Source organism: Bufo gargarizans, chromosome 11, assembly GCF_014858855.1.
Source record: "Bufo gargarizans isolate SCDJY-AF-19 chromosome 11, ASM1485885v1, whole genome shotgun sequence".
Classification (NCBI taxonomy): Eukaryota; Metazoa; Chordata; class Amphibia; order Anura; family Bufonidae; genus Bufo; species Bufo gargarizans.
The window spans coordinates 581,515-725,693 of record NC_058090.1 but is presented as its reverse complement, the minus strand read 5'-3'; the positions used below and the strand labels follow the sequence as shown (position 1 = coordinate 725,693).

Here is a 144,179-nt window from a genome sequence, read left to right as displayed (position 1 = left end):
AACAGCGGGTGGGGGTTGTTATTTCCCTGCTGCAGGGGGACCCGCAATCCTGGGCGTTCTCTTTACCCACTGATTCCCAGGCTCTCCGGTCAGTGGATGAATTTTTTGGGGCCTTGGGTCTCATATATGACGACCCTGACCGAGTCGCACTGGCTGAATCAAAATTACGGAGACTCGGGAGAGCGGTCAGTAGAGGAGTATTGCTCTGAGTTCCGTAGGTGGGCTACGGATACCCAGTGGAACGACCCGGCTCTCAGGAGTCAGTTCTGCTTTGGGTTATCCGAAAGGGTTAAGGATGCGCTTGTGCTGTATGAGACCCCCTTTTCCCTTGATGCGGTTATGTCCCTTTCTATCCGAATAGATAGACGTCTTAGGGACAGATTGAAAAACCCGGAGCAATTGGTAACCCCTCCCAAGCAGCAGTTAGTCTGTACGGACTTAGACGAGCCTATGCAGCTAGGAGGAACTACTCGTCAGGTCCATCCTCCTGAGGTTTGCCGTAGGCGTGAGGTTTGTTTCTTCTGTGGGGAGAGGGGTCATTTCATTAATGTCTGTCCTTCTTTCCTCAAAAAACAAAAGACCGTCGGAAAACTACTAACCCCAGGCTGTGTGGAGGATGTCAGCCGGGGGGTATATGTTTCCTCCATACGAACATCGCAATTTGTGTTGCCAGCGGTTGTTGTTTTTGGCGTTAAGACGGAGACTATTTCTTTTTTTCTAGACAGTGGAGCAGGAGTAAATTTGATTGATGCCCATTTTGCCCACACTATGTGTTTGTCTCTCTGTACGCTACAGAGACCTATTCCCATTTTCGCTATTGACTCTGCTCCTCTGTCTCAGAGAAACCTCACTCACATTGTCCATAACTTACACCTTCGGGTAGGGGACCACCATAACGAGATGCTTTCATGTTATGTTCTGGAGGGGCTTCCCACTCCTGTGGTGCTGGGCCTTCCAGTGGTGGATTGGCAGGCCAGGGAGATATTGGAGTGGAGTGAGCATTGCAGAGAAAATTGCTTAAATAGCAATTGCTTAGTCGCCTCCATAGCTACGACGTTTTTTCTGAAAAGGGTTGTCAGAAGTTACCACCTCACCGTCCTTATGATTGCCCGGTTAACCTTATTCCTGGCGCAAAATTACCCAAGACCAGGTTATATAATCTTTCAGGTCCGGAGAGACAAGCCATGAAAGATTATATCTCCGAGAGCTTGGCTAAGGGACACATCAGACCCTCTTCTTCACCCGTGGCTGCAGGGCTTTTCTTCATTAAAAAGAAAGACGGGGGCCTGCGTCCTTGCCTAGATTTTCGCGAATTAAACCGGATAACCATCCGAGACCCATACCCTCTTCCTCTCATTCCTGACCTGTTTAATCAGATTGCGGGTGCTAGGTGGTTCTCCAAACTTGATCTTAGGGGGGCCTACAATCTGATTCGTATCAAGGAGGGGGATGAGTGAAAGACAGCTTTTAACACCCCTGAGGGGCATTATGAAAATCTAGTCATGCCTTTCGGTCTGACCAATGCGCCTGCTGTCTTCCAACATTTCGTTAATTACATTTTTAGTCATCTTATCGGCTGGTTTGTGGTAATATACCTACATGATATTTTAATTTATTTGTCGGATCTGAAAACACATGAGGTGCATGTCAGACAAGTACTGCAGGTCCTACGGACGAATAAATTATATGCTAAAATTGAAAAATGTGTCTTCGCCGTTCAGGAAATACAATTCCTAGGTTATTTATTATCTGCTTCAGGTTTCCATATGGATCCTAGGAAGGTCCAGGCAATTTTAGATTGGGATCTTTCTGAGAACCTGAAGGCACTGCAACGGTTCTTGGGCTTCGCAAATTTCTATAGAAAATTCATTAAAAATTATTCAGTTATTGTATAACCCCTTACTGACATGACTAGAAAGGGGACTGATTTTTCTAAATGGTCTGACGCCGCTAAAATTGCTTTTTCCTCTCTAAAAGAGAGGTTTACCTCGGCACCTGTACTAGTCCAACCTGATGTCTCCCAGCCTTTTATTGTTGAAGTAAATGCGTCAGAGGTGGGAGTGGGGTCTGTGCTGTCTCAGGGTCCGTCTCCTGGCAAATGGCGTCCTTGTGCTTTCTTTTCTAAAAAACTATCTGCAGCAGAAAAGAACTATGATATTGGCAATAGGGAACTATTAGCTATTAAACTAGCATTTGAAGAATGGCGTCACTTTTTAGAGGGGGCAATCCACCCCGTCACTGTGATTACGGATCACAAAAACCTTCTGTACCTCGAATCAGCTAAGCGTCTCACCCCTAGACAAGCTAGGTGGTCGCTATTTTTTACCAGGTTTAACTTTGTTATTACCTATCGTCCTGGGGCAAAAAATACCAAGGCTGATGCATTATCTCGTTGTTTGTTGTCTTCCCTGGAGGGGGTAATGTGAGTGATCCGGTACCCATTCTACCAAGAGGAGTGGTTGTCTCTGCGGTACACTCTGCTCTGGAGGGGAAGGTGTTAGAGGCCCAGGGGGACGCCCCGGTCTCTTGCCCCTCAGAGAAATTGTTTGTACCGTTGAACCTGCGTTTCGAATTATTAAAGGAACATCATAATTCGGCACTTGCTGGGCACCCGGGTAGTAAAGCAACCTTGGAGCTATTGTCTCGTCGTTTTTGGTGGCCAAGGTTGCGTCAGGATGTAATGGATTTTGTGTCTTCTTGTTCTACTTGTGCGCGTGCGAAAGTCTCTCATACACGTCCTGCAGGGTCTTTATTGCCACTTGTCATTCCCAATAGACCATGGGCACATCTGTCAATGGATTTTATCACTGACTTACCTTTGTCTGCGGGTAAAACAGTTATTTTGGTAGTAGTGGACAGGTTTAGCAAAATGGTACACTTCATTGCGTTACCCGCACTACCTAATGCTAAGACTCTTGCTCAGGTATTCATCAGTGAAATCGTAAAGCTTCACAGGGTCCCTTCCGATGTTGTTTCGGATCGGGGTACCCAGTTTATTTCTACATTTTGGAAAGCTTTTTGTTCCCGTTTGGGGGTACACTTGTTGTTTTCCTCAGCTTTCCATCCTCAGTCGAATGGACAGACTGAGCGTACCAACCAAAACCTTGAGACATATCTAAGATGTTTTGTGTCTGAAAACCAAGAGTTGTGGTCATCATATTTACCGTTAGCTGAGTTTGCCATAAATAATCGTCGTCAGGAATCCACTGGCAAGTCACCATTTCTTGGTGCATATGGTTTTCATCCCCAATTCTGTACTTTTAAAGAGGGGGGGTCTTCTGGGGTTCCTGAAGGAACTTTTTGTCATCTCTTTCATCGGTATGGCAGAAGGTGCAAGCTAACTTGAAAAATATGGGAGGTAAATACAAATGCATGGCTGATAAGAGACGGTCGCCAGGTCCGGACCTAGGAGTGAATGACTATGTGTGGTTGTCTATTAGGAATATTAAATTAAAGGTTCCCTCTTGGAAACTGGGTCCTAGGTTCATTGGCTCTTACAAAATTGTAGCCATCATCAACCCCGTGGCTTTTTGCCTGGAGCTACCTCAGACTTTTTAAAATCCATAACGTCTTTCATAAGTCGTTACTCAAAAAATATGTTCCACCTCTAGAACCGTCACCGCTGCCACCGCTGCCACCCCCTCCTGTTGTTGTGGATGGTAATCTAGAGTTTCAGATATCCAAAATTGTTAATTCTCGTCGGGTCCGCCGCTCTCTTCAATATCTGGTGCATTGGAGAGGTTACGGTCCCGAGGAAAGAATGTGGGTTCCTGCGTCTGAGGTAAACGCCGACAGGCTAGTTCGGGCTTTTCATGCCTCTCATCCTGAGAGACCTGGTCCTAAGGCCCCTTGTAGAGAGGGGGGTACTGTCACGAGGGTGTCAAGAACCACGCCTGACTCTGTTATACCCGGGGTCAGGAAGTCGCAGCGGTTGGCTGCACGCTCTATGTAGTAAGATAGGGCTGTTTCTTTATGGTAGCTTTCTGGGTTTGCTTTGCAACCCTTTTTGGCTCACTCAGGGATCTGTAGCTCCTTCTCCTCAGCTGTTCCTTGTCCAGCACTCCCAACCTCCTTATATTCCCCTCTCCCACTTCTCTGGTTGCCAGATATAGAGCTTCCTGCCTGGACTTCTATACTGACCCACTGTAGCTGTTTTGCTGCGTTCCCTGGTTGTTGTTCCAGAACGTTACCCTCCGGATCCCTGTTGGGCCTTTGTGGTCTGCTGTTGTCGCCCACCTGGGATTATATGTTTGTCTGTATTGTCTGTCCTCTCCTTGGTGTTTTCCTTTTAGTGTCAGTGGTGCGGACTAGTGATCCCACTGCCCCGTTCACTACCTAGGGCTCATCTTAGGGAAAGCCAGGGTTTAGGCACGTGATCGGCGTACGGGTGAGGAACCCGTCTAGGGACGTCAGGGCAGTCAGGTGCCAGCCGCAAGGTGAGTCAGGGGTCACCACCTTTCCCTCTCCCTTGGGCAGGGCCTTCCCTTTTCCCTCCCTTTGCGTGATGCCGGTCATTACAGGATGTAACTCAGGCTCAGTACAGGAACACTGAGGAAGGGGAAAGAAATCCCCGAAACGCGTTTGGTGCTACTAAATATATTCCCAACAGGACATCCTCACTGGAAGCCCGTGCGCCAATATTCCGATACATACAAAAATTGGAGTGCTCCAGAATAGAAAGAAAAGTTCGGAAGATCAGCCACCTAAATTCGGTCAGTAGAAGTCCACTTCTCGCGAGTATAAGCCTAGGTCACATGACCAGGCCCGAGATTTCGGCACAGCGACCGAGAGGCAGCAGTGGCACACGAGCAAGGTGAGACGCGAACGAAACAAAGCTACCGTGAGTAAAAACCGGATTCCCTTTATATTGGTATTCATCGAATACTGGAGAACTATTTGCTGTCACTATATATAAGAGAACAAACCCAATATAGACTTACATAGACACAAGGAGTGTATAGATTGGGTATACTACATTATAGCCTTGGGATCTGTTCAGAACTGTTCAATTATTCCCTATTCAGGGATTTTTGGTTCCTCCCTTTTTTGGATCTTATTGGATATTTTTTATTGGACTTTTTAGATGTATTTTTTACTTTTTATCTATTTTAAACACTATATGCATTTGCTGCAGCAACTATTAAGCCTTCCATTGTGATTGGTTTTATTATATGTATTTATTTCATGTGATATAATAAATATTGTTAATAATTCAGATATTACTGCTATGACTGATATTTAACTCTTATGTGGGAGTGCCAGTCTCAAATTACATTACAAATAATTTCCTCTTGTTTGATTGAGTGAATCAACTGAGACTAAAGAACCCATTCCAGATTTGTCAGCTTTTTGTCTATACTATATTTCCTCAGTACAGGATTAGTAATATAAGTACACAGTGACTCTACCATCAGAATAGTGAGTACACCTCTGGAGTATAATACAGGATGTAACTCAAGATCGGTACAGGACAAGTAATGTATATAAAGCAAATGCTTTATATAAAAGAAAGGATCAACTGAAAAATTTCAAGGTGAATTGATCCTAGAGGTAGACATATAAAACACCTAAAATAGAATGAATTGTTAATTTAATTATGTTGTGCAATCAGTAAAACATGGTGCAAGCGTCTATGCAAAAATATAAATGATTTATTATACAATAACTTAAAATACAATGAAAGCTTAATGAATATAAAACTCCATAATATGCAATACATGCAGTGATATGCAGTATCCTAAGTTTGCCACTAGATGGCTCTAACAGGAATACCAGCATTCCATATTACCTCTCAAACATAAAAATGTAATGCAAATATCCTGAGCTATACAATCAGCTTACAATCATGAGATATTACACACAGAAATGTAATAGTGATAATGATAGATACGAAGTCTTGCTCTGCTCAAACTATGATCAATCTCGGATATCTGGTAGTATTGCTATACAATTTATAAATTATCAGGGCTGATATTGACTATGGAATAAAATATTCCAATCAGAGAGATTCTCCTGATATCAATATTAGATCTTTTATTCAGTAATATGAATCTTTACTTAATAGTGATAATATTGATGTAGCACTTAACATGATACATCCGCATTAAAGCAGGGATTTTCCTAAATATCAAGCCAATCAATTCAATCAATACTACACATAATAAAGTTATATGTTACCCGAGAGTGCAGTTGATATGCAGAGTCTAAGGGAAGTCAGCTCTTAAGTACGTTCTGATCACTGGGATTTTTCTCCTGGGTTCTCTCCTTGCTTTATTTGTTTCTCTGTGTTTCCTGTGTCTCCTGTTGCCACCTGTTGTTGTTTTTTCCCCTATATGTGTGTGTGGTTTATGATTACAAACTTATCAGTTAGACACACCTTCTTAACTTGGAGTTTTCCATTCACTGTCGGTTAGGCGTGTACATATGATAATGACTGCGATGTCATTGTATCGCCCATAATGCATTTCAGCTGTTGGTGCAATGTTAACTATCCATACCTAGGTGGCACTATTGCATAAGCTACTAGCATCATCACTATTAAGGGTTAACTGTCCAGGTCGTATTTCTCTTACATTCTATACACATATGTGCAGGAGGCTTGACAAAGCGCAACATAACGCGAAACAGCTGTAGCCTATCCATGCACCTGTGTTTTGTCCGTGTTCACCGATAATATGTATCAAGAAATTAACTGCAAATAGCAACTTTGTGACCAGTGGTGAGTGCCACAGTGCTTTTTTCTTATGCTATTATTACTATAACCACTACATCACCGAGAGAGCACCACCGTGAAGGTTCGGGATTCCAGTGTTTAAAGCACCCTAGTGACCGTACAGATACATGCAGCAGTGCCAGCGGTGTTCTTTACCTCACCCTCTGCTCTATACACATAATATATGGAATTCTAAATCAGAGCTAAGGGATTATCTTTGACACATAAACCAATTAAGGCACAGACTTTGTGGTACCATTTAGACTTTTCCCATACTCTCAAATTTATGTACCGATGAGAATATAATGGACCTTGTACTCTCACAGACATGTGTGTCTCCTCTGTTACTCCAATGGTTTATTGATTGTTAGTTAAAATAACACTATCTTACTAACAAAATTTTGCACTTAAAATATTTCTCACCATGCTTTAGGAGTGTATGTGTTCCTAGTGAGAAATATAAAAGATAACAGATGCATTGATGTCCTTCATAATATTCAACAATATAGTACAATACATATGTCCTATTGATTATCTTATACTTAAAGGGATTCTGTCACTAGGTTTCACCCCTGTCAGCTAAACATATGTTGATGTTCAGGGCCTCATCAGGATTCCTAATGTGGACTTCTAAATGTGATCCGTAGCCTTATTTTGCTAAAAAACTGGTTTTACTAACCTGTCACTCAAAGAAATAAGGTGCCCAAGGGGGATGTCAAGGGATGCAAGGTGCCAGCCGCACCCACCGCCATTCGTGCCCAGCGCCGCCTTTCCAGACTTCTGCACCGCCTCCTAATCCTCTGTGCCGCCTCCCGCTCTCCCTCCCTCCCTCCTCCTCCTGCTGTAAGATCTTGCGCGTGCGCACAGGGCTCTGCCTGATGCGCCCGTGCGGACTTCTCGATTTGGCTTCTTAAAGCGAAGTGCGCATGCGCCGGCACTTTGCTCAACCCAGGTATGACCTGCATTCTGGCGCCAGCCTCTCAGAACCCTGTGCGCATGCGCGAGATCTTACAGCAGGAGGAGGGGGGAGGGAGGGAGAGGCGGCACAGAGGATTAGGAGGCGGTGCAGAAGTCTGGAAAGGCGGCGCTGGGCACAAACGGCGGTGGGTGCGGCCGGCACCTTGCATCCCTTGACATCCCCTTGGGCACCTTATTTCTTTGAGAGACAGGTTAGTAAAACCTGTTTTTTAGCAAAATAAGGCTACGGATCACATTTAAATGCCCACATTAGGAATCCTGATGAGGCCCTGAACATCAGCATATGTTTAGCTGACAGGGGTGAAACCTGGTGACAGAATCCCTTTAAACTTAATGTTTATTATACATATACAGCACAGATTTTCTGCTTCCTCAATAGACATTAAACCATAGGGATAATTAGTACCAGATGAGTCTAGAAAATATCCTTATCTCAGTCATAAATCTATAAGGAGACAAGAATGACTCTTCTCAAACTGGTACATCTACAGAGAAGAATTTATATGAACTGTGTCCTTTCCATGAACCTCTTTCGGCCTACTTTAAAATACATACACAATGGTGAATATAACACAATATGGCCTATTATATATCAAATCCACTAAAATTAGGATATTTAAATATAAATGTCATATACCTATGAAAAAGCACAACAAATCCCCCTTCATTACAATCTATTCCATTGAATTAAAATTGGATTATATTGGAATGTCAAAAGGGCTTTTCATACAGGTTCCTTTATGAATATAAGTTTTTGTTTAAATTGTTTGTTACTCTCATGAAGATTTATTGAGTGGGTCAATAACTTTGAATGTAAGTTGGTGGTGACGATAGTGTCCTCCACAACGGAATATAAGTCCTATAGATGTTGCTTCTGATTTTCCATCGCTGCATAAATAGTCATCAGATTCCTTTTTAGTGAACCGCTCTCAAGTTCCAATGTCTTAATAGAGACGGAATTAGCAGCTGATACACCGGTGGCAACGACAGCGCCTACTACGCCAAAGATTATGGCAGCTGCAATCGCAGAAATGAACTGCTTTGGTCGTTGACTCGTGGAAAAATGTTCCCTGGTTAGAGTTTTTCTTGTCTGTTCCAGGATCTGTGTAATCTGTTCTTGGGAATAGCCGACGTGTACTTGATACCACATCTTTATCTCTGGAGACTGAATCTCGGAAACGTTGAACTGTCTTGCAACGGAGATGCGTGGATCCAAACTGACGTAGATCTTCTGGGATAGAATCCTCTTATTCGTCAAGATGAATCCCGTCGTATACTGCAGCATGATCCCAGATGAAGGACCTGGTACAGCGTAATATAAATATAAGCACATACATCTTTCCACTTTTCTTTTTATCAACCCTACAATAAAAGAAGTCATACTACCATACATCTTCAATTTGGCACAGTTTTCTTTCTTGAACAGAGCAAGTTCTTGGTTCACAAGTGACTCAAGAGATAATTAGTTACAGAGAGGATAGGTTAGTACACTCGTTTGTTTATACGATACCGATCCTGGGTTTCCGTCTTTGGCTGGAACCTTGATATCTCTTTACTCCTCATCATCCGGTAATCCTTCCATTTTGCGAAGTTGTGACCTAAGGTGACAAACACGTAGTTGATGAATATGCACCCATTTCTCTACAAATTCACCCCCCCCCCCCCCTTAGGAATTTTGACCTTGTAGACCACAGGTGACAATTTGTCAATGACGACATAGGGTCCCTTCCAGGAAGGCAGGAATTTCCTTTCCTTAACCTGATCCCGGGCAAAGTTATAGAGATAAACCTGATTTGGAAATCTGGTACTCCTTTTGAGTAGTCTTCAGATCATAATAGATTTTGGTGCTTACTGCTACTTTCTCTATATTCTTCTAGGCAAACGCAAAAGCATGCTGAAGGTGCTTGCGTAGATTCTCCATATATTGATGAGCTGTTGAAGCATTTATTAAATTGTGGTCTGTTGTCTGGTAGAGTAAATGCTGGGGTAACACCATCTTCCTGCCTGTGATCATTTCAAAGGGAGAGAGTTTGGTTGCCGCGTTTGGGGTCTCCCTGAGAACCTAAGGCAACCTCATATCCCAGTCCTTACCGGATTCATTGACAAATTTCTTTAGAATATTGACAATAGATTGGTTGTAGCGATCTACTCCACCACTAGAGGCTGGCCGATAAGCTATATGTAGCTTTCTTTTTACCCCCAGTATCTCCCACATTTTCATCATCACCTCACTATTGAAATGACTTCCGCGATCAGATTTTATGCGTTGGGGAAGTCCAAACCTGGAAAATACGTGGTTAATGAGTAGAGACACGCACACACTTGAACTGCATGTTTTGCAAACATTCTACCCATTTTGTGAACAAACAAGTCACGGTTAACATATATTTGTTGCCTTTTGACAAAGTTGTTACTGGTCCAATAAAGTCAATCTGGATGTCTGACCATGGAATGGACATCCCCCTTTTCATCAGCAGTGCCCGATGAGTGGGTGCTTGTGGCTGGAATTGAGGACAGATTAAACATCCTTGACAATATGTGTGAACGTCTTGCAACATATGAGGCCAACAAGCGTAATCTCGTAATAATTCATACGTTAACTTCTCACCTCAATATTCAGCCTTTGGGGTGTCATGGGCGTGCTGTAACATCAAACCTCAGAATGCCACAGGTAACACCCATTGTGAGATAACATTCTTCGAGGTTCTTACCAACAATCCATCCTGTAAGGAGAATTGGGACTTACCTTTCATCAAAATCCGTAACTCTTCTTTGCCTACACAGTCTTTCACAGTTATGGGACAATTTTGTGGATCTTCAATGTGTTTGCAAAAGATACCAATGACTGGATCCCCCTTTTGACTCGCAATGAGATCCTCACTAGGGGAATCTTGGCTCCATTGCACCACATTGGCTTCAGCCTCCTTTTGGGCCTGTCAGTTTCCATAAGGTCATCAACGTTCAGGACTTCTCCATTAATGGCTCCTTGACTGGCAAAGGAATCTGCCAAATCATTCCCTTTCTTATCCACACCTAGATATTTTGAGTGGCCTTTTACCTTTTTCCAGTAAATGGTGATACCGTGGGCGATAACCATTTGGTCGATCCTACAAAACATTTTACCATGCTTGACAGGCTTGTTCCTTCTTACCATATTAGACCCTTTTCATCCAGGGAAGTACTCCATATTGTATGGAAAGAACAGCTGTCTACATATACACAAGGTAAGGATTTGCAATACTCTTCTTCATAAGACTTGTATGGAGATAAAGATTGTTCTTCCAGGATATAATTTCCTGTTGTGAAGTTCAGCTAATCCTTGAGCAATTATTTTGTTTGTATCTGACTTCCAATGGCCATCCCATTAAGGACATCATCCAGGCGGTTATCCTGCTGTTTGACAGATTTCTATGCTTGATTCTATCACTTTGCAAATATTGCAGTGGTTGGTAGTGTTGATCACGAATATAGGTAATTAGAAAATTCTCGAATATTTCGAATATAGTTATACACTCACCTAAAGAATTATTAGGAACACCATACTAATACGGTGTTGGACCCCCTTTTGCCTTCAGAACTGCCTTAATTCTACGTGGCATTGATTCAACAAGGTGCTGATAGCATTCTTTAGAAATGTTGGCCCATATTGATAGGATAGCATCTTGCAGTTGATGGAGATTTGAGGGATGCACATCCAGGGCACGAAGCTCCCGTTCCACCACATCCCAAAGATGCTCTATTGGGTTGAGATGTGGTGACTGTGGGGGCCATTTTAGTACAGTGAACTCATTGTCATGTTCAAGAAACCAATTTGAAATGATTCAAGCTTTGTGACATGGTGCATTATCCTGCTGGAAGTAGCCATCAGAGGATGGGTACATGGTGGTCATGAAGGAATGGACATGGTCAGAAACAATGGTCAGGTAGTCCGTGGCATTTAAATGATGGCCAATTGGCACTAAGGGGCCTAAAGTGTGCCCAGAAAACATCCCCTACACAATTACACCACCACCACCAGCCTGCACAGTGGTAACAAGGCATGAAGGATACATGTTCTCATTATGTTTACGCCAAATTCGGACTCTACCATTTGAATGTCTCAACAGAAATCGAGACTCATTAGACCAGGCAACATTTTTCCAGTCTTCAACAGTCCAATTTTGGTGAGCTTGTACAAATTGTAGCCTCTTTTTCCTATTTGTAGTGGAGATGAGTGGTACCCGGTGGGGTCTTTTGCTGTTGTAGCCCATCCGTCTCAATGTTGTGCGTGTTGTGACTTCACAAATGCTTTGCTGCATACCTCGGTTGTAACGAGTGGTTATTTCAGTCAACGTTGCTCTTCTATCAGCTTGAATCAGTCGGCCCATTCTCCTCTGACCTCTAGCATCTACAATGCATTTTCGCCCACAGGACTGCCGCATACTGGATGTTTTTCCCTTTTCACACCATTCTTTGTAAACCCTAGAAATGGTTGTGCATGAAAATCCCAGTAACTGAGCAGATTGTGAAATACTCAGACCGGCCCGTCTGGCACCAACAACCATGCCACGCTCAAAATTGCTTAAATCACCTTTCTTTCCCATTCTGACATTCAGTTTGGAGTTCAGGAGATTGTCTTGACCAGGACCACAACCCTACATGCATTGAAGCAACTGCCATGTGATTGGCTGACTATTTAATCGCATTAATGAGAAATAGAACAGGTGTTCCTAATAATTCTTTAGGTGAGTGTATATATTCGTAATTTCGAATATTCGATTTTTCTTCTTTTTCCCCATTCGATTTTTTTTTTTTTTTAATCAGTACACATGATCCCTCCCTGCTTCTAGCTTGTGGGCCTATAAGAAGGCTGCAATATACTTGACTTTAGGAGTAGTAGTGTTTGCGAATTTTGCTCTATATTAGTTTTTTCAAATATTCGCTATATTGCTATATATTCTTGTTTTAGAATATTACGAATATTCGAAAAAACTAAGTTATAGCAATATAGTGACTATTCAAAAAAAAATCGAATATAGAGCAATTTAGCTAATATAGTGCTATAATATTCTTTATCTAATAGTTGTAAGTTGAAAAATTCGCTATAAAAATACTAATCCAAAAATTCGAATTACGAAAATTTGCATATTACACAATCATTACCTTGCCGATTTTTCGAGTAAAAAAAACGCAAATTTTCGAACTTGCTGGCATAGGCGATGATCTTATTCAGGTTTCTCTGTTTCTGGAAGAGGACTGCACTTACGCTTTTATCGGTGAAGCCTGTTTCAATAAAGAAAGGTTTCCCACCTTCTGGGTAAGCAAGGCACGGAGCTTGGGTGAGTCTGGATTTGAGCTCATTCACAGCTTGCTCGTGGCGTTCACTTACGTGAATAGTTATGTGAATAGTTCATCATACCCAGTAAGGATCTCAACTCCTTGTAGGTGACTTCATATTGGTCACTGCTTCCACCTTCTTTTTCTGCGGGTTGATTCCCTCAGCAGTGATTTTGTGACCTAGGAAATTGACTTTGGTACAACACCATTGAACCTTCTGCAAAGAAAGTTTCACACCAGCTTAGTACATGCCTCAATTCCGCAATGTGTTCCTCAAAAGTCGTGCTTTTGATCAGGACGTCATCCACATAAGATAAGGTACCTCGTTCAGTGGCATCAGGCATCACCTTATGCATCAACACAGCAAACTCATGGCCTGCATTAATGTACCCAAAAGGCAATCGAGTCTAGGCATATTGCTGCTTCCCAAATGTGAAGGCCAATTTGTATTGATCCTTCTCGTCCACCTTAATCGTCCAATATCCTTGTGCACAGTCAAGAGCAGTAAAAATTTTGGACCCCTGTATTTGCACCAAACACTGGTCAATATACAGCACGGGCCATCGGGACATATATACCCGTCTATTTAACTCCTTAAGGACGCAGCCATATTTCACCTTAAGGATCAGGCCATTTTTTGCAAATCTGACCAGTGTAACTTTAAGTGGTAATAACTTTAAAACGCTTTGACTTATCTAGACCATTCTGAGATAGTTTTTTTGTCACATATTGTAATTCATGACACTGGTAAAATGGAGTTAAAAAAATCATTTTTATGTATAAAAAAATACCAAATTTGTCAAAAATTTGCAAAAATTTGTAAATTTCCAAGTTTCAATTTCTCTACCTCTATAATACATAGTAATACCTACAAAAATAGTTATTACTTGACATTCCCCATATGTCTACTTCATGTTTGGATCATTTTGGGAATGACATTTTAGTTTTTGGGGACGTTACAAGGTTTTGAAGTTTAGAAGCAAATCTTGTAATTTTTCAAAAATTGCACCAAACGGATATGCCACTGACTATACTAGCTGGTCATACAAGCAGATAATAAAAGCTGAGACTTTTGCCAATATATTCCTGTCAGGAAGATATCGGAGCCCATCATGCACCACGTCACGGTCACTCAGCATGGCAAGGGGTCCTACCACTGCGCTAACTATGGTGTGAACACGGTCTGAAGGTGATGAAATCCAGCTCACAACCAAGCTTCCACACAACCGCATAGCAGGACAACTGCTATGGGTGTGGCTTACAGTCTTGCTTTGTTCACATTGCATTAGTTGTCCTGCTATGCGGTTGTGTGGAAGCTTGGCTGTGAGCTGGATTTCATCACCTTCAGACCATGTTCACACCATAGTTAGCGCAGTGGTAGGACCCCTTGCCATGCTGAGTGACCGTGACGTGGTGCATGATGGGCTCCGATATCTTCCTGACAGGAATATATTGGCAAAAGTCTCAGCTTTTAATATCTGCTTGTATGACCAGCTAGTATAGTCAGTGGCATATCCGTTTGGTGCACTTTCTTCAGTGATTTATATAATTGTATTTTCATCCGCACAATGCTCCGGTCTGTGTAGGATGCTTTTGTGGTACATGTGGACCGCGCTGGCGTCCTCCTTTGCACGCATAATTGCTCGGGATGGTTGTTTGCTGCGGTCCACATGCGGTGGGACTGCTCCCCCAATGAGAAACACGCTACAGAGTTTGGGGTTTGAGCAGCTCCCCCATACTTGCCACGGTATTTCTGTGGTTCACATGCGGTGGGACTGCTCGCCCAATGAGAAACACGCTACAGTGTTTAGAGCTTGGGCAGTTCCCCCATATTGGCCACTATATGTCTGTGATTTTGTTTTATAAGTATTGAATGTGCCTTCATCTGGCAATTGAACATTCTTTTGCACCTGGAAACCTCCATCACATGGTCTGATATGGGTGTGGCTTACAGTCTTGCTTTGTTCACATTGCATTAGTTGTCCTGCTATGCGGTTGTGTGGAAGCTTGGCTGTGAGGTGGATTTCATCACCTTCAGACCGTGTTCACACCATAGTTAACGCAGTGGTAGGACCCCTTGCCATGCTGAGTGACCGTGACGTGGTGCATGATGGGCTCCGATATCTTCCTGACAGGAATATATTGGCAAAAGTCTCAGCTTTTAATATCTGCTTGTATGACTAGCCAGTATAGTCAGTGGCATATCCGTTTGGTGCACTTTCTTCAGTGATTTAAATTTTCAATTTAAACCATTTTTTCCAGTAACAAAGCAAGGGTTGACAGCTAAACAAAATGCTATATTTATTGCCCCGGTTCTGTAGTTTGCAGAAACACCCTATATGTGGCCGTAAATTACTGTACGGCCACACAATAGGGCATAGAGGGAAAGGTGCGCTGTATGGTTTTTGGCAGGTAGATTTTGGTGGACTGGTTTATTTACACCATGTCCCATTTGAAGCCCCCCTGATGCACCCCTAGAGTAGAAACTCCATAAAAGTGACCCCATCTAACAAACTACACCCCTCAAGGTATCCAAAACAGATTTTTACAAACTTTGTTAACCCTTTAGGTGTTGCACAAGAATTAATGGATAATAGAGATACAATTTAAAAATTTCACTTTTTTGGCAGATTTTCCATTTTAATAATTTTTTTCCAGTTGCAAAGCAAGAGTTAACAGCCAAACAAAACTCAATATTTATGGCTCTGATTCTGTAGTTTACAGAAACACCTCATATGTGGTCGTAAACCGCTGTATGGGCACATGGCAGGGAGCAGAAGGAAAGGAATTCCATATGGTTTTTGGAAGGAAGATTTTGCTGGACTGTTTTTTTTCACACCATGTCCCATTTGAAGCCCCCTCTGATGCACCCCTAGAGTAGAAACTCCAAAAAAGTGACCCCATTTTAGAAACTACACCCCTCAAGGTATTCAAAACTGGTTTTACAAACGTCGTTAATCCTTTAGGTGTTCCACAAGAATTAATGGAAAATAGAGATACAATTTAAAAATTTCACTTTTTTGGCTGATTTTCCATTTTTTTTTCCAGTTACAAAGCAAGGGTTAACAGCCAAACAAAACTCAATATTTATGGCTCTGATTTTGTAGTTTACAGAAACACCCTATATGTGGTTGTAAACTGCTGTACGGGCACACAGCAGGGCGCAGAAGGAAAGGAATGCCATATGGTTTTTGGAAGGCAGATTTTGCTGGACTGGTTTTTTGACACTTTGTCCTATTTGAAGCCCCCCTGATGCACCCCTAGAGGTTTCAGTTTTGTTGGTACTAGTTTAGGGTACATATGATTTTTGGTTGCTCTATATTACACTTTTTGTGAGGTAAGGTAACAAGAAATAGCTGTTTTGGCACCGTTTTTTGTTGTTGTTATTTACAACATTCATCTGACAGGTTAGATCATGTGGTATTTTTATAGAGCAGGTTGCCACGGATGTGGCGATACCTAATATGTATACAATTTATTTATTTATGTAAGTTTTACACAATGATTTCATTTTTGAAAAAAAATCATGTTTCAGTGTCACTATAGTCTGAGAGCCATAGTTTTTTCAGTTTTTGGGTGATTATCTTAGGTAGGGTCTCATTTTTTGAGGGATGAGTTGACGCTTGATTGGCACTATTTTGGGGTGCATATGACTTTTTGATTGCTTGCTATTACACTTTTTGTGACGTAAAGTGAAAAAAATGGCATATTTTACACTTTATTTTTTACGGTGTTCACCTGAGGGGTTAGGTCATGTGATATTTTTATAGAGCATGTTATTACGGACGTGGCTATACCTAATATGTATACTTTTTGTTATTTATGTAAGTTTTACACAATGATTTCATTTTTTAAACAAAAAAAATCATGTTTTAGTGTTTCCATAGTCTGAGAGCCATATTTTTTTCAGTTTTTGGGCAATTATCTTGGGTAGGGTATGATTTTTGCGGGATGAGATGACGGTTTCATTGGCACTATTTTGGGGTGCGTATGACTTATTGATCGCTTGCTATTACTCCTTTTGTGATGTAAGGTGACAAAAAATTGCTTTTTTTACACCGTTTTTTTTTTTTTTTTTACGGTATTCACCTGAGGTGTTAGGTCATGTGATATTTTTATAGAGCAAGTTATTACAGATGCAGCGATGCCTAATATGTATACTTTTATTTATTTAAAGTTTTATACAATATCATTTTTGAAACAAAAAAAAAAATCATGTTTTAGTGTCTCCATAGTCTGAGAGCCATATTTTTTTTTTTTTTTTGGGCCATTGTCTTATGTAGGGGATTATTTTTTGCGGGATGACGTGACGGTTTGATTGGTACTGTTTTGGCGTACATACAACTTTTTTAATCACTTTTATTACCTTTTTTGGGAAGTAAGGTGGACAAAATTTCAATTTCATCATAGTTTTTATTTTAATTGTTTTTATGGCGTTCACTGTGCGGGGAAAGTAACATGACCGTTTTATAGATCAGGTCGTTACGGATGCGGTGATATCAAACATGTGTAGGGAATTTTATTTTTTTAATTTTTAATCAGTGATTTAATCAGTGAAAAATTATTTTTACTTTTTATTCACTTTTTTAACATTTTATTTTTTACCCAGACCCACTTTGTTCTTGAAGATCCAGTCAGATGTCTGTATAATACAATACAGTACACTTTAAAGCGTACTGTACTGTATTTTCCCTTTACCAAGTCTGATTAGACTTCTGCCTTTAGCAGAAGTCTGATCAGCACCATGGACAGCCTCTGATCAGCACCATGGACAGCCGGACGCCTGTGAAGGTGTCCGGTTGCCATGGTAACCATCATTCGCTGTCACAGCGGAGCAGTGGGTAATGGGGACGGAGGGGCCCCTTCCTCTCCCATCAGGGGCTGAAAAGGCACAGCAGCCCCCAATGGGAGAGGGAGGGAGCTCCCTCCCTGTTAACCTCTTCCATACAGCAGTCCCTACGGACTGCGGCATGGAAGGGGTTAAACGCCTGACATCTGTGTCAGCACAGATGTCAGGCGTTTCAAGCAGAGTGTCAGCAATGTGCTGACACTCTGAAAACAGCTCGGCCATCCTGAGAGAGGGGGCGGGCGGATAATCGTGTGCCTGACCATTCCTCCCCAGCACCGCCGGGAGGGGAGTAAACATAAAATAAAGGCATTTTGAAGTTTCTGATCCCCGCAGTCATAGACCAGAAATCTCCCGAAAGCACTGCAAACAGCAGGTCTGAATTGACCTGCAGTTTTCAGCGATCGCCGATACGGGGGGCTCACAGGACCCCCCTGGGCATTGACCCTGGGTGCCTGCTGATTGATTTCAGCAGGCACCGGGTTCCGATCACCGCCGGCCAAGCGGCGGTGATCGGAAATACATAGGACGTACTGGTACGCCCTGTGCCCTTAAGGACTCGGACATCAGGGCGTACAGGTACTCCCTATGTCCGGAACAGGTTAACTGCCTTAGGTCCAAACAGAGGCAAAATTGACCATTGGGTTTGAGAATCCCAAGTATAGGATGGTTGAACGAGCTGTGCACCGGATGGATGATGTCCCGCCTCTCCAAGTTCTTGACAATTTCCGATAGCGACTCGTAAGCTGCCAGCGGTAGTTGGTACTGTTTGACATATACAGGGGGTGCATCGGGATCCGTCTGGATACTTGCAACGTGCAGGTCAGTTTCGCCACAGTGATAAGAATCCTTAGCAAACATGTCCTGGAATTCTGCGAAGAGCCCCTTTAGCTGTTGACGCTCCAACTCATCGGATCATGCGTCAGCTATAGAGATTTGCTCTTCCACCCGTTCCTGAAATTCTGGAAAGATTTCAGGTTGACTTAACTAGTAAGCTTCTTCAAGCTCACTAGTTAAATCGTTTTGAGTATCGCGTACCTTCTCTTTTCCCTGTTGGCACAACATCGATCTCATGGCTGAAAACCAAAGCTGATTCTTCAATGTGGCATGTATCTTCTTCAGGACTGAAAGGATAAACAGAGTGGATATTGAATAACCCCTCAGGTGTTGAAGAAAAATGTTGTTCCACCACTTGTTCTTCTGTCAAGTATTCATCTGGAATAAGTCCAATGACGTCATTCTGGAATCCAAAAGTATAATACCCCGAATCCATACCTAGACCAATTATGGTGCCCTTTTGTAAGGATATGCTATGGAGAGTCATATTATGGATTACCATATGCAATGGATTCTGATTGATGTTTACCATAGGAGTGGGCTTTACCTTCAAGCCGAGTTGCTGTATCCGGTTAGAGAAACAGATAAAAGCATTTGCATTCTTCAATTTATGCCCCTTCTTTACTTGAATGGAGAGAAGAAATGGCTTGCACCCTTCAGGGATTTTAACCTCATCAGCAACCATGATACTTACGACATAGGCCATCTGTTGTCCCCCCATCTCAAGGCTTGCTTTTCATCCTGGAACCTCTCTGAGTCTCCAGATAATCTGGACCATAGAGTATTGTTGACCAGATCAATCTGCACGGCAAATTGGTGTAGAAGGTCATTATCTATGTACATCTGGTACCGTGATTCATTCAACACGATGAATAAATGTTCCGTAGCCTTATCTCCTATGGAAATAGACAATAGACATCTTGCAATCACATTATAACTCTGAGAATCTCCATCCAGATCATGAATTCATTGGTCCTGTGGAGAGGAACCTTTAATCACTTTAGGGTTGGCGACCTGTTTTAAGAGACTTAGGCTTATATAACTGGCTTTGGATTTTAGATCCAACTTGGCATATTTCACCCGGCATGTTCACCTGTATGGGAATTAATAAGTTATCACTGACCTTCTCAATCCGTACCATGGATTGAGTATGCTTGGTCAGGTCCGCAACTTCGTAATTTCCTCCTTCAAGAGAAATAGTAAATACATCCCCATCCAAGGTTACCTTTTCAATTCTGTCCTTCTGGATGGTTATGGTATGAGCGGTACCATTGACATCTTCCCCAGGCTTACCATTTTTTAGGATCGTGACATCCGGCGTCCAGCTCTTCCTAAAACAAACTTCAACAGGGTTAAGCCTTTCTTCAATCACATGACAACTACGTTGGGGTTGTGCATTGCAAGAATACTCATAGGCAATAGGTGCCTTTACCTGAGTCCAGATTGCTTCATTGATGAAGTCTACTATGGAACTCAATCTATTCAGGAGGTCGATTCCTATGATCAGCCGATCATAGGGAAGGTCCACAATAAGTGTGAGATGTCTAATTACTTTCTTGCCTATTTTAAATTTTAACCATGGTGTACCTCTTACCTGCAAAGCGTCTCCGTCTACACTTATCAAAGAGCCATCAAACTATTTGAATTTAGGCCTCTTTGTTGTCACATCCATAACCCGTTGGAAATAACTATATGACAATATAGTAGCTTGTGATCCCGTGTCAAGTAAACCTCTAATGAGCCCGATAAGTTCATCTTGGAGACAAGAATCAACAAAATATCGGCCTTCAACCTGAAACAAATCACATAAGAAATTAGGATGTTCACGCATCTGACGCTTTTTTAGGATTCAATCCTTTTTCAGCGATACGACTTCTGGAGAAACCCAGACATCCTTACTGCACACGGCAGCAGCCCCCATTTTCGGGGAAAACTGGATTATATCACAGTTTACAGACGGCAGCTCACAGATTGACGCTGAGATGACGGGATAACTAATTGGAGAAGACCTAACTGGGTTAGTTGGAAAGGTCCTGTAGACGGAGGGTACCTGTGTGACTACGTTTCAAATCCCAGGTTAGGGTTTATTTTAGCTTCTGCTACATTTTGTTCTGGGGACCTTATGTATCATCTCTCACCAACAGCATGGCACTCACTGATACAGTGAAGTGGCAGCCGTCACCAATCTGTTCATGGGAGCTTTAAGATCCAGATCTCTAGCTAGGCTAAATTTTATTTGCATTGCATCATAAAACAGTTGTTTGAATTCCCCAGATTCCCAATTTGGGGACCTATACGCTAACCCATAGGCATTTTTAACCCCTTCACGACTGCAATCCGTTTATATACGTGATATTTGCACATGCCCCGTGCAGCTATCACGTATATAAACGTTCTGGCAGCTCTTTAATCCAAGCGCTGCAAAGCGCTTGGATTAAAGCTTCTGCCCCTGCCCTGGTGCTGTCACGGACAGCATACAGTCCAGTAATGCCGGCAAGGGACCAATCAGAGTGGCCCCTTGCCGGCAATCGATCCTATTGGTTAGTCTGTGCAGACTAACCAATCGGATCGCGGCAGTGTTAAAATGACGGTTTCAGGCTCTGATCTGCGCTCTGCAGATCAGAGCCTGAAATCACATAGTGTCCTCGTTTCCCCCCATCTGTGCCCCCCTTGTGTCTGCCTGCCGCTCGTCTCCGGCTCTCCTGCTCATCTCCATGATCTCCTGCCCTAGTGCCCTGATGCGGTCGTCCACCCCCTCTCCGCCCATTCATTCTTCCCGCCCCTCCTGGCCCAGCCTCCCTCAATGTTGCTGGCAGTACATCCCCCAATCGCCCCCCCCCTTTCCAGCACTGCCCCCGGTCCCCCTGCTGTGTGTGATGGCGGCGGCTCCATTCCTGAGCCGCCGCCATCAGCAGAGTGTCAGTTCTATGCTGACACTCTGCTGTAACCCCATAGATGCCGCGGTTGCGGCATCCATGGGGTTAATAGAGGGAGGGAGCTCCCTCTTTTAACCATCGGGGCTGCGTCACTGCGATTGCAGCACCCAATGGTTGCCATGGCAACCGGACACTTTCCAAAAGCGTCCGCTGTTGCCACCTACAGGGCATCTAATAGTATTATACTTTGCAACGCAAGAGCATTGCAAAGTATAGTACAGCCATCAGCCCCACTGGATCTTCATGATCCAAGAGGGACTTGATAAAAAAAGAAAGTGAAAATAATAAAAATTATAAATATATAAGAAATTAAAATGTAAATTAAAAAAAGAAATTGCCTTTTCCTATAAAAAATATAAAAAATAAAATACACATATTAGGTGTCACCGCGTCCGTAACTACCATCTCTATAAACATATCACATGATAGACCCCGTCCGATAAACACCATAAAAAAACAAACAAAAAACTGTGCCAAAAAAGCTATTTTTGTCACCTTACATCACAAAAAGTGTAACAGCGAGCGATCAAAAAGGCTTATGACCCCCAAAATAGTACCAATCAAACCGTCACCTTATCCCGCAAAAAATGATACCCTATTTAAGACAATCGCCCAAAAAATAAAAAAAACTATGGCTCTCAGACTATGGAGACACTAAAACATCATTTTTTGGGTTTCAGAAATGCTATTATTGTGTAAAACTTAAATAAATAAGAAAAAGTATACATATTAGGTATTGCACGTCCGTAACGATCTGCTCTATAAAACTATCACATGACCTAACTCATCAGATGAACGCTGTAAAAATAAATAAATGAAAACTGTTCCAAAACAGTCACCTTGCCCCATAAAGTGTAATAATGAATGATTAATAAATCCTATGTACCCAAAAATGGTACCAATAAAAACCTCAACACTTTCTGCAAAAAAAAACAAGCCCCTACAAGATGATCGGCAGAAAAATAAAAAACATATGGCGTTCAGAAAACCAATCCAGCAAAATTTGCCTTCCAAAAACCGTATGGCATTCCTTTCCTTCTGCACCCTGCCGTGTGCCCGTACAGTAGTTTATGACCACATGTGGGGTGTTTCTATAAACCGCGGAATCAGGGTAATAAATATTGAGTTTTGTTTGGCTGTTAACCCTCAATGTGTTAAAGAATTTTTTTTTATAAAATGGAACATCTGCCCAAAAAGTGAAATTTAGAAATTTCATCTCCATTTTCCTTTAATTCTTGTGGAACACCTAATGGGTCAACAAAGTTGTAAAATCAGTTTTGAGTAACTTGAAGGGTGTAGTTTCTACAATGGGGTCATTTATGGGTGTATCTACTATATAGGCCCCACAAAGTGACTTCAGACCTGAACTGGTCCTTAAAAAGTGGGTTTTGGAGATTTCCCTAAAAATTTTAAGAATTGCTTCTAAACTTCTAAGCCTTCTAACGTCCTAAAAAAATAAAATGACATTTCCAAAATGATGCCAACATAAAGTAGACATATGGGGAATGTTAAGTAATAAATATTTTATTAGGTATCACTTTCTGTTTTAGAAGCAGAGAAATTGAAATTTGGAAAATTGGGAATTTTTCCAAATTTTTGGTACATTTGGGATTTTTTCATAAATAAAGGTGAAATATATTGACTCAAATACACTCACCTAAAGAATTATTAGGAACACCTGTTCTATTTCTCATTAATGCGATTATCTAGTCAACCAATCACATGGCAGTTGCTTCAATGCATGTAGGGTTATGGTCCTGGTCAAGACAATCTCCTGAACTCCAAACTGAATGTCAGAATGGGAAAAAAAGATGATTTAAGCAATTTTGAGCGTGGCATGGTTGTTGGTGCCAGACGGGCCGGTCTAAGTATTTCACAATCTGCTCAGTTACTGGGATTTTCATGCACAACCATTTCTAGGGTTTCCAAAGAATGGTTTGAAAAGGGAAAAACATCCAGTATGCGGCAGTCCTGTGGGCGAAAATGCCTTGTTGATGTTAGAGGTCAGAGGAGAATGGGCCTACTGATTCAAGCTGATAGAAGAGCAACGTTGACTGAAATACCCACTCGTTACAACCGAGGTATGCAGCAAAGCATTTGTGAAGCCACAACACGCACAACCTTGAGGCGGATGGGCAACAACAGCAGAACACCCCACTGGGTACCACTCATCTCCACTACAACTAGGAAAAAGAGGCTACAATTTGCACAAGCTCACCAAAATTGGACTGTTGAAGACTGGAAAAATGTTGCCTGGTCTGATGAGTCTCGATTTCTGTTGAGACATTCAAATGGGTCCGAATTTGGTGTAAACAGAATGAGAACATGTATCCATCATGCCTTGTTACCACTGTGCAGGCTGGTGGTGGTGGTGTAATCGTGTGGGGGATGTTTTCTGGGCACACTTCAGGCCCCTTAGTGCCAATTGGCCATCGTTTAAATGCCACGGGCTACCTGAGCATGGTTTCTGACCATGACTATCCCTTCATGACCACCCTCTGATGGCTACTTCCAACAGGATAATGCACCATGTCACAAAGCTCGAATCATTTCAAATTGGTTTCTTGAACATGACAATGAGTTCACTGTACTAAAATGGCCCCCACAGTCACCAGATCTCAACCCAATAGAGCATCTTTGGGATGTGGTGGAATGGGAGCTTCGTGCCCTGGATGTGCATCCCTCAAATCTCCATCAACTGCAAGATGCTATCCTATCAATATGGGCCAACATTTCTAAAGAATGCTATCAGCACCTTGTTGAATCAATGCCACGTAGAATTAAGGCAGTTCTGAAGGCAAAAGGGGGTCCAACAACGTATTAGTATGGTGTTCCTAATAATTCTTTAGGTGAGTGTATATGACTATCATGAAGTACAATGTGACATGAGAAAACAATCTCAGAATGGCTTGGATAAGTAACAGTGTTCCAAAGCTATTACCACATAAAGTGACGCATGTCAGATTAGTAAATTTTGACCTGGACACTAGGGCATCAATGACCCTTGGTCATGAAAGTGTTAAGGATAGAGAGAAATTTTCGGGGACTTTGATTGGGTCTACATGTGAGTTTATAAATATCACGTTTTGCAGCAGTAAAAGTCTGAATACTAATTTCACCTTGTGCAAAACATCCTGCCAATCCTGGATCCCCCTGTCCTTGAAGGAAATGAAGTAATGACTATATTTATTCTCAAATGCCCATGGTAGGATTCTGATCCTGTCCGCATCAGAAAACAATTTTAAAGAATCCATGGTGGACTGGTACAGTTCTAAGTGATCAGCAATTTCAGGAGAGCCTCTCTAAGTGAATTTAGGCACAGTGGCATTCAGAAATGTAATGGTACTCAAGGAACTCTCATCTCCTTCTGAACACTGAGCATTTTTCTTTCTAGACACCACCTCAGCATATGACTGTCGCCTGGAACTCTCATCCCCCTTGTGGGAAAACTCATGCCTGCGCAGTAGGGAATAAGCCACACGCTTTTCCACATCACTGTCATAATCACTCATACTCCGCACACTACCATCGTACTCACTTGGCACAGGTAAGTTTAACCCTAGCATTTCTCTCTAGGGGAAGGTATGGGGGGGGGGACACTTCTGTGGCCTTTAGCATCGCTAGTGCCTAGTAAGGCGGTTACAGCTTGAAACGCCTGATTTAATTAGGTTAATGCCTCCTGTGTAATCATGCCATCACCCTCGGATGGCTTAGGGTCTCGGATGGATTCTGCTGTAAGAACACATGATGATGACATATCTGTATTTTGGGGTGTTTGAGTTGGAGGATCAAAAAATTTCTCATTATCAGACAGATTACTTTCAACATTGACTATAGTATGGCTTGGTCCGTCTGTTTGCTGAAGTCTGCAATAACGGAGGTTCAGCTTATCTGCCTCCCACCATAAAAGAATTTATGGGAATTCATACATCAGATAACACAGCCCTTCCCTTGCAATGGGAAGCATTGAAATGTGTACTACGTGGGGTACTAATACAGAATGGAGCTTGACTTAAGAAAGAAATAGTTATCAAATTACAACGATTATGGTCTCAAATAGCTACTTTAGAACAATCTCATAAGCAGTCTTTAGACCCCAAGACCCTCTCCGAACTCACACTACTTAGGGAACAGCTCCAGGGGATTCTCACAGAAGCCTCCCGCAGGAACACCGAAAGGTTCCGTAGTTATCTCTTTGAAAATTCTAATAAACCTGGGAAACCCCTGGCAAGGTTCATTCACCCTCGCCAACAAACAAGCTATATTTGGGAAACCCCTGGCAAGGTTCATTCACCCTCGCCAACAAACAAGCTATATTCCTAGTATAAAAGATGCAATGGGCACACCAATTCATCTCCCTTTCCAAATAGCTGAAGTCTTCATACTACGAAACACTTTACAATATTAATGGGCAATTAGCTGATATGTCTACTACAGATTTGGAGGACAGGATAAAAATGTATGTAGACGAAATTGCGCTCCCTACAGTATCTACGGAAGCGGCTACCATTTTAGAGGAGGAATTCTCGGAATCCGAGGTTAAGGAGATTTTGACCACATTAAAGAGAGGGAAGAGTCCTGGACCAGACGGTTTTACGGCACCTTTTTATTAAGCAATTTAAAGATCTTCTTGTACCATTCCTAGTGAAAGTTTTTATTTGCATACTCCTACCTGCTCCTTTCCTAAACAAGCTTTGGAGGCACACATAGTCGTGATCCCAAAACCTAACAAAGATGCATCTCTCTGCAGTAATTACCGTACTATATCACTAATTAATTGCAATATCAAAATGTACTCCAAATTATTAGCAACCCGCCTCAACAAAGTGATCCCTGAGATAATCGACACAGATCAAGTGGGCTTCATATTAGGCAGACGCTAGAGACAATACGATTCGGACTATCAATCTTATCTCTACAGCACATCGCTGAGTGATGTGCCTCTTGTCGATTGATGCTGAAAAAGCATTTGACAGGGTCCACTAGTGATTCATGACAGCTACATTAAGACAATTAGGTCTAGGTCCTTCCTTTGCGGATAGAGTATGTGCTTTTTATACAAATCCCTCAGCTAGAGTTAGAACTAACGGCATATTGGCACCATGTTTTGACATAAGGAACGGTACCCGCCAGGGATGTCCGCTCTCGCCACTACTATATGTACTAGTAATGGAACACCTAGCTAATGCACTAAGAAACAATCAGGACATCACTGGGGTTGACATAGGAGGTCACCGACATAAAATGGCGCTTTATGCTGATGACTTACTCATGTATATCTCAAACCCCCACATCTCTCTTCCGTCTGTCCTCAAAGAGTTTCAGAGGTTTGGACGTCTCAGTAACTTTAAGATTAATTTTACCAAAAGCGAGATGTTGGACATCTCGTTGCCAATGAGGTGTCCCTTGTACAGACCAACTTTTCCTTTAGGTAGCATTACATATCTAGGACTGCAAATCCCATCCTAGCTACACTTACTATTCCCACTCAACTATCTGCCCCTACAGAAAAAAAATATAGAAGACATGAAAAAATATTCAAAAGCTCTGTCATGGTTTGGAAGGATGAATGTAATTAAAATGGACATATTACCGAGATTCTTATACCTCTTTCAAACAATTCCCATATGTGTGCCGGGGATATTTTTTGTAGCCTTACGGAGATCTATGGCGTGCTTTGTTTGGGGTTCCAGTAAACCTAGGATAAACTTCAGAGCATTGACTAAACCCAAAAGCAGAGGGGGCATGGGTATGCTGGACTTACAATTATATCACACATCGGCATTACATGCGGATCTTGAATTGGTCAAAAGGTTCAAAAACGAAGCTCTGGGTCCAACTGGAACAGGAACTTTCCCCATTGGATTTATTGATAGTTCCTTGGGTGAATCTCGACAATAGACCCCATTAGAGGAATGGCCCTTTTTGGTGCGCCACACCCTTACTCAATGGGACAGTTGGATTCTAAGGTTTCAGCTATGTCAAAGACCAGGACCCATGACACCTATCATAGGCAACCCTGCTTTCACCCCAGGGTTTCGGGTACATAGGTTTTTGGCTTGGCTCAGATCCTTGCATCCTAGGGTCCGAGATGTTCTAAAAAACTCGAAAATAGCTCATTTTGAATCCATCGTGCCTGGCTAAGAGACAGAGAACAGGGTGGCTTGAATATGCTCAGATGAAAACATTTGTAGAAGGGCTGTTTGCACGGCAGCGCTGTTCTGAAGAGACTGACTTTGACACGCTCTTCCTAAAACCTGATACACATTTCAGAATACTATCGCAGGTGTATAGGATATAGATAGATCGTAGCAATGCTGACATAGTGCCCTATTTCCAGAAATGGGAAACTGATCTACAACTTACCTTTTCAAAGGAGGAGGTGTTAAAGGTGTGTACGCTCTCTCATGAATTATCTATAGCAGCACACACAAAAGAAAATAATTTTAAGATCCTCTCCAGGTGGTATTATTGTCCTTCGGTCCTCCATAAAATTATCCCCTCCGTCTCCAATGTGTCACGAGACGCCGGGGCGCTCACTCTCCTCAGCGCCGCCGGCGTCCCGTTTCTGTGCAGGAGCGAGGACGCGCACAGCGTCCTAGTCTCCTTGGTGATAAGGGGCGGGACGGACCGGCCGCGCATGTCTCCTCCGCGCGGCCGGTGTCCTTAGTTCCCCCAGCAACCAGGCGGGATATGAGCACCGAGCTGTACTTCCTGCTGCGGGTCACATGACCCCAGCTAGCCAGTATTTAACAGGCAGCCTGCTGGCCACAGGTTGCCTGTTAATTTTAGGTTCCTGGCGATTTGTTTGACTCCTGAATACTTACCTGATCCTGTTCCCTTTGCCTGCTCCTCCTGTACTGTGCATCCCTCCTGGTATTTTGACCTCGGCTCCCACCTGACTACTCTTTGCTGACTCCTGTGGTACTTCTCTACTCTCATGGTATTTGACCCCGGCTTCTCCTGACCATTCTTTGCTTAACCATCTGTACTGCGTAGCTCTCTTGGTTCTGACCCGGTCCGTTCACGTTCCGTATTTTGTCTTGTCTGTCTTCCCTGCACATATTCTAAGTTAGGGACTGCCGTCCAGTTGTCCCCTGTCATCAGGACTCGTGTGGCAAGTAGGCAGGGCCAGGGGTGAGGATGGAGCGCAGTGGTCACTATCCTTCCCCCCTGTGTGTGTGTGGATGTGACCGTTACACAATGCTTGTTGGAACAATAGTGGGGAAGAAGGTACCATACATATCTGGTGGTCAAGTCAGGTGATTAAAGAATTCTGGGATCAGGTGCTCTGGGTCTACGAGAAATTTTCGGGGAAGAAAATAACTAATTCTCCCAAAGTAACTCTTCTGTCACTGACTTCAGGTACCCTAGCGCAGATGAAGAAAAATGCATTGAGATTTTTTCTCACGGCAGCACGCATCGTGATTCCGAGGCACTCTCTCTGTGAATGGGCAAAAGAGCTTAGAAACCTATTTAGAATGGAAGAGCTGAATGCGTTATCACATGATCAAGGTGATGTGTTTTATACCAGATGGCATTCTCTTTCTGAGTTTCTCTATTCTACCGAATTCTCTACAATTCTTGGAGAACAGGTAGGCGATAATACATAGAGCACGGACGTGAAGGTCAGATACCTACTTTGTGTTCGGTTAATATTCCCTCCTTTATAATCCCCTTGATATCTCCTTCCTTTTATCTCTTTTTTTGTTAGAGGTGTGACAGTATTTCATAAGGTCATCTGAAATGGCTGTCGCATCCCCACTGCATCAACATGCTACGATTGGGAATGTCTATTTAGGCTGTGGTTGGTAACCCTGTACAAATACATCTTACGACATTGTAGTCCATGGAGATTGTTGTGTATTAAAGTGAGAGTAAACTTAAACCTCAGTCAAGACCCTTGAGGCATCTTAAACTTGGCTTGTCCATTGAATCTTCTCAAACTTAACTTTTCCTCCCATTTCCCCTCCCCCTTTTTTTTGGCTTCTTTTTCCTCCTTTCTTATTCTTTCTCTTTTCTCTTTCTTTTATTTTATGCTATGGCTATATACTTCGAGCTTCATTACAGCAGTAACAACGTAAGAATAATGGTCTACAGAAGATAGCCTTTATTTATCCTCACACCATTTATTGATAACAAAGTGTTATATTCATAAAGTTTGTTTTATTATACAGAGACACTCAGATTCATACTGTATATACATGTAATATAAATAATTTTGACATGTCTTCTTCTGTAATATTGTAAATTGGATCCTGTGTGATCCTACATTTGTCTTGTCCATGTAATGGTTGGCTATGTTATGATATATTGTTATACTTGAAACTGTTAATAAAAACAAAGTGAACATACCTAGGTGGCACTATTGCATAAGCTACTAGCATCATCACTTTTTCACTTTTAAAGGTTAACTGTCCAGGTCTGATTTCTCTTACATTCTATACACATAATATAAGGAATCCTAAATAAGAGCTGAGGGATTATCTTTGACACATAAACCAATTAAGGCACAGACTTTGTGGTATCATTTAGACTTTTCCCATACTCTCAAATTGATGTACCGATAAGAATATAATAGATCTTGTACTCTCAAAGACATGTGTGTCTCCTCTGTTACTCCAACGGTTGATTGATTGTTAGTTAAAATAACACTATCTTACTAACAACATTTTACACTTAAAATATTTCTCATCATGCTTTAGGAGTGTATGCGTTCCCAGTGAGAAATATATAAAATAACAGATGCATTGACGTCTTTCATAATATTCAACAATATAGTACAATACATATGTCCTAGTGATACTTATTGATCTTATACTAAAACTTAATGTTCATTATACATATACATCACAGATTTTCTGCTACATCAATAGACATTAAACCATAGGGATAATTAGTACCTGACGCGTCTAGAAAATATCCTTGTCTCAGTCATAAATCTACAAGAATGACTCTCAATAGACATTAAACCATAGGGATAATTAGTACCAGACGCGTCTAGAAAATATCCTTGTCTCAGTCATAAATCTACAAGAATGATTCTTCTCTAGTGTTCATTGAGCACCAAAGTGCTTCTGTGCTCTGGCCGAACACATCGGTATGCTTGTGTGCTCTACAAAGCACAATAGAAGTCAATGGAGAACCCAAGACACCCCCTGCTCGGAAGAAAAGTGTCTGGTTCACAAAAAAAGAAAAAAAAATCGATGGAAACTCCACCAAAATAGTTTGGAAACAGCATTGGGAGGATGTATATTGGACTCCCATTACCTATGATATACAAAATACAACCACACAAAGACTTTATGCCAAAAGCCAAGTATGTGCAAGCCAACAATCTATCCATAAGACAGATAACAGTCAACATACCTTACAATGGCAGCCTTGTGCACTATGAAACATTCCAAACAAGCTCTCATCTGACTGAGAGCCAGTAAGCCTCAAAGTTGCTTCATATCTGTTGGATGGCTTGGGTAGACCTGCACACCTAGATCAATATCATTAAGGTGACAAAAGGTTTTCTGATTGTCTTAACATAATATTCAATAACCTTTCTATACAGTTTTCTCATACAAACTCATTTGCATAAACATGGGCATATGGTAAAGACATGCAAATGAGCAGAATCTGCCTTGTTTTTCAGCTGAAAAACCATTTGTATGGAAAATTTGCGATCTACACTACTCATGAACAGCGCCCCAACAAGATGATCAGTGCCATCTATTGGTTTCATGTCTTTCCCATATGCCCATGTTTATGCAAACAAGTTTATATGACAAAACTGTATAGAAAGGTTATGTAATATTATGTTAGGACAATCAGAAAACTTTTTGTCACCCTAATGACAATGATCTAGGTGTGCAGGTCCACCCAAGCCATCCAACAGTAATGAAGCAACTTTGAGCCTTACTGGCTCTCAGTTAGATGAGAGCTGGTTTCAAATGCCTCAGACGGGATGGAACGTTTAGGAGTGATAGAACTTCATAAGAAAGTATGCAATAAAGTCCAATGATGGGATGGAACGTTTATGAGTGATAGATTGTAAATATTCCTATTTGAGGGGGAAAAAAAAGCTGGTTTGGAATGTCTTATAGTGCACAAGGCTGTCATTGTAAGGTATGTGGTTGTCTATTGTAGGTAATAGGAGTCTAAGACGCATCCAGCCATCCTCTTAATGCTGTTTCCAAACCATTTTGATGGTGTTTCCATCACTTTCTAACCTTTTTTGTGAACCAGCAGACACCCTCTCTTCTTTACAGCAGGGGGTGCCTGGTTTGATGCTCGGGTCTCCCATTGTCTTTCATTGTATTAAATTGTACTCGAGCACCCACAGTATTCGGCCAAGTATGCTCGCTCAACACTACTCTTCTCAGACAGGCACCTCTACAGAGAAGAAATTATATGAACTGTGTCTTTTCCATGAACCTCTTTTAGCCTACTTTAACCGCCTCCGGACCGCCTAACGCAGATGTGCGGTCCGGAGGCGGCAGCGCTGCGCACAGTCACGCATATACGCGTCATCTCGCGAGACGCGAGATGACGCGAATATGCGCGCGCGCATGCGCAGTTCGCGCCGACGTTTCGTAGAGGGGGGTCGGGTCACCAGCCTGTAAGCCAATGATCGCGGCTGGCAGGCTGGCGATTTTTAAAAAAACCAATCAAAGGCCAGATATCAGATCATATTAGTAAATATGATCTGATATATGGCTGCCTGCTCCTCTGCTGGTTCTTTTCGTCGGTTGGATCCAGCAGAGGAGCAGGCTTCACAGTGAGTACACCAAACAGCACACTTTAGCCCCAGATCACCCCCCTGAACCCCAATTAACCCTTTGATCACCCCTTTGTCAATCACTAGTGAAAGGAAAAAAGTGAGTGAAAAATGTCACTTTATTTTTTCACTGGTATTGACCGTTAGGTTTTAGGTATAGTTTAGGCCCCTTGGTTAGGTAGTTAGCGATCAGTTAGCACCCAGCCCACCGCACCGCAGTCCGTTATTCGCTGATTAGCGTATCGCTAATCAGCATTTGTACTTTTATAGTATCTGGAAGTGATCAAAACTGATCACGGTCAGATCTATAATAGTACTAGTGTCACTTTAGTTTGCCCTCCACCCAAAACGCAGTGTTTGCCCTGATCAGGCCTGATCGGTCGCCCACACGTGCGTTCGCCCACACCCGCCCCACCGCAGTGACAAAAAAAATATTTTTTTGGTTCACTGCACAATCACTTTACACGCACTGCGGCGATAAAAAAATCAGTTTTGATATTTTTTATCAACCGCAGCGGCCTCCGGTACTTCGCTAGCCTCCCCTTTGTAAGACAGGCTTGCTTTTTTTTTCTTGGGTAGTCTCAGGGAATACCCCTAAATTTAGTTGCCCACATGTCTAACAGGGGGTATTCTTCTGAAGAGGCCTACAGGCTTCTGACCCAGTCGGATGAGGAGTGGGAACCCTCATCTGATGAATCCAGCGGGTCAGAATACGAACCTGTAGAAAGCAGTGGCTCTCTGACCCAAAGTTCGGACGAGGAGGCTGAGGTCCCTGATACCACCAGGCGTACCCGGCCCCGTGTCGCTAGACCACAGGTTGCGCAGGATCCGCTTCAAGAGCAGCAGAGTGGGGCTGGTGCTGTCGGATTACGTGGTGAGGCATACACCAGCAGCCCAGCCCTCCCTGGACCTAGTACCAGCACTGCCGTACAACCTGGTGAAGTAGCGAGCACCAGAAGGGCAGTTGAAGCTGGTACGGTGGCACGTGCAGTAGTGACCCCGTCGCAGCCACCGCAAAGACGTGCCCGTAGAGCCCCTAGAATCCCAGAGGTGCTGGCAAACCCTGATTGGCAGTCCCCAACTTCAGCCGCACCCGTAGTTTTCCCTTTCACTGCCCAGTCTGGAGTTCGGGTTGAGACAGCTCAGATCGGTTCGGCCCTGGGATTTTTTGAGCTGTTCTTGACTGCGGAGCTTTTAGACATAGTTGTGGCCGAAACAAACAGATATGCCACACAATTTATCACCGCTAACCCGGGAAGCTTTTATGCCCAGCCTTTCCGGTGGAAACCAGTCCAAGTTTCCGAAATTAAAACTTTTCTGGGCCTCCTCCTCAACATGGGCCTGACAAAAAAGCATGAATTGCGGTCATATTGGTCCACGAACCCGATTCATCACATGCCCATGTTCTCTGCTGCTATGTCCAGGGCACGTTTTGAGGCCATCCTGCGTTTCCTGCACTTTAGTGACAACACCGCCTCCCGTCCCAGGGGCCACCCTGCTTTTGACCGGCTCCACAAAATTCGGCCCCTCATAGACCATTTCAACCAGAAATTTGCAGATATTTATACCCCAGAGCAAAACATCTGCGTAGACGAGTCCCTGATACATTTTACCGGGCGCCTTGGCTTCAAACAATACATCCCAAGCAAGCGCGCCCGGTATGGGGTCAAATTGTATAAGCTCTGTGAAAGGGCCACAGGCTATACCCACAAATTTCGGATCTATGAGGGAAAAGATCAGACCCTGGAGCCGGTCGGTTGCCCTGACTACCTGGGGAGCAGTGGGAAGACAGTTTGGGACTTGGTGTCACCCTTATTCGGCAAGGGGTACCATCTTTATGTGGACAATTTTTACACAAGTGTGGCCCTCTTTAGGCATTTGTTTCTAGAACGGATTGGCGCCTGTGGTACCGCGCGAACTAGTCGCGCGGGCTTCCCCCAACGGCTCGTTACCACCCGTCTTGCAAGGGGGCAGAGGGCCGCACTGTGTAACGAAGAACTGCTCGCGGTGAAATGGAGAGACAAGCGTGACGTTTACATGCTCTCCTCCATTCACGCAGACACGACAATACAAATTGAGCGAGCAACCCGTGTCATTGAAAAGCCCCTCTCAGTCCACGACTATAACCTCCACATGGGAGGGGTGGACTTCAATGACCAGATGTTGTCTCCGTATTTAGTTTCCCGCAGAACCAGACGCTGGTATAAGAAGGTGTCTGTATATTTAATTCAATTGGCTCTGTACAATAGTTTTGTTCTCTACAGTAAGGCTGGGAGAACTGGATCCTTCCTCAAATTTCAGGAAGAGATCATCGAGAACCTCCTGTACCCAGGAGGTTCCGTGGCCCCATCCACCAGTGTAGTTAGCCGTCTACACGAGCGACATTTCCCCAATGTCGTTCCTGGTACCTCAACCCAACCGTCACCCCGAAAAAGATGTCGTGTCTGTAGCAGGAGTGGAATAAGGCGTGACACCCGCTATTTCTGTCCTGACTGTCCTGACCACCCTGCCCTATGCTTTGGAGAGTGTTTCCGGAAGTACCACTCACAGGTACACTATTAGCATAGGGATCATCTCACCAGGATAGGCACACAGGGCTATTAGGGCCCATTCACTCACTGCTGCTGCAAACGTCTCCTTTCACATGGGACAAAGTGCATAACGCACTTCGCCACATCTTTGGGCGATTTGCGCTTTGCACATTGACCCATGGGGAAGGAGAGGTTTGTTCTATAAAGGTAAAAAAAAACAAAAAAAACAAAAAAAAAACACCAGTAAGCAAAAAGGTTAATGTTCAGTTAAAAAGTTAAAGTTACATGTTCTGTTGCAAAGTTAATAAAATTATTGCGTTGCGGCCTGGTTTTTTCTTTTTTTTTTTTTTGTCTTTTTACCTTCCAGGTGGACCAACCGATCGACCAGCTGCAGCACCGATGTGCATTCTGACAGAAGCATTGCGCTGCTGTCAGATTACACGCAAGTCGGTGTATGCGGCGCTGCAAGACGGGATTTTCTCCTCTGCAGTAACAGATATGTTTGCCGAGGCATACGAGCTGAGGAGGAGGCGGCGTTCCTATGCTTTGGCAAACACTTTGTATATATATATATATATATATATAAAAATATATAAAAAATCCCGGCAATGATTTATTCATCCACATCGATTGATGTGAATGGAGAAATCTGGTTTGCCAGGGCATACGAGCTAAGTGGGTATGGATGTAGGGCGGAGCTCCTATGTCCTGGCAGACGCCTTTCCCCTCCATCTTTTTTTTTTTGGCAGAGATTTTTTCATCCACATTGATCGATGCGAATGAAGAAATCTGTGCCGTTCATTTTTTTCTTTCAGCCCAGAGGCTGAACGGAAAAAAAAATCTCATTACCTGTATGCTCAATATAAGGAGAATAGCAGAAACTCCTAATGCTGGCCATACATGTAATGATTGCGGAGACCCTCAAATGCCAGGGCAGTACAAACACCCCACAACTGACCCCATTTTGGAAAGAAGACACCCCAAGGTATTTGCTGAGGGGCATATTGAGTCCATGAAAGATTTAAATTTTTGTCCTAAGTTAGCGGAAAGTGAGACTTTGTGAGAAAAAAAAAAAGAAAAAATCAATTTCCGCTAACTTATGCGAAAAAATTTTTTTCGATGAACTTGCCAGGCCCCTCATTGGATACCTTGGGGTGTCTTCTTTCCAAAGTGGGGTCACATGTGGGGTATTTATACTGCCCTGGCTTTTTAGGGGCCCTAAAGTGTGAGAAGAAGTCTGGGATCCAAATGTCTAAAAATGCCCTCCTAAAAGGAATTTGGGCACCTTTGCGCATCTAGGCTGCAAAAAAGTGTGACACATCTGGTATCGCCGTACTCTGGAGAAGTTGGGGAATGTATTTTGGGGTGTCATTTTACATATACCCATGCTGGGTGAGAAAAATATCTTGGTCAAATGCCAACTTTGTATAAAAAAATGGGAAAAGTTGTCTTTTGCCAAGATATTTCTCTCACCCAGCATGGGTATATGTAAAATGACACCCAAAAACACATTCCCCAACTTCTCCTGAGTACGGCGATACCAGATGTGTGACACTTTTTTGATGCCAAGGTGGGCAAAGGGGCACATATTCCAAAGTGCACCTTTCGGATTTCACCGGTCATTTTTTACAGATTTTGATTGCAAAGTACTTCTCACACATATGGACCCCTAAATTGCCAGGGCAGTATAACTACGCCACAAGTGACCCCATTTTGGAAAGAAGACACCCCAAGGTATTCCGTGAGGGGCATGGCGAGTTCCTCGAATTTTTTATTTTTTGTCGCAAGTTAGTGGAATATGAGACTTTGTAAGGAAAAAAGAGAAAGAAAAAAAAATCATCATTTTCCGCTAACTTCTGACAAAAAAAAAAAAATTCTAGGAACTCGCCATGCCCCTCACGGAATACCTTGGGGTGTCTTCTTTCCAAAATGGGGTCACTTGTGGCGTAGTTATACTGCCCTGGCAATTTAGGGGCCCAAATGTGTGAGAAGTACCTTGCAATCAAAATGTGTAAAAAATGGCCTGCAAAATCTGAAAGGTGCACTTTGGAATATGTGCCCCTTTGCCCACCTTGGCAGCAAAAAAGTGTGACACATCTGGTATCGCCGTACTCAGGAGAAGTTGGGGAATGTGTTTTGGGGTGTCATTTTACATATACCCATGCTGGATGAGAGAAATATCTTGGCAAATGACAACTTTTCCCATTTTTTTATACAAAGTTGGCATTTGACCAAGATATTTTTCTCACCCAGCATGGGTATATGTAAAATGACACCCCAAAACACATTCCCCAACTTCTCCTGAGTACGGCGATACCAGATGTGTGACACTTTTTTGCTGCCAAGGTGGGCAAAGGGGCACATATTCCAAAGTGCACCTTTTGGATTTCACCGGTCATTTTTTACACATTTTGATTGCAAAGTTCTTCTCACACATTTGGGCCCCTAAATTGCCAGGGCAGTATAACTACCCCACAAGTGACCCCATTTTGGAAAGAAGACACCCCAAGGTATTCTGTGAGGGGCATGGTGAGTTCCTAGAATTTTTTATTTTTTGTCGCAAGTTAGTGGAATATGAGACTTTGTAAGAAAAAAATAAAAAATAAAATCATCATCATTTTCCGCTAACTTGTGACAAAAAATAAAAAGTTCTATGAACTCACTATGCCCATCAGCGAATACCTTAGGGTGTCTACTTTCCGAAATGGGGTCATTTGTGGGGGTTTTCTACTGTTTGGGCATTGTAGAACCTCAGGAATCATGACAGGTGCTCAGAAAGTCAGAGCTGTTTCAAAAAGCGGAAATTCACATTTTTGTACCATAGTTTGTAAATGCTATAACTTTTACCCAAACCATTTTTTTTTTTGCCCAAACATTTTTTTTTATCAAAGACATGTAGAACAATAAATTTGGCGAAAAATTTATATATGGATGTCGTTTTTTTTGCAAAATTTTACAGCTGAAAGTGAAAAATGTCATTTTTTTGCAAAAAAATCGTTACATTTTGATTAATAACAAAAAAAGTAAAAATGTCAGCAGCAATAAAATACCACCCAATGAAAGCTCTATTAGTGAGAAGAAAAGGAGGTAAAATTCATTTGGGTGGTAAGTTGCATGACCGAGCGATAAACGGTGAAAGTAGTGTAGTGCCGAAGTGTAAAACGTGCTCTGGTCATGAAGGGGGTTTCACCTAGCGGGGCTGAAGTGGTTAAAATACATACACAATGGTGAATACAACACAATATGGCCTATTACATATCAAATCCACTATAATTAAGATATTTAGATATAAATGTTATATACCTATGAAAAAACAACCAGCAGAATAATGAGTACAGCTCTGGAGTATAATACAGGATGTAACTCAGGATCGGTACAGGATAAGTAATATATGTACACATTGACTCCATCAGCAGAATAGTGAGTACAGCTCTGGAGTATATTACAGGATGTTGCTCAGGATCAGTACAGGATAGGGCTGCACGATATGGGAATTTTGTGCGATTGCGATTAGGGCCCTATAAATTGCGATAACGATATGCGATGTGATATTTTAAAGGAATTGTGCAAGAGGTCTATTTGCTTGGATTTTCCCATATGAGCCGCTGATGCGGCTGGGTATGACATAGTTATGGGGGATCTGTGGATGACGCTGAGTTGTGGGGGATCTGTGGATGACGCTGTGTTGTGGGGGATCTGTGGAGGGTGCTGTTATATAGGGGATCTGTGGAGGATGCTGTTATATGGGGGATCTGTGGAGGACGCTGTTATATGGGGGATCTGTGGAGGGTGTTGTTATATGGGGGATCTGTGGAGGGTGCTGTTATATGGGGGATCTGTGGAGGGTGCTGTTATATGGGGGATCTGTGGAGGACGCTGTGTTGTGGGGGATCTGTGGAGGGTGCTGTTATATGCGGGATCTGTGGAGGGTGCTGTTATATGGGGGATCTGTGGAGGGTGCTGTTATATGGGGGATCTGTGGAGGGTGCTGTTATATGGGGGATCTGTGGAGGACGCTGTGTTGTGGGGGATCTGTGGAGGGTGCTGTTATATGGGGGATCTGTGGAGGACGCTGTTATATGGGGGATCTGTGGAGGACGCTGTTATATGGGGGATCTGTGGAGGACGCTGTTATATGGGGGATCTGTGGAGGACGCTGTTAAATGGGGGATCTGTGGAGGACGCTGTTAAATGGGGGATCTGTGGAGGACGCTGTTAAATGGGGGATCTGTGGAGGACGCTGTTAAATGGGGGATCTGTGGAGGACGCTGTTAAATGGGGGATCTGTGGAGGGCGCTGTTATATGGGGGATCTGTGGAGGGCGCTGTTATATGGGGGATCTGTGGAGGGCGCTGTTATATGGGGGATCTGTGGAGGGCGCTGTTATATGGGGGATCTGTGCAGGGCGCTGTTATATGGGGGATCTGTGCAGGGCGCTGTTATATGGGGGATCTGTGCAGGGCGCTGTTATATGGGGGATCTGTGGAGGGCGCTGTTATATGGGGGATCTGTGGAGGACGCTGTTATGGGGGACCTGTGGATGGCACTGTTATAGGGGATGTGTGGAGGACACATAGGGCCATGAGGGGGGCCAGCTTAAGACATATAGCATCTTATGCTGGTCCCCCTCATGTGTCCTAAACTGGGCACATAACTGCCTTTTGCGTGTAAAGTGTTTTACTAGTGTGTGTGTGTGTGAAACAATCTCTCTCCTAACAGGTCCGGCCTCTGTACTCACGATGAATGCAATGCACTGCAGCGAGCGGCAGCGAGCTGGCCGGCCGGCGTCACTTAGTAACGCTCCTGCTTCCTGAAGTGGGAGGAGCGTTACTAAGTGACGTCAGTCACGCGTCGGCCGGTCATCTCGCTGCCGCTCGCTGCAGTGCATTGCATTCATAGTGAGTACAGAGGCCGGACCTGTTAGGAGAGAGATTGTTTCACCCACACACACACTAGTAAAACACTTTACATGCAAAAGGCAGTTATGTGCGCGGGGCCCTTTTATATATAATCGCTGCATTTTCGGGTCGGCCAAATCGCCATATCGCATTTGCCGATTATCGCGATTCGATTGTTTTTTCGATTTATCGTGCAGCCCTAGTACAGGATATGTAATTTATGTACACAGTGACTCTACCAGCAGAATAGTGAATACAGCTCTGGAGTATAATATAGGATGTAACTCAGGATCAGTACAGGATAAGTAATGTGTGTCTATTGTGACTCCTCCAGCAGAATATTGAGTGCAGCTCTGGAGTATAATACAGGATGTAACTCAGGATCAGTACAGGATAAGTAATATATGTACCCAGTGACTCCACCAGCAGAATAGTGAGTGCAGCTATGGAGTATAATACAGGATGTAACTAAATGATTTTCCTATTTCATGACGTAAAGTCATAGTTTTATTAAAGACACGGAGGCGAGTATTGCTATCTCCTTCTTTACTGTCCACCAATAACAGCAAAGAGAAAAAATTTACATACAGGAAATAACCAATGTCCCTCCCCTCTGGCCCCTATAATAGGCCGCTCTTCCTCTGGGAATTCCTCTTTCTTTGATCCTGGTGCCCACATCACGAACACCTCAATGAAACTCCGCACTGTAACTGGAACGAATAAGCCCAACGCCAACGAAGTGTATCCAACTAGCCAACTTGGCCAAACTGTGGTAGAGACCTCAACCGAAAGCACGGCATCCTAGAATGGATAGACCTTCAACCTGAAAAAGAGAACAGACCATAGGTCCAGGTGAAACAAAACACGTGACGACCAATCACATCCGGAACCCCTCTACTGAAAACGACACATTAGGGATTAAAGGACTGAAAACAACATAAATCTTAAAATAACCATAAAGAACGATAAATCACAACAAAAATGACAATGATAATAACAATCTTAAACATATCTATAATACAATAAGGCGAATAATAAATACCCCAGTAACAAAAAACCCGTGAGGAGACCCAAGGGCGGGAACAGGGCGGGCAATACTCGCCTCCGTGTCTTTAATAAAACTATGACTTTACGTCATGAAATAGGAAAATCATTTAGTTTTACAGCAAGACACGGAGGCTCATATTGCAAGTTCAAAGACGATCTATAATAGAAACAAACCAATTAGCCTGAGGACGGAAATAAAATTCTCTGAACGTGGTAATATTAGACCAATCAGCCAAACGCATCACGTCCTCCAATCTGGCTCCTGAAACCGCAAAGGAGGGCAGTGAAGACAGAAGTGTCAATACCCGCTAGCGACATGACCCACTTAGACCAACGCGCCAACGTTGGACTAGACACCCCGGTCCAAACGGATGTCGGATAGAAAGGAACAACTGAGATTTGTCGGGAGATCGATGGGCTCTAGTCCTCGATTCGTACTCCCTAAAGCAAGCCACAGGACACAAAATTGGAGAAGAAGTGAAACTGGGATAGGAGACAAACCAGATGCCAGTCCTGGTGCGACGCGAAATGTTAAAAGTAACCCCAACCGGGGTGAAAGAACGAGCGTTAAAATCAAGGGCCCGAACAACCGAGACCCTCATGCAAGAAATAAGACAAAACAATGCTAACAATTTAGCGGACAATTGCCTAAGAGAAAGGGCAGAATTCCCCGGCCAAGAAGATAAAAAAGGAAAGGACCAGGGAGACGTCCCATCTAGTGGAAAAACGAGGTCGAGGAGGGCGTGCCAACCGAGACCCACGCAACAGACGAGAGACCGAAGGACGTTGACCTGCAGGAACACCCTTGTAACCTAAATGGGTAGACGAAATAGCGGACCTGAAAAGGTTAATGGTCCGATATGCCTTACCCGCCTCAAACAGTGATGTGAGAAACTGCAACAGGTGAGCTACAGGTGCCGAAACGGGATCCGTCCCACGCACCAGTTAGCCCAAGTTCTCCAGGCAGCCCGGTAAGACTTTCTGGTGCCGGGAGCCCATGCGCTGTCCAGTAACTGTCGAGGTGCTTCCGAAATGCCATCGACATCTCCAGGTGTCCGGAAATCCGGCACGCCAGCAGCCGTAGGGATCCGTCGAGGAGAAGTGGGTCGTGCAGACCCAGAGGGTTGCGCAGGAGATCCGGATGGGTCGGGAGAAAGAGAGCTATCTCCACAAGGATCCTCCGCAATGAAGGGAACCAGACCTGAGACCACGAGAACGGAACCACCAACACCAGGTCCGCTAGATGCCGTTGAACCTGAAGAAGTGTCCTCAGAGCCATGGAAAAGGGAGGAAAAGCATAAAGGCGGGATACCGACCAATCCTGGAGAAACGCATCCACCGCCACTGCTTCCGGATCTGGACGCCAGCTGAAAACCGGGTGAGTGGCCTGTTGAGCCGAGGGGCAAAGAGATCGACAGCCATCGGTCACCACCTGTCCGAAATTGCTGAGAACACCTCCGGGTCCAGCTGCCAATCGCTGCCGTCTGACAGGTAGCGCGAGTTCCAATCCGCACAAACGTTGCTCAGCCCCGGTAAGTATTCCGCCTGCACCATGATGTCCCTGGACAGGCAAAACGACCAAAATTCCTTGGCCAACCGAGCCAAGGTAACCGAGACATTGTCCATCCGCAGCCTGATGTACGCGTTGGCGATCCAGATGGACAAGTTCCTCACTGCAAACAAGCCGGCTAGGAGTTCCAAAGCATTGATGTGGAGGAGGGATTCCTCCTCCGACCAGGCTCCCCCCGTGGAAGCTCCATTGCAATGGGCGCCCCAGCCCTGGAGACTCGCATCTGACTTGATGGTTAGTTCCGGCAGAAATTCGAAGGTTGCTCTGCCGTTCCAAGCCTCCAGATTGGCAATCCACCAGCCCAACTCCTCTCGGGCTTCCGAGCCTAGAACCACCGCGTCCGCAAAGGAGGCACCGGTCCGAAGATGGGCGATCTTCAATCGCTGGAGAGCACGGTAGTGCAACGGAGCCGGAAACACTGCCTGGATCGATGAAGCTAACAGCCCAAAGATGCGAGCCAGGAGACGTAACGAGAGGTGGGGAATGGTGAGGGCATGTTTGAACCCCTTGCGAATCATACGCAATTTCTTCATCGGAAGACTGAGGGACTCCGAAAGCGAATCCACCGTGAAGCCCAAGAACTTCATCCGCAGGGATGGGATGAGGCATGACTTCTCCTTGATGAGGAGGAAACCGAGATCTGACAGCAGGTCCGCTGTCCACTGGAGATGTTCCAACAAACCCACCCTGGACTCGTGCATCAGGAGGATGTCGTCCAGGTAAATGATGAGGCGTACGCCCCGAGTCCTCAACCATGACACGACTGGTCGTAGCAGCTTGGTGAACCACCAAGGAGCTGAAGACAGCCCGAATGGGAGACAAGTGAACCACCAGATCTCTCCTCTCCACCAGAACCGGAGCAGATCCCTGGAACAAGTGGCCACTGGGACCATCAGATAAGCATCTTTTAGATCCCGCTTTACCATCCAGTCCCCAGGAACTAACAGGTCCCGAAGGAGGTGGATCCCCTCCATCTTGAAATGACGGTAGCGTACCGCCGTATTCAGAGCGCGAAGGTTGATGACCGGTCTCATCTGACCCCCATTTTTCTGGACGAGGAAAATATTGCTGATCACACCCTACTCCGAAGGAGGGGCAAATTCCATCGCCTGTTTTTGCCTGAGAGAGCATAGCTCCGCGTCCACCAGAGAGCAATCTGGACGTGATAGCGGAAAGGGCGGGAGCAAGGAACCAGGTCTGGGGACCCCGTGAGTTCTATGTGAAAGCCCCTGACCGTGGTCAATACCCATGGATCTGAGGTGATGAGACTCCAAACATGAGAAAAAAGTTGGAGTCTGCCCCCTACACAAGGTACCATAGAATACCCCATTTGGGGAAGACTTACCCAAGGGTCTGCGATAGCTGGGGTTGCCCTCGCGCCACGGGCCTGAAAGTTTGCACGGCCGGACAGGCGGCATCTACTACTGCCGACCCGATGAGAGACCCGTCCGTGGAATACCCTGCGCATAGAGGCCTGCGCTTTGTCAAGCGCGGTAAAGGTACCCACGAATCGGCCCATATCCTCAATAAAGGAGTCGCCGAAAAGGAGGCCCTGGGTGTCCTTACCCGCCTCTGTAAGTGCCAAATTTGCCCATTTGGGGTCTATTTTAAACAAGATGGCCTTGCGCCTCTCAATTGCCAAGGAAGTATTGGCGTTACCGGCAATACAGATTGCCCTTTGGGTCCAGCCCCATAATTCTTCGGGGTCCAAAGAAGAGCCCTCATTTCTAGCCGATTCGGCTAATTCAAAAATCTTGGCTAGCGGGCCAAAGATATCTAGAACCTTATCCTGGCAGCTGCGTAGCGCTGAATCCAGGCCCTTTTTTGGGTTCCAGCCAGTCTTGGCCAGGAAATGTGACATTTTGGGATCTACAAAAGGGGTGTCACATACTTTGTTAGGGACTATCGGTCTGGGACACTCAGCCCTAAGTTTGTTCCGTGATTCACGGCTCAGAGGGTGACGCACCCAGTGCTCTAAATAAGCCCCCACGTGGTCGGTGGGAAGCCATTCCGCCGATCGAGGGTGGTGCCAGGACTCAGGGTCGAACATTGGTTCGCCTGCAGAATCCAGCGGAGCCTCTGATCTGTTAAGATTAGATGAGGACGCTACGTCCTTGGCAGCGGAGGCCGCAGTAGCGGATACTGAGGGGCCCTGAACTGGGGGAGAAAAATCCTCCTCTGACACGTAGTCAAAATCCGCAATAGCCTCCTCGTCCAATGCTCTATCTGAGTCAGACATATCAGGTGATTGTGCTCTAGCGCACTTCCATGTTCGCGCCCGTTCTGCCTGGCGTGAAGAGGCCCTTTTTCGTGAACTATGCACGATCTCTTGGGTGGCAGGATGCGCACCAGTCAAAGTCTCCTGTGGCACAGGAGGTTCATTAAAGGTAGGCTGCGGTGTAATAATAGGGTCTTGCAAGGACATTCTGGCAGGCTGGGCAGATAGTGCCTGGGTAAAGCTATGCGACAATATAGTCGACATGGAGCCTGTGCGACCACCTCATTGCTGTTCTGACCCTCAGGGGAGGAGGGGAGAACATATGTGTGAGGATTAGGCAGAGGGATAGACATGATACCCCAAATATAACCGGGCAATAGAAGGAACACAGGGGCTAGCACAAAATGCACCTGACAAATCGTACAGTAAATAGCCTAAACTACGCAGTAGGAGCGCCTGAGCAGCCGACCGGAGCAGAGCGCAGGCGCCGGAATGACACACAGTGGCCGGAAGCGCAGAGGGAACCGGACGCCAAACAAAAAGCCCGCGAATCGCGGTACAAACGACACCAAAATGGCCGCCGAGATCTCGCGAGATCTCGCGGCCAGCAGAGCTACTGAAGACGCTCACAGGAATGGCGCCGCAGAAGCGAGGGGAAGAGGCCTCGTCCCCGAACGCTGGGGGAGCGCAGAGACCGAGCAGGTAAAGCGGAGGTAACACCGCAATGAGCAGTCATCCCCCCCGCCGCGAATCGGGAACAACGCAGCAAAAAGTAATATGGGACGCAGGGAAGCGCTATATAGAAATACTAACTAAACTCAAAGGGGAATAGAACAACCTGTAAAGACAATAAGAGGGCAGAAGCCCCCAAGGGAGCGCTGCTAGTAAGGGTTAGTCACCCTAGGTTGGAGCAGCGCACAGGATAAATATAAACACAAACCATATAGAACACACAAAAGAATCTATAGGTGCACTTAGCTGTTGGCAGCAGCAAAGAAAGAGGAAGTCCCAGAGGAAGAGCGGCCTATTATAGGGGCCAGAGGGGAGGGACAATGGTTATTTCCTGTATGTAAATTTTTTCTCTTTGCTGCTATTGGTGGACAGTAAAGAAGGAGATAGCAATATGAGCCTCCGTGTCTTGCTGTAAAACTCAGGATCAGTACTGGATAAGTAATGTAATGTATGTACACAGTGACTCCACCAGCAGAATAGTGAGTGCAGCTCTGGAGTATAATACAGAATGTAACTTAGGATCAGTACAGGATAAGTAATGTGTGTACACAGTGCCTGCGCTAGCAGAATAGTGAGTGCAGCTCTGGAGTATAATACAGAATGTAACTCAGGATCAGTACAGGATAATTAATGTGTGTACACAGTGCCTGCGCTAGCAGAATAGTGAGTGCAGCTTTGGAGTATAATACAGGATGTAACTCAGGATCAGTACAGGATAAGTAATGTAATGTATGTACACAGTGACTCCACCAGCAGAATAGTGAGTGCAGCTCTGGAGTATAATACAGAATGTAACTTAGGATCAGTACAGGATAAGTAATGTGTGTACACAGTGCCTGCGCTAGCAGAATAGTGAGTGCAGCTCTGGAGTATAATACAGAATGTAACTCAGGATCAGTACAGGATAATTAATGTGTGTACACAGTGCCTGCGCTAGCAGAATAGTGAGTGCAGCTTTGGAGTATAATACAGGATGTAACTCAGGATCAGTACAGGATAAGTAATGTAATGTATGTACCCAGTGACTCCACCAGCAGAATAGTGAGTGCAGCTCCAGAGTATAATACAGAATGTAACTCAGGATCAGTACAGGATAAGTAATGTATGTACACAATGACTCAACCAGCAGAATAGCGAATGCTGCTCTGGAGTATAACACAGGATATAACTCAGGATTAGTACAGCATAAGTAATGTAATGTATGTACACAGTGACTCCACCAGCAGAATAGTGAGTGCAGCTCTGGAGTATAATACAGGATGTAAATCTGGATAAGTATAGGATCAGTGATGTAATGTATGTACACAGTGAGTGAAGCTCTGAAGTATAGTACAGGATATGTCAGGACCAGCACAGGTTAAATAATGTAACATAAAGTGAAAACAGACCCTGGACACACTATAAGCACTCCTCACCACTGAGAATCCCCAGCATCAAGGCCGTCTTGTTGTTATTAACCCCTCAGATACCAGACTCCTCTTCCCCGTTGTGAGGGGAATAACAGAATATCACATGACCTCTGTGCCACATGACTCGTGCGTCACCTCCCCTCATGGTGACAGCATGCTGCGGCTGTACAGGTCTCTGTTGCGGCCCTTCCATGGGAAAGTACTGTGCTGCTCCGCTCAGCACACCAGCGCCACCTACCTACAAAGCTTCATACTGCACAACACGGAAGTGGTAACGGAGCACCTGACCCCGGAGATTCAGTTACTGCTGCTCACTCCACGGTGTAAGTTCTGGCACCTCCGCCCCGAGCACTGGCCATATGGAGATCCCTACTGGGCTATATACTGGCCGGGAGGACAGGCCCTAGCCAGGTATGAACACATAGAGACATGGGGTTAATGTGGAGATTGTAGCCCTCTTGTGGTCTTGTTGAAGAATAACACCCTAGTTACTTGTAATCCATTAACAGGACACTTTTTTTTAAATTGATATTTAGTTTAGTAATTACTAAATCATTGTAATTACTAAAGAAATAGAAGGATAAGCAGGCACACTCTTATTTGGGTCAGTCTATTACTTTATTTATATTTAAAGGGCTTCTGTCACCCCACTAAACTTTTTTTTTTTGCTTACTTATAATCCCTACACTGCGATTTATGGCTACATGATCAAATTAATAATTTTGGTCCTGTAGATTTAGTTTAAAACAAGCTTTTAAAATATGCTAATTGCCTTGCTACCAGCAAGTAGGGCGGCTACTTGCTGGTAGCAGCCGCATCCTCCAATCGTAAAGACGCCCCCTCCACATTGTGATTGACAGGGCCAGGGAACGGGATCGTTCTCTGCTGGCCCTGTTTGCATTCAAAATCTTGCGCCTGCGCCGCGGCCGTACCTGTCTTCAATTGGCGCAGGCACACTGAGAGGTGGCCGCTCCATCCTCAATGCGCCTGCGCCGGGTGTAGATGTGACGTCATCGTCAGGCGCATTGAGGATAGAGCGGCCGAGCGAGCGGCCGCCTCTCAGTGCGCCTGCGCCAATTGAAGACAGGTATGGCTGCGGCGCAGGCGCAAGATTTTAAATGCAAACAGGCAGGGCCAGCAGAGAACGATTCCGTTCCCTGGCCCTGTCAATCACAATGTGGAGGGGGCGTCTTTACGATCGGAGGATGCGGCTACCAGCAAGTAGCCACCCTACTTGCTGGTAGCAAGGTAATTAGCATATTTTAAATGCTTGTTTTAAACTAAATCTACAGGACCAAAATGATTAATTTGATCATGTAGCCATAAATCGCAGTGTAGGGATTATAAGTAAGCAAAAAAGGTTTAGTGGGGTGACAGAAGCCCTTTAAGGTGATTGTGAGGTCTTTTTGGTAGATAATATAATAAAATATACGTGCTAGAAAGTGGAATCAATGGTTAATGATCATGAGTCTGATGAAAAATAGAACTAATAAAATATAGAGATAGGTATAGATATATGTCCTTTTTAATAGATAGTAAAAGTTGTAGGAATTAATGGTCAAAAATTTATAAAAATGTAAAAAATAGTGATGATGAGTGGGTGATCACCACTAGATAGTTGTCACCTGGTAGAGGGTAATTGATGCGCTAATAATGGTGATTCTTCTTGTTCATAAAGTCTTTCATAAAACAGTGGCCACTGGACAGAGGATGAATAGAGGGTAAATAGTGCGCCTTATATACTTATATCTCCATATATAGGGTAGTCTTTCATAAGGCAGTGATCGCTGGACAGAAGATAAATGCTAAATGATGCGCCTTTATATACACTTGTGTCTCCACTTATGTCTCCGTTTATAGGGTAGTCTTTCAAATAATAATTGCTAGGCAGAGGATAAATAGTGCGCCTTGTAAATATGTGTCACTATTTGTTCAGTCGTCTTTCATAAAACAGCAGACATGTCCATATACAGAGTTGTCTAAAAAATCAGGTGTGGGGGGGCACACTTCAAATGCGAACACTCAGAGGGATGATAATCATACACTTTAATAAAATTTAAATTAAGATTACGCCCCTAAAACATACATAAAATACGGTACATCATTGCATATGTTCCAATTAGAATAAAAAATGAAAAATGCACACTCAATTCGCTGGATGGCTCTGCAGAGCAAGATGGCTCTATATAGCAATATGCACTGTTGTCCACAATCAGCAAACCATTAGTAATTAGAGTCCAGCAACTTCAGACTCAGGGTAATAATGTCCTGCAAGTAAGTGGGGCCGATGTTTATACTAACATTCACTGTTTATAACAGTGCCTTCTCAGTCTCATGCCCACACTTGTGCGCTGACAGTCATGAATTAGAAAATACTGTTGTAAAATACACTGCTCCAAACCGAGCCCGGTCTTACCCTACACCGCTGTTGTAGCGTGGTTCCAGGAGGCCGCACACCCGCAGCGTCCCACGTGGTGTGCTGCTGCCTGTACGCGGCGTCCCACGTGACCTGGTTTCCAAGGGGACCGGATGCAAGCTCGTATGACGTATGACTTGTGCGTCAGCGTCCACTCTGTGCTTTTCAAAACGTGACTCTTTCTTTTCTTTGCCGGCTTTCTTACTTTTTCCTTTATTATGTGTAGATCAACGCTTACTGTAGACTCCGCCAGACGCGTTTCGGGGTCTCAAGCCCCTTCCTCAGTGGCCACTGAGGAAGGGGCTTGAGACCCCGAAACGCGTCTGGCGGAGTCTACAGTAAGCGTTGATCTACACATAATAAAGGAAAAAGTAAGAAAGCCGGCAAAGAAAAGAAAGAGTCACGTTTTGAAAAGCACAGAGTGGACGCTGACGCACAAGTCATACGTCATACGAGCTTGCATCCGGTCCCCTTGGAAACCAGGTCACGTGGGACGCCGCGTACAGGCAGCAGCACACCACGTGGGACGCTGCGGGTGTGCGGCCTCCTGGAACCACGCTACAACAGCGGTGTAGGGTAAGACCGGGCTCGGTTTGGAGCAGTGTATTTTACAACAGTATTTTCTAATTCATGACTGTCAGCGCACAAGTGTGGGCATGAGACTGAGAAGGCACTGTTATAAACAGTGAATGTTAGTATAAACATCGGCCCCACTTACTTGCAGGACATTATTACCCTGAGTCTGAAGTTGCTGGACTCTAATTACTAATTGTTTGCTGATTGTGGACAACAGTGCATATTGCTATATAGAGCCATCTTGCTCTGCAGAGCCATCCAGCGAATTGAGTGTGCATTTTTCATTTTTTATTCTAATTGGAACATATGCAATGATGTACCGTATTTTATGTATGTTTTAGGGGCGTAATCTTAATTTAAATTTTATTAAAGTGTATGATTATCATCCCTCTGAGTGTTCGCATTTGAAGTGTGCCCCCCCACACCTGATTTTTTAGACAACTCTTTACATTTGGTCCTAAGGGTGGGACCAGGGGGTGTGCACCTTACCCATATAGGAAGAGGGTGAGCCACCGCTGTCGTTTGAATGTCCATATACAGTTCAGGACTTCAAAATATGTGACAATATGTATCTAGTGATCGCTGTATTCCTTATACCGAGCTGTGGGAGAAAGGGATGCCCTGTGCCCGAGTGCGGCGTCCCGCACTGTCTCTGGCTACAGAGGTCACTTACCCTTCACCTGGCGCTTCGGTAAGTGGTCGGCTGTTCTTGGGAGACTGTCTTGAATCCAGCGCAGTTCAGAGGAGTCGACGGCGTGCCTCGTGTTGCCTAGGACGCCAGGGGGCGTGGTTCGCACGTCTGGAGAATGACGCAAGCGGTCACGTGATCGCGATCCTCTCCAAGCTTGTTCAAAGTGATCCTCTTGCTCTGTTTAGAATGATGAGTGTTCAAACAATCCTCTGCTTCTTAAACGCGTTTCGGGAGTCTCTCCCTTCATCAGTAAGTGGAGGATTGTGGTAGATACTGTGGTATTTATAGGACAGCAGTAATCAACTCATTTGTGAACTACTTACCTTTGCCAATAAGGTTGGTATTTTCTATTAGTTGCCTTATTCAAGTTGAATATGGCAAATTCGTATTGGGCACATTGGATTTGTGGCAAGAGTAAAAATGTACAAATTATGGAAAAGTAAAGAAGAATATAGAGATATATAGAGAAGTATGTCTGATTGGAACGGGTCACTCCTTTGATGGGGTGATTAGTTTTACAAATTGGATTGATTTGATGGGTATTATAATTTTTGTCTTTATTTTGCAGAGTAATAATTGTAGGAACCTTCCTATGGGCAGTAGGTCGAATACCTTATTTTGCGGTGTAAGGTAATAGTAGCATATTTGATTAGTTAATCAAAGAGCTTTACTCTCGATCATACGTCAGACAAAATTCAGCATTATTGATTTCCATAGTATAGAAAGGTAATTGCTGTGTAAGTGTTAACTAGTTGATAGTATTTGTGGTGTAGAAGAATGATTGTTGTTGTAGGTGCGGGCTTGGTTAATTATTTTGTGTAGGTTTGAGGCTTATTTGTATATTTAATATAGATCTGGATCTTTATATGTTTTCACTGTAGTATTGCTGGTAAGTCCTGGTGTTTCCTGGTTGTGAACATACAGTGGGATGTGCCCATTATGTCACTGGTCCGTAGTGTGAAAGACCCAGTGAATATCGGGTTTGTCATACCTGCATATTCCAAAAAGGGAGGACAACACAAAGCACAGCAAAAGAGAGAGAGCATAGATAGGTTCATAACATATGGGACCCCATGGGTATGATAGTAGTATGAATATGATTGGGGAGTCATCCCATTCAAAAATTGAGGACCCAAAATTAAGGGCATATGGGACGCCATGAATATAATAGTGGGATGAATATGATGGGGGAGTCATCCCATTCAAAAATTAAGGACCCAGTTGATGTCGGATTCTCCGTTATCTTTGTCTCGTGTAGTTCTTATAGTATTGGTCTTTGTCTTTATATCTATGGTTGATATAGTTTCTATGGTCTTGTTAGTGAGGTAATAGGCCTTTGTGTCTATTACTACTCATATTCATACCACTATTATATTCACGGCGTCCCATATGCCCTCAATTTTGGGTCCTCAATTTTTGAATAGGATGACTCCCCCATCATATTCATACTACTAGATTTTAACCATTATTCCTACAACTTTTACTATCTATTAAAAAGGACATATATCTATCCCTATCTCTATATTTTATTAGTTCTATTTTTCATCACAGACTCATGATCATTAACCATTGATTCCACTTTCTAGCACGTATATTTTATTATATTATATATTATTTACCAAAAAGACCTCACAATCACCTTAAATATAAATAAATTAATAGACTGACCCAAATAAGAGTGTGCCTGCTTATCCTTCTATTTCTTTAATGTTATTCTTCTGACTGGGTGAGTCAGGTTTAGCAGTCTTGCAGCTCTATCATTTGCCTGAATAGTAGAGCCGTCTATTCCACTTTTCCTCATTGTAATTACTAGTAAGAGTAATTATTATTTCCAAATTATTTAGTATTTTATTGGTCTCGAGAATTAAACTTCGCTACATAGGAGCCCAGGGAAATACTGTATATAGTAGGGCAGTATGCCCCCTTGTGGCAGTGTGAAGAATGGCATATTTGGAAATCATTTGCCAAATATTGTACTATTGTGTTATTATATGGTGACTATAAATGCAGGATTTGGTTCATATATACAGCCACATACAAAGATACATACTTTCTAGCCATATTCATACCACCATAATCTTTGCCAACCATAGTCAGTTGTACCCTGCGGTGCCCCAATATGGTGTCAGCAATAGGCTCAACACTTCATATGGCGCCATTTGCAGTGGCATCATCAGTTTCCAGGCCTAGAAGGCTACTCATAGTCCCCCTATATCAGGACCAGGCACAACACAGGGCCGTATCTGTACCGAACTGAATGCAGCACGTGTGTCTACTAAAAGAGGGGTTTATTTTATCCCTACAATTTCATGAAAACTACACAAGGGGGTCATTTACTAAAAGGCACATGCTTTTTAATACATTTGTTGCTTTTTTTTGCTCTTTCTGTGCCAGAAACTAAAATCTACTCCAGCCAGGAGTTATAATTTATGCTAGTTTTCTGGTGTAAATTATAGTAGGTGGCTGCAGTTGCCCTTCTGATCAGTTCCAGTGGCAAGATCGGTGGAAAACCGAGGGGAATATTTGAAGTCAGTTTTGCTTGAGTCTGGGTTGGAGGACTTTTGCCACATTTATCATATGTCTCCTACTCCACTTACCTACTGAAATAAGAGTGCGACTTTTAAAAAAAGTCATAATAATGAACCTGGAGTGAAACTCGTTAACATAGCTAACCACTTTTTCACCCACATTTTAAAACAGGAGTGGTGTAAAAAGATGCAAAGGCCCTGATTTATCATACCTTCACTCCAGAATTATGGCTTCAAAAAGTCGTAAAATAGGGCTTTTGTGATTTATTATTTTTTTTGCCCTCATTTGTGCAAAATGTTGCAACTTTTTGCATTTTTACACTCCAATTTTGTAATGTGGGTGTGGTTAGCTACGTTACTGAGTTTCACTCCAGAGTTATCATTGAGACTTTTAAAAAGTCAGTCTCACTCCCGGAGGAGAGTGGACTAGGAAAACTGGAGGAGCTTCTCTAGACAGAAGTGTTAGGTCTAAGGATAATTTAAACTTATCAAACAATATGAGACATTTTTATAAATGTGTCATAAGGTATATTTTAGGCCACAAACATGGTGTAAAACCTTGGTAAATGACCCCAAGTTTCACAGTCTACAGTCGTGGCCAAAAGTTTTGAGAATTACATAAATATTGAAAATTGGAAAAGTTGCTGCTTAAGTTTTCATAATAGCAATTTGCATATACTCCAGAATGTTATGAAGAGTGATCAGATGAATTGCATAGTCCTTCTTTGCCATGAAAATTAACTTAATCCCCCAAAAAATCTTTCCACTGCATTTCATTGCTGTCATTAAAGGACCTGCTGAGATCATTTCAGTAATCGTCTTGTTAACTCAGGTGAGAATGTTGACGAGCACAAGGCTGGAGATCATTATGTCAGGCTGATTGGGTTAAAATGTCAGACTTGACCTGTTAAAAGGAGGATAATGCTTGAAATCATTATTCTTCCATTGTTAACCATGGTGACCTGCAAAGAAACGTGTGCAGACATCATTGCGTTGCATAAAAATGGCTTCACAGGCAAGGATATTGTGGCTACTAAGATTGCACCTCAATCAACAATTTCATCATCAAGGATCATCAAGAACTTCAAGGAAAGAGGTTCAATTATTGTTAAGAAGGCTTCAGGGCGTCCAAGAAAGTCCAGCAAGCGCCAGGATCATCTCCTAAAGAGGATTCAGCTGCGGGATCGGAGTGACAGCAGTGCAGAGCTTGCTCAGGAATGGCAGCAGGCAGGTGTGAGCGCCTCTGCACGCACAGTGAGGCAAAGACTTTTGAAGATGGCCTGGTGTCAAGAAGGGCAGCAAAGAAGCCACTTCTCTCCAAAAAAATAAAAAAATCAGGGACAGATTGATCTTCTGCAGAAAATATGGTGAATGGACTGCTGAGGACTGGGGCAAAGTCATATTCTCCAATGAAGCCTCTTTCCGATTGTTTGGGGCATCAGGAAAAAGGCTTGTCTGGAGAAGAAAAGGTGAGCGCTACCATCAGTCCTGTGTCATGCCAACAGTAAAGCATCCTGAGACCATTCATGTGTGGGGTTGCTTCTCATCCAAGGGAGTGGGCTCACTCACAATTTTGCCTAAAAACACAGACATGAATAAAGAATGGTACCAAAACACCCCCCAACAGCAACTTCTTCCAACAATAGTTTTGTGAAGAACAATGCATTTTCCAGCACGATGGAGCACCGTGCCATAAGGCAAAAGTGATAACTAAGTGGCTCGGGGACTAAAACGTTGACATTTTGGGTCCATGGCAGATCTTAATCCCATTGAGAACTTGTGGTCAATCCTCAAGAGGCAGGTGGACAAACAAAAACCCACTAATTCTGACAAACTCAAAGAAGTGATTATGAAAGAATGGGTTGCTATCAGTCAGGAATTGGCCCAGAAGTTGATTGAGAGCATGCCCAGTCGAATTGCAGAGGTCCTGAAAAAGAAGGGCCAACACTGCAAATACTGACTCCTTGCATAAATGTCATGTAATTGTCGATAAAAGCCTTTGAAATGTATGAAGTGCGTGTAATTATATTTCACTACATCACAGAAACAACTGAAACAAAGATCTAAAAGCAGTTTAGCAGCAAACTTTGTGAAAACTAATATTTGTGTCATTCTCAAAACTTTTGGCCACGACTGTACTGTGCAGCTTTAAAGAGCATCTGTCAGCAGTTTTGTACCTATGACACTGGCTGACCTGTTACATGTGCGCTTGGCAGCTGAAGGCATCTGTGTTGGTCCCATGTTCATATGTGCCCGCATTGCTAAGAAAAATGAGGTTTTAATATATGTAAATGAGCCTCTAGGAGCAATGGGGGCATTGCCATTACACCTAGAGACTCCCCTCTCTCTGCACTTTGATTGACAGGGCCAGGAAGGTGTGATGACATTTACACTGCCTGGCTCTATCAATAAAGTTCAGAGAGCGCAGCAATTGCGGAGAGAGCAAAGCCTTTAGGTGTAAAGGCAACGTCCACATTGCTCCTAAAAGCTAATTTTTTTCAGCAATGTGGGCACATATGAACATGGGACTAACATAGATGCTTTCAGTTGCCAACCGCACATGCAACAGGTCCACCAGTGTCATAGGTACAAATCTACTGACAGTTGCCCTTTAAGAATATTCTATTAGGTAACGTAATAAATTATTTTCAGTAAGGATTAATTTATTTTTTTTGTGTCTGTAGGTACCTGTTGGATAATCCAGACATTGTAAGACACAGACGCATTCTAGATCTCGGAAGTGGTTGTGGGGCCACCTCCATTGCTGCTAAAATGAAAGGAGCCTCTTATGTTGTAGCTAATGATATTGACCCAGGTGAGGGGTGACAAAAAATCTGTGGGCAATGTCTGGCTAGTTACTCTTACACCCAAGTCTTTCTAAAACTGCCAATAAAAATGTAGAAAGCTGTCCTTGGAAAATGTGGTAAACTACAACACAAAGAGTGTGTGTGGCTTTCATGCACAATACTTGTAGTTCTAAAGACTTTTATCAGAGTTGTGCCATTGTTAGTGCCCAACTTAAAAGTACCATTTAATACCAACTTAAACATCAAGTTGGGGGAGAGTGAAAAAGTGGGCGATTTGTAGGAAAACGAGGTGAGATACCAGACCTATCAGGAATGCCACCATTCTTGCTGACCTCTTGACAGTTAGTCATGTAGATGGCGTACTGTTATGGACTATTGATACAAAATGGATACTTGCTTGTTGAGCTAAGATGGCGGCCAGGCATTCAGCCTACACCTATAAACTAGAATCTTACTTTGTGTTTTTATCATGTGTTTCTTTGTGGTTTCCGTTCAGCTCAAGCAAGCAGTTACAAAGAAAGAAAGTAGTAACGGTTTCACCCAGGAACAAGGGGGGGGAGTGAGGAGGAATTTCCTCTGGCCGTCAAGGTTACAGAAAAGTAGAGAGTTCATAGCCAATAGAAAATATATACTTTATCTTTCACCCCCCCTCCCACTCCCTCCTCTCATGAAACCCATGTTGTTTTCAGAAATAAACCAGAGATACTGATTAACTCCATGTAGTGAGTTGTCTGTCTGATCTCTCCGTGCACGTATCTTAATTAATTTGGAGCAGTACATCAAATCAATCTGGCAGCTTTGTCAGAACCAGAACAATTTTGGCACCCAACGTGGGGCTCGAGGATTGGACCCTCTGTTCCCGTACCCCCAGAGACCAGACGAGGAGAGGCGCACTAACGGACACCGGGATCGCAACCCGTGATATGAGGTAGGAAAATTGAGTCATCTTGCCTATAAAGTGTCCCCTGGTGTAGCCTCTTGGTGTTCGTCTGAGGGAGGGGTGCGGAAGCAGTCTGGGACGTCCTCGAGGGCATGAAAGTAAGAACCCCATATGTTTTTTTAAAGTCTTGATGTACTGTGTTGTGCCTATAAGTTGTGAAGACCCTGTTGACAAGTATCACTGACGGAGACACGGAGTTCTCCTGTGTTCCTGTATCGGAGTTCAGCCCGGTGTCTGACTCAAATCTCCATAAAGGGGACGATCACAGATGGGTGGAGAGCGGTTCGCGGTAGCCCAGAGTGTGCTGACCGGGACTCAAAGGTCTTCGCGTCCAGTGATTACTCTATACAGGAGGTCTTTAGGCGGCTTCAGTAGGTACGAGAGATAATGGGAAATGAGGAAAGTGTCCCGAAGGGTTACTGTTCACCTGAACAGTACGTGGCGGACAGGAGAGGCAAACGTTTCATAAAAGGATTAAGTAAGTTGGAGAAGAGTTAAAGGTGTCTGTAAAGGAGGCATTCTATGTAGTGCTACCTGGCAAGTGTTGTTAAACGAGAAGAGAGGGAAGTTAGAAGATGATAAATTGACAGACATGGTCCGTGTGTGGTTGGACTGTAGTAAAGAATTTGAACAGACCGGGGGGAACTAAATTTTGATGAGAAAAGACAGAGATATTTCTGTAAGCCTGGTGTTGCATTGATACATGAATTGCCACCACCCTATAATGGCGCCGGGAAGAAAGCAGGTGGGTGGACCTGCAAAACATGTGGTCAACAGAATCCCTCCTCCCGTGATACGTGCCTTCCCTGTGGGGTTCCCCACCCACAAAACCACACCTTGGTAACTACTCCCCGGCACGTCCCATCACTTCCCGTGTTAGCTACAGCGCCATCTTGTCCCCAGGCAACGCCCATGAACGGACCTTTAATATCATTCGGTCCGGACCCCCCCGTCACTCCTATGTCACCCTTGCCCCTTCCTACTACCTTGTACCCCATGGTTAACCCGGACGGTACATTCATGCTACCCCATTCACCTGCCACCCTTACTCCTATAATGGTAGGGGGGCAACCTGATGAAGCAGAACAGGGGGATTCAGACGGTGCTGCAGAATCCACAATGGGCATACAAAATGCACCGTGTAATATGCAGACTCCTTCGCGGGGTACCCCGACAGACTACGGTGATCCGCCAACTTTACCCCTGGCACCACAGTGGACTGTACCCATGACCGTGCGCCCATCACGACGTTCACAAGATCAAATACTGCAGGGTCAGATTACAGAGTTACAAAAGAACTTACAGAAAATTGAGCAGGGAAACCTTGAGACACTGAAAGAAGCCCTAGCACTTAACCGGCCACAGGGACCACCACAATATGTGTCTTTCACCCCACAACAGTTATTCACCATAGTGAATTTACTGCCTGACCCTGAGACCCATCCCATGCCCTTTTTCAGGAAACTGTCCCAAGTGCATCAAACCTATGGGTGCACATGGTCGGACCTGCAAAGTATAGTGGAAAACAAGACAGGTGAATACTCCACACTGATAATGGATCAAATCCACATCCCTGAACTTAAAGGTGCTAACTCCCCCGGGATCATGAGTCTGGAGAATTCTTTATAGAACAACTACAGAAATGGACAAAAGCTAAATTAGCAGATCATTCCACATTGCAGGACAGCTGCGGGGGATCGGTTGACCCCCACCTTTTTTCTTTTCACAGAAATGTTAGTTTCTGCTGTGTTAGTCTGATAAGAAACTGTCTCGCTTCTTGGTCTTTGTGGTTTTCACTCAAATTATGTGACAGCCACGGCTGCCGAATGTGTGACAATAAAATTCTGCACTGATTTATATGAGCAAGGGGATTCGCTGCAAACCATTTTGCACCTCATCCCCAATACTCTCTGGGCCAGAGGACCCCAGGATATTGGATACCTCAATGTCCCACCAGTCACTGTGACCCTGAAGGACCCCAGAGTCCTACCATACAAAGAGACTGGACCCAGTAGCCAGAGAAGCCCCTTCCTGTGTCAGAGCTATCCATGCTGCCAGCTCTCTTCTAAACGTCACATCTGACGTTGTGCTGGGTCATCCCCTCACTATTCTGGCTCCCCATGACATTTCTGCCATCCTCCAGCAGACTCAACCTGAACACCTCACTGCACAGCGCCACCTCCGGCTTCAGTGTAGTTTGCTTCTGCCAGATAATGTCACCATTCAGAGGTGCCACATCCTCCATCCTGCTGCACTCCTTCCTCTTCCAAGGGGGGAGTATACTGGAGAATCTGAAGATTTTATTGATCTACAGGCACACTCGAGCTGACACCTCTGAAGCCAGAGGAAAGGCCCTAGCTGACCAAGCGGCCAAGGAAGCAGCAGTGAAAGAGGAAAGAGTCCAGTCAGACCAGATTATGATAACACAGGAAGACCTGGAACAAGAAGAAATCACATGGGACCTCCTGAAACAAATACAGAAACAGGCCACGCCACAAGAAAAATTGGATTGGCTAAAAGAGTCAGCCCAAGAAGAGAAATAATCTGGACTGTGGACCCAAGGAGGGAGAGCATCTCTGCCCAAAGCTCTCTATCCTCTGATAGCTTCAATAGCTCATGGGCCCACCCACCAATCTAAGACCATCATGAAAGAACTAATAGACAATGGCCCCAGGGATAACCCCTGTCCTGGTGAGGCATACTCAGTCTTGCCTCATCTGTGCGCAGTGCAACCCGGGAAGACCTGAGCCTACACCAACCAAATGTCTCCCCAAAGCCCAGTACCCGTTCCAACGGATTCAAATTGACCACATCCAGATGCCAATGTGCCAAGGGTTTCAATATGTGCTAGTAGTGATAGACTTGTTCTCTGGGTGGCCAGAAGCCTACCCCGTCCGAAACCAGACAGCAACCACTACTGCAAAAAAACTGATGCAGGAGCTTGTCTGTAGGTTCGGAGTACCTGAGGTCATTGAGAGTGATCAGGGCCCAGCATTCACTGCTAGATTAACCCAAGAAGTCTGGAAGATGGTAGGGTCACACTTAGCCTATCACACACCATACAGACCCCAAAGCGGCGACAAAGTCAAACGACTGAACGGGGTACTGAAGTCCAAGATGCTGAAAATGACTGGGGAGACAGGGCTCAGTTGGGTACAATGCCTGCCAATAGCACTATTTTCAGTTAGACACACCCCTAGGCCTCCACACCAAATTTTGTTTAGGACACGGCCTAGGATGGGACAGTACTTCCCACAGCAATTGCAAATGCATTATGAATCTGTTGCTAAATATGTGATTGCCCTGAGTAAACAATTGTCTAACATATGTGCACAAGTTTTCTCTTCCATTCCAGATCCTGACTCCCTAGAGGGAATACACACTCTCAAACCTGGAGAGTGGGTGGTGGTCAAGAAACACGTCAGAAACACCCTCGAACCACGATACAAGGGGCCTTACCAGGTGTTGCTGACTACCCCGACCTCTGTGAAACTCGAAGGGAGGCTTACCTGGATCCACGCCTCACATTGTAAAAGAGTAAAGGCTGTCCCGACGACCCTGGAACAATAAGCCATGAGGATTCACATACTGATCATGACTTTGACAGTGGGCATATCTGCAGTGTTCACGCCACTTAGTAATGAATGGGACACTGGGCTAATGTCACATGTTTTCCTAGCTGGACACACTGTTATTGTCTCCAAGTACAAACCAAAGGGATGACATTTAGTCCACACATACACTCAGGTTGCAATGATTCAAAAACAGACAGCCACGTACAGTGTATTGGTGTAGATGCTGAGAACGGAAAGGATCTGCCCTGTAACAACCGTACTGTACAGGATCTCCGGACAGGTATATTAGCTAACGACACCGAAAGTCAGTCAAAAGGATATGAGTTGGCGAAAGGGACACAATTAGCCAAACTAATTACCCGATTATTCAATGGCACAGCAGTGGCAGTTCCAGACGACATATACTTAGTTTGTGGATACAAAGTGTACAAATGGTTATCCGAGAATGTCACAGGACTGTGCACCATCGCCAGGCTTACTCCTGCCACCTTTATAGTACCACACTCTGACATTGACATAAATGCAGTACCTAAACACACCTTGTATCGTAGGGCCAAAGATAACACACCCAGACCAAATGGCAATGCACATGTAGCAGAGATGAGCATCTCCAACAAAATTGTTAGTTCCATCTTCATATATCCCATGATAGCGCAGATGTGGGATCATCTGGTAGTAGCAACAGACTACCTGGATGACCAAATATGGGAAGTGATGAGACTTATGAACACCTCAAACATTGTGCAAAACCAGTTAATCATTGTCACCAACCAACACACATTAGTTCTAGACTATGTTACAGCTAAAGATGGAGGTATGTGCCAGGTTGTGGGACCCTCTTGTTGCCATTACATAGACCCGCAGGGTAATTTGCAAGTTAAGGTGGGTATAGAGAAAATGGCGGATTTAAGAGATAAATGGCTGGATGCACATAAAGCTGATATGGTGGTCTGATACCTTCTCTTCCCTTAACCCCAATAACTGGTTCAAAGGTATTGGGGGTTGGCTAATGGGAATTGTCCAGGTAATATTGCAGGTAGCCCTAATAATATTGGTGATATATGTAGTGATTAAGCTCGTTCTTATTTGTGTGACCCGCTTTTCAAAAAGAATGAAGAAAACTGATGAACGACCTATTATGCTCCTCTACGATGAGGAAGGACAGAAGGAAACATCGTTCAACACAGCTCCCCCTCCTCACAATGATGCCTGGCTGAGATAGGGTGAGATGAATCCCAGGGTATTACCACAAGTCCGAGCAACCGGGAGCCTACCTATAAGGGGTAGGTTGTCGCCACTGCGGGTGAAGAGGATACGAATGGTATGCCCAGGGGATTCGCTAGGCGAAGGGAAAGTCTACAATCAAGTCTCCAAGGGGGGACTGTTATGGACTATTGATACAAAATGGATACTTGCTTGTTGAGCTAAGATGGCGGCCAGGCATTCAGCCTACACCTATAAACTAGAATCTTACTTTGTGTTTTTATCATGTGTTTCTTTGTGGTTTCCGTTCAGCTCAAGCAAGCAGTTACAAAGAAAGAAAGTAGTAACGGTTTCACCCAGGAACAAGGGGGGGGAGTGAGGAGGAATTTCCTCTGGCCGTCAAGGTTACAGAAAAGTAGAGAGTTCATAGCCAATAGAAAATATATACTTTATCTTTCACCCCCCCTCCCACTCCCTCCTCTCATGAAACCCATGTTGTTTTCAGAAATAAACCAGAGATACTGATTAACTCCATGTAGTGAGTTGTCTGTCTGATCTCTCCGTGCACGTATCTTAATTAATTTGGAGCAGTACATCAAATCAATCTGGCAGCTTTGTCAGAACCAGAACAGTACTACTTTACCATGCATCAGGGGCGGACTGGGAACGTAAAGTGGTTCTGGAAAAAACTAAAAGTGGGTCCAGATAGAAGGTGGGGCAACACAAGAAGGCAGTAACAACAGAAGTATGTGGGGCCATCAGTACTCTAGTGCAGCAAAAAATTCCGCCGCAGCAGTGCCAAATACCACAGTGTAGCACAAAGTACTGCTGCCCCAACCACAGTATTCAACTGTATCTCTGTCCTGAAGACAGTGATACAGTTGAATTCAGCAGAACACCTGCAGCTCCTGGCCAGGTGCATAAATACCTGATGCACCTAGCATTAATTAATGCTGAGAGCAGCAGATTAATAAGAACCTGGCCATGAGGAGGTCTCTGGCAGCCTGCCTGGGGTATCGGCACACGGGATGTTTCCCTGTAGGGTCTATGGTCAGTCCGCTCCTGCCATGCATTTTGTATAAAGTTCATTTTTACTTGCCATCTGTAAGTTTCCCATCTCTCCAGTTGCAGGTGCAGCGTTTGGCCTGAATTGCCAACTAAATCGAATAGATCCTTTGCCCTTTCAGCCAGAGAATGTAATAGGTGAAGATACAGGATGCTGGGATCTGATTGTACTGGGCGACATGTTTTATGATGAGCGGCTGGCCAATTCTCTCCACCGATGGCTCAGACATTGTATGGTGCAGCATGGGACCACAGTACTTATAGGAGACCCAGGGAGAGGTCATTTTCTGACGCACCCTATACAGAAACAGCTGCGGAAAATAGCAGAATATAACTTACCAGAGTCAAGTAAGCAAGAGAACTATGGGCTAACCACCAGTGCGGTCTGGAGATATGAACCTGGATGTTCATGATTTGTACACAGTAATTCAGTACCAGCTAGTACTTATGGAATTGTGGAAGATGTGGACACAATTTCATCCATCCCAAAAGTGAGGTCCGCTTATCTGATTTCTAAAGCTGTCCATACTCATTAGATCAGGCATCCTCAAACTGCGGCCCTCCAGCTGTTGTAAAACTACAACTCCCACAATGCCCTGCTGTAGGCTGATACCTGTAGACTTCGGGCATGCTGGGAATGGTAGTTTTGCAACAGCTGGAGGGCCGCGGTTTGAGTATGCCTGCATTAGATGTATGTTGGCCAAACTTGATTTTGGTGGTGCCCCCCCAACTTAACATCTGCACCCTTTAGGAGAGATATGTATGACTAGCCTTGGAATGAGACTCTTCTTGCTTCTCATAACTCAAGGATGCAGGGAAGTGTCATATAACCCCATCTGATATTGCCGATTGGCCGAGAAGGCTTTGAAGAGGGAAGGAGCACATGTAACAAACTATTTTCAATGCTACTAGGGAATTTCATTACATGTATACTTTTGCAATTATTTTTTGTTCTAGTGCATCTACAATAAAAAAAATGAAGACTCTTTGCAAATAGTCTTCATTAAAATTCTCCTACTGTTTTGTGTATACAGCTGCTGCACAGATTTGTGTCTCCATGGCTACAGACTAAAAACTAATCCAGTGATCCTGCAGTTATAATCTTTCCATGTCCCTGTACTTTTTGTTAACGTGCAGTTTGTAGTCTAGCACCACAAGTGGGCCGAGGGTAATGCCACACTAGGGATAACAGCTTCAGGCCGGTGTAACGTTACATTACCCTACTTCGTGAGATTTCCCTACCTCCTAACTTCCGGTTGCACTGGAAATGACGTGAGGAGGCGTGCCGGAGTTGTGCCGATCTGTGCATGCGCAAAATGACAGTTTAGGGAAAATCTCACAGCGGAGTTACGCTGCACACCGGGACACTGCGCATGCGCCGGGGAGCCTCAATAGGGAAATATATAACGGCCCAGTGCGCAAGCGCGGCTAACTCCAGGACATCCATCCGATCTCTCTACCCCCACACTGCGCAGGCAGACAACCCATATATATATATTTAACAGATAAAATGGCGATCAGATCTCCCTACCCCAACACTGCGCAGGCGCGGAGATCGGATGGATGTTCATGAGTTAGCTGCACTTGCGCACTGGGCCGTAATGTTTCCCTACTGAGGATCTCCGGCTCAGTGTCCCGGTGTGCAGCTGAACTCAGCTGTGAGATTTTCCCTAAGCTGTCGTTTTGCGCATGCGCAGATCGGCACAGTTCCGGCACGCCTCCTCACGTCATTTCCAGTACGACCGGAAGTTAGGAGGTAGGGAAATCTCACGAAGTAGGGTAATGTAACGTTACACCGGCACCACAAGTGGCAATAGTACACACGCCCTCATGTTGGCATCGTGCTAGTGAATAAAGCCTGAGGCTTAGTTCACACTTTAGTGATTTGGTCAGTGATTATGAGCCAAAACCAGAAGTGGAGACTACAGAGAGATAAGGTATAATGATAAGATTTATACCTGTTCTGTGTTCTGGATCAGCACCTGGTTTTGGCTCACAATGACTGATGGAAATCACTGGTCAAATCACCGAAGTGTGAATAAGGCCTGAGGCTAGTGTCACATGTAGTAAACGTGACCTCATTTTGGCATCATGTTCGGAAACTTGGCATCTTGGTAGTGAGCCTGGCCTGAACCATAGTAAAAACTCTAAACTTTGAATCTAGAGTAGTTACAGGTCCCACATATAGCGCATGCTGCTTTCTGTCCTTATGAATATATCTGAAGGTCTCATGAACATGGCTGCTCCATATGTACAGACCCTGTAGATACAGAAATACTGCGTGAGTCCATAGATTTTGCCATATTTAAGATCAGGCCATTTTAGGGAATCCTAAAATTCTAGCATCACTTCCCCCTGAGAAGCTTGACCATGAAACTGATACATCACTTGGCTTATAGGATCCATGTTGTAATATTGAGCAATCAGAAAGATCCTTTTATTTGAAGTACAATGAAGTAATACAAAATAGGAGTGTTTTAATGAAATCCAGAAAAACTGCCACTCTGTGCTGTCTGTTTAGAGAGTGCGATTCTGGATGATTTTACTTACTTCTAACTGTCCATCTGATAATGCACAATGTTTGACATTTCATCACCTTTTGTGATTGAATGAACTAGTGTCATACATAAATAAGCTTCCTTACCTTTTACCCGCAATTTTGCGGAACAGGTGCGGACCCATTCATTTTCAATAGGGCCGGAATGTGCTGTCCGCATCTTAGGATCCGCACTTCTGTTCCGCAAAAAAATAGAACATGTCCTATTCTTGTCCGCAATTGCGGTCAAGAAAAGGCATTTTCTATGAGAGTGCCGGCAAAGTGCGGATCCGCAAAACACATACGGACGTGTGAATGGACCCTTAGTACCCGGCTACATATTTCTAGAGCCTTTCTGCTAGCTATGTTTGGCCTGTGTTTGCCAGTTACTGTATCAGTTAGTGTTGTTCTATTAGACATATTCTAATATGGTGTGTCAAGCTGTCTTTTTGAAGCCCTTATGGTATTATAAAGGTGTAATCAACTATACATGCATGTATCTTAATGGCAAGACATAGGGTACTTCTGAGAAGATAATTCATATCTACGCTCCTTCTGTTCTTATATTTACCTATTATCACCTTAAAAATACTGCCCTGGAATGTGTGAGACTTCATTTAATGTGTCTTTAAGGGATGCATTGGACTACTTCATCAACCCTAGTTACAGAGAACATCTGCATTTGAATGTCTATGGAGCAGAGAAGGGGTGACAATGACAGCTGTGAAGGTGCCCTTATCTGATGGTCAAACCCACCAACATTGATCTGCCATCAACCTTTATGAGCGGCTTCACATATACAATATACATCAAAAGGACACAGGAGGAACGCGACAACGGAAAAGGGCTTATGTGAGTGGACCAGGAGCCCATTATACAGTCCACGTGACTTGCTTTAGCTTTTTTGATCCGAGAAGCTGTTCTATGGCCACTGCTGAGCGATCTGGGGAGAAAAAGAAAACGTCCGAATGTTAGAAAAACTGGGTGAGAATCTTTATTTGATTAATATTCCCATTCTTTTTTAGGGAACGGTGACACCATTACAGTTCCCTGGTTGTCACCCAGCTTTCCTGAACCCCAGCATTGGCAAATCTGCCAGTTCTATTGTCACATTCTCATAATTATGCAATTTAATAAATGGCTCAGTCTGGGGATGCTGAGGGACACTTCTTGTGGCAGCAGCACTGGCAGGGATAGCTGAGGGTCACTTGTGGGGGGATGCATGGGCAGTTGCAGCATCTTCTGGCAATAACAGTTGATTGGGGGAAGCTGCGGCCCACTGTTTATTCCCCCTTTCCTCTCTGAGGAAGGGCATCGTGCTCAGTGGATGTGTCACAAATGTTTAGGGATTCATTTGCCGCTATTTCTGATGGTTTTCAGGGGTTAAACCTCTGTCTCTGACAACCTTTCCCAAGAGGCAATCTCTCCTGTGTCCTTGATTCCCACACAACCCAGTAGCTGCAGACATTTATATCTCTGTCTGTGCTTTCTAATCTCACATTTGTGTCTGACTTCATAATAACACTAATTCTTTAGTATTACAGGATTAACCCTGTAACTGCCCAATGTTTTTCAGTGTTCTGTGCCAAGACATCTACAATGCGTTCACAATGCTCTTGAAAAATGAAGGCTGCAATAAGGCTGATCTCTATTAGGCTACTTTCACACTAGCGTTCAGGGCTCCGCTTGTGAGTTCCGTTTGAAGGCTCTCACAAGCGGCCCCGAACGCATCCGTCCAACCCTAATGCATTCTGAGTGGATGCGGATCCGCTCAGAATGCATCAGTCTGGCACCGTTTGTCCTCCGCTCCACTCAGCAGGCGGACACCCGAACGCTGCTTGCAGCAAACTGATCCGTCCAGACTTACAATGTAAGTCAATGGGGACGGATCCGTTTGAAGTTGACACAATATGGCTCAATTTTCAAACGGATCCGCCCCCCATTGACTTTCAATGTAAAGTCTGGTTGGATCCGTCTGAAGCAACTTTCACACTTAGAATTTTTTCTAAACTATAATGCAGATGGATCCATTCTGAACAGATCCCATCGTCTGCATTATAGGAGCAGATCCGTCTGTGCAGACACCAGACGGATCCGCTCTGAACGCAAGTGTGAAAGTAGCCAAACAAAGACAGTTTTTCTGTTTGACAGTTTTCATGAACCTAATGCTAATGGTCCATTCAGACGTCCACACGTGTTTTGTGGTCTTCAAATTTCCAATCCGCAGAGCACGGATACTGGCCGTGTGCGTTCTGCATTTTGCGGACCGCACATGGGCGGCCCAGTGATAGAAGTCCCTACTCTTGTCCGCGATTGCGGGCAAGAATAGGAGATGCTCTATGTTTTTGGTGGGCCGCGAAACTATGGATGTGGACAACACACTGTGTGCTGTCCACTTCTTTTGCAGCCCCTTTAAAATTAAGGGGTTCGCACCCGTCCCGCAGAATTGCAGAACGGATGAGGACCCTGAACTATGGAGGTCTGAATGAATCCTAACTGTAGGGGGCACCGTTTCAGGAATATCTTTGGTATTAAAGGATTGGTCACCAATATCTCATTGGCAGGGGTCCAACTCCTGGCACCCCCTGCTGATCAGCTGTTTGGAGGGTCTGTGGCACTCAGTTGAGAGCTGCATCCTCTTCCATGTTTACCTGCATGCCGTCTAGATTGTAGGGACGCAGTGTAATTATAGCTTCCTCTTCTGCATGAAAAGCTGAACTTACATTGCACCGTCTCTACAATCTAGAGGGATGTAAACATTAAAGAGGATGCAGTGCTCGCATGAGTGCCGATGTCTCTTCAAACAGCTGATTTGCAGGGGTGCAGGGAGATGGACCACCGCCCATCTGAGATTGATAACCTGATGATGCTGAGGATAGATTATCAATATCACGACACTGCCCAATCCCTTTAATAAATATACTGTGCATTCGGAAAGTCTTGAGACCCTTTCATTTTTTCACATTTTGTTATGTTGCAAAAAAAGTTCAAGTTTTCCCCCATCATTCTGCACTTAGTAGCCCATACGTGAAACCAGAATGTTAGATAATTCTTCCTTTTCAATAAATTAGCAAAATATAACATCTTGTGGTGACATAAGTATTCAGACCCTTTAGGCTACTTTCACATTAGCGTTCGGGGCTCCGCTTGTGAGTTCCGTTTGAAGGCTCTCACAAGTGGCCCTGAACGGATCCGTACTGCCCTAATGCATTCTGAGTGGATGCGGATCCGCTCAGAATGCCTCAGTCTGGCACAGTTTGTACTCCGCTCCGCTCAGCAGGCGGACACCCGAATGGCCGCGCGGAGGCAAACGGATCCGTCCAGAGTTACAATGGAAGTCAATGGGGGCGGATCCGTTCGAAGGTGACACAATATGGTGCATTTTTCAAACGGATCCGCCCCCCATTGACTTTCAATGTAAAGTCTGGACGGATCCGTCTGAATACAAATTGTACTTAGACTTTTTTAGTAAAATATAATACAGACTGTTCCGTCTGAACGGATACCATCGTTTGCATTATAGAAGCGGATCCGTCTGTACAAATACCAGACGGATCCGCTCCGAACGCAAGTGTGAAAGTAGCCTTACTTAGTACTTGGTTGCGACACCTTTGGCAGCGATTACAGCCTCCAGTCTTCTAAGATATGATGCCGCAAGGTTTGCACACCTGGATTTGGGGATTTTCTACCATCCTGCACATCCTCTCAAGCTTTGTTTTTCAGGTCTCTCCAGAGATGTTCAATTGAGTTGAAGTCAGAGCTCTGGACGGGACACTTAAGGACATTTACACAGTTGTCTCTAAGTCACTCCTGTCTTGGCTGTGTGCTTAGGGTCATTGTCTTGAAAAGGTAAACCAATCGGCCCAGTCTGAGGTCTACAGCACTCTGGATCAGGTTTTCATTAATAATATCCCTGTGCTTTGCTCAACTCAGCTTTCCCTCAATTCGTATCATAACTAGGGGTGACAGACTGTCGTAAACGATGGCTCTCCTGATCATCACACCAGCAGTTGGAGCAGTGTGCCGCTCCACATCAAAGGCAGGATTGAAGCACTCACCACAAGGCCTCCATACTCAATTCTGACTGACTTCATATGCCAAACAGAACCTTGATTCGTTGCTAAGATCATACTGTTTCAGTACATAGCAGTCCAGGTTTCTCCTTCACGACACCACTGCAAATAAAGATGACGGTGGCTGGCTGTCAATGACATGACATGTTATAGGTGCTGTGACACCAAATTCCTTCTGCTAAGCACCTGGGAATGGTCCGGGGAGAGATAGGGGTGTGTAATGAAAATGCCACCTGTATCTGGATGGGGGACAATAAAACTGCGGGAGCTGCTCATGCATATTGTCAGATCAAACAATCCTCTATCCTGGTGGTCTGCCTGGCCATCCAGAGTCTGTTCGCTGTGTGTGTGCCCTCATGTAACCACAGCTCCCAACACCTAGGTCACCTGGCCTAGATGACAGCCAATTCATTACAACAACCATCTTGCTTCTCTCAGTCTAATGATGCGCCCTCCCTTAAAGTTTTTCAACTGGGCAAAAGGTCTTCAGGTGCATCATAGAGGCATGTCTAGCAGTCAACGATCTCTCTCCAAGATGTACACTATACAAAAGTAGAAAGAAAAAGGCAGCTCTCACCTGCTCCTCTTGTTAGGAGCACGGATTTCAGCCTGGACACGGCTGTCTTGAAAATGAAAAGAAGTGTGGGATCCAGCTCTTTATAACAAAGGATTCTTTATTCCAAGAGGTTAAAAAATTCCAACAACAAATGCAGGATAATCGGTCTACGCGTTTCGGGTAGTAAGCACAAAAAAATCTCCACGTTACCCGTCACGTCACAAGAGGGAGGAGAAGATTCACAAGTTTTTAATTTATCATCTACCATACTGTCAGGAGATCAGTTAAATGTCCTTAAAAAAGGATTGTCCTTCTCACCTACCTACCATTTTGATTTATACCAAACGATTATTGATGTCAATCGGTCGGCACGGAATCTAACCTTGAAGAGACATTTAGAAAAAGAGAAAGATATGATGTGTGATGTCACAGCACAAAGTAGTGAGTGCAACCTCTTTGTCTCCAGCATCGATACTAGATTTATGGATATGAATGAATTTCGTGATGGAAATTCGTGATCTCCAGTCATTATTGTCATGATTGCGAATATTCGCATTACCCCAAAAAAATAGCATTACGAAAATTTGCAATCAACACTTCTCCTAAAATCAAAGATATTGCAGCCTTCTCATTGGCCCACAAGCTAGAAGCAGGGAGGGATCATGTGCACTGTTTACGTTACATTACTAAGTACAGTGAAGAATTCAGGCAAATTTGTAAAATAGCGAAAAAGCATTTCTCAGTACTTAGTTATGACAAGGAATTGACCAGAATGGAAACAAGTGAAATTAGGTGTGTGGCACTTAAAGCCCCGACACTGGGAAATATGATTAATCCGAGCTTATTTCAAGATACCTCTGTAACTAAACCGGTGTGTCTCTCCTGCAAGGGCAGATGTATATGCTGTAACCACATGAGGGTGAAAAAGCATTTTAAATCTATGGCAAATGGCAAAAGTTCTGAGATTAAGACATATCTTAAAGGGGTTGTCTAAGTTATATAAATATATGCCCATGTGCCTTATAACCTAATAACACTTTTGTAATTTACATTTTATTTCTATAGTAACGGGATTCTGCAGGGCCGATGCGGGTCATGTGACCCGCGACGTCATCCACCAGGCTCCCTGTGCTGACGTTTCGTGTACAGGCTTATCCCAGGCTGCCGGACAGCTCCTGTGAGGGATCCTTACCAGTGCCGGCAGCCCTGTGAAAACACCAGAGCCCTGACCCACTGGTGTGCCCTCCCCCCTCAATCTGCGTCTGGCTGCCGGACGGCTCCTGCTATCAGTGCAGGCAGCCGTGTGAAAACACCAGAGCCCTAAACCACTGGTGTGCCCTCCCCCCTCCCTCTGCGTGTGGCTGCAGGACGGCTCCTGCTACCAGTGCAGGCAGCTGCGCGAAATCAAGAGTCCTGTCAGATGCAGGTAATCGGATCCAAAATACACCTCCCCCTACCCCCGGACAACCACATACAAGTAAAGCCTTGCTCATGATATACAGTGCCTTGCAAAAGTATTCACCCCCCTTGACTTTTTTCGGATTTTGTTACATTACAGCTTTACGTTCAATGTTTTGTTAATCTGAATTTTATGTAATGGATCAGAACACAATAGTCTAAGTTGGTGAAGTGAAATGAGAAATATATATAAATAAAACTATTGTTTAGAAATAGAAAACAGAAAATTGGCATGTGCATATGTATTCACCCTATTTGTTAGGAAGCCCATTAAAAGCTCTGGTGCAGCCAATTACCTTCAGAAGTCACATCATTTCACTAATTATGTCCACCTGTGTGCAATCTAAGTATCACATGATCTATATACACACCTTTTTTGAAAGGCCCCAGAGGCTGTAACACCTAAGTAAGAGGCATCACTAACCAAACACTGCCATGAAGACCAAGGAACTCTCCAAACAAGTAAGGGACAATGTTGTTGAGACGTACAAGTCAGGGTTAGGTTATAAAAAAATCTCCAAATCATTGATGATCCCCAGGAGCACCATCAAATCTATCATAACCAAATGGAAAGAACATGGCACAACAGCAAACCTGCCAAGAGACGGCCGCCCACCAAAACTCACGGACCAGGCAAGGAGGGCATTAATCAGAGAGGCAGCACAGAGACCTAAGGTAACCCTGGAGGAGCTGCAAAGTCCCAGAACAGAGACTGGAGTATGTACATAGGACGACAATAAGCCGTACGCTCCATAGAGTTGGGCTTTATGGCAGAGTGGCCATAAGAAAGCCATTACTTTCAACTAAAAATGAAAAGGCATGTGGGAGACTCCCAAAATGTATGGAGGAAGGTACTCTATACAAAATTGTACTTTTCGGTCATCAAAGAAAATGCTATGTCTGGCGCAAACCGAACACATCACATCACCCTAAGAACACCATCCCCACAGTAAAACGTGGTGGCAGCATCATGCTGTGGGGATGTTTTTCAGCAGCCGGACTGGGAAACTGGTCAGAGTTGAGGGAAAGATGGATGGTGCTAAATACAGGGATATTCTTGATCAAAACCTGTACCACTGTGCGTGATTTGAGGATAGGACTGAGGTTCATCTTCCAGCAGGACAATGACCCCAAACACACTGCTAAAGCAACACGAGTGGTTTAAGGGGAAACATGTAAATGTGTTGCAATGGCCTATTCAAAGCCCAGATCTCAATCCAATAGAAAGTCTGTGGTCAGACTTAAAGATTGCTGTTCACAAGCGCAAACCATCCAACTTGAAGGAGCTGGAGAAGTTTTGCAAGGAGAAATGGGTAAAAATCCTAGTGGTATGATGTGGCAAGCTCATAGAGACTTATCCAAAGCGACTTGGAGCTGTGCTTTCCGCAAAAGGTGGCTCTACAAAGTTTTGGGATCCCTGGTCCATTGGCTTAAAAACACCCCAAAGCATTAGGTTCCCACCACCATGTTTGACAGTGGGGATGGTGTTCTTTGGGTTGAAGGCTTCTCCTTTTTTACGCCAAATGAAGGAAACATCATTGTGACCAAACAATTAAATTTTTGTTTTATCTGACCATAACACAGAAGACCAGAAGTGTTCTTCTATGTCCAGATGAGCTTTTGCAAAGGCCAAGCAAGCTTTTGTGTGCCTTATCTAGAGAAGTGGAACCCAGCAGTGTGCAGTGTCCGTTGGATTGTCTGCCTTGAGACATTGCCACCAGCAAAGCCAAGATTTACCAGGATGGCCTTGGTGGTGATCCTTGGATTCTTTTTCACCTCTCTAACTATCCTCCTGGCCAGCACAGGTGTCACTTTTGGCTTCCGACCATGTCCTCTGAGATTTTCCACAGTGTGGAACATCTTGTATTTTTTGCTCAAATGTAAATAAAAGCTGAGACGTTTCCCCCCCCCATAATAAAGCCTCTTGTACATCGTCTTATTATCTTTTTGGGAGACACCTATGTAATTTCCCGTCAAAAAATTACTTGCTGGTTGAATAAAAGTAAAAATTTGCCAGGGGTATGAATAATTATGGGTAGCACTGTATATATACAAATATTATACACACATTATATATATATATACCATCTATATAAAATGTACATAGTGATATTGATTGGTAAATATATATCTCCATATACATATATAGATGGTGTGTGTGTGTATATATATATATATATATATATATATATATATATATAGTCGAATATCTTCTATATAAAAAGAATCTTCATATAAAAGAGGATAAAATATATATATATATATATATATATATATATATTTATAAAAAAAATTATATGATCCTTTCGGTGGATATAATCGCCTCTAAGTTCTTTTATCAAGTATCTTTTTTTTGATTTGTGCAAGCAGTGAAACACAGGGACAATTGTCTATGCAAAAATATATATGTAATTTATTATACACACTATAAACCAAGAATATAAAATCAATACGCATGCAAGGACAAACAATGAAGCTGTAAAATAAAACCCAAAATATGCCACACGGTGGTGCTAACACACCACTATCTCACCAGCACAGTACAACTTAAATTTACCTAAGTTTTAACAAACAGACCAATGATGTATATAACAGGAGAAACTTAGGATCTTCTGTTTGCCAAACAGGCTATAACAATAAAACAAGCATTAATTTAAATGTTATCCTTTGACTCTGTTTTCCTATGACCAATCAAAAATTTCATATTAATACGACAAAATATCCAGCTCGGCAATCAGACTACGGAATATAACTTTCTAAGGGTTTAGTCCTCTTTTCAAATAATGTCAGATCTTCCATTAGCAATTTGCATCTTTGCTAGGAGATTAATCAGCATTATGGAGACGCCTAACACTATATATTCCCACATTATGGGGACTTTTGGCTATATACTGAGAGAGATATCTTATTAGTATCACGAGCAATAAGTAAAGTATACGTTACCGGGTCAAAGATAGTCAAAAAAGAATCCAAGTTTCTTTTGGTATATCTTTCTTGTGATCAGTTTACTTTGTGAGTTTTTCTTTTGGTTTGTGAGTCATCTCTAACACTCTGCACACAAGTAATTATTCCCCACCTTATCTAAGAATCATCCTCTTCTGGATTAGGGATTTCTAATCAGGTAAGGTGGGTGTATTCGTATGCTAAAAACACAATGATGTCATATTAACCCTTGACATGGTATAAAAAAATTGTAAAATAATATAGTATTGTCCATCTGCCTCCAGATGGCACTGTTGTAACATCAGACTTTTAAGTGAAAACTTAGATAATGTGGCTTTATTTTATTAGGTACCTTTTAACCTTTTTAAACGTAAATCAAATAGGAGGGATACTTCTTTGACACTCTGAAGTAATCTTTCCCAGACTTAGTGGAACCAATTTGATGGCTCCCATACCATCTTATTTATGGGCAGATAAGAAATACAATGGGCCTTATACTCGCACTGTGGGTTTGTGTAATCTAACTGTCCAAGCTATTGAGAATATATGAATAGACATCACGCACCAGACGCTGGTGTGAATGGGGCCTAAGAGGTGGGTATTTATGCAGGGAACCATTACTTGTCTAAAAGCAGGCAGTCATAACCAAGTAATAAAGTCCTGTCCAATATGGCGGATCTTCCCTGTACTTTATCACTTGGCTATATTAGCCTGTCTGCATTCACTACATACTGCACCAGCGTAGATGCTTGCAATGTATATGGTGCAGCATGTAATGTGTGTGGTGCAGCGCGTGATGTGTGGTGCAGCGCGTGATGTGTGATGTGTATGGTTGTGAGGCACCAAAATATGAAAAAAGTCAAGGGGGTGAATACTTTTGCAAGACACTGTAACTGCATGCTGAGCTTTGAGCAATCAAACATTTCTATCTGGGTGCATGTTTTTTTTTGTCATGGAGTGGATAATAGTAAATCCCAGCTCAGCTGCATTCCCTGTCACCACAACTGTTACCATCAAACATTAAAATAGAAAATGACTGGTATTCAAATTGAGTTCCTGCTGTAGAAGTACACGGTTTGCTGGCACATGTAGTGGACATGACCATCACTGCTCAAAAAGGGATTTATTTCATATTAGAAAGACAGGGCTGTTTTCTTCCAGGAACAGCAGCATATTTTCCACTCAATCTGCGAAGGTCCCAACTCATCCAGGCCATGATATATCAGTCTGAGCAAATAAAAATTGTTGTATTTTCTCTTGAAGAATTGAGAAAGCCAGTCAGATGACGAACGAAACCTTTTCAATAGAAAATACAAATTCAGTTGCTCTGAACTATTTCTACTAATACACCCAGAAAGAAATGGGAAGTTAAAGTGGCGCCATGTTGTAGGCGGGTCCAAACTGACAGAAGGCGGGGCAACACAAATAGACAGGGCCATCAATTCCATGGTGCAACACAAAATACCTGCCCAGAAGCTGCCCTTTTGTGGTGGTCAGCAGCTGCCACATTCTGTCCTGTCTGGAGCAGGCGGCTTAGGAGGTGAGACGTGGGCCACAGCACTACGCCAGCCCTACCTTCAGCGCTACCAAACATACAGGGGAATGCAGCACTAAAAATACCTATTACATACATTAATGTCTCCTCTGATGTAGACGGTTTCTTTCTTCATTTGACTCAGAATGACTTTTCTTTTAGCACAGGATGACTTCTTTCCGCTATGCGATGTTGAAGAGTTTGCCATCATCTTTTCCATCATCCTTCCCATCTTCTCGACACAAACAACCCATCCTGGTGCCCCTGCCAATACTGTGCATGTTGTGCTCCCCTTTTCCCCGCAAATATTATACTGTGGAAAGAAAAGTACCCCACTATAGCAGGCCCAATGGTAATTGTGCCCCCAGTAGTAATAATGACCCTTATAGTGCTCTCAATAATAATAATGCTCCTATAATTCCCCCAGTAATAAAGTCCCTGTAGTGCCTCTAGCAATAATAATTCCCCATGTTGTGGTCCAGAAATAATAACCCCTATAGTGTCCACAGTATTAAAAATGCCCCATGATGACCTCTATAGTGCCCTCAGTAATGACCCCTATACTGTCCCCAGTAGTAAGCTCTTCAAGTGGCCAAGGAAAGAAAACTAAATATCCGAGTCATGTTCCATGCCGCATGCAGGCCACAGACCTCTTCCAGCCTGCGGCCTGAGATGCCTGCTTCCGTGTGCTGTTTGTACAGTGCCTCATATGGTGGCCTGTAGCCTATGGGGCTGAATGGCGCGGCAGGGAACCACAATACAGTTGCATTCAGGAGGGTATCTGCAGCCTAAAAATAAATGCCCCCTTATAATGTGTCCCAGTACAAAAATGTCTCCATATAATGTGCCCCAGTACAAAAATGCCCCCTTATTATGTGTGCCAGTTTAAAAAAAGTCCCTTATATTATAACGTATGCCAATACAATAAATGCCCCCTTATGTGTGCAAGTACAGAAATAGCCCCTTATATATGTGAGCCAGTACAAAAAAAATACCCCCTTTTAGTAACCCCAGTAAAATCAATGGCCCCTTATGGTGCCAGTACAAAAATGCCCCTTATTTGTACTCCCAGTAAAAACAATGTGCCCATAGTTCCCCCTAGTTATAAAAATGACCCCTCCCCATAAAGGCCCAATAGCATGCTGCAAAAAAAAAATAAAAAAAAAATACTTACCTCTATGCCGCTGTCAGGGTGCAGTGCATGCTGTAAGCTGCCGGAATCAGGCATTGGCCTCATAGGCAGATATCCCTCCTGTGTCCTGCTGCAGCATTTGAATATAGAGAGAGGAGCACTTCCACAGTGGTAGCACTCATTGCCCACAGCTTTCATCAATGCTGGCATGATGCTACTATAAAATGTGTGCATTTTTCCAACCAGGCTCCTTTAGAAAAATGACTAAACGCCTAGGGTCTCTAGGTTGGAGCTTAGGGCTGAGACAGTCACATGTATGAGGACGAACAGTGCTAGACGTAGGAGCGGGGCACGCGTTCACTAGCGGCAGGACGGATCTGACGGCCTGTTCACCCGACGGAACGGCCTGCCGGAGGTCCGTGCCGCTAGTGTGAAAGTAGCCTTAGTCTCCCTGTAGCATTAACAGCTAAAGAGGCGATACTGATAAAATGTCTGTTTCAAGCAACTGTAATAATCAGGATCTTGTGTGTTGAGTTCAAACGTGGCAGGAGAACTAGTTACCTGAAAACGAATTGCGCAAATACTAATGCTGTAATACAGTCAACAGCATCTAAGCATTGGTGGAGCCCGATAAGTCATCCCTGGCTCCAGCAGACGCTGACTACTATAACTCACAAGCAGTGTCTGTTAATGAACACTAGGAACATGTGATAAATCTGTGTGTTGAGTGTAATTACACAAATTTATATATATACACACACGGATATAGAAAAAGAATTACAGAACCAAATCCAGCAAGAACGATATCTGCGCTCAGACCCTGCATGACTGATAACACATAAAGTGATCCGCATCTGGGAATACTTTAGGCCTGATGATTTATCATTGGCTCCAGCAGGCGCCGGGAGCTATAACTCACAAGAAGGCAGCGTCTGTTGATTAGGAGCATGAGATAAATTTACCAGCTCAACCTCACTTTGTTGAAGTTAAAGATATCTTTGTACCGTGTAAATAGAAGATATAAAAATGAGATTCCTTGTTTGTTGTGGTTCATGGAAAAAGAGGATAACAAAACTGCAAGCTTTCGAGATTACTCGGGTCTCTTCCTCAGGCATGTTATAACGCAGTATCTGAACATTCACATATTTATACACAAAAATACATTACCTTGCTATCCCCATGTATTTCTGCATGGTAGATCAGCTACCTCCCCATGTATTTTTGTATAGAACAGGGCAAGGGCTTTTTACACATTTTTACACTGCTAAGCGGAGGCTTCCACCTAGCAGTGTTGCCGGTGATGGGCGGTATTTAGCACTGCCCTAACTGTTTTACAGGCTAGGGTAGTGCTAGGCGAAGGCCTTCGCCTAGCAGGTACCCAGGATATCACCGGATTTAATGAAAAAGCCCTTGCCCTGCATGATTCAGCGCAGGGCAAGGGAGTACATTGGAGCATGAACTGATCCGATGTTCACCTCAGACAGGCTCCATGGGTGAAGAAGGGGATGTGTCCCGGTTCAGATCTGAACCCGGACAACCCCTTTGACCTCACTTAGTAGGCCGATGAGCTGCAGCAGTGTACACAGCACCAGAGTTTCTAACACATACCAATACAGTTTATTTGATCTCTTAGTTTGCCCACTGTACAGTGAAGTGATATTAGTTTAGGGCCTTAGCATATCTCATCTATTTCAGTGAAGGATTATTATACCACCCTGGAAACGCCCACACAACAACACCTACATCTGGCCAGGGTTTGCATAATCCTACACTATAGGATAGCCCAGGCAAAGAACCTCTGATATTTCTCTGGAAACTAATAAATTGACAACAAGGCTTTGCCATTCTCCCATATCAACAGGGTGTGTCCAATACAATCAGTGCTGGGACCCAGTGTAGGGACACCCTCCTTTAACAAGGAAATGGTAAGTCCCAGTTTTTAGTTTATTCGTGCAATTCTAGGAGAAATAACGGAGGAGTGACACACTATGAAAATTGATTCCTACTGTTATTTTATGGGGAATACAAGATTTTACTAACACAGAAATTTCAGGAGATCTGCAGGTCTCCTTACTCTATCTTCTCTAATGACAAAGCCATCATCAAACAGAACATGTGTAATATTGGCTGACCTGTGATTTGTGGACATCCGTGAAAGAGCAGAATGTAGATATTGGGACAGCAAGTGAGAATGGCCTCCACTGCGTCATCGGTCACATGTAGGCAACGATCTATGTGAATTTCCTGCAGGGTATAATGGAAGGCTTTAACCTTAATACAGAAAGTAAGGTCCCTTAAACATAACCTGTCACTACAAAATACAGTACAACCTGCAGGCCGCATGTTATAGAGCAGGAGGAAATGAGGAGATTGATATATAGTTTTGCGGGAAAAGAGTCAATAAAACTTGAGATCTATGCATTTCTACCTTTGCTTTTTCTGACTTTAGTTGTACATGGGGTGTGTACACCTCATGATAGTATTCACTGTGTAAGTGTGTATACAGAGATAGCTGTCAGTCACTGATAGCTGTACATGGGGTGATTGACAGCTATCTCTGTATACACAATTACACAGTGAATGCTATCATTGATTACACCTCCCCCGTGTACAACTATCAGTGACTGACAGCTAGCTCTGTATACACACTTACACAGAGAATGCTATTAATCACTGATAACACCTCCCCAGTGTACAATATCACTGACTGACAGCTATCTCTCTATACACACATACATAGAGCATGCTATCAATCACTGATAACATCTCCTTGTGTACAACTATCAGTGACTGACAGCTAGCTCTGTATACACACTTACACAGAGAATGCTATTAATCACTGATAACACCTCCCCAGTGTACAATATCACTGACTGACAGCTATTTCTCTATACACACATACATAGAGCATGCTATCAATCACTGATAACACCTCCTTGTGTACAACTAAATTCAGAACAAGCAGATATTTAAATGAATAAATTGCTCTATAATATGCTGCATTTTATGGTGATAAGTCCTCTTTAAAGCAGATTTGAGGAACCATGGCTATCAGTACAGCACTGTTTATCTACATGAGATATGTGTGTAACGCCCCAGAGTGGCATTGCCACTTCTGCACCTTGCTACTGTCTTTATTGGTCTAACCTCATGTCATCTTGTGCATTTATTCCAGGTCCTCCACAATGTAAATTCCTATTTTGTTATGTAACTGTTCAAATGTTATGTGCCTTGTTCACCAGTAGGTGGCAGCAAACACGGAAGAGCTGCAGTTAAGTAGAATGGAGCTTTCCATTCTATTCTAACCCCCTTTTATGGAGGAGTGGACGAGCCCCACTTCCTGCAGGAAGGGTGGGGACCAGAGTTAGTCAGTCTAGCTTACCCCCTGCTTGGGGACAGGTGTGCAGGGCATCTCTCTGATGGACGTGCCCAAGACAGCCAGAGCACCCTCAGCTTTGCTGGCCATGGAGACCAAAGCTTAAAGCCTCAGAAGCTAGGAGCATAGTTCCCTGGCCTAATTAAGAGACAGATTACAAAGAGAAGTTGCAGCATACAGAAGAAGCAGAGTCATACAGCCAGACTGTCAGTACAGCAGAGCTGTAACAGATGTAACTGAGACGAGTTTGCCTGCCAGATTTTTAATGCTAAAGTCTGCTGGGACCAAGACATAGTTGGAAGATTGTGTCTGATGAAAGTTTACCAAAATAAAGCTGCTTTTCAACTGCATACTAAGGTCTGGACTCAAGTTATTCTTTTATCCCTCAATTATTCCCACCTATTTGCTTCAGAGCCAAAGCCTGGGGTCCAGCCATATCCAGGTAGGAGCACCGTGACACTCACTCAACGTAAAGGGACATTTTAGGCCACCCTATACCACTCGGCCATTTCTACACCTGAGTACCCAATTCCCTTAATAGAGCCCCAGGGGGCGGCCTGTTGCATGTGCATATAGAGTAATGGATGTGGGAGTTAAACAGCTGTACTAAGTGTCCAGGTCCCCAATACCTGCTTGATGGGAATAAATTACTGCATGGTACGTTACATGAGAACTCTCATGCAGGTAGACAGCTTCTTACAATTTATCACGGCACTCGTTATATAGAGTTGTGACTGATGCGATGACGCATGACGCACAACGCCACACGCGGTGCACGCCGGCACCCACATTATTTAAACTGTAACTTAGCGACCGCCCAGAACGCCATCCAGCAGACACCATGCATCTGATACTAAGGTACAAACGACATCTGTGACATTTACTCTATACAATAGGCCTATTTGTTTATCTATTTGTATGTATAGGTGACTAGGTCCACGTCTGTTTATGTACCTTACCAAACAGAGGCCTCAGACTTCAGCTATTACAGGCACAGGCATCCATGCTCTCATATACAGACATCCCCTACTCATAACTATATGGGTTTCCACACTGAAATTAATACATCTTGTGCCCCACAGGAGACATCCAATCTGTCCTGGGATCCTTCATAGCCTGCGATACTCTGCAATCCACTACTGTCTGTATAATTGGATTTTTCTACAGCTGGCATCTAACAGCAGCTGCTCCTCTGTATATTGTATATTATATATTATACTACAATATTATTCACATGTATATATTCTGTACGATTGTCCTGACATCTTAAAACATGTCATTGATAGAATTAATTGAAAACTATATCTAGGAATTTATGATTGATTATGCACAAATACCTATGTGTATTATATTCTGTACTTTACCCCAGGCCATGAGCAAGGTCCGGCGATAGGACCGAAACATTGGCCAGTTTAGATTACTTATTCCTGGATGGATATATGATTAAAAAGGATAATTGACTCAACTCTATAGAACGAGTGCCGTGGTTTATCTTTACTACGTTGACCCTAATTGCCATTGAGCACCGTACCGAAGAAAAAGAAGAGTGCCGTCTAATTAAACTTTTATCAGACATGCTCATGGCAGGTTTTCAACCTATGTATGGAAACAAGAATGTTTTGATCACAGACAGCAAGCAAAGGGCCTGAAAATCATCATGACCATCTATCTATACACCACCGGAAAATTAAATGTGATTGAGCTGGCAAAATATAAAAGTGCTAGTGGTGCTGGTCAATGATCACACAATCAAGGTGGTGCACCCTTTATCTGAGGTTCTGCAGCAGGGTAACATTAAAGGGTCACTGAGAGATTTGGCGATTAAGCTGGCAAGAGGAGCTGCTGGATACCCTGAAGAAGTGGATACCCTTTTTCTAGAAAACATATTAGTTGAGTATCGGAGCATTTCATGCTCTGATGCTCTCCCTTGCCCTGCACTATACATCGTTTTTGCAGGGCATTTTTGCAGATCCGGTGACGTACCAGGCTCTGCTAGGCAGAGGTTTCCACCTAGCAGTGTTCCCGGTGATGTCACCACCACTAATGGGTGGTCTTTAGCGCTGCCCTAGCCTGTAAAACTAGCAGTGTTAAAATGTAAATAAAAAGCCCTTGTCCTGTGCGATACAGATCAGGGCAAGGGAGAGCATTGGAGCATGAAATGCTCAGATGCTCAACTCATTTGGACTGGAGGGGTTAAGAAGGGGTTATGTCCGGATTCAGCTCTGAACTAGGACAAACCCTTTAAGGCCCCTTTCACACGAGCGAGTTTTCAGCGCGGGTGCAATGAGTGACGTCAACGCATAGCAGCCGCACTGAATCCTGACCCATTCATTTCAATGGGTCTGTGTACATGAGCGTTTTTTTCATGCATCAGTTCTGTGTTGTGTGAAAACGCAGCATGTTCTATATTCTGCATTTTTCACACAGCCCTGGCGCCATAGAAGGGAATGGGGCTTCAGTGAAAAAGGCATTGCATCTGGAAGCAAGTGCGGATGTGATAAGTTTTTCACTGATGGTTGCTAGGAGATATTTGTAAACATTCAGTTTTTTATCATGTGTGTGAAAAACACATCAAAACGCATTGCCCTCGCGCGGAGAAAACTGAACGCAATTGCAGACAAAACTGACTGAACTTGCTTGCAAAATGGTGCGAGTTTCACTGAACGCATCTGGACCTAATCCGTTACGCTCGTGTGAAAGAGGCCTAAATGTGTCACTTCAGCAAGTAGCATTTATCATGTAGAGAAAGTTAATACAAGGCACTTACTAATGTATTGTGATTGTCCATATTGCCTCCTTTGCTGGCTGGATTCATTTTTCCATCACATTATACACTGCTCGTTTCCATGGTTACTACCACCCTGCAATCCAGCAGCTGTGGCCGTGCTAGCACACTATAGACAAAAAAAGCACCAGCCTAAGTGTGCTTCTGTGGTCTCTTCCACCATATAGGCTGGCACTTTTTCCCATAGTGTGCAAGCACAACCACCACTGATGGATTGCAGGGTGGTAGTAACCATGGATACGAGCAGTGTAAAATGTGATGGAAAAAGGAATCCAGCCAGCAAAGGAGGCAATATCGATAATAACAATACATTAGTAAGTGCCTTGTATTAAACTTTCTCTACATAATAAATGCTATTTGCTGAAGTGACACAACCCCTTTAATTTGTGTCTGGTATTGCAATCTGAAATAAAACAAACACTTCATACTTCCATGTTGTAGAATCGAGACAACGCAGGTAATTTTCTGACAGTACCTTTAAATTTGATGAACATTTGCCAGACACTAGAGCAATGACGCCATCATCGGTCACCTGCAGGGGGCAATAATGACATCATAGTCACAGGCAATAATACCGTCACCTCTTTAGTTGGTGCCAAAGCAAACTGAGCATTTGGTAATGGGTCCATGTAGCTCTTACCTTTGTAGCAGACAAGTCCACACTGTGCAGCAGAGGACAGTTCTGCCCCAGCGCGTGCAGTGACACGTCACTGACTTCGGAGCAGCCGCTCAAGTTAACGATTTGCAATAGAGGGCAATTTAGTGAAAGAGCCAGGACACCCGCGTCAGTCAGATTGCGACATTTTTTAAGAGTGATTTCATGGAGATATGGGCATGACTGAGCAACCTCTGTGATTCCTGGAGGAAAAGAAGAGACAAGTGGTGATAAGATGACACCAAGTGTAAGAAGTTATTCTTCTTTACTCTTTGTGGAGCCACCACCGGGGAGAGGTTCACTGCATATGCACTTATACAGCTTCCATTGATCTCATTGAGTACTGTACAAATAAACAGAATTTAACTTGTTTAACCCTTGTCATGAAGTAACTTAACTGAAGGCAGCATACCATAAATATTGGTCATGGTGATCTCGCACAGGCTCAGAAGTTGTGCCTTACAATCACCATTGGGGCCTGGAGGTGACTGACAACTGGGTTCTTGCTGATCCTAGCATTTAAGCTGTTTGCAAGAAGAGGATGCTAAAGGTGCTTACCATGGCAGCCACAAGCCCAACGAACACTACTAGATCTGCCACCAGAATCTGTCTATACTGCCAGAGGCATGGCCTAATAGGTCGTCTGTCACTGTTACTGACTATGGGGAAGGAGGGGGGAGTAAAATTAAATTGAAAAAAGATTCACAAACAATACATAATAATAAAGAACAAATAAAAATAGTTCACCATAAGATATATATATACACACACACTGAACAAAAATATAAACGCAACACTTTTGGTTTTGCTCCCATTTTGCATGAGATGAACTCAAAGATCTGAAACATTTTCTACATACACAAGACCCATTACTCTCAAATATTGTTTCCAAATCTGTGTTAGTGAGCACTTCTCCTTTGCCGAGATAATCCATCCCACCTCACAGGTGTGGCATATCAAGGTGCTGATTAGACAGCATGAATATTGCACAGGTGTGCCTTAGACTGCCCACAATAAAAGTCCACTCTGAAATGTGCAGTTTGATCACACAGCACAATGCCACAGATGTTGCAACGTTTGAGGGAGCGTGCAATTGGCATGCTGACTGCAGGAATGTCTACCAGAGCTGTTGTCTGTTCAGTTAATGTTCATTTCTCTACTATAAGCCGTCTCCAAAGACGTTTCAGAGAATTTGGCAGTACATCCAAACGGCCCCACAACCGCAGACCACGTGTAACCACACCAGCCCAGGACCTCCACATCCAGCATGTTCACCTCCATGATTGTCTGAGACCAGCCACCTGGACAGCTGCAGCAACAATCGGTTTGCATAACCAAAGAATTTCTGCACAAACTGTCAGAAACCGTCTCAGGGAAGCTCATCTGCATGCTCGTCGTCCTTATCGGGGTCTGGACCGGACTGCAGTTCGTCATCGTAACCGACTTGAGTGGGCAAATGCTCACATTCGATGGCGTCTGGCACGTTGGAGAGGCGTTCTGTTCACGGATGAGTCCAGGTTTTCACTGTTCAGGGCAGATGGCAGACAGCGTGTGTGGCATTGTGTGGGTGAGCGGTTTCTGACGTCAACGTTGTGGATCGAGTGGCCCATGGTGGTGGTGGGGTTATGGTATGGGCAGGCGTATATCATGGACAACGACCACAGGTGCATTTTATTGATGGCATTTTGAATGCACAGAGATACCGTGACAAGATCCTGAGGCCCATTGTTGTGCCATTCATCTACGACCATCGCCACATATTGCAGCATGATAATGCACGGCCCCATATTGCAAGAATCTGTACACAATTCCTGGAAGCTGAAAACATCTTAGTTCTTGCATGGCCAGCATTCTCACCAGACATGTCACCCATTGAGCATGTTTGGGATGCTCTGGATCAGCGTATATGACAGAGCAGGGTGGATTTGATTTAAATCACGATTTAAATCACTAGTCAGTAAGGCTTGAGTTAAATCATAGTTTTCTACAGAAAGACAAATTCTTGCTGGTATAACTTATAATATGCAAGTAGATTTTTAGAATAACAACTTTTCATATTAGTTTGATTAGGTTGATTCTGCATTCATAGGTTTGTAGAAGTTAGGATTAAGGTCTTTTTCTCAACTCTGTTCATGTTATACCATTTTTGCAGTGAAGAGGCATGTGATCTCTGCTGAGTCAAATTCAGTTTTGAGAACTTCAAAAGTAAACCAAGCATCTGTGATATCTTGTAGGCAGAGAAACTGCCCAAAAATCTTACAAAAACCTCTGGAAGAGCATGACATTGTGAATGGATTAATGGAATTTATTTACCCAAAAAAATTACACATATAGAAACATAGAATGTGTCGGTAGATAAGAACCATTTAGCCCATCTAGTCTGCCCAATATACTGAATACTATGAATAGCCCCTGGCCCTATCTTATATGAAGGATGACCTTATGCCTATCCCATGTATGCTTAAACTCCTTCACTGTATTTGCAGCTACCACTTCTGCAGGAAGGCTATTCCATGCATCCACTACTCTCTCAGTAAAGTAATACTTCCTTATATTACTATTAAACCTTTGTCCCTCTAATTTAAAACTATGTTCTCTTGTAGCAGTTTTTCTTCTTTTAAATATTCTCTCCTCTTTTACCTTGTTGATTCCCTTTATGTATTTAAAAGTTTCTATCATATCCCCTCTGTCTCGTCTTTCTTCCAAGCTATACATGTTAAGGTCCTTTAATCTTTCCTGGTAAGTTTTATCCTGCAATCCATGTACCAGTTTAGTAGCTCTTCTCTGAACTCTCTCCAAAGTATCAATATCCTTCTGGAGATATGGTCTCCAGTACTGAGCACAATACTCCAAATGAGGTCTCACTAGTGCTCTGTAGAGCGGCATGAGCACCTCCCTCTTTCTGCTGGTAATGCCTCTCCCTATACACCCAAGCATTCTGCTAGCATTTCCTGCTGCTCTATGACATTGTCTGGCTACCTTTAAGTCTTCTGAAATAATGACCTAAATCCCTTTCCTCAGATACTGAGGGTAGGACTGTATCACTGATTTTATATTCTGCTCTTGGGTTTTTACGTCCCAGGTGCATCATCTTGCCAATATCAACATAAAATTTTAGTTGCCAGATTTTTGATCATTCCTCTAGTTTTCCTAAATCCTTTTCAATTTGGTGTATCGGTGTATCCCTTCAGGAACATCAACCCTGCTACAAATCTTTGTGTCATCAGCAAAAAGACACACCTTACCATCAAGGCCTTCTGCAATTTCGCTGATAAAGATATTAAACAATATGGGTCCCAGAACAGATCCCTGAGGTACCCCACTGGTAACAAGACCTTGGTCTGAATATACTCCATTGACTACAACCCTCTGTTGTCTGTCCCTCAGGCACTGCCTAATCCATTCAACAATATGGGAGTCCACGTACAGCCTTATTCTACATAATTAAAAAACTAATATTTATTTAATGATGGAATAACCTTTGGATGGTAATATATTTTCCTCAAAAAGCATTTTATATAAAAAAAATCAGATTTAAAAAAAAAAAAAAAAAATCAGATTTAAATTAAAAATCTGATTTTTTTTTTTTAAATCATTGATTTTTATCCACCCTGCGAGTGTTCCAGCTCCTGCCAATATTCTTCTAACTTTGCACAGCTATTCAAGAGGAGTGGACCAACATTCCACAGGCCACAATCAACAACCTGATCAACTCTATGCGACGGAGATGTGTTGCACTGCGTGAGACAAATGGTGGCCACACCAGATATTGACTGGTTTTCTGACTCCCCCCCCTTCCTCCCTGGAATCAGAGGTGGGAGGACAGGTTTTTATTGGGCAGACTAGATAGGCCAAATGATTCTTATCTGCTACGTTTCTAAGTTTGAGATGGACATGTTGTTGTAGGAGTTTTGATGCGAATCAGAGTAGTAAGATGGGGTGATAGCTGTTTAACCACCTCAACCCCCCCTAGCTTAAACCTCCTTAGTGACCAGATCACTTTTTACAATTCTGCACTACACTACTTTCACGGTTTATTGCTCGGTCATACAACTTACCACCCAAATAAATTTTACCTCCTTTTCTTCTCACTAATAGAGCCTTCATTTGGTGGCATTTCATTGCTGCTGACATATTTACTTTTTTTTATATTAATCAAAATTGACCGAAATTTTTGCAGAAAAATGAAATTTTTCACTTTCTGTTGTAAAATTTTTCTAATAAAACTACATTTCTATATACATTTTTCTCAAAATGTATTGTTCTACATGTCTTTGATTAAAAAAAAATGCAATACGTGTATATTTATTAGTTTGGGTAAGTTATAGCGTTTACAAACTATGGTGCAAAAAAATGTATTTGCGCACTTTGACTTTCTGAGCACCTGTCATGTTTCCTGAGGTTCTACAATGCCCAGACAGTAGAAAAACCCCACAAATGACCCCATTTTGGAAAGTAGACACCCTAAGGTATTCGCTGATGGGCATAGTGAGTTCATGGAAGTTTTTATTTTTTGTCACAAGTTAGCGGAAAATGATATATATATATATATATATATATATATATATATATCTCATATTCCACTAACTTGTGACAAAAAATAAAATTTTACATGAACTCACCATACCCCTCACGGAATACCTTGGGGTGTCTTCTTTCCAAAATGGGGTCACATGTGGGGTATTTATACTGCCCTTGCATTTTAGGGGCCCTAAAGCGTGAGAAGTAGTTTGGAATCCAAATGCGTAAAAATGCCCTGTGAAATCCTAAAAGTACTCATTGGAATTTGGGCCCCTTTGCGCACATAGGCTGCAAAAAAGTGTCACACATGGTATCGCCGTACTCAGGAGAAGTAAAACACATACGGACGTCTGAATGGAGCCTTACAGGGGGTGATCAATGACAGGGGGGTGATCAGGGAGTCTATATGGGGTGATCAGGGGTTAATAAGGGGTTAATAAGTGACAGAGGGGGGTGTAGTGTAGTGTGGTGATTGGTGCTACTTACAGAGCTGCCTGTGTCCTCTGGTGGTCGATCCAAGCAAAAGGGACCACCAGAGGACCAGGTAGCAGGTATATTAACAAAACAGCGTCTAATATACCTTTTTAGGGTTAAAAAAATAAATAAATCGCATCTACAGTCTGCCAGCTGGGCGACTTCAACATCCCTATTGAAGCCTGCCACTCGGCCACCTCTAAGCTCCTGTCACTCTCATCCTCCTTCGGCCTATCACAGTGGTCTTCAGCTCTGCAGCCAGAGACCAGATCATCTTACTGTCCTGGTGGTAAGTAGACAATGCAATATGTTTATTATTTAATTGTTTAATTATTAATACTACATTGGAAACAAATTTACCTCACATTCAGGGTCCATTCACACATCCGTGTGTGTTTTGCGGATCCTCAAAACACGGACAGCGGTAGGGCTGCACGATAAATCGAAAAAGTAATCGAATCGCGATAATCGGCAAATGCGATATGGCGATTTGGCCGACCGGAAAATGCCGCGATTATTTAAGGGGCCCTGGGCACATAACTGCCTTTTGCGTGTAAAGTGTTTTACTAGTGTGTGTGGGTGAAACAATCTCTCTCCTAACAGGTCCGACCTCTGTACTCACTCTGAATGCAATGCTCTGCAGCGAGCGGTAGCGAGGTGGCGGCCGGCGCGTGACTGACGTCACTTAGTAACGCTCCTCCCACTTCAGGAAGCAGGAGCGTTACTAAGTGACGTCAGGCGCCGGCCGGCCAGCTCGTGTAAAGTGTTTTACTAGTGTGTGTGTGTGTGGGGGTAAAACAATCTCTCCCCTAACAGGTCCGGCCTCTGTACTCACTCTGAATGCAATGCTCTGCAGCAAGCGGAAGCGAGGTGGCCGGCCGGCGCGTGACTGACGTCACTTAGTAACGCTCCTCCCACTTCAGGAAGCAGGAGCGTTACTAAGTGACGTCAGTCACGCGCCGGCCGGCCACCTCGCTGCCGCTCACTGCAGTGCATTGCATTCATAGTGAGTACAGAGGCCGGAAAGAGAGTGTTTCACCCCCCCCCCCCCCCACACACACACACACACTAGTAAAACACTTTACACACAAAGGGCAGTTATGTGCCCAGTTTAGGACACATGAGGGGGACCAGCATAAGATGCTATATGTCTTAAGCTGGCCCCCCTCATGGCCCTATGTGTCCTCCACACATCCCCTATAACAGTGCCATCCACAGGTCCCCCATAAGTGTCCTCCACAGGTCCCCCATAAGTGTCCTCCACAGGTCCCCCATAAGTGTCCTCCACAGGTCCCCCATAACAGCGCCCTCCACAGGTCCCCCATAACAGCGCCCTCCACAGGTCCCCCATAACAGCGCCCTCCACAGGTCCCCCATAACAGCGCCCTCCACAGGTCCCCCATAACAGAGCCCTCCACAGGTCCCCCATAACAGAGCCCTCCACAGGTCCCCCATAACAGAGCCCTCCACAGGTCCCCCATAACAGAGCCCTCCACAGGTCCCCCATAACAGAGCCCTCCACAGGTCCCCCATAACAGCGCCCTCCACAGGTCCCCCATAACAGCGCCCTCCACAGATCCCCCATAACAGCTCCCTCCACAGATCCCCCATATAACAGCGTCCTCCACAGATCCCCCATATAACAGCGTCCTCCACTGATCCCCCATATAACAGCGTCCTCCACTGATCCCCCATATAACAGCGTCCTCCACTGATCCCCCATATAACAGCGTCCTCCACTGATCCCCCATATAACAGCGTCCTCCACTGATCCCCCATATAACAGCGTCCTCCACAGATCCCCCATATAACAGCGTCCTCCACAGATCCCCCACAACACAGCGTCCTCCACAGATCCCCCATATAAACAGCGTCTTCCACAGATCCCCCACAACACAGCACCCTCCACAGATCCCCCACAACACAGCGTCCTCCACAGATCCCCCATATAACAGCACCCTCCACAGATCCCCCACAACACAGCGTCATCCACAGATCCCCCATAACTATGTCATACCCAGCCGCGTCAGCGGCTCATATGGGAAAATCCAAGCAAATAGACCTCTAGCACAATTCCTTTAAAATATCGCATCGCATATCGTTATCGCAATTTTTAGGGCCCTAATCGCAATCGCACAAAATTCCCATATCGTGCAGCCCTAGACAGCGGCAATGTGCGTTCCGCTATTGCGGACAAGAATAGGATATATTCTATTTTTTTCAGGATCGGAATTGCGGATCCAGGTCCGTAACTCCGGATCGGGGCCGCACGTCATGTGGCCACATAGAAATGTATGGGTCCGCAATTCCGTTCCTCTAAAAGAGACAGCTACAAGAAGCTGGATTAACCGTAAGGGAGACATAGCAGTTCTTTTAATTTAAAAGCTGAGAAAGCGGTGGAACATATGTGATGTCATGATATGGGCAGATCATCTGATAAAAAGGGGGGGGGGGCGGGGGTTGGGGCGGCAATTTTTATCTTGCCTAGGGCGGCAAAAATCCTTGCACCGGCCCTGGTTGTAAAAAGCAGCAGCTGTGTCAGCTTCATGAAGGGACGATATGGCTGATAGCGGTGAGAGAGTCATAGTGTGTGCTAGCTTATGGATTGGAAGGGCATAACTCAGCTCTTCTAGCCCATGTCATCATCACAAGCTATATTTGAGACTATAATTTCATCCTGGTTCCTCGCCCAACTTTCCAACAAACAAATACACAAGAAATAGTAAAAAAAAAAACGTATGGACTTACCTTCAGACGTAACTGAGGTTCTCTCTTCTCCTTTGCTGGAATTTAAGTTTATTTTCTTGAGTTGTCTGCACAGGGATATTGCTCTCAGGGCATTGTCAGACACGTCGCAGTCACGGAGGTCAAGTTTTTTCACAGATGGATGCAGAACCTGCAAATGATTCAACTGGTCAGTAGAACACAGCAGTAAATCCACTGCAGCACATCATACCGTACTTAGAGTAAACCATAATATTATCATCACTGCCTCTGTATTATGCCAAGTGTCAGTGACTATTACCATGCACTTGGGTAGGGTCCATGCTGCTCTACATTTTAGGGTTAGGTTAAAGGGGTTGTCCCATGAAAAATATTCTAGTTTTCAAACCAGTACCTGGATCTGAATACTTTTGTAATTGCATGCAATTAAAATCTAGTAAAACCACAGAGTTATTCAATAAAATGTATTTGTGTAGCACAACCTGCTCTTTTTCTAATTTCTTTGTCCTGCTCACTGAGATGGCTGCACATGCTCAGTTTCATCCTGCAACTTCAGGAAGGAGAAGAGAGACACCCATGACCCCATCAACATAAATGGCACGGCTGTTGAATGGGTTTCCAGCTTTAAGTTCCTGGGGACGTACATCTCTGTGAATCTATCCTGGTCAACCAACATCTCCAGCCTGGTAAGGAAGGCACACAGTGCCTCTTTTTCTTGAGGACACTGAAAAAAACCCACCTGTTTGCTGACATACTGGGTAACTTCTACCGCTGTGCGATAGGCTGTGCGATAGAGAGCATCCTGACCAAACTGTGTTACAGTTTGGTATGGAAATTGCTCTGTTGCTGACCGCAAGTCATTGCGGCGGGTGGTGAAAACCACCCAACGCATCACAGGGACTTCACTTCCTGCCATTGAGGATGTTCACAAGAAGAGATGTCTACGTCAGACACGCATCATTCTTAGGGACTCCTCTCATCCTGCCAATAAACTCTTCCAGTTACTTCCTTCAAGAAGGCGCTACAGGACTCTTCAGACTAAAACCAGCTGGTTTAGGAACAGCTTCTTTCCCACAGATGTCACCCTACGCTGAACTAAGTCCCCTGATGAACCTTTCCATCCACACTCATTTAACCCTCTACACTCCTCCTCCCCTCCATCCCTCCCAATGACCATGATCATGACTGTCATTCATTCTTAACATCTATGGTATGTTCATATTGGTTACTGCTATAGTTGGGACATTGTCATAGCATAAGTCTCTGTTATAGTACGTACTTACACTATATTGTTCACTATTGCAGTCTGTCCATAGCGCTACTCTTCCACTTGTTCATAGTACATCTGTATATTTGTCGTCTGTATAGCAATATAGAACAGTTCATCTGTATATATGTATACATCAGCACATGTGTATATCTGTCTATATGTATACATCAGTACATCTGTATACTTGTCCATAGTACATCTGTATATTTGCTCTCTGTATAGCAATATAAACACCTGTATACTTAACTTATTTGTACATAATCTGTACATAACTATTCCTACTTTTTACACTACCCTTATCTGTATATAACCTGTTTTTATTGCACTTGCTGCTCTTTGCACTTCTGATTAGATGCAAACTGTATTTCATTGCCCTGTATTTATACATGTGCAATGACAATAAAGTTGAATCAAATCAAATCGACTGCCTCCTGAGCTGTGATAGGGAAAGCATGGACACACCTCCTGAGCTGTGATAGGGAGAGCTGCAGGAGAAGAGACACGCCCCCTGAGCTGTGATAGGGAGAGCTGAGACACACCCCCTGAAATGCAGCAGAAAAGACACTCCCCTTGAGCTGTCAGCTTGATATAAATCTAGTAGAGCAATGAATGGGGAGATCTCTGGATTCATGTGAGGTAGAGGGCTGGTTCTAGCTTTGTTAGGAAGAGGATGTCAAGTACATTAGTTATGTGATAACTCCTTTACGGTTAGGGTTCCGTATACTGTATGTACGTTTTGGGTTATGGTTCTATATTGCTGAATATGTTCCATTCAGATCTTTTTTCCGTTATGGTACAGGATAAAAATAAATTTATATTATAGTATGCTGAATTTGGAACATGACGATGCCTATGATCTTTATATTTTTTATTTTTATATGGGGAAAGGGGATGATTTGATTTTTTATTTTTAAACTTGCACATGCCATTATCTGGTCCCGTCTCCCATAGAATACAATAAGTTAACATTGCAGTCTATGGGCTCCATAGGAACATAGCAGTGGCAGGCCTTGGAGACATTAGAAGGCCTGAGGCTGCCATAGCAACCAAACATGGGGGAGCCATTCAAGCCCTGGAAGTGCAGTGGTCCTGGGGGAAAACCGCCTCTGATGCCGTGGTAACAATTGATCACTGCATCTGAAGGGTTAAATATCCGCAATTGCCGTTATCACCGATTGCAGACATTAGCCCCGGGTGTCTGCTGTTTAAAACAGCAGGCACTAGGCGGCAATGGTGCCTGCTCAACTTCTGAGATGATACCATGTGTAAAGACCGCACCTGGACATACAGGTACATCCATTTGCGGGAATGGGTTGAGGCCTCAACACGCTGCATTTTTAAGGTCTCAAATACATAGCCATATTAGATTTTTGCGCCACAATAAATAGATCCTTGAAAAATGAACAGCTTCTGTGTGCTTTTTTTCCCCACACCCATTAATAGAAATATCTAAAATGGGCAAGAATAGGACCTGCATTAAAATTCCTGGATCGGGCACACGGATCCATGAAAAAGATGCGTAGAGCATGGCCCCATTGAATATCATAGGTCAGTGTGCTATCTGTTCTAAAAATGGATAAAACATTGAAGAATACGGTCATGTGCATGAGAAACCACACTCTGATTTCCTTACCCGTCCAATGTTGGAGTCTGTGAGAAGTCCCTGGACAGAAAGAAGCTTTATCAGCTTGTCCTTAAGATGCGGAGGCAGCGGGTCCAGATCGGACTCATATCTGGAGAGGTTTTTGCTTAAGCAAATAAGGCACCTGCCAATACAAGACCCAGAGAATAATGAATGTGAGGGAATATTCACGTGGCTAAAATCTGCCACTAAGTCCACATTTAAAGCTCTATCAAGTTTCCCATTGATTTCAATGTATAAAACTCAACTGTTGCCCACAGTGTAAAAATGGTAGAGGTTTTTCAAACACCTAAGAAGTGGATTCTGTAGAAATCAATTGGTAAGCAAAGGACCCCCCCCCCCCCTCCAAAACTCTTCTAAAACGCTTCTAAAAACTCCTTTAACACCAAATTACAAATCTGCCACCAAAAACACAACCTGTTTTCACGGACTGAACCTGCTACTGATCTTTCTGCTGTGGATTTTGACCACGTGAACACACCCCTTTGGACCCGTGACTCTGAGCCTTCCTACAACAGAAGAGCACTTTAGTCCGACACTCCGCAGAGCAGAAGACAGCATGATGTGCGCAGAGGTCGTGTACAGAAGGTTGCGGCATCCTGCTCTCTAGGGGCTTTCTGTCCATTTTGACACCAAGGACCAGCAACACTTAGACAAGATGAATGCTCGCTGAGGACAATTCCTTTTCGGACTAAGGGGTTCATTTATTAAACAGAAATATTACATTAGGTCTATTTCTGGTGCAGCTTACAGTGCAAAGGTTCTTTGCACCACAATCTGACTTTTTCCCGCTCACGCCAGGTCTAAAAAAGTGGTTGTGGCGTGGGCCGGGAAGGGGATGGGCTGGAAGGCACATCTCATTTACTATTTTTTACGCTTGTTTTAGACGTCGAAAATGGCTAAATGTAAGACAGTTTGGAAGCTGCCTTACATTTAGAATCGGACGAAGTTATGTAGAGGCCGGCACCTCTATATAACTTTGGCAAACCACCGCCAGCTATGGAGCTTATTAAAACCAACGTTTAAAATGCAGGTTTTAATTAACGTGCTCCTAAGTTTCCAACACAAGTTTCCTAATTAAAACTGTAAATACGTAAATTCTGTTACTATGATTTGCTAATATTCTTATGGTCTTGGATACATAGGGTCACATTTATTAAGACTGACCTTTTAGACGGCAGTCTTAATAAAAGCCCATAGCTGGCGGAGGATCCATGCATCCAGCGCCAGTTCTAAATGTAAGGCCTCATTCACACTACAGTGTTTGGTCAGTGATTTCCATCAGTGATTTGTGAGCCAAAACCCGAAGTGGAGCCTCCACAGACATGAGGTAAAAGGGAAAGATCTGCTCCTGTTCTGTGTTTAGAGTTGCACCTGGTCTTGGCTCACAAATCACTGACCAAACACTGAAGGTGCCCAGGGGTGGCGTTTATGCGGCCGGTGCCCAGGCTCCACGGCGCTGTTCAAATCAAACCCCTCCCCTTTCACCCCTCTGGCCCGCGCTCGGTTCTTCAGATACCATCCACCAGTCAATGACAAATCCGGCGCCTGTGCACTCCATTACCCACTAGGGCAGAGGCAGCAGAGCGTTTAATGCGCATGCGCCGGCCCGTACATCCCGATATTTTGGCAGTTTACTTCCGCCGGCTAGATCGGGATGTACGGGCCGGCGCATGCGGATTAAATGATCTGCTGCCTCTGCCCTAGTGGGTAATGGAGTGTGCAGGCGCAGGATTTGTCATTGACTGGAGGATGGTATCTGAAGAACAGAGGGCGGGCCAGAGGGGTGAAAGGGGAAGGGTTTGATTTGAACAGCGCCGTGGAGCCTGGGCACCGGCCGCATAAACGCCGCCCCTGGGCACCTTCAGAACCTAATTAGCATATGGAATAAAAGCGTTTTTAAGAGAGAATAGGCGACGGACAGCAATATGAAAGGTAAGATTATAATATGGGGAATGTAATGGATATCATGATGTTTGTGGTGTATAATGGTCATTTTAGGTGAAAGACTCCCTTTAAGCCCGGTCAAGTGGAACTCATCACTGGCTAGCAACATCCTTGTGCGATTCTCCCATTCTTTAACTGTAGGGGTCTCACTTCCCGCCCAATGCCCGACTATACATTTACTGGCTTGGAACAGTAATTCAGTTGCAATTTCCCCATTTTGGGGCACTTACAAACCATCCATCACCCCTAGGATACATTCCTCAAAATGTCTGGGCACTGTAAACTGATGGTATTCTATTTTTTCAATTATCTTTGCCCAATAGTTTTGGATTGTTTTACATGTCCATAATATATGTATATCGTCCTCTCCCACCTCTCCACACTTTTGGCAAGTAAAGACTTTGGTTCTATAAAACTTCATTAACTTTTTGGGAAAGTAGTAGAGGCGATACAATATATTAAATTGGATTATTCTATAAGAGAAATTCCTTGAAACCCTGGTCTTTGCCTGTATAGCCGAATCCCAAAAGCCTTCCCGCAGAGGTTCCAAAATGCCCTGCCATTTATGGATCAGATTATCAACTGCTCTTCTGTTATTCTTTTGATGTGACAGCCATTAGTATATTCTTGAAATCAATTTCTTGCCAGGTGTTAGCTCAGTAATATTCTCCAAAGGCTGTGGTAAAGTGGTTATTTGTGTGCCTTTCCCTATCATCTTATACAGTGCATGTTTTAGTTGTAAGTAGTAGAACCTCGACCCAATACTTTTCAGTTGGTTTTTCCTTTTTAATTTTTCATAAGGTATTATAACCCCCGCCTCCCATACCTGTCCTAATTTGTATATTCCGTATTTCCACCAGATCTTTTGGTCAATTGACTTTAATTCTGTGAGGCCAGTATTGTCCCATATCAACAGAATCAAAGGTCTATATTTACCTCCCTGTTGAGCCAGGATACCTGTTTCCATAACTTGAAAGACATTACATTTCTCCAGTCTTTTATTTGTCCCTATTATTACATTTTTGTAACTTTGCGTATTGCTCCATGTTATCATATTTTTTGTAATCCCTGCACTAAATTAAAGTTCCAAATCTGGTACAGATAATTCACCCTCCCTCTCCTGGATGCTCAAAATCTGTGCCTTTATCCTTTTTTGGCTGGCTATTTTTTTTTTTTATATCTTTTGGGGATTATCACTGGTGTGTTCCACAGGGTGTAATTCAAAGCATGTAATACGCACATCTTAACTAATGAAATACGTCCTGCCATCGACATGTACAGTCTTTTCAATGCCTCTATTTTCTTCCTAATTTCCTGGATTTTCAGAGTCACATTTAATCTAACAATCATTGGGATCCGGAGTAATCTGAATTCCCAAATATTTGACAGGTTCATGAATCTTCTTAATTTCCAGCTGTACATGCCGATTTGGACCAGTTTATCCTGAGTCCCGCATGTTTACCAAATTGTTTGAATACCTGAAATATCCTATTTAGTGATCCGTGTGAACCCACAAATAACATGATATCATCCGCGTATAGAGCAATTTGTTCCTCATGGGTGCGGTATCTGAACCCCACAATTCCCGGATCCTGTCTGATCATGTCAGCGAGCGGTTCAATAGCTATAGCAAAAAGCAGAGGGGAGAGACGACATCCCTGTCTAACCCCTCTGCCAATTGGTATGCGACCTGAGTGTTCTCCATTTACTATCACCCTTGCAGAGATTTCCGTATACAACAGTTTTACCCATGTAACAAAGCGATCCCCGAATCCCATTTTCTTCATTGTGTTAAACAGGAAGGGCCATTCTATGGTGTCAAAAGCCTTTGAGGCATCTATAGTTACAATCAACCGTTCTCCGCAATTTGTGGGTTCAAACTTTGTGGGTATTTACAAAGTATCTCATAATATTCTCTGTGGTAGTTTTGCCCAACATAAATCCCGATTGGTCCTCATGAACAAGCACCGAGATCCCACTCCTAAGTCTATTTGCCAGAATCTTGGCTAATATTTTGTTATCTGTGGTGATCAGTGAAATAGGACGGTACGAATCCATCAGGGCCGGGTCATTACCTGGCTTTAAGATGAGTGTGATCAAGGCTTCTCGCATAGAATCTGGCAGCTTTCCCTCCTGCTTCGCTGACTCCCAGGTTCTAAGCAGTTTCGGGATTAATATTTCTTTATATTGAGCATACACCTCAAAAGGGATGCCATCTTTTCCTGGGGCCTTGTTCTTTGTTATCCCATTTAACATATCCTTCACTTCTATCGGGAGCTTCCAGGGACTTGGAAATAGTAATTTCATCCAAAAACTGTTGTATTTGCTCTGAATTTTTATTTATCTTGCTTCTGTATATATCTGCAAAATATTTTTGGAGTAACTCTATTTTGGCTGTTTGCTCAATATTTTTATGTCCCGTTTCATCCATTATGCAGTGGATATACTTACTCTTTTTTGTTTGGTTCGCTACCAGGGCCGCTAATTTTTTCCCCGGGATATGTGCGGAAATCTAATTATCCCTTACGTAGTTTTCTTTTTGTTGTTCTGCCAATAAGAAAAATTCATCCTTTAGTTTCGAGGCCTTCTCTATCCAGAGAGTATAATTTTGCTATGTAGGGTTTGCAATATAATTTTTCTGCCTCACCTTCCATTTTTGTTATTCTCTCCCTTATTCCTTTCTTATTTAACACTGTATACTTTGTAATGATCCCTCTAATAAAGGCCTTGGCAGCTTCCCATATTATATTAACTGTCGTTGAAACAATCCTTCAACTCGAAGAATTCTCTTATCTCTCGCCAGATCTTATCGTGTGTATCCAACATATTTATCCATCCTAAACTTATGTTCATCCCTTTTTTTTTATTTTTTGTGTTTTAATATTTATATTAATTGGATTGTGATCCGAAACACCCCGTTGCCCATATTTCACCCCTACAATTTCCAGTGAGCCTTTCTCATTTGTGAAAACTAAATCAATCTGTGATAGACTCCTATGAGTCTTTGATAAGCACGAGTATTAGGGTGCATGACCCTCCAAATGTCCATCCAACCCATCTCTTTAGTGATATTCTTTAATTTAGAACCCATACAGGGCCCCTGATTATTTCCCAATTTACATCTATCTATTCTTGCATCCATAACATTATAAAAATCTCCAACCACCAACAGTGATTTGTCCCTTGCCTTAAGTGCAATATCATACATTTTTAAAAGAACGTCAATTTTAAAGGGTGGCGGTATATACACACTTCCAGTATACAGTCTAACAGGACATAGCAGCCCTCCTTATCTATAGTTACTTTCACTATTTTATATCTATGTCCCGGTGTATTAATATGCTTACTCCTCCCGCGTATGCTGAATACACTGAGTGGAAAGCATATTGCATCCATGGTCTACCTATCCCATCCATCGTCTCTTTCGTGAGGTGTGTCTCCTGTAAACAGGCTATTGCTGGGAGAGATCTATGTATTACATCAAAGACTGCAACTCTCTTTGAACCCCTACTCAACCCCCTAATATTCCATGAGATGATTCTCTTTTTTTTTTTTTTATAAAAATAAAATAAAAAAGCAACCGGCAGACCTCTCCCATCCCTCACAAATGATCCAGGAAACCTAAGCCCTGGTTCTCTAAACTAGCATTCCCCCCTACAGCACCCCATCCATCCCAGCCCCCGCTCGGCCCTTTATCTTTTCCTTGACCCATTCTCCCGCCGCCTCTGCCGTGTCAAAAAAACACGGTTTATTTTCCCATTCTATCCTCAGCTTGGCTGGAAACATCATTGAATATTTCACATTATTTGACTGCAATATTTTTTTCACATGAACCGACTTCTTTCATTTACCGTTTCTTTTGCATAATTGGGAAATACCATGACTGTTATGCCCACATAGACCAGCCTCCCTTTCCTTCTTGCGCTGCGCAATATCTCCTCCTTATCCCTGACCGAGAGTAGATTCAGAATCATTACCCTCGGTCTCGTTCCTGGGGGGGTATCTTTGCCGGCACTCTATAAGCGCTCTCCACAAAGTTTTTATATTCGGAAATATCCTGACCCAATTGTTCCCTCAACCACTCTTGTATAAAAGTGCGGGGTTCTTGCCCCTCTGCTCCCTCTGGGATCCCCAGGTATCTTAAAGTTAACCTCCTGACCCTATTTTCCAACTGTATTAGTTTATATTTTATTCCCTTGTTTTCTACCACTAACCTGTTTTTCGCCTTAACCACTGTCTGCACTACATCCTCCACTTCCGATGTTCTTTTCTCCACTTCTGTCAGTCTATCTTTGTAGTTTTGTAAGTCCGCCCTAAGGAGTCAGACCGATTCCCTAATATTACCAGTCTGGAGAGAAAGGTCACGTATTGCCGTGTTAAATTTTTTAATTTCCTGAAATATATCTTGCAGGCTGGGAGCCTGCTCCAATACATCTCTTTTTTTTCCTGGCCTCATCAGGCTGCCCACCACCTCTCTCCCCAGACTGGGAGCCTTCCCCCACTAACACCGACTCCAGGTTTCCCTCCACGAGCGGTTCACCCTCCTGGTCTAGTAACCCGTCCTCTTTTTTTTTTCTTTGCAGGATTAAGCCCGCGCATGCTAGTCAGGAGTAGCTGTTTGGATTTTTCATTTCTTTTAGGCATTGGGGAGACAGACGTATTCAACTCTGCTTGCCCCTTTACCTTTTTCCCTGTGCCCTGTGTCGACATTCTCCTACTTTGCCCCTGCCCAGACTAACCCAGATATTCTATCCTTATAAGACACACAGGGGGAAACCATTCACATTCCCACAATAGTATAGCAATAACTCTATAGCATATACTTAAGTCGGCAACTTTTCATATATCAACAGGCAGTTATACATTAACAGTCCACCTTTGCTTGTTAGTAATGTAGTGCAGTTAAGAGCCCAGGAGCTCTGCAGTTAGTAACAACAGCAGTTCCAAGTTGTTAGTTCACAAGGATTAGAAGCAGTCTTTTGGTTATTTATATTATTTAGATTGATTCCAGTTAGATCACTGTTACCAGTCCCCGTACTTTCTCATGTGGTTAAGTAGTACTAGCATGCTGTACTGGTTTCAGGTTCCTTACCGTCCTGACCATGGACAATTAGGCCTTGGGACAAATTAGCGATATCCCCTTTATAGCAGATTATCTGACTGTCCGTTTCAGAAGGTTAGTAGCCCATAGGTCGTTGGCAATCCCCAATTAAATAAATTGTTTAGGTTGATTCATATTAGTTCGTTGTTTGCCAATGTTCTACCATATCTTGTGTAACATTGCTCTTCAGTAGCAGCTCCCATATGTAGTGGCTTCTCAGTCTTCCCCAAGTGCATTGAGGATTAGCTCATAAGAGTAAATTGAGCGGATTCCCCTTAGTGTGTCACCAGTTTTTCCTATTGCTCCATGTACAGGCTAATCAGAGTCATCTAAATCGATTCAACTTTGTCCCACCAGTCGTGGACTCCCCCTGCCACCTGTAGCCCGCCGCTTAAGTTCTTATAGCTCGGAGCCCACAATCAATGGCGTTCCTCCTCCTCTGCCATGATCTAAATTCAGGGTGCCTACTATATGTAATGGGGGGGGGGGGACCACTCAAATGCCTCCTGTATGTTTTAGGACCTGCTATCGTGGGCCCCCTCTAGCCCCCCAGTCCACACCCTCACTTGCTGTTATAACCAATTTGGAATAAGATAATTCCAAAGATAAAATAAAGGGACATCTATCTTCTCACCACACTGCCGGAGGGTGGAGGCAGGAAAAAAGACGCCTATGCTGGTCGGTCTGAGTCACCTACTGTCGCTCCTGGATCTCACATGCAGCTCCACTCTGCTCTCGATCTCCTCAGGCAGGGGGCACTCCGTATCCTTGTACCACATACGGAGGAAGAAGACAACCAGCAGGCGGCAAGGCGGCAACAGGCAATGGCACAAGCGGCAGGGCGGTAGACAGCCGAGGCCCAATGGAACTTGTGGCCGAAGTGGTAACAGTAGCAACTTCAGGGCTGTAATCAGGACGGCCCCAATCAGAACTGTCCCAGTGCGGCAATCGAATCAGCCAGAGCAGCCTCGAGGCAATAGCTGGAACAGCCTCAGAGCGCATGCTCCTCCTCTGCCGACTGTATCTCTCCAGTCTACTTAGTGCAGGGAGAGACATCAGTAGGGAAAGTGCTAGGAAAAACTTTAAAACTTTTATTTTGCTGTATAGAAGTGTAGGGAAAGGATAGGGAAGAATCATTTCACAGTATTGAAGCATAACAGGGTTCAGTAGGGGAGGTTACAGCCTGGGTAATAGGAACAATCTGATTACACCTGGCTGCACTGACTGGGGATCCAAATTGCCATTATACAGCTCTGTAATTCCAGCAAACCGTTCTTATTAGGGTGCAAGTGCTGTTTGATACAGGCATTAACAGGGTTCATTACAAGGAAATATTTATTTGCCCTTGTGTGGTGCAGTTATATGTTCTAAAGGCCTTTTTGTCATGTATTAGTGGGAAAAAAAGGGCTTATTAGCCGTTGTGTGGTGAAGTGCAAAAATTACAGCCCTTTTTGGCGTGTATTAGTTGCAAAAAAATATATATTTGCAGTTCAGCGCTGCAGTTATAAAAGCAGGCATGCTCAACCTGCGACCCTCCAGCTGTTGCAAAACTACAACTCCCATTATTCCAAGACTACAGAAGGGGATGGTGGGAGTTGTTGTTTTACAACAGCTGGAGGGCCGCAAGTTGAGCATCCCTGTTCTAAAGCCCTTTTTGGCGTGTATTAGTGGCAAAAAATATATATATAATTTGCCGTTCAGTGGTGCAGTTATATGTTCTAAAGCCTTCTTTGGCGTGTATTAGTGGAAAAAAAGGGCTTATTAGCCATTGTGTGGTGAAGTGAGAAAATTGCAGACTTTTTGGGGCGTTTTAATTTCCTTTTTATTTATTTGATCTAACAGTATGTCAGACAGAGAAGTGCCAGGCCCTGCGCTGGGGAGTGGCAGAGGCCTAAATGTTTCTGGTGCAGGTACAGGTCGCAGCAGAGTAAGTGGGCATAGCAGCAGGAGTCACAGCGAGAGGCCTGAGCTCCCGGTGTCATCCAGCAGTCGTGTCTTGACCAGCAACCCAGCGGTTCTTGAATGGTTGACTCGCTCATCCACTTCGTCCCAAGTGACATCAGACACCCCCAGCCACCTGTCCTCAACCTGCCTCTGTCCTTTTCTGTTGCCTCAGCCAGAGAAGTATTATATGCTGTGGGCTCAACTCCACTATATAGTGAATAAGGGGCTTCATTATCATCAGGAGTAGAGGGTGACAACTTGTCCATGAGGCAGTGGCAGAGCCAGCAAGTCGCTAGCGTGGCCGGGAGTCATCAGGGTGGCAGCAGTGGGATGTCGGGAGCCAAATGTGCCTGGGGCATACCACCATAAAGTGGCCTGGGAGAACCGTGGCTCCGAAGTGGTGGTCCAGCCTGCCGCAAACACTGTTGCATCACCCAGTGGCACACCCCTGTTTTCAGGCGGTCAAGGCTTCACCACCTCAGCCAAAGGGAGCTGTCTGTCCTTCCAATCATCTGCTGGTCCTGATGCTCCTGCTCCCCGTCAGTCATTCCGTCAGCAATTGATCACCGACGCGATTGCCAAGAGACAACAGTATGCGTGCACTCACCCAACAGCGCAGACGCTGAATGTGCTCCTGGCCAAGTTGGTGGTGCAGTCCCTCCCTTATCAAGTGGTGGACTCTGCACCTGAGAGAACTGATGGCTTGTGCCAAGCCGATGTGGAGAGTCCCAAGCCGTCATTTATTTGCCAAAAAGGCAGTACCAGCCCTGCACATGTATGTAGAACAGAAGGTGGGCCAGTCCTTAAGCCTGTTGGTGTCTGTCAAAGAGCACCGACGTGTGGAGCTATAACTACGGACAGGGACAATACATGTCCTTAACGGCCCACTGAGTGAATGTGGTTCCTGCACAGCCACACCAGCAACTTGGCCAGGTGACACCGCTTCTGCCTCCACGTTCTCACACCGTTGGGCCTGCGGCAATGTCCGCCTCTGCCTCCTCATCCTCCACTGTGTCCTCAGCCTCCACTGCAGGGACAATTCACAGTGCCCCTCCAGCATACCATATGTGCAGGGCACGGCGGTGTCACGCAGTTCTGCACCTCGTTTGCTTGGGCGAACGGAGTCACACAGGGGAGGAACTACTCCGTGTCCTTCATCAAGAAATCGAATCCTGGCTTTCTCCTCGACAACAAAAAATTTAAACCATGGTGACTGACAACGGGAAGAACATGGTTTCTGCACTGCATCAAGGAGAGCCCCTGCATGGCACACGTGTTTAATCTGATTGTCAAGTGGTTCCTGAAGTCTTCCACCCATCTGCAAGACATCCTAAAAATGGCCAGGAAACTTTGCATGCAATTCAGCCTCGTACACCGCAAAGCACACCCTCCTTGCCAGAACGGCATCCCCAACATAGGCTGATATTGAACGTTTCCACCCTCCATATGTTGGACTGACTGTACGAACAGAGAAAGGCCATCAATGATTTCTTGATGAACCAAGCAGACAGGAGTACTTTCCTGTGTAACTTCGATGTCAGCCAGTGGTAGCTCATGTGTGACACCTGCCGTTTGCTCAGGCCCTTTGAGTAGGCCACGTTATTTGTCAATCCCCAGGACTACGGGATGAACCACATCATTCCACTGCTTCATGTCCTAGAACAGATGCTGGTAAATCTGGCTGGTCAGGGGACTGGAGACATGGTGCCTAGATCTCACGGCCACATGAGCCCTGTGGGGGCTGGAGGAGGAGGACATTGGAGCGCAAGCAATGTGTAGCAAAATGGGTGGTTTTTATACACAGGTGACAGGAGAGGAGGAGCAGGAATAGCCAGAGGAGCTACAGGGCGACGAGGAAGACGACCCAGACACACCAGTATGCAGTGGAGATGGAGGCAGGGAGTCCCTCCAAGTCACTTGCACAAATGGACTGATGCATGCTCACTTGCTTGCGTAGTGACAGCCAAATTGTCACCATTCGGCAGTGGGATGACTTCTGGCTCTCCACCTTGTTTGACCCTTGCTACTGGTCCAAAATGGGGGCCTTTTTTACACCCACTGAGAGGGAGGACAAACTAAACTACTATAGAGACATCCTATGTAGTCAGTTGGCTGCTGCCTATCTGCGCCATTGTCCATCCTCTTGCAGGTCTGTCCGGCCTGGCCCTCTGGGCTCATGTTCCTCTGCCATGGCTGCTGTGGCATGGGGGGGGGGGGGGGTAGGAGCAATTCCAGCTCCATCAGCAGTAACTTGAGTCTAGAGTCGCTGATGAGCAGCTTTTTTTACCCGCCTAGTGAAGAAACTACTTAACAGCAGCAGCAGGTAGACCTGGAGCAGGACCTGAACCAGCAGATGGTGGCATACTTGGACAGCACCCTGTCACCCCACATTGAAGATCCGCTGGACTACTGGGCAGCCAAACTGGATTTGTGGCTGCAATTGGCAGAGTTTGCCTGGGAAAAGCTGTCCTTGCTGGCCAGTAGTGTGGCATCAGAGCGGGTGTTTAGTGTGGCGGGGGCCATAGTTACCCCAAGAAGAACTCGCTTTCCACCCAAAATGTGGAGAGACTGACCTTTGTCAAGATTAATCAGGTGTGGATCAGCCAGGATTTCCACCCACCAATGCCTGAAGCATCACAGACTAGATCAGTGATGGCGAACCTTTTAGAGACCGAGTGCCCAAACCGCAACCCCAAAAGTGCCAACGTGGCAAGTTATCCTGAATCCTACAGTCCAATATAGTATATCTTTCATGTACTTCATCATGTAGTAGCTATAATAGCCTGTCTACATTTAGTGCGCTGCCTGTGCTGTTCATGGTGCGTCCTGCGCTGATGAATGGCAGGAAAGGTCTAAGGCATATTGGTACACTCAGACTTTTTCCAGGGTGTGGGTGCCCACAGAGAGGGCTCCGAGTGCCGCCTCTGGCACCCGTGCGATAGGTTCGCCACCACTGGACTAGATCATCCATGGTGCCACACCAACACTTTGACAAAAGAGACCGGTTTCTTCTGGTTACCTGCCTCAGCTACTATTCTGATGCTGCCATCCGCCTGATGCCACACATCTGATGCCATGTGCTCCTTCTTTCACATATCTTCAGCTGGTACTGGTATTGCCACCCACCTCCCCACTCTGTCACTGGGTCACTCTGTGGTCTCCTGATGCTGCTGCCACCTCACCACTCAGGTCTCCTGATGCTGCTGCTGCCACTGCCACACTGTCATTGTGCCACCCTGTGGCCTCCTCCTGATGCTTCTTCTGCCACCACCTCCACACTCTATCATTGTGCCACTCTGTAGACTCCTGATGGTGCTGCCACTTCCACACTTCCATTGTGCCACTCTGTGGCCTCCTAATGCTGCTGCCACCTCCACACTGCCATTGTGCCACTCTGTGGCCTCCTTCTGGTGCCGCTGCCACCTCCACTGCCATTGTGCCACTCTGTGGCCTCCTTCTGGTGCCGCTGCCACCTCCATACTCTGTCATTGGGCCACTCTAAGGTCCCCTCATGCTGCTTCCACCTCACCACTATGTCATAGGGCCACTCTGTGGACTTCTCATGCTGTTCCCACCCTCCCCACTCCATGACTGGGCCACTATTTTGCTTTTCGGCCTGGCTGACATCATCATTTATTTGACCCTTATTCTGATCTGTCAGAAGGAAGGAAAAATGAGACGCACAACGGATCCTGTCTGTTTAACAGCTGTAAGGCCTGCATGACATGGTGCTTATTTTGCATCAGAATTGGCTAATGATTTGGTAGCCAGAAGCAGGAGTGGGTACAAAAAATGCAAATATTCCATTCACGTGTCATCTCTGTTTTGGATCCACTCCTGTCCTGTTTTTTGGGGGGGCTTTAGCAATGCTGATGGATTACTGACCAAATGCTGACCGAGTGAATGTGGGTGCTCCACAGATAGGATACGTTTTTTGGGGGTTATTGTTCTGACAGATCAGAGGAAGGGCAAAATAATCTGTGATGTCAACACAAACTTACTGCTGACACCCTCCCCACTCTGTCAGGGGGGCTCTACTTGTATAAGTGTTTAATAGAACAGGTTCTGTAGAAATCTATGTGGAATGAGCTGACGACGGTATAAAAGTAGTGCGCTCTTTCACACTATAGTAGGATCTTGGGACTCTGCACGGTTCTTTATACCTGGCACTACCATTAACCTGTTCACACTTGAGTTATTGGTCAGTTTTGGCCCTGTAACTGCCCTAATAAGGGAAGTGTGCAGTGATTCTAAGAGTGATGCCTGTCATCTGCATGTCATACTGACTTACAGTATTATTATTTTACTACAAGGCACAGTGTTCTACACCACTATAAAGGCTCTCTGCAGCCAGGAAATAGCTGTTTTTAACGCGGTTCGCCACAAATAAATTCGTATTCGAACCAAATTTTTTCAGAAAATTCTGCGAACTGGCTGAATCAAATTTTTGGGAAATTTGCTTATCTCTAGTTACTATGATTCACTAATATTCTTATGGTCTTGGATACATGGTTCCCCTATAAAACATCTACAGTTGCAAGAAAAAGTATGTGAACCCTTTGGAATGATATGGATTTCTGCACAAATTGGTCATAAAATGTGATCTGATGTTCATCTAAGTCACAACAATGGACAATCACAGTCTGCTTAAACTAATAACACACGAAGAATTAAATGCTACTATGTTTTTATTGAACACACCATGTAAACATTCAGAGTGCAGGTAGAAAAGGTATTTGAACCCCTAGACTAATGACATCTCCAAGAGCTAATTGAAGTAAGGTGTCAGCCAACTGGAGTCTAATCAATGAGATGAGATTGGAGGTGTTGATTACAGCTTCCCTGCCCTATAAAAAACACACACCAGTTCTGGGTTTGCTTTTCACAAGAAGCATTGCCTGATGTGAATGATGCCTCGCACAAAAGAGCTCTCAGAAGACCTACGATTAAGAATTGTCGACTTGCATAAAGCTGGAAAGGGTTATAAAAGTATCTCCAAAAGCCTTGCTGTTCATCATTCCACGGTAAGACAAATTGTCTATAAATGCAGAAAGTTCAGCACTGCTGCTACTCTCCCTAGGAGTGGCTGTCCTGTAAAGATGGCTCCAAGAACACAGAGCAGACTGCTCAATGAGGTGAAGAAGAATCCTAGAGTGTCAGCTAAAGACTTACAAAAGTCTCTGGCATATGCTAACATCACTGTTAGCGAATCTACGATACGTAAAACACTAAACAAGAATGGATTTCATAAGAGGATACCACAGAGGAAGCCACTGCTGTCAAAAAAAAAAAACATTTCTGCACGTTTACAGTTTGCACAAGAGCACCTGGATGTTCCACAGCAGTACTGGCAAAATATTCTGTGGACAGATGGAACCGAAGTTGAGTTGTTTGGAAGAAACACACAACACTATGTGTGAAGAAAAAGATGCACAGCACACGAACACCAAAACCTCATCCCAACTGTGAAATATGGTGGTGGGGGCATCATGGTTTGGGGCTGCTTTGCTGCGTCAGGGCCTGGGCGGATTGCTATCATCAAAGGAAAAATGAATTCCCAAGTTTATCAAGACATTTTGCAGGAGAACTTAAAGCCATCTGTCCACTAGCTGAAGTTCAACAGAAGATGGGTGTTGCAACAGGACAACGACCCAAAGCATAGAAGTAAATCAACAACAGAATGGCTTAAACAGAAGAAAATACGCCTTCTGGAGTCCGAGTCCTGACCTCAACCCGATTGAGATGCTATGGCATGACCTCAAGAAAGCGATTGACACCAGACATCCCAAGAATTTTGCTGAACTGAAACTGTTCTGTAAAGAGGAATGGTCAAGAATTACTCCTGACCGTTGTGCACGTCTGATCTGCAACTACAGGAAACGTTTGGTTGAAGTTATTGCTGCCAACGGAGGTTCAACCAGTTATTAAATCCAAGGGTTCACATACTTTTTCCACCTGCACTGTGAATGTTTACATGGTGTGTTCAATAAAAACATGGTAACATTTAATTATTTGTGTGTTATTAGTTTAAGCAGACTGTGATTGTCTATTGTTGTGACATTCACACATCAGTAAATCATGGATGTGTGCCAGATGTCTCAATGGACAGCACACTTACCTAGTGACGTTAATATGCGCACTCACCCATCATTGGCTTTCCACAGAAGAATTCCCAATTTTCTCAGTGATTACGGATCCCTCGCACACACATTGTGGTCTATGGGTCCAGGAAAACCACAGAAACAACACAGATTCCACCCATTTTTGGTCAGTGGGTTTCACAGACCCTTGGTAGGAGAGTCTCTGGAAACTAATTTTTAGCCTAGCAGTGTCCGTGGAACATGGATGACACAAGGAGGGCAAAAAACGGACACATGGACCAAACATGGATCCTTCACGGATGAAGCAATGAATATAATTTCAGACACAGACATGTGAATGAGGCCTAAGGACACTTTTACACATCAGTGATAAGTGTTTGCAAGCCAAGTCCAGGATTGGAGCCTCCACAGACATAAGGTATAAGAAAAGCTCAGCTCCTGTTCTGTGTTTAGAGCTGCACCTGGTTTTGTTTCCGAATCACTGCCTGAACACTGAGGCCCCTTTCACACGAACGATATGGATTGTGTCAGGATGCGTTAGGGGTGCATACAATGAAACTCGCAGCATTTCGCAAGCAAGTTCAGTCAGTTTTTTCTGCAATTGCATGCAGTTGTTCAGTTTTTTTTCCACGCGGGTGCAATCAGTTTTGAAGCGTTTTTCACGCGCGTCAAAAAAAACCTGAAGACTTACAAACCTCTCTTAGCAACCATCAGTGAAAAATGCTTTGCAACAGGATGCAATGCGTTTTTTACTGAAGCCCCATTCTCTTCTATGGGGCCAGAGCTGATGCGTTAAAGAAACGCAGAATATAGAACATGCTGCGTTTTTCACGCAACACAGAACTGATGCGTTAAAGAAAACGCTCATGTACACAGACCCATTGTAAAATAACATACACTTTTTAGTAGGATAGGGTATTTTAAGGACCATGAAAGGTCAGCACTTGTGTGACGTGTTAATTTTGACAGTTCTTGAGACGACAATAGTATTTGGAAAGGTTAGGAATCCTCCTAACTCAGCATATCATTATTAGCTTTACAAATAAGGAAACTTAGAAAACCATGATGTAAGGGGTTTTACTTGTTAACCATATATGTCTGTTATAATGGTAAATTTAGGATACAATGTAACTCTATGGAGAGTCAACCTATAAAAAGGCTTTGTCTCATGACATTGGGAGAGCATTCTTTGACAAGACACCTGTGCTCTCTACACACACATACATTCACACATACACGTTACTTTAAGGGAATCACTTTTTCTTCACTCATTCTAAATTGGTTTATTACATGCTTGTTATCTTTTGAGATTCTTCTGCTGTACTTTATATTTTTCTCTTCCTAAACTTTGTAACTGTTCCTTTTATGCAAATTAAACCCTTTTAACTTTTATCTTTCATCACGAACTTTGCATATTTTGTTGGCTCCTTCTGAAGCATCTCTTACAAAATTAAGAAATGCTGGACGATATTTAACACCCATTGAAATGAATGGGTCAGGATTCAGTGCGGGTGCAATGCGTTCACTTCACGAGAGCACCCACGTGGAAAACTTGCTCGTGTGAAAGGGGCCTGAGTGGGTAAATGGAAATCACTGATCAAACACTGAGAAAATTGCTGAAGTGTGAACTAGACCTTAAAAGAAGTCTGTCATCAGTGACCTACAGCCAAGGACTATTCCACCATCATAACCCAAAGGAACATTCATCTACCGGTAACTGACTTGTGCTCTGTGTAATCCTGGTTGTACCATATTACCTATATTTGTAACCTCAGACCCCTGTGTATATTCTGTGTGTATAGTGTTATATCTAGTGAGCCCTAGATATTATATATTATAAAATATATAATTTAATCTTGCGCTATCTTGTATCTCAATCACGAATCCCCACGTCCGTGTTTCGGCCTAGTTATACGCTACCGCGGGTTGGTTTCTCACCCTATATACTGCTGTTAGCGGAACGGGCTTATATCAAACGAGAAGCTGGTGGTAGATTACCCGGGCTGAGACTGCCCTGTTTCACTGCGGCACTGAAAAGGCTCTCTCAGCTTGTTGCCTCTCTGTGCCCGCGTGGACAGGAGAAGTCTGTAAAAACTGTACCAAGCTGACCTTACATGCTCCTCTAGGAGGGCGTAACATCACGTCTTGGTAAACTTTTGAAAAATTAGCAAATTTGAATTTCTTTACTTTTATAATAGATAATAATACCTCCAAAAATAGTTATTACTTTACATTCCCCATATGTCTACTTCATGTTTGGATCATTTTGTAAATTACATTTTATTTTTGGGGGACGTTACAAGGCTTAGAAGTTTAAAAGCAAATCTTAAAATTTTTACGAAAATTTCCAAAACCCACTTTTTAAGGAGCAGCTCAGGTCTCAAGTCACTTTGTGAGGCTTACATAATAGAAACCACCCAGAAATGACACCATTTTAAAAACTACACCCCACAAGGTATTTAAAACTGATTTTACAAACATTGTTAACCCTTTAGGTGTTCCACAAAAATTTATGGAAAATGGAGATGAAATTTCAGAATTTCACTTTTTTGGCAGATTTTCCATTTTAATCATTTTTTTTCCCACTAACAAAGCAAGGGTTAACAGCCAAACAAAACTTTATATTTATTGCCCTGAAGCCTCATGCACACAACCGTTTTTTCTTACGGTCTGCAAAAACGGGGTCTGTAGGTCCGTGACTGTTTTTTCGTCCGTGGGTCTTCCTTGATTTTTGGAGGATCCACGGAAAAAAAAGTCGTTTTGGTGTCCGCCTGGTCGTGTGGAGCCAAACGGATCCGTCCTGAATTACAATGCAAGTCAATGGGGACGGATCCGTTTGACATTGACACAATATGGGGCAATTGCAAACGGATCCGTCCCCCATTGACTTTCAATGTAAAGTCAGGAGTCCCTTTTATACCATCAGATCCGAGTTTTCTCCAATCCGATAGTATATTTTAACTTGAAGCGTCCCCATCACCATGGGAACGCCTCTATGTTAGAATATACCATCGGATTTGAGTTAGATCGTGAAACTCAGATCCGACAGTATATTCTAACACAGAGGCGTTCCCATGATGATGGGGACGCTTCAGGTAAGAATATACTAAAAGACCCCCCTCCCCCCCTGTATTTAACACATTGGTGGCCAGTTCGGCCGGCCCCCCCTCCCTCCCCTGTAGTTAACACATTGGTGGCCAGTGCGGCTGGCCCCCCCTCCCTCCCCTGTAGTTAACACATTGGTGGCCAGTATGGTTGGCCCCCCCTCCCTCCCCTGTAGTACTGTAGATTCATTGGTGGCCAGTGGGCCCCCCCTCCCTCCCCCTCCTAATTAAAATCTCCCCCCCTATCATTGGTGGCAGCGGAGAGTACCGATCGAAGTCCCAGTTTAATCGCTGGGGCTCCGATCGGTAACCATGGCAACCATGACGCTACTGCAGTCCTGGTTGCCATGGTTACTGAAAGGGATTTTCATAATCTTACTTTTGATACATTACAGATTAGACACATATATTATACAAGCCTCATCTCTTATGGAAATACAGTACCTCGCATTAACATATCTTACATCCTCTGCCAGTCCGGGACACAATAGAAGCCTTCCTGACCAAAAGGCTATTTAACATCTCACCTCTATACATTGACAGTAACGTGTGATTTCCTATTTAACTTGTTAGCATGGAGAGAGAAACCTGTTCAATGTAAAATAACCCTTTCATGTATTATATATAGCAGATGTCAGCATTGTTTAGCAAAGTTTCAACTGTATATTGACAAACACATGATTCCCAAACGCCTGCTGAGTTCTGAGGATTGGTCCAATTGAATCTGGAAGGACACTATGTTCCCACCCCCAACAAACCCTATAAACTATGTGCTGGGAGAATAAAGATTTCAGATATTGACAACCTATGTTGAGTCAGGGCTGTCTTATCTCTCTGATCAGAAGCAAAGGGGATATTCGTTGCACAGGGAAATATTCACGGGTGTGGAGGTCTGAAGCCTCATAATATAACCATCATAAACCTGCCTAGAAAAACCGCTAACAGTTACTTAGCAATTTTTAGAAGCATTATACTTATCTGCGAGCTGCGATGTCTGTGACCGTCCGGGAGCTTCTCCTACTGGTAAGTGAAAGGTCTGTGTGGCGCATTGCATATAGCACAGACCTGCTACTGCACAGACCTGCAGTAGCGTCCTGGTTGCCATGGTTACCGATCGGAGCCCCAGCGATTAAACTGGGACTCCGATCGGTACTCTCCGCTGCCACCAATGGGGGGGAGATTTTAATTAGGAGGGGGAGGGAGGGGGGTCGGCCGGCCGCACTGGCCACCAATGAATTTAAAACTGGGAAGGGAGGGGGGTGTGCCCCCTCCTGCCTGGCAGCACATGATCTCTTACAGGGGGCTATGATACGCACAATCAACCCCTCAGGTGCAGCACCTAAGGGGTTAATTGTGCGGATCACATCCCCCCGTAAGAGATCGGGTGCTGCCAGGCAGCAGTCATGTACACAGTTCAAAGTATATTCTAACTAGAAGCGTCCCCATCACTATGGGAATGCCTCTGTGCTAGAATATACTGTCGGATCTGAGTTTTCATTAAGTGAAAACTCAGCTCTGAAAAAGCTTTTATGCAGACGGATCTTCGGATCCGTCTATATGAAAGTAACCTACGGCCACGGACGCAGATGCCAATCTTGTGTGCATCCGTGATTTTTCACGGACCCATTGACTTGAATGGGTCCGTGAACCGTTGTCCGTCAAAAAAATAGGACAGGTCATATTTTTTTGACGGACAGGAAACACGGATCACGGATGCGGCTGCAAAACTGCATTTTCCGATTTTTCCACGGGTCCGCGAAAAAAAAAACCTGAAAACGGCACAACGGCCACGGATGCACACAACGGTCATGTGCATGAGGCCTGATTCTGTAGTTTACAGAAACACCCCATATGTGGTCATAAACTGCTGTACGGGCACACAGCAGGGCGCAGTAGGAAAGGAATGCCATGTGGTTTTTGGAAGGCAGATTTTCCTGGACTGGTTTTTTGACACCATGTCCCATTTGAAGCCCCCCTGATGCACCCCTAGAATAGGAACTCCAAAAAGTGACCTCATTTTGGAAAGGTGGCAGTTTTGTTGGAACTATTTTAGGGTACATATTTTTTGGTTGCTCTATATTACACTTTTTGTGAGGCAAAGTAAAAAAAAATAGAAATTCTGAAATGTCATCTCCATTTGCCATTAACTCTTGTGGAACACCTAAAGGGTTAACAAAGTTTGTAAAATCAGTTTTGAATACCTTCAGGGGTGTAGTTTCTTAAATGAGGTCAATTCTTTTGAGTTTCTACTCTAGGGGTGCATCGGGGGCTTCAAATGGCACATGGTGTAAAAAAAAAAAAAAAAAAAAATGGAAAAATGGAAAATTTGCCAAAAATAGCTGTTTTGGCACAGTTTTTATTTTTTATTACAACGTTCATCTGACAGGTTAGATCATGTGCTATTTTTATAAAGCAGGTTCTTACTGACGCAGGGATACCTAATATGTTTACTTTATTTAAGTTTTACACAATAATATAATTTTTTAAACAAAATACATTATTTTAGTGTCTCCATAGTATTTTTCAGGCGATTGTCTTAGGTAGGAGCTCATTATTTGCGGGATGAGATGACGGTTAGATTGGTACTATTTTAGGGTGCATACGCCTTTTTGATCGCTTGCTATTACACTTTTTGTGATGTAAGGTAAAAAATGGCTTTTTTGACACCGTTTTTATTTTTATTTTTTAACGGGGTTCACCTGAGGGGTTAGGTCATGTGGTATTTTTATAGAGCAGGTTCGTACATATGCGACAATACCTAATATGTTTAACATAAAAAAGCATTTTTGAAACCAAAAAAAAATCATGTTTTAGTCTGAGAGCCATTTTTTTTTTATTTTTTGGGCGATTGTCTCAGGTAGGGGCTCATTTTTTGACGGTTAGATTGGCACTATTTTGGGAGGCCTAAGCCTTTTTGATCGCTTGGTGTTGCACTTTTTGTGATGTAAGGTGACAAAAAAAATGGCTTATTTAGCATAGTTTTCATTTTATTCTTTTTGACTGTGTTCATCTTAGGGGTTGGGTCATGTGATATGTTTATAGAGCCGGTCGATACGGACACGGCAATACCTAATATGTCTGGTTTTTTTTACTTTATTTTGGGAAAAGGACGCTTTTTTTTTTATTTACTGTACTTGAAATTTTAATTTTTTTTTGTTAAACTTTATTTAACTAATTTTTACACTTAATTTTTTGTCCTACTTTGGGACTTCAACTTTTGGGGTCTGATCCCCTTTACAATGCATTCCAATACTTCTGTATTAGAATGCATTGGCTGTATGAGTAATACAGTGAGTATTACTCATACAGCTTCCTGCCTGTGAGATCCAGGGGGCTGGATCTCACAGGCTCTCCACCGGAAGGCAGCACGATGCCTTCCTTAGACATTGCGCTGCCTTCCATGCCATCGGGTCCCCATTACAGCAGCACAGGGACCTGATGGCTTCCACAATCGCCACCGGAATGACCCGTAAACGCAGCAAACTGCAGGTCTGAATTGACCTGCAGTTTGCTGCGATCGCCAATACGGGTGGAGGGGGGGCACAGGACCCCCTTCGGCATTGTCCCAGGGTGCCTGCTGAATGATTTCAGCAGGCACTCTGTTCCAATCACCGCCCGCCACCGCCAGAACTCGGACATCAGGGAGTACCTGTACGCCCCGTGTCTGCAAAAGGTTAAAGGGGTTGTCTCACTTCAGTAAGTCAGATTTATCATGTAAAGAAAGTTAATACAAGGCACTTACTAATGTATTGTAATTATCCATATTGCTTCATTTTCTAGCTGGATTCATTTTCCCATCACATCATACACTGCTCGTTTCCATGGTTACAACCACCTTGCAATCCATCAGTGGTTGCCATGCTTGCACACTATGGGAAAAAGCACAAGCCTACTGTATGTGTGCTCCCAAGGTCCCATCCGCCAGAGAGGCTGGCGTTTTTTTCTATAGTATGCAAGCAGGACCACCACTGCTGGATTGCAGGCTGGCCGTAACCATGGAAACAAGCAGTGTAAAATGTGATGGAAAAATGAATCCAGCCAGACCCTGGCAATATGGACAATCACAATACATTAGTAAGTGCCTTGTATTAAAGGGGTTGTCCAGGTTCAGAGCTGAACCTGGACAGCCCTCCATTTTCACCCCAGCAGCCCCCCTGACATGAGCATCGGAGCAGTTCATGCTCCGATGCTCTCCTTTGCCCTGCGCTAAATCGCGCAGGGCAAAGGCATTTTTCAGAGTTCCGGTGACGTACCGGGCTCTCCATGGGGCTGACAGGAACCCCGGTGATGTCACCGGCACTGATGGGCGGGATTTGGCTCTGCCCTAGCCAGTAAAACGGCTAGGGCAGAGCTAAAGCCCGCCCCTCTGAGCCGGTGACGTCACCGAACACACTGCTGGGCGGAACGTACCGCCCGGCAGTGTGTTATTAAAAACAAAAGAGCCTGTGCCCTGCGCGATCTAACGCAGGGCACTGGAGCGCATCGGAGCATGAGATGCTCCGATGCTAGGCTCAGGGGGGCTGCCGGGGTGAAAATAAGGGTATGTCCGGGTTCAGCTCTGAACCCGGACAACCCCTTTAACTTCCTCTACATGATAAATGCCATTTGCTGAAGTGACAACCCCTATAGGATCTGATTATCTTACATTGACAACAGTCCTGGACTGCATGTCTATGTATTTGGGGGTTCAATCATAGCAGAACATGGTGGGGTTTAAAATGTACCACAATCTGGGATTCAGACTTCGGGAGATGCAAAATTCTGACCATAGAAGTCAATGAAGCCGAAATACAATTGCCAATGACCATTGATCTAGTGCTAGTGACATTGAAAGGCCTTCTCCACTGAACTGAAACAGACACAAGGTGGGGGTCACAAGTGAAAGACAGGGGGCAATGGGCATACAGGAGGACAGGGGGGGCATACAGCAATTCCTGAACTGCAGCTACACAACCAGGGCCCCGCTGAGCTAGTCTCAGGAACTAGACTACAAATCTAGTGGGAGATTTATCAAAACTGGTGCAAAGGAAAACTGGTTTAGTTGCCCATAGCAACCAATCAGATTCAACCTTTCATTTTTCAAAGGAGTTCTGAAAAATGAAAGGTGGAATCTGACAGGTTGCTATGGGCAACTAAACCAGTTTGATAAACCTCACCCTGTAAGTTTATCATGTGAATGCCTCAATAAACCTTATTTATACTGTAGTGTGACATCACAGGCGCTAGTAGCAAACATGAACAGCACCTCCCCCACCAGCAGTAATATCCTCCTGGGAACAGCCCCAGACCTCTCACCTGTCTAACAGAGGTTCTACACGACAGCAGCTCATGGTTACCACAAACCAGTCACGTCCACAGTCAGGGACCGTCTGCAAAGACTGCACACCGCTACAATACGCAGCACACCACCGTCTTCTGCCTAATTCTTCACTCTCTTTACTCGGTTCCTCTGCTTATCACCATCTTATTTCCCGTATACTTCAGCAACGAGTAAAACTTTAACCCCTCTACGAAAACGGCAAACTGTTGAAATAATCCGTGTGTCAGTTTATAGACGAGCCCTTAGGTCAAATGGTTTCTGGGAATTGTAGTTTTTCTGAGCTCTGATGCAGATTGTGTGGCTAAATGCGCCCCCCAGTGTCTGCTGTGGGAATTACTGGTTAAAGATGACTTATTTTTCACTTCACAAATCTTTGAAGGTACCAGGGACTAAAATTTATCGTCATCATCATCATCAGTTTTGGGTTCAATTAAAAGAATAAAATACGAGACTAACATTTGTTGCAAATCAGAGATAACTGACCTTGAGGCCTTGATATGTCTAAATAAAAGGGTAAATGCACACGTTCAGGATCTATGTGCGGACAATCCGCGCTGAAATCCGTGCGGTCAATCCGCATCAACTGGTGCAGATTTGCATGCAGATTTTACTGTCCCTAATTATGTAAAAGGAGAAAATCGGTACAGGAAAAATAAAATAAATTGACATGCTGCAGATTTTATGGAACAAATCAGCATCGTGTGCATTAGAATTTGATTTATGAAGTTATTATGCAAAGTCTCGCGAGACTTCGCAAAGTAATAACTTCGGCTCATAGGAGCCAATACATTCTGATACTGTACGGAGCACTCGCTCCGTACAGTATTCAAACAAAGTATTATGCGAATCTCATCCGAAGTAGATTCGCTCATCCATACATGTGACTTCTGAGCACTTGTCTCTGCAGAAATGTCCGGTCCTGTGATATTCATAGTAAAGCGCTCTGCAGAAACATCTGGTCATGTGATCTCTGTACTTTCCTAGAAGTTAAAGGGTTTATCAGATATCGAAAATATTCCTGCCAATGCCTGGGCCCCTTGTATAGATTATACTTACCTGCTCCTCGGCACAGGCATCGCTCCGGATTCCTGCATGGGCACCGTTGCATCTCCCTGTTGCTCGGATCAAAGCATTCAGTGACGGGGCAGCAGCCAATAGCAGGGCACCACGGGTGACCAGTCCCAAGGGGGCTCGTCCCAGTGGCGGCCTGCTATTGCCTGCTCTCCCGGTGACTGGATATTTTGATCTGAGCGACGGGGAAATGCAGAGTTGTTCATGCAGGAATCCGGACGGACGTGGGTGCCGAGGAGCAGGTAAGTATAATCTATACAAGGGGCCCAGACATTTGGGGGGATATTTCAGATATCGGATAACCCCTTTAACATTATTTGTTTAAAAGAAAAATTGAAATTTCCTATACCTCAAAAGGACCTTTGCCATCCATTATGTACTAGGGAGGAGCCCGGAGGATTCATACTGCTAAGGTCCTTTTCAGGGATGGAATTTAACAGACTCACACCGAAGTGGCTATTTCCCGTATCCGAGAAGGACCTTTTCCATCTATTATGTATTAGGAAGGATTCATACTCCTGAGGTCCTTTTCAGGGAATGGATTTAGCCAACTCACACCGAAGTGGCTATTTCCCGTACCCCAAAAGGACCTTTTCCATCTATTATGTATTAGGAAGGATTCATACTGCTGGGGTCCTTTTCAGGGATGGGATTTAGCTGACTCACACTGAAGGGACTATTTTCTGTACCCCAAAAGGACCTTTTCCATCCATTATGTACTAGTCCTTTTCCTGCTGAGGTCCTTTTCAGGGATTTAGCTTACTTACATAGAAGTGACTATGTTCGTACCCCAAAAGGACCTTTTCCATCTATTCACTAGGAAGTTGTTACACAAACTTTATAAAAATATTGTGGCAGTGATCAAGTTTATGGTTCAGAAATGAAGAAGCAGTGTTTTTTTTTTTAAATGGCCTTTCAAAATGCATCCCTTTAGGAGGGGCAGATGCTGGATGTTCCATTAATAGTGGATAGGGCAGTGAAATTAGATGTCAGTGAAGGCAGAATAGTAGGAAGAGGCAAAAAATGAGGGTGACGTTACTGTCAGAGATACCATCATCCCGTTGTCAAATGATGTTGTTGATGGCTCAGTCACCCTTTCCACATTTTTATCTCCTTCCTCCAACAGTCGCCCAACAGCTAGTGGAGTCACTGGTTAATATTGACTGGGAGCCTGGTGCCCAGTCTGACAGTGCCGCCACCGCTACAGCCACTGACATTACTGGTGGATGATGTGGTTTTTTTCTCCATTATCCTGTCCTCTTTTATTTTCCGTTGCCAAACATGTTCTAATCAAATATGCCTCTGTTTTCGACTACACACCAAATTGCAGTCTGTGATGCAAGAAATTCTTGTCCGGTACTACATGCAATATTCCAGTGTACTTTTTTATTTTAAATATACAGGTGAAACTCGAAAAATTAGAATATCGTGCAAAGTTCATTTATTTCAGTAATGCAACTTAAAAGGTGAAACTAACATATGAGAGACTCATTACATGCAAAGCGAGATATTACAAGCCTTTATTTGTGAAACTCCAAAGTCACAATTTTGAGGTCCCCTTTGCTCAGGGGCTATGGATTAATTAGCTGACTACAGTGTGACACTTTGAGCCTAGAATATTGAACCTTTTCACAAAATTCTAATTTTAAGCTGCATTATTGCAATTCCTTTTAATTTGCATTACTGACATAATTGGACTTTTGCACGATATTCTAATTTTTCGAGTTTCACCTGCACACATAAATGGTGATTATACACAGCGTGATGCAAGGAATTGAATTGCCTTCAGAAAATGCAATATTGAAATGTAAGTTTTCGGAAATAAATACCAAAATGGCGTGTGATGATTGTCTGCTGTATAAAATGCAGGTATTGCTCAAATTAATTAAAAAAAAGCCAATTTTGGCTGGCACTGCACTAAATAAAGAAAGCGCAGTCACTTGTCAGTTTTATTTTGCACAGATAGATTGTGTGCGTGACAGTGTAAAGCCTCATTCACACGTCAGTGTTTCACGGACGTGTGCTGTACGTGTTCTCCGCGGACTGCACACTTCCCCCATTTACTTTAATATGTGTATTCACACATCAGTGTTTTAGCAGTCTGTGGGTCAGTGTTTTTAGCATGGATGCATGCTCTACTTTGTCCGTGTTCACGGATCCATCACGCCCATTATAGTCTATGGGTCTGTGAAAGTCACAGATGCAACACGGATGCCATCCATAAATCTGTGTTTCACGGATCATTAGGAAGATACTCTTTGAAAATTATTTTTCAGCTGCTCAGTGTCAGTGAAACACGGATGGCACCCAGACAGCAAAAAACGGACACACAGACCCAACACGGATCCATCACGGACAGCTTCACAGATGCATCACTAGATGGTAAGACTGGTAAGTTGCAAAAAAACGGTAATAGAGCATGAACACATTGGAATGAAACTATGGCTGAAACATGCGGAATCACGGTATAAAGTGCAGTAACATCAGCCGTGATCCAAATAAATTCCGGCTTCCAAGTAAAATCATGGAAGGCCTGTAAAACAGCTGTGGTGTCAAGCAGGAAGCCAGGAATGGATTGGGCCGGGGTTGTAAGATACTATCAACCCAAACAGATAGTCTCTCAGTAAAAGAACCAATGCCGGACACTATTGGACACATGGGGGGACACGAGCCCTTATGAATTTTAGGTAAGGAGTGGAAAATAGGAATGACAGGATGAGGGACATAAATAAAATCTACCTGCTTTTGATTCATGAACCATCCCTGTAAACCAAGAGACAAAAGTGAAAGAAGTTCCTGTTGATAGAGGGGTGTTAGGTCATGGTCAAGCTCAAGATAGGTGCTGGTGTCCTCCAGCATGGCAAAAGTTTGTTGATTTATCTATGAGCTTGTCCATGACCACCACAGCCCCCTCTTTGTCAGCCTGTTTGATCACAATGTCAGGCAGCTTTTCCAGTTCTTGCAAGGCAGAACACTCTGAAGACAATAAATTGTTAACAGACGTTTTATGATTAGAAGAATAAATGGACGCATGAAGATCAAAAATCTCGTTCCACCAGATCCTGAAATTGATTCAATGCAAACTAGCGCGATTGGATTGGATAAAAATCACAACTATTATGAGTGACAAAATTATAAGAAAAATCATTTGAAAAATTAACATCTGGAATGGAACGAGATTGTTGCATATTAGATATATTAGCAATTTCCTGAAAAGAAAAGCACATATAGAGGAGAATGCCCCAGGTTGTGACTCAACACAGGTGTGTCATTCAGGGCATCAGAACTCGAAAAATGTTTTTTTTTAAGTTAGATTGAGGGCCAGCCTATTAACGTCCACGATGGTACGATATATATCGAAGCAGGCCGTTTCTTGGACCAGGGGCGGGGTGGCTGCCCGGGGCGCTGTCAGAAGGGGGGCGCCGACAGGGCACAGCAGGAGATGAGCGCTGCGCTTCCATTGTGGAAGCGCTCACTCATCTCCAAAGTCAGGGAGATGAGTGCAGGGGAGGGAGAGGTGTGTTCCCTCCCTGTTCCTAGGCCGGCAGTCAATCAGAGGCAGTTGCAGGTGGCGCGATGACGCCATCGTGCAGCCTGAGCCAGCCGGAAGAGGCCTGCATTTTTTTACATATATATATGTACAAATTACAATACTGGCACATAAGGGGGGCTGCTGGCACAGACATAAGGGGGGCTACTGGCACACAAGGGGGGGCTACTGGCACATGATAGGTGGCTACTGGCACATAAGGGGGCTACTGGCACATGATAGGGGGGGCTCTCATTACTGGCACATGGGAGGAGCACTATGGGGGAGAGGAGCACTATGGGGTCATCTACGGGGCACTGAGAAGGGGTATTTTATATTGGCACATTTTGGGAACATTAGCTTTTGGGGGCATTACAAGGGGGTATGTTTTGCACATTATAAGGAGAATTATTTCTACTGGGGGGCATTATGGTGGGCTTTATTACTCCCCCATGGTATGACCCCCTAGTAGCAGCACCAGCCTCTCCTTGCTCTGCTATCCCTCTGCCCCTTCTCCAAATCCTTATTATGAAATCTTTCTCATTAGGATAAAGCACAACATCAGTTCCACCGAGCCCCCAGCCAAAGTGTTAAAGTAGTGTCCGAGATCCCCAAGGGCCAAGCCAAGTAATTGTAAGTTTTCATGTGGAATATGTTTGCTATACACATATAGCATACGCTGTGCCACACAATATACAGTATACCTCTACACTGTGTAGGGGTTATACTGTTTATTGTACAGCATGGCACAGAGGTTATATTGTCCGGCATGGTGCAACCTCCATACATTTTATGTACAGTATACAGTAATCCGCCTTGCCATCTATGCTTTGAATCTGGTTTTATATGTTACTTGGTTTTTGTACATTTACTTGCGTGTGCTAGTTGAGACCTGCTGTGATTGGGTTTTATTTAGTTATTAAATGCTAACATGACAGTTTTTTGGTTTTGCACATTATTGATGATTGTATTTCATGACTACTCTTCTAAGGGTATTGCCTTCCTTTATACTGCAGTTTTCCTGTACCACTCTGCCTGCCACTTTTAGCAGTTTAACCTCTTCAGGACACATGACGTACCGGTACGTCATGATGCCCTGGTACTTAAGGACACATGACGTACCGGTACGTCATGTGTTGTTCCGATCACTGCCGCCCGGCTGGCAGTGATCGGAACAAGGTGCCTGCACAAATCATTGAGCAGGCACCTAGGCTAAATGCGCGGGGGGGTCCCGTGACCCCCCCCATGTCGGCGATCACAACAAACCGCAGGTCAATTCAGACTTGCGGTTTGATGCGCTTTTTGCCGTCCGCGGGGATCAGAAACTTTACAATGCCCAGAATATATATGTTCTTCCTCCCCCTGCACCCCTGAATGATATTATGTGGGCGGGTGGTGCAGGGGGAGGGTTGCGGGCGGTGCGAGAGGCGGGCGGTGCGGCAGGCGGGATCGCGATCCCCCGCCCGCCTCCCCTTGAATAATCGTTGGTTTCTAGTGGGTATACCAGGGTGCCAGCACATTGCTGGCACCCTGGTATAAACGGCTGACATCGTTGATGCGATGTCAGCCGTTTAACCCTTTCCATACAGCGGTCCGTACGGACCGCTGCATGGAAAAGGTTAACAGCGCAGGGAGCTCCCTCCCTCTCCGATCGGGGGGCTGCTGTGCCTTTGCAGCCCCCCGATGGGAGAGGGAGAGAGCCCCCAGACAGCCCCCCGACACCCCAGTCCTCACCCTTCCCCGTCTGCGCAGTTGTGACAGACGGGGAAGGTTCCCATGGCAACAGGATGCCTTCTCAGGCATCCTGCTGTCCATGGTACTGAACAGATCTATGCTGAAAGCATAGATCTGTTCAGTGTAAGTAAAATACAGTGCAGTACCCTATATAGAGTACAGTACTGTATTATACAGACATCAGACCCACTGGATCTTCAAGAACCAAGTGGGTCTGGGTAAAAAAAAAAGTGAAAAAAGTGAAAAAAAAAGTAAAAATCAAAAAACACATTTATCACTGATTAAAAATGAAAAAAATTAAATTCCCTACACATGTTTGGTATCGCCGCGTCCGTAACGACCTGATCTATAAAACGGTCATGTTACTTTACCCGAACGGTGAACGCCATAAAAAAAAAATTAAAAACTATGATGAAATAGAAATTTTGCCCACCTTACTTCCCAAAAAAAGGTAATAAAAGTGATCAAAAAAGTCGCATGTACGCCAAAATTGTAACAATCAAACCATCATCTCATCCCGCAAAAAATGAGACCCTACTTAAGATAATCGCCCAAAAACTGAAAAAACTATGGCTCTTAGACTATGAAAACACTAAAACATAATTTTTTTTGTTTCAAAAATGAAATCATTGTGTAAAACTTACATAAATGTAAAAAAAGTATACATATTAAGTATTGCCGCGTCCGTATGGACCGGCTCTATAAAAATATCACATGACCTAACCCCTCAGGTGACCACATGACCTAACCCCTCAGGTAAAAAAATAAAAATAAAAACGGTGTAAAAAAAGCAATTTTTTGTCATCTTACATCACAAAAAGTGCAATAGCAAGCGATCAAAAAATCATATGCACCCCAAAATAGTGCCAATCAAACCGTCATCTCATCCCGCAAAAAATGAGACCCTACTCAAGATAATCGCCCAAAAACTGAAACAACTATGGCTCTTAGACTATGGAGACACTAAAACTTTTTTGTTTTAAAAATGAAATCATTGTGTAAAACTTACATAAATAAAAAAAATTGTATACATATTATGTATCGCCGCGTCCGTGACAACCTGCTCTATAAAATTACCACATGATCTAACCTGTCAGATGAATGTTGTAAATAACAAAAAAAAATAACTGTGCCAAAAAGGTATTTCTTGTTACCTTGCCGCACAAAAAGTGTAATATAGAGCAACCAAAAATCATATGTACCCTAAACTAGTACCAACAAAACTGCCACTCTATCCCGTAGTTTCTAAAATGGGGTCACTTTTTTAGAGTTTCTACTATAAGGGTGCATCAGGGGGGCTTCAAATGGGACATGGTGTCAAAAAAAACAGTCCAGCAAAATCCAGCCTTCCAAAAACCGTATGGCATTCCTTTCCTTCTGCGCCCTGCCGTGTGACCGTACAGCAGTTTACGACCACATATGGGGTGTTTCTGTAAACTACAGAATTAGGGCCATGAATAATGAGTTTTGTTTGGCTGTTAACCCTTTCTTTGTAACTGGGAAAAAAAATATTAAAATGGAAAATCTGCCAAAAATGTGAAATTTGGAAATTGTATCTCTATATTCCATTAAATCTTGTGCAACACCTAAAGGGTTAAAAATGTATGTAAAATCAGTTTTGAATACCTTGAGGGGTGTAGTTTCTTAGATGGGGTCAATTTTTTGGAGTTTCTACTCTAGGGGTACATCAGGGGGGCTTCAAATGGGACATGGTGTCAAAAAACCAGTCCAGCAAAATCTGGCTTCCAAAAACCAAACGGCGCACCTTTCACTCTACGCCCCGCTGTGTGGCTGTACAGTAGTTTACGGCCACATATGGGGTGTTTCTGTAAACTGCAGAGTCAGGGCAATAAAGATACAGTCTTGTTTGGCTGTTAACCCTTGCTTTGTTAGTGGAAAAAATGGGTTAAAATGGAAAATAAGGCAAAAAATTGATATTTTCAAATTTCATCCCCATTTGCCAATAACTCTTGTGCAACACCTAAAGGGTTAACGACGTATGTAAAATCAGTTTTGAATACCTTGAGGGGTGTAGTTTCTTAGATGGGGTCACTTTTAGGGAGTTTCTACTCTAGGGGTGCATCAGGGGTCTTCAAATGGGACATGGTGTAAATAAACCAGTCCATAAAAATCAGCCCTCCAAAAACCAAATGGCGCACCTTTCACTCTACGCCCCGCTGTGTGGCCGTACAGTAGTTTACGGCCACATATTGGGTGTTTCTGTAAACGGCAGAGTCAGGGCAATAAAGATACAGTCTTGTTTGGCTGTTAACCCTTGCTTTGTTAGTGGAAAAAATGGGTTAAAATGGAAAATTAGACAAAAAAATGAAATTCTCAAATTTCATCCCCATTTGCCAATAACTTTTGTGCAACACCTAAAGATTTAACGACGTATGTAAAATCAGTTTTGAATACCTTGAGGGGTGTAGTTTCTTAGATGGGGTCATTTTTGGGAGGTTTCTATTATCTAAGCCTCACAATATGACTTCAAACCTGAACTGGTCCATAAAAAGTGGGATTTTGAAGATTTCTGAAAATTTTCAAAATTTGCTTCTAAACTTCTAAGCCTTGTAACATCCCCAAAAAATAAAATATCATTCCCAAAATGCTACAAACATGAAGTAGACATATGGGGAATGTAAAATCATCACAATTTTTGGGGGTATTACTATGTATTACAGAAGTAGAGAAACTGAAACTTTGAAATTTGCAAATTTTTTGGTAAATTAGGCATTATTTTGTGCAAAAAAAATCTTTTTTTTTTTACTTCATTTTACCAGTGTCATGAAGTACAATATGTGACGGAAAAACAATCTCAGAACGGCCTGGGTAAGTCAAAGCGTTTTAAAGTTATCAGCACTTAAAGTGACACTGGTCAGATTTGCAAAAAATGGCCTGGTCCTAAGGTGTAAAAAGGCTGTGTCCCTAAGGGGTTAAAGGGACACTGACAGGCCCAATAAGCATATTTAGGTATATATATCACAGTACAGGTCTTCTAAAGTGTATTAAAATCATATAAGTAGCCCCCCTGTCCACCTTATAAATACAGTAAACTGAAGTTTTATAACCTGGGTGAAGCGTCTTCATTCTGCCCAAGGGGCAGCTCTCCACTTGCGCCCAGCCAGCCGCCCCCAACTGCCGTTTTGAAGCGCCGCCCAGCTCATCAATATTCACTTCGCTAGGCGGCTACTACTGTCCCCGACTGCACAAGATCCGGCGCATGCCCAATACAATCCTATGGGCATCGGCCCATTTTACCTAGAAACTGCACTGTATCGAAGTGACATGTAGGTGAAAAAGTGAGTCCTCTGGCCAGCACATCAATGTGCGGTTGTGTAAGTATTTTACAACCTGGAGATTATTTATGTTTCCTTGTTTCGAGAGGGGTAACGACCTTAATGTCAGTCCAAGTGTAAACAGCATTGATTTTGTAATCCTGTAGGTCACGATTAAATTTATCTGTTTTCTATTTTACTCAAACTTTCCTGAAGTTTGGTGTCTATATCAATAAACGCCTGTAGGATTAGAAAAGGGAGCGATGGAATCCCGGATAACTTTGATCTCTTCCCTCAAGTTGGAAAGAGTATCCTCCTCGTGGATGATGATGATAAGTTCCATTAATTTGAGGGAGCAATCAGACAAAACATTCTGCCACTGGGAGACAAACGCATCAAAATGCACTATTTCAATAAAAGCTGCCACGTTTGTATTGGAAGCTGGATTTCTGCATTTTTTGGATACATTATAGTCAATGGGGCTGGAGCGGTAGTCCGGGGGCACGTGTTCACTAGCGGCAGAACGGATCCTACAGGCTGTTCGCCTGCCGGAGTTCCTTGCCGCTAGTGTGAAAGTAGCCTAAGCAACCCTCAGATTTTGAAGTTCGTGTTCGGGTTGTGGTATATGCTGAATTGTGTTAGGGTACTTTCACACTTGCGTTAGAGGATTCCGGAAATCCGTATGCAAACGAATAGCATTTGTTGCTGGATCCAGATGCGGATCCGTCTGACAAATGCATTGAAATATCCGATCCGTCTCTCCGGTGTCATCCGGAAAAATGGATCCGGTATATTTTTATTTTTATTTTTGCATTTTGGTAACGGATCCGGCATTAATACATTTCAATGGAAATGAATGCCGGATCCGGCATGTGTTCCGGAATTTTGGCTGGAGAAAATACCGTAGCATGCTGCAGTATTTTCTCCGGCCAAATGCCGTAAGAGTCACTGAACTGAAGACATCCTGATGCCTACTGAACAGACTGCTCTCCATTCAGAATGCATTAGGATAAAACTGATCGTTTTTTCCCGGTATTGAGCCCTGTGACGGAACTCAATACCGGAAAACTTTAACACTAGTGTGAAAGTACCCTTATGGATTCCGATACCATGGACCATAACGCAATGCATTCCGTTATTCATTTCTTCATAATAGAAGTCTATGATCTGCGTAACGAATCAGTCTGGTTTCCGTTATGCTGAAGTACTCTCCTGCATAACGGAAACGGGACAGATCCGTTATGCAGCCTGAGCCCATAGACTACTATTATGACGGAATGAATAACAGAATGCCTCTAAAGGCATTCTGTCATGGAATTGCGTTATGGTCCGTGGTAATGGAATCCATAAAGCAATTCAGCAAATACCACAACCAGTGGCGTAACTATCAGGGAAGCAGCTGCTTTGGGGCCAGAGCTCAGAAGGGGCCCGGGAGCAGTCACTGTACTTCGTCACCCCGGGCCCCTGTCAGAGCAGCTGACTTCTCCTGCACCAGGTCCAGAGTCCTGCACTTGCACCTCTGTCACTGACCTGACATCAGTGACATTGCTCCGCCTCTCCAACTCCTCAGTTCTGATGATGGACAGTGACCAGCATCAGGACGGTCCAATGTAGGCGGAGCTAGCATATCCCGCCCCCTTTCCTACCCACGACTCCTGCAGCCTGAACCTTCCATGCCCAGCATGCTGAACATCAGTTGGATTTCCACAACTGCACCAGTGATGTGTCAGGGGAACTGGGGTTATACTCGGCTTTCCCAGACTGTGCGCATGTGACCTGCAGTACAGTAGGAAAGCTGGGTGAATTATATCATGAGATGTCCCTGCTATCCTGCATGGCACAAGTGCAGAGGCATTAGAGTATGGGGGAGAGGCATAGCAGGAAAGCTGGGTGTCTATATATGTGTATTGTATATGTGTGCATCCATGTATGTGGTGACTGTGTGTATAAGTGCGTCCATGTATGTGGAGAGTGCGTGCATGACTGCATCCATGTATGTGGAGAGTGCGTGCATGACTGCATCCATGTATGTGGAGAGTGCGTGTATAACTGCATCTATGTATGTGGAGAATGCGTGTATGACTGCGTCCATGTATGTGGAGAGTGTGTGTATGACTGCATCCATGTATGTGGAGAGTGTGTGCATGACTGCATCCATGTATGTGGAGAGTGCGTGTATAACTGCATCTATGTATGTGGAGAGTGCGTGTATGACTGCGTCCATGTATGTGGAGAGTGCGTGTATGACTGCGTCCATGTATGTGGAGAGTGCGTGTATGACTGCGTCCATGTATGTGGAGAGTGCGTGCATGACTGCGTCCATGTATGTGGAGAGTGCGTGCATGACTGCGTCCATGTATGTGGAGAGTGTGTGCATGACTGCGTCCATGTATGTGGAGAGTGTGTGCATGACTGCGTCCATGTATGTGGAGAGTGCGTGCATGACTGCCTCCATGTATGTGGAGAGTGCGTGTATGACTGCCTCCATGTATGTGGAGAGTGTGTGTATGACTGCGTCCATGTATGTGGAGAGTGTGTGTATGACTGTGTCCATGTATGTGGAGAGTGTGTGTATGACTGTGTCCATGTATGTGGAGAGTGCGTGTATGACTGTGTCCATGTATGTGGAGAGTGTGTGTATGACTGCGTCCATGTATGTGGAGAGTGCGTGTATGACTGCGTCCATGTATGTGGAGAGTGTGTGTATGACTGCGTCCATGTATGTGGAGTGTGCATGACTGTGTCCATGTATGTGTAGAGTGCGTGTATGACTGCGTCCATGTATGTGGAGAGTGCGTGTATGAGAGTGTCCATGTATGTGGAGAGTGCGTGTATGACTGCGTCCATGTATGTGGAGAGTGCGTGTATGACTGCGTCCATGTATGTGGAGAGTGCGTGTATGACTGCGTCCATGTATGTGGAGAGTGCGTGTATGACTGCGTCCATGTATGTGGAGAGTGTGTGTATGACTGCCTCCATGTATGTGGAGAGTGCGTGTATGACTGCGTCCATGAATGTGGAAAGTGTGTGTATGACTGCGTCCATGTATGTGGAGAGTGCGTGTATGACTGCGTCCATGTATGTGGAGAGTGCGTGTATGAGTGCGTCCATGTATGTGGAGAGTGCGTGTATGACTGCCTCCATGTATGTGGAGAGTGCGTGTATGACTGCCTCCATGTATGTGGAGAGTGCGTGCATGAGAGTGTCCATGTATGTGGAGAGTGCGTGTATGACTGCGTCCATGTATGTGGAGAGTGCGTGTATGACTGCGTCCATGTATGTGGAGAGTGCGTGTATGACTGCGTCCATGTATGTGGAGAGTGCGTGTATGACTGCCTCCATGTATGTGGAGAGTGCGTGTATGACTGCCTCCATGTATGTGGAAAGTGTGTGTATGACTGCGTCCATGTATGTGGAGAGTGCGTGTATGACTGCGTCCATGTATGTGGAAAGTGTGTGTATGACTGCATCCATGTATGTGGAGAGTGCGTGTATGAGTGCGTCCATGTATGTGGAAAGTGTGTGTATGACTGCATCCATGTATGTGGAGAGTGCGTGTATGAGTGCGTCCATGTATGTGGAGAGTGCGTGTATGAGTGCGTCCATGTATGTGGAGAGTGCGTGTATGACTGCCTCCATGTATGTGGAGAGTGCGTGCATGAGAGTGTCCATGTATGTGGAGAGTGCGTGTATGACTGCGTCCATGTATGTGGAGAGTGCGTGTATGACTGCGTCCATGTATGTGGAGAGTGCGTGTATGACTGCCTCCATGGCTGCAGTATGAAAGGTACAGAGGCTAATGGTGGGGTGCCCAGGTTCAATCAATATTAAAAGGCCCTGGAATAGCCAAATAATAATAAAAAAATAAAATGCTACCAGGCCAGCATAACATTCGGGGCTGGACAAAACATCCGGGGCTCAAGCCCCGAATGTTGTGACCTAACGACGCCCCTGTGTAGAGGTAAGGCCTCTTTCACACTTGCGTTGTTAGGATCCGGCGGGCACTTCCGTTGCCGGAAGTGCCCGCCGGATCCGTAACACCGCAAGTGAAAGCATTTGAAGACGGATCCGTCTTCAAAATGCTTTCAGTGTTACTATGGCAGCCAGGACGCTATTAAAGTCCTGGTTGCCATAGTAGTAGTGGGGTGCAGGGGAGCAGTATACTTACAGTCCGCGCGGCTCCCGGGGCGCTCCAGAGTGACTTCAGAGCGCCCCATGCGCATGGATGACGTGTCCATGCGATCATGTCATCCATACGCGTGGGGCGCCCTGACGTCACTCTGGAGCGCCCCGGGAGCCGCATGGACGGTAAGTATGCTGCTCCCCGCTCCCCACTACACTTTACCATGGCAAACAGGACTTTAGCGTCCCGGCAGCCATGGTAACCATTCAGAAAAAGCTAAACGTCGGATCCGGTAATGCGCCGAAACAACGTTTAGCTTAAGGCCGGATCCGGATCAATGCCTTTCAATGGGCATTAATTCCGGATCCGGCCTTGCGGCAAGTGTTCAGGATTTTTGGCCGGGGCAAAAAGAGCAGGATGCTGCGGTATTTTCTCCGGCTAAAAAACGTTCCGGTCCGGAACTGAAGACATCCTGATGCATCCTGAACGGATTTCACTCCATTCAGAATGCATTAGGATAATCCTGATCAGGATTCTTCCGGCATAGAGCCCCGACGATGGAACTCTATGCCGGAAAAGAACAACGCAAGTGTGAAAGAGCCCTAAATCAGACAGGTCTATTACGATTGCAGCGCAGGTTCTGAGGGTTGAGTTGAATATAAACTCCGTCTGCAACTGTAAATGTTAAAAAACAATAAAGTGGTGCTAAAAATTAGGCAAATAAATAAATACAGTAAATAAAAAGTCACAAAATAGCCATATGAGAGGGGTTTATAAAGAATGTGGAAGTGTGTGTGGGGTGGCCGTACAAAAAACTGATGTGGGGCCCAGTCAGTTCTACGCCTCTGACCAGAACCCAAACACGAACTTCGTAATCTGAAGTTCGCTCATCCCTAACTGTGACGTCAGGAGGTCCTTACGGAGTATAGTAGCCGGTACCGTAAGGTTTATCGTGTGAATGCTTCAATAAACTTTATTTATACCGTAGTTTGACATCCCAGGCGCTAGTAGCAAACATAAACAGCACCTCCCCCACCAGCAGTAATATCCCCCTGGGAACAGCAGGTACCGCCTGGTCCCCATCCCTCTGTGTCTGACAGCCCCAGACCTCTCACCTGTCCAACAGAGGTTCTACACGACAGCAGCTCATGGTTACCACAAACCAGTCACTTCCACAGTCAGGGACCGTCTGCAAAGACTGCACACCGCTACAATACGCAGCACACCACCGTCTTCTGCCTAATTCTTCACTCTCACTCGGTTCCTCTGCTTATCACCCATCTTATTTCCCGTATACTTCAGCAACGAGTAAAACTTTAACCCCTCTACGAAAACGGCAAACTGTTGAAATAATCCGTGTGTCAGTTTATAGACGAGCCCTTAGGTCAAATGGTTTCTGGGAATTGTAGTTTTCCTGAGCTCTGATGCAGATTGTGTGGCTAAATGCGCCCCCCAGTGTCTGCTGTGGGAATTACTGGTTAAAGATGACTTCTTTTTCACTTCACAAATCTTTGAAGGTACCAGGGACTGAAATTTGTCATCATCATCATCACTTTTAGGGTCAATTAAAAAGAATAAAATCCGAGAGTAACATTTGTTGCGAATCAGAGATAACTGATCTTGAGGCCTTGATACTTTTGCGCTCCGTTTTGCAGCTGTAGGCTATTTAAAGGGGTGTTTCTATTTTTTTTTTTTTACAAACTTGGACCAATGCAGCCCACTGTCTAAAATAAAGGAAAACCTCTTTAGGGTAGGACTGCAGTCGAGTACTGTACAGGGCGCAATGGGCTCTAATTAAACTAATAAGGGCCACTCTGTTTAGCCAGTCTGAATCGCTAATGCCGTGCAGCACCTTCAGTACGCCGTGGCCATTAATAATGCAGTCCTCATTAGTTTAATTAGAGTCTGCTGCGGGCAGTGCAGTTGCATTGCAGACTAGACTTGACCGCGCCATGTACTCGTACCCTTATCTTTCATTGCCCTGCCACTCCAGCACTGGCTCTGGTCCCAGGCGCTCTGGTCCTGCAGTGGTCATGTGCTTTTCATCATTCATGTGAACGCTGCAGTCAGTCACTGGCCTCAGTGGACACATGGTGCTCATGCACATGTTCATCACTACGGAGACCGGAGCACATAAAAGCTGAGTAAGGGTTTTTTCCTTTATTTCAGATAAGCCCTGTCCTGGGCCAAGTTTTTTAAAACATCTCAGAACACGCCATTAAGAAGTAGAGAACAAAAAATTCAGAACCAAACAAAATTGGGGAAGTTAGATAAGTACAGAGAAGGGAAGGTAAGTGGATGCTATCTGTAGCCATTTTTAGGGTGTGTCATGTTTTGTATCCGAAGTTTGCATCTGCAAAGGTCAGAGTTCAGGACATGCAGTGGATCTATGGGTCTGTATATTCTTTCCATTGTTTTTATGGACCCGTAGATTTCCACTGATATGTTTAGTCCTCAAAACGGACCAAAGTATTGCATGTCTCCATTGTTTTTCACAAATAAAAAAATGGGTCTTAGTCAGTGCCTCCCAGTGCACAGGTGCACGTCGCCATGGCTGGAAGCACAAAAGCAAAAACCAACACAATGCAACAGCACTCTGCAAACACAAATAATAAAGTAAATACAGTAGTGCCATACTCACTATAGAAAATGTACTAATAGTAAAAGAAACATGATACTGGGAATCTCCCCCTTACCAGCTCAATCAGAGTTATAAATGTGAGATTCTTGGCAAATACAGTTTGTACAACATTATTTGTGCCTGTCCACCAACGTCAAGGCAATCTCTTTAGGACAGGAACCTACACTAAATGCTACCTCTTCTGGTGCCATAATGGCCTCCATCCAATTCAGGGATTGCAGGTTCCTGACATACCTATCTTTACCATAGCCTGATTTTAATTAGTACAAGTATAAAGCTGTAGCCTGCTCTCCCTGCAATTATGGGAGGCCATTTGGTACTAGGAGAGATAAAATACAGAGTGGGCTCAGCATGCATGTGGAACCTGCATTCCCTGAATTTAGTGGAGGCCAACATGGCACCACCGGAGGTAGCATTTAGTGTAGGTTCCTATCCTAAAGAGATCGCCTTGACGCTGGCATGCAGGCACAAATAATTTTGTACAAAATGTATTTGCCAAGAATCTCCCATTTATAACGTAGCATTAGCAGTTTGCATTTTCTATATTGAGTATGGCACTATTGTATTTACTTTATTTGTGTTTGTAGAGTACTGTTGCATTGTTTGCTTTTGCTCCATTGTTTTCCCCTGATGCAAGAACACTGACAGGACACATCCATAATGCACTGATGTGTGAACAAGGCTTAATAAAGTAAACCTCATGAAAAGTCACACCATAGAAACATCATGTAACTGATCAGAATGTGCAATGGGATGTTCCATGTGTCCATAAAAGACAAGCTTTAAAAAGCACAGTGAGGCAAATTTAGGTTGCATTCACCCAACTGTGCAACGTCAGTGTCCGTTTTGTGGACTGCAAACCATGGACCCCAACCGTGTGCACCCCACATCGCAGTGCAGACCCATTGACAACATGTGGCCAAGGGTAGGACATGTGAAAGCACAGCACTGCAAGCACACGAAAAACAGACCAGCATTGGCGAAGCTCCATGGGGAAATAAAATGCAAAAAGGTTTCTCCCAGTGAAAGAGAACCATCTCGCTAGCACCTATAGGTCTCCATACACTGCTGGTTTCTTTAAGGACCCTGCCTAAGCTGCGTTCAAGGCATCGCACCCAGCCAGTCAGAATCCTACACCGTACTGATGAGGGGCAAACACAGATGTCTTTGGATGGATATTTGGCTTGGCTATGTACCTTGTCATGTCCCACGGCTTGTTTAAAAGTTGAACTTTTACTGATAGGGGACCACTTCCAAAAAGTGGCATTAGCGAGATGGTTCTCTTTCCCTGGGAGATACCGTTCTACAATTGTGAAAAGTTTTGAGAAGTTGAAAATTATACCTCAAATATAGCTTATGCAATGCTTTCATAAATCTGGCCCAGTATATGTGTTGTGATCTGTCGCCACCACATCATTCATACGCTTTATATCATTATATGGTGACGTGGGTCAAGCAATCTCTCTAGTCTCGCTTTTGCCAATCTCATGGCCAAAAGGAATAAACTCTTCTTGAAGAAGGAAGCTAAAGGCCTCATGCGCATGGCCGTTGCCTGACCATGCCCGTATTGCGACCTGCAAACAGCGGGTCCACAATATATGGGCCCCCGGCCATTTTTGCACTGCATCACAGATGCGGACCCATTTTGTGGTTTAGATGGATCACGGACCCAATATCCGGCAGCCTCACGGATATTGCCCATGCATTGGGGGCCTCAAATTGTGGTCCCCAATGCACGGAACGGCCGAGCAATGGCCGTGTGCATGGGGCCAAACTCTGAATCATAGATAACAAAGCAAACTCTACTGAAGATGCAGGTGACAATCACACTGAGGCAGAAATTCCAATAACTGTCTCCTCACTGTAGGCGATATACTGTATATATAACATTCACCCTGTGACTGGTGGTTTGGCACTCACGCCTGCTTCATCCAGGCAACAGACAGCCTGGAACAGATCTGTACGAAAATATTTGGTCTGTTCATCCTGGCAGTGTGGAATAGATAAGCATTTATTTGGAGACACTAACACTGGGTTCACACCTGAGCGTTTTACAGCGCGTTCCTACGTGCTGTAAAACGCTCAACAAGGAGAAACCAATGATTCCCTATGGGAATGGTTCACACCTGGGCGTTATACAGCGCGTACGATCGCGCTGTAAAACGCCCTACGCTCAAAAAAGTACATGAGCTTCTTTGGGGCGTTTTGTCGCGCGTTCCCGTACATAGACATTCGGGAATGCGTGACAATTGTCTCTGTATGCGCGATTGTAAACGCCGGTACAATTGCGCATACAGAGCGCTCCTTCCGGAACGCTCAGGTGTGAACCCAGCCTAAAGGTGTACCATATTTTGTTGGGGACACATGAGGAGGCATTTATTCTGTGTTAGGGCACATAGGGGGCATTATAATGTGTAAGGGACACATAATGGGGGATTAGACTGCATGGGGTGCACATAAGGGATCACCATCTTGTGTAGGGCACACAAGAGAGACACCATATTGTGTTGGGCATGTAAGGGAGTATTATTCTTTGTTGCGGCAGATAATTACCTAAGGGGTCGCCATATTGTGTTGAGGGCACATAAAGGGGCATTATTCTGTGTTGGGGGCAGGGGAGTAGCTATAGGGGGTGCAGAGGTAGCAGTCGCTACCGGGCCCAGTAGCCTGAGGGGGCCCAAAAACCCTTGTGCCACATAAGACACTGGCATTATAGAAAGTGCATGCTGGTCAATTTATACCTCTGGCTGGAGGGAAGGGGTTAGGTCAAGAATTTAGATTGAGGGGGTGCCCTTTCAATGTTTGCTTCTGGCAGCAGGAAAGCTATGTGCTCCCCTGCCCCTTGCCAACAAGGGAAGGGGGGCCCAAGCTGAATTCTTGCACCAGGGCCCATGAGCCTTTAGCTACGCCCCTGCATGGGGGGGGCATTATAAAGATTGTTATAGGGGGATAAATATTGTATTTTGCTATACAAAAAATAGGATGTCTTTTAACAGAGCCGCCAGCCATAATGCCAAAAATACCAAAGCTGCCCTGTGTATATATACTTGATAAGCTTTTACGATGCACGCAAATACATTTTGCCCTGTTGACAAACTTTGAGAGGGTGTACATCAGTGAACTGAGAGAAGCTGGATGGTCGTTTCAATGAATTACCCACCATTGTAGGCCATTCTGACCTAGCTGTTAGGAGATGTTGGGGGTAGTAATTATGTGAGAGCACGCAGACATGGCAAACCAGTAGACCAGTAGAGAGGATCTTTTGATTCGCCAACAGGCACAAGCAGCTCCCACAGTGTTGTTGACCACCATCCAGACAGAGGTGGCACCTTCATTTCCTCCCCCTGTCTCTGCCCAGATCGTGGGGCTGAAACCTCTTCCCCTAGAAAACCTGGCTGCGGGCTGTCGTCTGTACTGGTCTCCCTATCTTTCCAAGGTTTGAGTAAATTCACATGGTACACCTACTCTGGCTTTCGCCGCCCTGGCTGGTGTACCTTGTAGTTTGCCTCACCAACTTTTTTGAGTACTTCAGGGTCCCCACCACCTAGCCAGGAACTTACTGTCGACCATCGGTACCAGAACGAAAACCCGATCTCCCGGGTATAAGATCCGGACCCGAGCCTGACGATTATAGACCCTACTCTAGGCTCACTGGGCTGCCTCCATATGTTCCCTAACAAGCGGCAACACTGTCTCTATCCGTTCTTGTATCTGGGTGACATATTTAATTACACTTTTATATGGTGTGGGTTGTTGTTCACACGTGTAGCATACCAAACCACTGGGGAAACACTTGTGGCCCTTCTGCCTTTGTGTGAGCTGCAGTGCTGCTCCTGTCATGGATATTTCACCTGTCCAGTGGGAGGGCCTCCTAGCTAGACATCAATGTCACCTTGATGTCTCCCGTATTTTCCCTATGTCTTTACTTTACCTTGTATCTATGTTTGGTGTAGGTTATGTGCGAGGTCTGTTGTATGTCTAGTTGTCGTTACATGTCTGGCATGTGGTGTCTGTCTTCCAGCATGTTTGCTAGACATTTTCCCCTGTGAGTCGCATAGCCTCCGGAAGGGGGTCTCAGGGTTCCCAGGAGGAGGAACCACAAGCCTAAATGCAGCGCTGCCTGGGGCTGCCGTGCATCTTGCTGCATGGGGGTCCAGGCAGTAACTGGTATGCTGGATACCTGTGTGTGCTGTTGGTACGGTGTCTTGTTTGGTGTGTGGGCTCCAGTACTTATGCACGGGTTCCAGTCATGGTGGCAGCGGAAGGTAAGTGTGTTGTTCTGTCTTCTTTCCTTGCCAATCCAGTTGCTGTTTATGGTCTCCACTTTTTCCTGCAACTTGGCAGGGGAAGACTCCTGTTTTTTCCGTGTCTGAGGGCGACTCAGGGTCCTAGGCAGTGGCGTACCAAGGGGGGGGCGGACCGCCCCGGGTGCCACTCACAAGGGGGGTGCCATGACGGAGTCACCCCGGCTCCATCCACTGCTGCACCGCGACGCGACTCCGCCAGGCACCGGCTTCGGTGGAAGGATTATTGCGGCGGCGCGCAACATGACGTGACATCACGACGCTGACACCGCGCCGCCTTCACGGATCAGAAGCGGAAGGATCCATTATACCAGCGGTCGGACGGGCATCATCAAAATAAATGTGAGTAAATAATTGTGTAATTAAGGGGTGTGTGTGTGTGTGCGTAATTAAGTGGGGGTTTGTAATTAAGGGGGGGGGTGTAATTAAGGGATGTGTGTGTGTAATTAAGGGAGGGGTAAGTCGTAAGTAAGGTGGGGAGGGAGGGGGTGTAATTAAGGGGGGGTGTAAATTGTAATTAAGGGAGGAGGTGTAATTAAGGGGAGAAGAGAGGGGGTGTAATTAAGGGGGGGTGTACCGTGTAATTAAGGTGGGGAGGGAGGGGGTGTAATTAAGGGGGGGTGTTATTAAGGGAGGGGGTGTAATTAAGGTGGGGAGGGAGGGGGTGTAATTAAGGGGAGAAGAGAGGTTGTAATTAAGGGGGTGGTGCAGGATTTGTCCATTTTATTGATGGGGATTTGGATTTTTTTTCTTTTTGGTGCAGATGGAAAGTGATTTTTTTAAGGGGGTGCAGGTTTTTATTTTATTAAGGAAGGGTTAAGGGGTCTGACTCTATTAAGGGGTGGTTAATGGGTTTTATTAATGGGGGGGGGGGGGGGGGGGTGCCAAACAAAGGGTTTTGCCCCGGGTGCCAAATGCTCTAGGTACGCCCCTGGTCCTAGGTTTCCTGGGTATGAGCCGTCCTACCGTCCAGGTCTGCTCATATAGTGAAGAGTTAAGGCAAGTATTAGGGATGCAATAGGAGGTGACCAGCTCCCTTTTCCCAGTTTCCTGGCCTAGTTGCTATCCCGCCTGCTCCTAATTGTGCGGCTGGGAGTTTCCCCCCACTCCCCACCGTGACACATACAGAAGAAACTGAGTTTTACAGCTAGCCTGTCAGTACAGCAGAGTCAAAGAGAAACAGAGACATAGCAGAATTAAGTTTGCCTGGCAGTTTAATGCTAAAGCCTGCTAGAGCCAAAACAAAGCCTGAAACTGTTGGAGAAATGTTTATTCAAGTAAAGCCGCCATTGAACTTTATCTCAAGGTCTGGACTCAAATTATTTCTGCAAATCCCTCAATTAGTCCCCCTATTTATTACTTTGGAGCCAAAGACTGGGGTCCAGCCATATCCAGGTATGAGCACCGTGACACACATAAAGTGACATTTTAGGCCGCACTATACCACTTGGCATTCCTGGGTCGCGATATAGACGGTCCTGGGGCGAGACCGCCCGTTGCAATATTAGTAGCCATCCATGGGGCCATTGCAGTATGTTATATAGGAATTAATTAAAATAAAATCAACTATGAGTGTTTCACTTGCAGAACCATATTTAAATTAAATCCATTTAATCCTAAGGTGCTATGCGATTTCCACTATTTGTCTTCTATTGATATAAAGGCATATAATATATATTGTGTCTCAGGTACGCTACTGTTTCAAATTAGTTGGTTCCATATTATGAGTTCATCATACTGCAAGGACAAATAACTTTCATGTACGGCCACTGAGGAAGGAGCTGAGAGAACCCTGAAACACATCTGGCTAAAAGACTGAGGAAACACCAGAAGCTTCTTTAATATTACTTGGAGAGAGACGATCATCTGCATCCCCTGGCAAACTTAACTCTGGCCCTACGACCCCAATTGCAGCGTAGATACATCTGAGTGCTAGCAAGTCATGCTACACACACTGTAGGCGGACCCTGGGAGTGAAATGAAGAATATACTATGCATTAGTACTATGCAGCTGAACAGGAGATGAAGCAGCCACATCCAGTCAGGACCCGAGCAGAAGAGCAAGCACAGCAGAAAATACGGCCTCAGTGGAATGAGGATAAGTAAGGCTACTTTCACACTAGCGCTTGATCAGATCCGTTCTGAACGGATCCGATCATATTAATGCAGACGGAGGCTCCGTTCAGTACGGATCCGTCTGCATTAATAACTTAGAAAAATTTCTAAGTGCGCAAGATGCCTGAGCGGATCCGTTCAGACCTTCAATGTAAAGTCAATGGGGGACGGATCCGCTTGAAGATTGAGCCATATGGTGTCATCTTCAAGCGGATCTGTTCCCATTGACTTACATTGTAAGTCTGAACGGATCCGCTCGCCTCCGCACGGCCAGGCGGACAGCTGAACGCTGCTTGCAGCTGAACGCCGCCAGACTGATGCAGTCTGAGCGGATCCGCTCCATTCAGACTGCATCAGGGCTGGACGGAGGCGTTCGGGTCCGCTCGTGAGCTCCTTCAAACGGAGCTCACGAGCGGACCGACGAACGCTAGTGTGAAAGTAGCCTAAGTACTATGTAAAACATCTTCCTTCCACAGGTTATTACTAACTACGGATTAGCAAGAATGCCTGGAGAACCTGTTTAAGTATATTCAACTTTGCTTTATTGCTGCTTGTCCATAGCTCAGCATTAATGCAGAAGTGCTACAACTCTGCTATATTAAGCATTGTTCAATTCTGCTTCATGACTGTATGTTTCTGTACTAATTCAACTGCTACTTCTGTTGGGGTTTATTCATTAAAGCATACCTGTACTTTCATGTGACTAAAATAAATTCATGGGCTATAAACTAATTCCGCTGGGCTTAAAGGGAGTGTTTCATCAGAAAGTAACATATTGTTTACATCTTGTTTTTATGTTAAATACTATTCTGACTCTGATTGTTGTGATAGCGATCTATCCCTTGTGAGACCTCTATGCCTAGCCTGTATAAGCAGATATAATCACTGCGGACAATCCTCATCAGATAGCTGAACTCACCAATACCGTGTTCATCCACAAAGTTGCTTTATTCTGTACATCAACAGGATACAGCAGAATGGATGGATTTCAGTATTATGCGGTCAAAAGATGATACTTTCTTTAGCGTACCATGGAGAATACATGTGTCCTTGTTACGTGAGGCTTGTTAGCTGCATCCATGACACAGGAAGTGCTGTATTCAAGAAAAAGGGTGGAGCATTGCATACAAAGGAAATGTGTCATAGATCTCAGGGAGGGACCATGGAAAAAAACAAGTGCATTACCAAAATAGCATATAACTAACCATTGAAATATCCATAAAAAATGGTACAAAAGAATAATCTACATCAATTCCCATCTACATTAATGTAAATATTAACTGTGTTACAGCATACTCCCCGTCTGGCATTGAAAATGGCACTATTTATACCATAACGGTAGTTATACAAATGCAAATAAACAACAGAGCAATTTGCTTTGATGTCTTGAAAACATGAAAGACATAAGGGAGAACATGCATATAATGCAACAACTATAATGTAAGGCTTCAAGTTGTATCAATTAAAGTTCAAGACACTTCCTTCTTGAAGTCACAGGTAGGATCCAGCAGCATACGCAAGTTCATTCTGCAAAGGGCTAGAGCAGAATAAGTTCCATGATAGGTCTGATGAAAGTCTTTACAGTCCCCTGTCTTGCAACTTTCACTTCCACCTTGTGTACCTTACCGTAATCACTAGGAACGCTCTTTACAATAATTCCCATAGGCCACTCGATTCTTTCGGCTTGCTGGTCCTTGAGCAGAACGAGATCTCCAACTTGTATGTTAGGGTTCAGGCGTTGTCATTTCCTGCGTCCTTGCAGAGTAGAAAGATACTCCATCTTCCAACGATTCCAGAAGCAGTTGGCGAGGTGTTGTACTCGCTTCCACTGGTCATAGCACAGATTTCCTGCTTTAAAGTTTCCAGGTGGAACAGGAACGGACCTAAGCTTCTGGGTAAGCAGGGTAGCTTGGGTAAGGATAGTTGGGGTCTCTGGATCTGTAGACACTGGAACAAGTGGTCTGATCTGGAGGTAGGCAACAGCTGCTATGGCCTTAATAGATGCATCTGAGAAGATGTGAAGCTCTTTTCTCTGACTTCTAGCAAGGGAACCTGAAGTGTAGCAGCGTGGTATACGGATTCCATCTAAGGCATGTAGAGATTATTTCCAGGACTCCCACTTTGAAAGCTTGTCTGATGGCAGTGGAGCGTCCCAATCTTTAATAGACTCTGAGAGCTGTCTAAGTACGGCGTTATCTTGTGGATCCCAGTTCACCACTGACAGAACACCACGCTTGGTAAATGGCTTGTCTTCAGAGCTGACTTGAAAGCCGAAGGTGTCTTTTAATAAGTTCCACCGTAAGTACAGACTTCTCTGTACAGGTGGTATGTCCATTCCCAGATTTAAGTCTTTAAAGGGAACCTGTCACCTCCAAAAGCGATCCCAAGCTGCCAGCAGTACCTGACAGTAGCCAGCAGAGTGTTCCAATGATAATTTTCTTCCTGAAGACCGATGCGGCTAAAGCTCAGAAAACGTTCTTTTATCCCCTGCCAGCGCGCCTCTCTGGTCATGCTTGAAGTCAAGGGTGCAGCAACCTCCTTGCTTCAAGTCAAGATAACCACGCCTCCTTCCCTGTCCCTTCGCTGTGACAGACAGACGGCAGTTTGGCTGGCTTTGCCGAACTCTCTGCATAAGCGCTGTCAGTCACAGCGAAGGGGCAGGGAAGGGAGGTGGTTATCTTGACGAAGCAAGGAGGACTTCAAGCATGACTAGAGAAGCGCACTGGACAGGGGATAACGTTTTCTGAGCTTTAGCCGCATCGGCCTTCAGGAAAAAAATTATCGTCGGAAACACGCTGCTGGCGGCTTGGGATGTTTTTTGACGGTGACAGGTTCCCTTTAAATGCTGTGGCATGATCGCCAGGTTCAAAGGCTTTCATAACAGCTATTTGAGGCAATCTTGTGTAGTCTGTTAGCCTCAGAAAGCATAACTTGTGTCCTTTGGAGCAGGTCTATGGCTTCTTTGTCTGTAGGTAAAGATTTAAGTCCATCATCAAAATAAAAGTCTCTCTCAACGAAGTGTCGAGCATCCACGCCATACTCCTTTTCTCCATCAAGGGCAGTCCTTCGTAAACCGTATGTTGCAACAGCGGGTGAGGAACTATTTCCGAAAACATGTACCTTCATGCAGTATTCAATAATCTCATTGTCCATGTTGTTGTTATGGTGCCACAGAAACCTTTGGAAGTTCCTATGGTCTTCGCGTACAATGAAGCAGTGAAACATTTGCTCAATATCATCAGTTATGGCAACTGGTTCTCTTCTAAACCTCATAAGTACACCTACAAGGTTGTTGGTTAGATTCGGGCCAGTGAGAAGAACATCGTTTAGAAATACACCTTGATGCTTGGCCCTAGAGTCAAATACTACCCTGATTTGTTTTGGCTTACATGGATGATACACTCCAAAGAAAGGCAGGTACCAGCACTCTTCGTGTCTTTGAAGTGGCGGCGCTGGTTCGGCGTGATCATTGTCAAAGATCCTTTTCATAAAAGCGATGAAATGGTCCTTCATTTCAGGCCTGTTCTTTAGTGTTCATTGAAGTCAGTTGAATCTCGATAAAGCCTATTCACAATTGGTTGGGAGCTTGGCC

At 44.3% G+C, this 144,179-nt stretch overlaps 2 protein-coding genes across 3 annotated transcripts; one reads left to right on the top strand and one right to left on the bottom strand.

The window, feature by feature from the left end:
* The first annotated feature begins 46,952 nt into the window (after window positions 1-46,952).
* ETFBKMT (electron transfer flavoprotein subunit beta lysine methyltransferase) lies at window positions 46,953-63,587 on the top strand. The gene is made up of 3 exons (XM_044272375.1): window positions 46,953-47,209; window positions 55,694-55,824; window positions 62,660-63,587. The coding sequence occupies exons 1-3, from the start codon at window positions 46,953-46,955 to the stop codon at window positions 63,010-63,012; spliced, it is 741 nt and encodes a 246-aa protein (XP_044128310.1). The 3' UTR covers window positions 63,013-63,587.
* Window positions 63,588-64,987: 1,400 nt separating this feature from the next.
* AMN1 (antagonist of mitotic exit network 1 homolog) lies at window positions 64,988-132,867 on the bottom strand. 2 transcript variants are annotated; one of them, XM_044272664.1, is made up of 7 exons: window positions 132,643-132,867; window positions 94,270-94,402; window positions 91,391-91,538; window positions 83,633-83,850; window positions 83,468-83,524; window positions 78,964-79,075; window positions 64,988-66,078 (listed from the first exon to the last, which is right to left on the bottom strand). In XM_044272664.1, exons 1-7 carry the CDS (start codon window positions 132,675-132,677, stop codon window positions 66,008-66,010), a joined length of 774 nt encoding a protein of 257 aa, XP_044128599.1. In that variant the 5' UTR covers window positions 132,678-132,867; the 3' UTR covers window positions 64,988-66,007. The 2 variants fall into 2 exon arrangements, with proteins under 2 accessions (XP_044128599.1, XP_044128600.1); XM_044272665.1 differs by lacking the exon at window positions 132,643-132,867 and adding an exon at window positions 117,771-117,924.
* Window positions 132,868-144,179: the final 11,312 nt, after the last annotated feature.

Excerpts from the sequence above, each read along its gene's own strand:
- ETFBKMT (XM_044272375.1), top strand. The coding sequence starts at position 46,953 with ATGCTGCGGCTGTACAGGTCTCTGTTGCGGCCCTTCCATGGGAAAGTA. Across the intron at positions 47,210-55,693 it reads GGAGGACAGGCCCTAGCCAG|GTACCTGTTGGATAATCCAG; the intron begins GTATGAACACAT and ends TTGTGTCTGTAG. Across the intron at positions 55,825-62,659 it reads AGCTAATGATATTGACCCAG|TTGCAGGTGCAGCGTTTGGC; the intron begins GTGAGGGGTGAC and ends CCATCTCTCCAG.
- AMN1 (XM_044272664.1), bottom strand. The coding sequence starts at position 132,677 with ATGAGCTGCTGTCGTGTAGAACCTCTGTTGGACAG. Across the intron at positions 79,076-83,467 it reads AATGTTCATCAAATTTAAAG|GAAATTCACATAGATCGTTG; the intron begins GTACTGTCAGAA and ends TATACCCTGCAG. Across the intron at positions 66,079-78,963 it reads CGGATGTCCACAAATCACAG|ATCGCTCAGCAGTGGCCATA; the intron begins GTCAGCCAATAT and ends TTTTCTCCCCAG.